This window comes from Pecten maximus, chromosome 19, assembly GCF_902652985.1.
Source record: "Pecten maximus chromosome 19, xPecMax1.1, whole genome shotgun sequence".
NCBI classification, from domain to species: domain Eukaryota; kingdom Metazoa; phylum Mollusca; class Bivalvia; order Pectinida; family Pectinidae; genus Pecten; species Pecten maximus.
Genome location: NC_047033.1, coordinates 31,069,784 through 31,197,224, shown reverse-complemented (window position 1 = coordinate 31,197,224; position 127,441 = coordinate 31,069,784). Strand labels below are relative to the sequence as shown.

At 36.5% G+C, this 127,441-nt stretch overlaps 2 protein-coding genes and 2 long non-coding RNA genes across 4 annotated transcripts; all 4 read right to left on the bottom strand.

The window, feature by feature from the left end:
• Positions 1 to 1,387: 1,387 nt before the first annotated feature.
• Positions 1,388 to 1,966, bottom strand: LOC117317357. The gene is made up of 2 exons (XR_004530183.1): positions 1,639 to 1,966; positions 1,388 to 1,420 (listed from the first exon to the last, which is right to left on the bottom strand). It is a non-coding gene; the product is annotated as an uncharacterized LOC117317357 (long non-coding RNA).
• A 4,348-nt stretch (positions 1,967 to 6,314) lies between these two features.
• On the bottom strand, positions 6,315 to 10,312 carry LOC117317349. Its single transcript, XM_033872150.1, has 3 exons — positions 10,249 to 10,312; positions 7,875 to 9,176; positions 6,315 to 6,907 (listed from the first exon to the last, which is right to left on the bottom strand). The coding sequence occupies exons 1-3, from the start codon at positions 10,304 to 10,306 to the stop codon at positions 6,483 to 6,485; spliced, it is 1,785 nt and encodes a 594-aa protein (XP_033728041.1). The 5' UTR covers positions 10,307 to 10,312; the 3' UTR covers positions 6,315 to 6,482.
• A 48,449-nt stretch (positions 10,313 to 58,761) lies between these two features.
• Positions 58,762 to 59,867, bottom strand: LOC117317355. Its single transcript, XR_004530181.1, has 2 exons — positions 59,755 to 59,867; positions 58,762 to 59,131 (listed from the first exon to the last, which is right to left on the bottom strand). It is a non-coding gene; the product is annotated as an uncharacterized LOC117317355 (long non-coding RNA).
• An 867-nt stretch (positions 59,868 to 60,734) lies between these two features.
• On the bottom strand, positions 60,735 to 100,244 carry LOC117317531. Its single transcript, XM_033872346.1, has 4 exons — positions 99,952 to 100,244; positions 91,463 to 91,621; positions 65,543 to 65,701; positions 60,735 to 60,742 (listed from the first exon to the last, which is right to left on the bottom strand). The coding sequence occupies exons 1-4, from the start codon at positions 100,238 to 100,240 to the stop codon at positions 60,735 to 60,737; spliced, it is 615 nt and encodes a 204-aa protein (XP_033728237.1). The 5' UTR covers positions 100,241 to 100,244.
• Positions 100,245 to 127,441: the final 27,197 nt, after the last annotated feature.

Sequence of the window (127,441 nt, the reverse complement as noted above, 5' to 3'; positions counted from 1 at the left end):
AATAGTCAAAATGTGATTTCCCTATATAAACTTTAGTAAAGTTTAGGTTTATGAAATTCACAATTTTGATAAAGCACTATAAGACCTTTCCAGCCATGAACAGTATTTGAAGGTCTTTGGAAGATTTTTGAAATTTCAGTCAATTTGACCTTTTTCGGACGCGCCCCACAGCCACTGGGGGTCAGACAGGGCCAATATGTACATGCCATCAAACTGTTATCCCATGTTGATAATGTTAACTAGGTTAGAATGAATTCCATTAGAAATAATAGTCATAAATGTGATTTCCCTATATAAACCATAGGAAAGTTTACCCCTCCCTATGGGCAAAAGTCAGGGTCATGAAATTCACAATTTTGGTAAAAGACCCTTCCATAGATCTATGAAAAATATTTGATTTCACCATATCTCAGTGTAGAGAAGAAGATTTTTTGAAATTTTAGACAATTTTACCCCTTTTTGCCCCATTCCTCAGGCCCCTGGGCGGTGGGGATTATATAATTGGGTTGGCCTTCAGCCATATAAGCTTTCTGTCAAATTTCATTTAATTTTAGTCAGCAGTTTTGGAGAAGTTGAAAATGTAATTTTTTACGGACGACGACGGAAAAAAGGCGATTAGAAATGGTCAATTAAGACTTTGACACCCAGGGGTTAAGCTAACATACAAATGAAGCTTTTATGTCAGAAAGTACAACTAATCTATGAAGTGACTTTGAATCCCTACCCCAAAAGGTTGCTACCAGTCAAATTTGAGCTATTTCCATTGCTTAGTTTCAGAGAAGTTGTTTAAACAAATTGACCTCTTTTGGCCCTGCCCCTCAGGACCACGGGGGTCAACCCAAATTTGGTCAAATTCCGATCAGTGGTTATGAAGGAAAAATCAATTGTTGACGAACTGACGGACGACAAACGGATGGACGACGGATGCAACGGTATGGCATAAGCTCACTTGAGCTCAAACTTATCAAATCAATCAGAAAATATTAAATGTGCTTTTGAAATCCCAAATGCTGTATAAGCATAAATGTTCCCATCGAGACATGTTGATGCACATTTAATAAACTTCCTTAATATCTTAATGTCTAAAAGTAAAGCTTCCACTTGAACTTAAATCAAAGATCACTGATCCTCTCGTATTTCTCAAAATAAGTATCTAGCTGATATATATTACATATTTAATGGATTATCAAATATAAATTCTTAATACATTGTATGTAAAATAGGATAAATACAGAGTATTCAAATATGAATTTACACTAATTATCTCCCCTGATAGACAGAAGCATCAACCTTATAAATACAGTGTACACATATTCAAACTAATCATCTAATTGTAACAGGGTGCTCATGCCTGCCACGGGTTATAGAGAATCCAAAAAAGCCATAGTTTGGTTTACACTTTATTCTCCAGGTAAAAACCCTGTAAAAACATACAAATACACAATTTTAAAACTACAATACACAATACCTAATGCGCTTTACATTACGATATATTTACAACCTCTTTTTACAATTTATACATATCTTCAGAGGATATACAATTCTAGACAATTAAACTACATAAAAGTCCATAACGGCTATATTATACATGTTACACATTACATTACAATTACCCTACACTAGAAATAACATACATACCCTATCCCTTGGACAGGGGTTCCTCTCCCGATAATATTACGGGACTCGTAGACAAAGTATAAATTACGAGCACACAAGCGTTCTGTTAAGGAAAAGAAAGCCAAAAATAAATAACCCGCTTCAAGTTAACGTTATCCATTTTACTAAATATAATAAATAAAACCATTTAAAATTACCAGAACTTACTTTATTTTAAAGATAGAATACGGCCTCTCGTTGTAAAAAGCACAACGGAGGACCCCACTAGATATATATTTATATTCAACAATAATAGAAAATAGAAATACAGTTATACACCTTCTCTATTATAATTAGAAATTCATACTTTAAACTTACTTTATCCTTTAACAATAATCTGGCAGATAGTCAACAGTCAAGCCGTGCATGTATATACATCCTCACCCGTGTGTCGCTGATGTGATAGTCCACGGGTGGCGCGGTCCTACAGGTCGGGTACACTCAGTCACGTGACAACATATACATGACATACACGGACAACACAAGGTACATGTACAAGACGCGGGAAACTGAACATTACGTAAATGTAAGCACAAGACGCGGGAATACAAAACTTTTACAAACCAGACCTGATGCACATTAAGTATACCTAATATCTAAAATGACAATTAAAATTCACACATACAATACTCACACCATCTTTTAATATATATTTGCCACTTTGGCAATTAATATATATATATATATACAATAATACATTTATTACAGTAAAACAAAATAACCAACTGCTACATCATTACAAAAAAAGACATGTTTTAAAGACTCACAAGAAAAATAATTTTGTGACAAATTCATTCTTGGAACATAAACATTCATCATGATTCACAAGCAATGAATGTATTCTGACAAATATTTACATTACAGTAAGTATTACAACATAAATGAGTGTATGTGTATTCAGGTAAATATCTATATGCAAAATGTCTGCATTCTCTAGTTGAGAATAATGGTAATCACAAAATGTTCATCCATAAAAAGTACAAAATGTGACCTTTGCCTCTTACCCAGTGTCACCTTGACCTATTTCAAAGATTCCCAAGAAAAATGAATTTTGAGACGAATTCATTCTTGGAACATGAACATTCATCATGATTCATAAGCAATGAATGTATTCTCACAAATATTTACAATACAGTAATTATTACAACATAAATGAGTGTATGTGTTAAGGTAAACTCTAGTTGAGAATTATGGTTATCACAAACAAAAGTTTCATGAGGGATCTTGGCGCCCACTATTGAATAATCTGTTATTGTTCTGAGGATGATTTTTTCTCAAGATAATGATCTGATAACAAGGAAATCGTACATATAAAACGTTAGAGAGATATTACAGAAATGTCAGCCATTCATGAATTTTGTATCAGATTCAATTACAAAAAGATATCGAAGTAAAATTTGATGCCATGACCTTGAACTTTGGCCAGATGACTCCTTTGATTCATAATATTATAACAAAATGTTAATCAGTGATAATATACAAAATGTTACGTTGATTTTAGAACCAGTGACCTTGACATTTAGTCAGCTTAATAGTATCATAACAAAAGGTTCATCATTAAAACAAATTACCTTGACTTGATCCAGTGACCTTGAATTTGATCTAGTTACATTGATCTATTGTCGGTAACTTCTTTAATTCTAATCAATTTTTCTTCATCAAGGGATAACAAATCATTCATCAGGAACCTTAACCTCTGATACAGCGACCTTTTTAATTGACCCCTTGTTTGATATTGACCAATTTTACTTCATCAGGTCATCAGTGGAAGGATGCAAACTTTAATATTGACTTTGACCTTAAACCTAGTAACCTTGACCTCTGGTGTGTTGACTCTTCCCTTAAATCTGACCATTTTTCTTCATCTTGGCATAACAATATGTTCATAGGTAAAGGATCTTCAATTCTAAAAATCAAAGATAGCCACTAAATGGTCATGTTGTTTTCCCGACCAGATTGCAAATTATATGGACATAAGTAAAACCTACATAGCAAATTTGAGAAATATGCGTCGTGTACTTACAATATGACGACAAACAATTGTCAAAATCAACATGGCCACATGGTGGCCATTTTGGTATTGGATCTGAATCAAAATCAAATGGGCACAACTATGGACCACGATGTACACATGAAGTTTGAAAAATATCCTTCGTGTAGCTTTCAAGAAATAGCGATAACCAGCACTTGTTTTAACAAAATCGAATCAGAAACAAGAGATCCCAGAGGGATCTTGGCGCCCACCATTGACTGATCTTTATAGATCAGATTGATCTTTTCTCTACTTTTCCGTTCCTCTAAGTCTTATTACTAATCTGTGTAAATTCCGAAACAGTCCTCTAGTACTTTTCAAACAAGGGGAACCTATATATAAAATTTCAGATTTAGCGATAATGGCTGTCTGTCGGCCATGTTGTTTTTGGATTGGTCCCAAAATGCAACACCAGGGACCAAGGGGAACCTATTTATGAAATTTGAGAAAGATCCCTGCAGTACCTTCTGTAAAATAGCGATAACAAACTTCAATTGTCAAAATCCAAGATGGCTGCGTGTCAGCCCGGTTGTTTTTCTGACTGGTCTCAAAATCCGATATGTATAACTAGGCACAGAGGACAACCTACAAATGAAATTTCAGAAAGATCCCTTCACCAATTTCTAACAAGAGGCCCAATGGGCCTGTATCGCTCACCTGGCTCTGCAGCAACTTTGAAGTTGATTGAGGTCATTTCTACAGATACTATGCTGATTACCTCTTTATTCAAATATCATAGTAAGCTAGGTTTATTCATATTAATAAATTTTCCCAGTCCTTCATTCCAGCATTCTATTGGCCTAATATCAGGTCTCTGAGGCTCTTGGCTATCGCAAAATTATTGTTTACAGATTTAAGCCGATTTCACACCTGTGACCTTGAATGTAGGTCAAGGTCATTTATTTGAACAAACTTTGTAGCCCTTCACCCCAGCATGCTACAGGCCCAATATCAAGTCCCTGGACTTCTTGGTTATTCAGAAGAAGTCGTTTGAAGATTATAGCCTAATTAACCATGTGACCTTGAATGAAGGTCAAGGTCATGTATCTGAACAAACTTTGTAACCATTTAACCCAGCATGCTACAGACCCAATATCAAGTCCCTGGGCATTTTGGTTATTGAGAAGAAGTCGTTTGAAGATTATAGCTTATTTGACCCATGTGACCTCAAATGAAGGTCAAGGTCATTTATTTGAACAAACTTTGTAGCCCTTTAACCCAGCATGCTACAGGCCTAAAAGCAAGTCCCTGGGCCTTTTGGTTATTGAATAGAAGTCGTTTGAAGATTATAGCCTATTTGACCAATGTGACCTTGAATGAAGGTCAAAGTCATTTATTTGAACAAACTTTGTAGCGCTTCAACCCAGCATTCTACAGGCCCAATATCAAGTCCCTGGGCCTCTTGGTTATTGAGAAGAAGTCGTTTGAAGATTATAGCCTATTTGACCCATGTGACCTTGAATGAAGGCCAAAGTCATTTATTTGAAAAACTTTGTAGCCCATTATCTCAGCATGCTACAGGCCCAACATCAAATCCCTGGGCTTCTTTGTTATTCAGAAGAAGTCGTTTGAAGATTATAGCCTAATTGACCAATTTGTCCTTGAATAAAGGTCAAGGTCATTTATTTGAACAAACTTTGTAGCCCTTCACCCCTGCATGCTACAGGCCCAACATCAAATCCCTGTGCTTCTTGGTTATTGAGAAGAAGTCGTTTGAACATTATAGCCTAATTGACCCATGTGACCTTGAATGAAGATCAATGTCATTTATTTGAACAAACTTTGTAGCCCTTCACCCCAACATGCTACAGGCCAAATATCAAATCCCTGGGCCTCTCGGTTATTGAGAAAAAGTCGTTTGAAGATTATAGCCTAATTGACCCATGTGACCTTGAATGAAGGTCAAAGTCATTTATTTGAACAAACTTGATAGCCCTTCACCCTAGCATGCTACAGGCCCAATATATAGTCCCTGGACTTCTTGGTTATTGAGAAGAAGTCGTTTAAATATTATAGATTATTTGACCACTGTGACCTTGAATGAAGGTCAAGGTCATTTATTTGAACAAACTTTGTAGCCCTTCACCCCAGCATGCTACAGGCCCAACATCAAATGCCTGAGCCTCTTGTTTATTGAGAAGAAGTCGTTTGAAGATTATAGCCTAATTGACCAATGTGACCTTGAATGAAGGTCAATGTCATTTATTTGAACAAACTTTGTAGCCCTTCACCCCAGCATGCTACAGGCCCAACATCAAATGCCTGAGCCTCTTGGTTATTGAGAAGAAGTCGTTTGAAGATTATAGCCTAATTGACCCATGTGACTTTGGATGAAGGTCAAGGTCATTTATTTGAACAAACTTTATAGCCCTTCAACCCAGCATTCTACAGGCCCAATATCAAGTCCCTGGGCCTCTTGGTTATTGAGAGGTTTTTTGAAGATTATAGGCCTAATTGACCCATGTGACCTTGAATGAAGGTCAAAGTCATTTACTTGAACAAACTTTGTAGCCCTTCATGCAAGCACGCTACAGGCCCAATATCAAGTCCCTGGGCCTCTTGGTTATTGAGAAGAAGTTGTTTGAATGAACAAGTTGACGCCGGACGGCCGGACGGCCGGACGGACGGACGCCACACCACGGCATAAGCTCACTTGCCGTTCGGGCAGGTGAGCTAAAAATGGCATTGAATATTACATTGTCTATCTACAGAAGTTATGGTTTATGAAGTCAAACTAGTTGTTATAACAACAAACAACAGTATGATTGATTATATGATCAATGCAGGTTTTTCATCATGGAAATGATGCTATGGAATATTCTGGTCCCAGTGCGTTTAATATTGCACCGATAGGTGTAACAACTGCGCAGGGATGTGGGTTTGTATTCACATTCATGTATCCGATAACCATTCCGATACAGACCAAATCACCGCAAGGCCTTTTCATGAAAACCGCTGAGCCAGAGTCCCCTGCTGTGCAAAATGTCAAGGTGGGATGGCAACCAAACACTTGATACTGGTTGGTCATTAGGAAACTCCGAGAATGACTAGGTAAGTCCAAAACTGTTGACAGTGGTCTTGCGTTGACTTTATTAACTTCTAATAACCCCCTTGTGACGTCAGTGGAGCTCCCAAATTTGAACACTGTGTGCGTGGTGCTGAAATGTTTTACATCTATTTGAATTAACCCACTGTTGTATTCCGGAAGTTCCTCAAACCCTGAAACAAGAGAGATTGCCAATCAACAATAGGATTAAATTGAACAACTGATATAATGAATAAGTGATACACTATTGACTAATACATATATACACTGCATGTATACGTAAGGAAAATAACTATTCAACGTAGATATTTCCTTTATATATCATTTTTTTTTTTTGCGTATAACTCACAGGCTATACATGTTTTAACATCTTGAGATACACTTTTGTGGGCTATTTGTAGGACTGTTTAACTCTAGACAAGAGGCCAATGTGCCTAAACGGTCACCTGAGTTTTGCATTATTTTTGTGAATTTTACCCTTTCGGGCCCCGCCATTCAGCCCTTGGTAGTCAGCAAGGTTCAACAATGTTAGAATGAATTCCAATAGAAATTTAAAAAAAGTCAAAAAGGTGATTTCCCTCTATAAACTATAGTAAAGTTTATCCTCTCCCCAGGGGCAAACACGAGACCCCAGGGTCATGAAATTCACAATTTTGGTAAAGCGCATTAAGACCCTTCCAACTATGAAAAGTATTTGATTCTATCTTATTGAGGGGTATTTCAGTCAATTTTACCCCTTTTAGCCCTGCCCCTCAGGCCCCTGGGGGTGGGGGTGTTGGGTGGGGTTGGTGGGGGTGACCATATAATTTACAATTTTATTTGACCCCTAGCCATATCAGCTCCCATGTCATCGAATTCCATTGAGTGGTTTTGGAGAATAAAGTAAGAAGAGAACAAAAATACAGTTTAGCGTTCATCATTAAAATCCGATTCAAATTACAGCATGTGTATATTTTTAACCATCATATACTGCAGGTCTTGTGTAATTAAATACACTGCACCTGTCTTGTTTTAACGGCTGATCATACCTCTACATACTTCTACTTTATGATGCATTTTGCGGGGCAATCGCTTAGGCAACACAATACATATCAAATCAACAAAATACCTGTATATTTTGAAGATTTCTTTCGAACATACCTGTTCTTTCATAACTACTTTGTCTAGTGTTTGAAAATTGGCCAGTAGTTGGGATCCTTGTTTGGTCAGTTATTTCAATGACGGCGACATCAACGCTTGGATCCAGCTGTGGATTAAAAATTGCTCTGTGGACATGCCCGCATGCTGGATCTTTGAACATTTTTACATCGACGCTGGGTTGTGTCACTTCAATTTTATCATTTCCATCGTATTGGTAATCATTATATGGCGATGTGCTTGGATCATTAAACACTACGTGTGCGCAAGTGAGGAAGCCAATCTTGTTGTTGAACTTCACGAAGGGACCATGTGTGCCACTGGTAAAGGAAGGTGGTTGTCCTGATGCATCGACTGTTGATCTTCCGATATCGCAACCCATCTTGAGGGTAGGGTGACGGACAATACTAGGTATTGAATCATATCCACCAAGCATGAAGTAACCTTCATGTACATCCACATCTATATAGTCTCCTTCATCTACGTATAACTGCTTTGGAAACTCTAGTTCCCCTAGTGGCACTACACCTTTTGTACTACAATACAGTTCGATGCAAGGTTTGTCGATGATTTTGGCTCCGTTTTCCCTGTATATCAAAGGGCTGACACTGATTATGTTTAAGTTACTATGATTTTTCCAAAGCATATCCTGGTGCTTTGATGTAGCTTTTTTAGCTCGTTTTGCATCTTCAGGTGAAATCAATTTCTTTGTGTTGCGTTCCCCTTCTAAAGTATATATGTATGGATTTCTAAACATTACCAAACCAATGTCATCAAGTTCATCAATGTAATCAGGAGTTATATGTACTGAATATACAATGTAAACTCGAGTGCGCTTGCCATCCTTCTCGCGATGCCCTGGAATGACAGCAGGTTTGAGAGCAGAATGTTTCATCTTCAATTGTTTGGCTAGCACTATCATAAACACCTCTTCCATGGGGTTACTTAATTGCAAGGTTCTAAAACAGAATCTAATGTTATTTTCACCCGAGCATTTGATCAGTGTGCATGCTATATCTGTTCTATCCATGAATGTTGCCAAGTATAATGCTGAGACTTTTCTTTCTGCTAATCCCTTCAGTGCATCCTCTGATATGTATTCCATGATATCATATTCTTCATCCCATTCGATTCCAGTATAATACTGCATGCATTCGATCATTTTTGTTGAACCATACACCGACACGATATGAGGTAAGATTTGCGAAGCAATATTCTTTGTTTTTGATAAAAATAATTTTTTCTCCAATGTTCTGAACTCGTCAATGTTTTGCTTCTTGACAATTCCTATGACCCATCTGACATCTGAAATATCATTCAACGTGTAAGACATATTAATGATTTATAGTTGAATAAGTAATACCTCTAGATTTAAAATATTGCAGTAATATAGACACGAATATTTCCGCAATAAAATGTATGTGTCAACCATAACACACTTGATACAAAAATAATGATACTAGAAAATATAACATATTCCAAGATTACTGTATAGCACTAGTGTACTATAAAATGTGGTTGTTAATAAAAAAAATTAATAAAAGATCATTTCACAAACAAGAGGCCCAATGGGCCTGTATCGCTCACCTGGTTCTACAACAACTTTGAAGTTGATTGAGGTCATTTCTAAAGATACTATGTTGATTACCTCTTTATTCAAATACCATTATAAACTAGTTTTATTCATATCACAAATTTTTAGTCCTTCATTCCAGCATTCTATTGGCCTTATATCAGGTCTTGGAGGTTCTTGGCTATCGCAAAATTATTGTTTACAATTTTAAGCCAATTTCACCCCTGTGACCTTGAATGTAGGTCAAGGTCATTTATTTGAACAAAATTGGTAGCCCTTCACCCCAGCATGCTACAGGCCCAATATCAATTCCCTGGGTATCTTGGTTATTGAGAAGAAGTCGCTTGAAGATTATAGCCTATTTGACCCATGTGACATTGAATGAAGGTCAAAGTCATTTACTTGAACAAATTTTGTAGCCTTTCACCCCAGCATGCTACAGGCCCAATATCAAGTCCCTGGGCCTCTTGGTTATTGAGAAGAAGTCGTTTGAAGATTATAGCCTATTTGACCAATGTGACCTTGAATGAAGGTCAATGTCATTTATTTGAACAAACTTTGTAGCCCTGCACCCCAGCATTCTACAGGCCCAATATCAAGTTCCTGTGCCTCTTGGTTATTGAAAAGAAGTTGTTTAAATGAAAAAGTTGACGCCAGATGGCCGGACGGACGGACGGACGACGGACGCCGCACCACGGCATGAGTTCACTTGCCCTTCGGGCAGGTGAGTTAAAAAACATACAGAAATTTTAAACATAAAAAGTCCCCGACTATAAGTGTAATGGATCTCTCTTTATTTCTTACCATTTGCACTCTCCACATCTGTCTTCATCAATTCCGGTCGGAATTTGATGTCACTCATTTCTCCTAAAAAGGCAAATATTGCACAGACTGAGTATCATATTTCATGTACTGTACCAGGTAAAACACCATGGGTGTTATCCAGTATTAAACGTTTAATAAAGACATGTCTAAACAACGGTATAACTCTTCACCATCTTTATTTATTTTAATTTAACAAATTTTATTGACATGATGTTTATATCAATTGGATCGAATAACAAGCAAGCCTATATAAATTCTTTATTTATTCCATAGAAGACCTCTGGATATTTCGACCTTAATAACTTCCTCCTTGGATCACCTATATTGGTCAAATATCATGACTTTTCATTTCAAGACTTTCAACACTGAGTTAGCATATCTTGTTCTTCTGTCAATGGTTTTATTATGCAAACCCTTCATTCGTGTAATGTACACAACACTTATTAAATACAAGTGGCCCAATGGGCTTGTATCGCTCGCTTGCTTCTAATGAGTTGATCAAAGTGATTGATGCAGATAATAAGTTGATAGACATTTCATTCAAATATCAAAGACCTTGTTTATGATACAACATTTACCCTAGGTCATTGATCCCTAGTGGTGTCAGGGTGTATAGTTTGTGTATCCAGTAGGATACAACATTTAACCACGGTCACTGATCCCTAGTGGTGGCAGGGTGTATAGTTGGTGTATCCAGTAGGATAGAACATTTACCCTAGGTCATTGTTCCCTAGAGGTGTCAAATAATTGAGTAGAAACACATAGTGACAGGTGAGTAAAAAAACCTTATGGTAACACATTGGGACAGGTGAGTCAAAGAACCGTACGGTAAAACATTGGGACAGGTGAGTCAAAGAATTAAACGGTAGCACATTGGGACAGGTGAGTCAAAAAACTGTATGGTATCACATTCGGACAGGTGAGTCAAATAACTGAGTGGTAATACATTGAGACAGTTGAGTCAAAGAAATGTATGGTAATACATTGGGACAGGTGAGTCAAAGAACTGAACGGTAACACATTAGGACAAGTGAGTCAAAGAACTGCATGGTAATACATTAGGACAGGTGAGTCAAAGAACTGTATGGTAACACATTGGGACAGGTGAGTCAAAGAACTGGCCAATTTTTCGGATCAGAAATCTAAATTCAAATGGCACAAAAAGGGACCAAGGGAAACCTACACATGAAGCTTGAGGAATATCCCTTCAGTACGTTTCGATAAATAGTTACAACAATCTTCAATTCTCAAAATCCAAGATGGCCGTCTGTCAGCCATTTTCTTTTCCTGATCAAAAGTCTCAACACCCATTAAATGAAATGTTGACACTGAATAATAAGATGGATAGATGCAGCACAACAATATAAACTTACCTTTCCTAAGGGGAGTAAGCTAAGGACCTTCTCAGGTAAAAACTTGGAAATTATTGATTCCACTGAAAACATCAAAAATGTCCGAATGTGTAATGAATCTCCTTTTATTTCTTACCCTTTACATCCTCCACATCTGTCTCCATCGTGTCCTGTTGGACTTTGATGTCACCGATTTCCCCTGGAAAGACAATGATTGCACAGACTGAGTAATAAAGTACATGTACTGTACCAGGTAAAACACCATGGGTGTCATCCAGTATTAAACGTTTAACAAGGGCCCAATGGGCCCAAATCGCTCACCTGCAATGCAGTGATCTTTTCATATATGGATCCTGCAGTTATTTGAAAGCATGCTACAGGAACAATATAATGTCTCTCTGCACTTTGGCTTTTCACTAAAAGTCATTTAAAGATTTAAGCATACTTGATCGACGTGACCTTGAATGTGAGTCAGGGTCATTCATTTGAAAAAACTTGGTAGCCCTTCACCCCAGCATGCTACAGACCCAATATTAACTCCATGGGACTCTTGGTTATTGAGAAGAAGTCGTTTAAAGATTTTAGCCTTTTTGACTCCTGTGACCTTGAATGAAGGTCAAGGTCATTCATTTGAACAAACTTGGTAGCCCTTTACCCCAGCATTTTACAGACCCTATATCAACTCCCTGGGACTCTTGGTTATTGAGAGGAAGTCATTTAAAAAATCTTAGCCTTTTTGACTCCTGTGACCTTGAATGAAGGTCAAGGTCATTCATTTGAACAAACTTAAGAGTCCTTCACCCCAGCATGCTACAGGCCAAATATTAGGTCTCTGGGACTGTTGGTTATTGAGAAGAAGTCATTTAAAAATGTTAGCCTTTTTGACTCCAGTGACCTTGAATGAAGGTCAAGGTCATTCATTTGAATAAACTTGGTAGCCCTTTACCCCAGCATGCTACAGACCCAATATCAACTCCCTGGGACTGGTGGTTATTGAGAAGTAGTTGTTAAAAGATTTTAGCCTTTTTGACTCCTGTGACCTTGAATGAAGGTCAAGGTCATTCATTTGAACAAACTTAGAAGTCCTTTATCCCAGCATGCTACAGACCCCGTATCAACTCCCTGGGACTCTTGGTTATTAAGAAGAAATCATTTACAGATTTTAGCCTTTTTGACCCCTGTGACCTTGAATGAACGTCAAGGTCATTCATTTGAACAAACTTGGTAGCCCTTTAACCCAGCATGCTACAGACCCAATATCATCTCCCTGGAACCCTTGGTTAGTGAGAAGAAGTTGTTTAAAGATTTTAGCCCTTTTGACTCCAGTGACCATAAATGAAGGTCAAGGTCATTAATTTGAACAAACTTGGGAGCCCTTCACCCTAGCATGCTACAGGCCAAATATTAGATCTAGTGGACTCTTGGTTATTGAGAAGAAGTCGTTTAAAGATTTTAGCCTTTTTGATTCCTGTAACCTTGAATGAAGGTCAAGGTCATTCATTTGAACAAACTTGGTAGCCCTTCACCTCAGCATGCTACAGACCCAATATCAACTCCCTGGGTCTTTTGGCTATTTAGAAGAAGTCTTTAATTTTTTTTAGCATATTTGACCCCTGTGACCTTGAATGAAAGTCAAGGTCATTCATTTGAACAAACTTGGTAGCCCTTTACCCCAGCATGCTACAGACCCAATATCAACTCCCTGGGACTCTTGGTTATTGAGAAGAAGTCGTTTAAAGATTTTAGCCTTTTTGACCACTGTGACCTTGAATGAAGGTCAACATTATTCATTTGAACAAACTTGGTAGCCCTTCACCCCAGCATGCTACAGGCCCAATATTAGGTCTCTGGGCCTTTTGGTTATTGAGAAGAAGTTGTTTGAATGGAAAAGTTGACGCCGGACGGACGGCCGGACGGCCGGACGGACGGACGGACGACGGACGCCGCGCCACGGCATCAGCTCATTTGCCCTTCGGGCAGGTGAGCTAATAAACACATGACTAATCAATGGTATAACTCCGCACCATCTTTACTTATTCCATAGAAGACCTCTGGATATTTTGACCTTAATAACTTTAGTATTCCTCCTTGGATCACCTATATTGGTCAAATATCATGAATCTTCATTTCAGGACTTTCAACACTGAGTTTACATATCTTGTTCTTCTGTCAATGGTTTTATTATGCAAACCCTTTATTCATGTAATGTACACAACACTTATTAAATACAAGTGGCCCAATGGGCTTGTATCGCTCGCTTGCTTCTAATGAGTTGATCAAAGTGATTGATGCAGATAATAAGTTGATAGACATTTTATTCAAATATCAAAGACCTTGTTTATGATACAACATTTACCCTAGGTCATTGATCCCCAGTGGTGTCAGGGTGTATAGTTTGTGTATCCAGTAGGATACAACATTGACCCTCGGTCATTGTTCCCTAGAGGTGTCAAATAATTGAGTAGAAACACATAGTGACAGGTAAGTAAAAGAACCGTATGGTAACACATTGGAACAGGTGAGTCAAAGAACCGTACGGTAAAACATTGGGACAGGTGAGTCAAAGAATTAAACGGTAGCACATCGGGACAAGTGAGTCAAAGAATTGAGTGGAAACACAGTGATAGGTGAGTCAATGAACTGTATGGTAACACATTGGGACAGGTGAGTCAAAGAACTGATTAGTAACACATTGGGACAGGTGAGTCAAAGAATTAAACGGTAGCACATTGGGACAGGTGAGTCAAAGAACTGTATGGTATCACATTCGGACAGGTGAGTCTAATAACTGAGTGGTAATACATTGAGACAGTTGAGTCAAAGAAATGTATGGTAATACATTGGGACAGGTGAGTCAAAGAACTGAACGGTAACACATTAGGACAGGTGAGTAAAAGAACTGTATGGTAATACATTGGGACAGGTGAGTCAAAGAACTGTATGGTAATACATTGGGACAGGTGAGTCAAAGAACTGAACGGTAACACATTAGGACAGGTGAGCCAAATAAGGTTGCTGTTTCACAGCACCTAAAAACTGAACGGTAACACATTGGGACAGGTGAGTCAAAGAACTGGCCAATTTTTCGGATCAGAAATCTAAATTCAAATGGCACAAAAAGGGACCAAGGGGAACCTACACATGAAGCTTGAGGAATGTCCCTTCAGTACGTTTCGATAAATAGCTACAACAATCTTCAATTCTCAAAATCCAAGATGGCCGTCTGTCAGCCATTTTCTTTTCCTGATCAAAAGTCTCAACACCCTATAAATGAAATGTTGACACTGAATAATAAGATGGATAGATGCAGCACAACAATATAAACTTACCTTTCCTAAGGGGAGTAAGCTAAGGACCTTCTCAGGTAAAAACTTGGAAATTATTGATTCCACTGAAAACATCAAAAATGTCCGAATGTGTAATGAATCTCCTTTTATTTCTTACCCTTTACATCCTCCACATCTGTCTCCATCGTGTCCTGTTGGACTATGATGTCACCGATTTCCCCTGGAAAGACAATGATTGCACAGACTGAGTAATAAAGTACATGTACTGTACCAGGTAAAACACCATGAGTGTCATCCAGTATTAAACGTTTAATAAACACATGTTTAATCAATGGTATAACTCCGCACCATCTTTACTTATTCCATAGAAGACCTCTGGATATATTGACCTTAATCACTTTAGTATTCCTCCTTGGATCACCTGTATTGGTCAAATATCATGAATCTTCATATCAGGACTTTCAACACTGAGTTTACATATCTTGCTCTTCTGTCAATGGTTTTATTATGCAAACCCTTCATTCATGTAATGTACACAACACTTATTAAATACAAGTGGCCCAATGGGCTTGTATCGCTCGCTTGCTTCTAATGAGTTGATCAAAGTCATTGATGCTGATAATAAGTTGATAGACATTTTATTCAAATATCAAAGACCTTGTTTATGATACAACATTTACCCTAGGTCATTGTTCCCTAGTGGTGTCAGGGTGTATAGTTGGTGTATCCAGTAGGATACAACATTTACCCTCGGTCATTGTTCCCTAGAGGTGTCATGGTAAAGAGTTGGTGTATCTAGTAGGATACAACAATTACCCTTGGACATTGCTCCCTAGTGGTGTCATGGTAAAGAGTTGGTGTATCTAGTAGGATACAACAATTACCCTTGGACATTGCTCCCTAGTGGTGTCAGGGTGTATAGTTGGTGTATCCAGTAGGATACAACATTTAACCTCGGTCATTGTTCCCTAGTGGTGTCAGGGTTGATAGTTGGTGTATCCAGTAGGATACAACATTGACCCTTGTTCATTTATCTGTCATGGTGTCAGGGTATAGTTACTGTTTCATGTGATATTCCAATCTTATCTTGTGGGGGAAGATTCAGAGGGGCCATATGGAGATGACAATAATTTGGTATTTTACATATCTGTAGTTACTTTGATTGGAGGTTGAAATGGAACACTACTGGGTGCCAGGATGTCTTCTGATGTTTCACAGGTGTGATGTGTAAACACAAATTTGCATTTGATTGAGAGCATCTAATAAAGAAGATGAGTATGTTTGTGGTGCAACTACCTTGCAGTCTGATGTTCATCAATCGTCAAACTTTGCAGTTGGGCTTTTAGCTTTTAATAACTGGATTGTTGTAGGTATTTGTGAGGCTTTGTTCATGCGGAAATTGTGCTCTGACCAGGCTGTTGGGAAGGATGGTAGCAATATTTGCCACAAAGTTTTGCAAATAATTAAGGACAAATCTCAACTAATGAGAAGTCGGCGGCCATTTTGAAAATGGAACTTTTGAAAAAAAAAAAGTGGAATGCGCAACTACATGTTATACTGATCATGTATACCAAGTTTATTAAAATCGGAGTAGTACTTAAAAGGAGTTGTCCGGACAACTATTGCGTCACAGACAAACGGACGGACGGAGGGTAAACCTATAGTCCCCCCGTTTTTCAAACGGCAGGGGACTAATAAACTTAAATGACATAAAGTAGGGGGGATACAATTCCTACGGCTATATAAATCAACAAATATGACATAAAGTAGGGGGATACAATTCCTACGGCTATATAAATCAACTTAAATGACATAAAGCAGGGTGGATACAAATCCTACGGCTATAGAAATCAGCTTAAATGACATAAAGTAGGGGGGATACAATTCCTATGGCTATATAAATCAACTTAAATGACAAAGTAACGGGGATACAATCCTACAGCTATAGAAATCAACTTATATGACATAAAGTAGGGGGGATACAAATCCTATGGCTATAGAAATCAACTTATATGACATACAGTAGGGGGGAAACAAACTCTATAGCTATAGAAATAAACTTATATGACATAAAGTAGGGGGGATACAAATCCTACAGCTATAGAAATCAACTTATATGACATAAAGTAGGGGGGATACAAATCCTATGGCTATAGAAATAAACTTATATGACATAAAGTAGGGGGGACACAAATCCTAAAGCTATTGAAATAAACTGAAATGACATAAAGTCGGGGGGGGGGGGGGGGGGGTACAAAAATACTACGGCTATAGAAATCAACTTAAATGACATAAAGTAAGGGGGATACAAATCCTACGGCTATAGAAATAAACTGAAATGACAAAGTAGGGGGGATACAAATGCTATGGCTATAGAAATCCGCCTTAATGACATAAAGTAGGTGTGTGTGTGTGGGGGGGGGGGGGGGGGGGGGGGGGGGGGGGTGGGGGGGGGGGGGGGGGGGGTGTACAATTCCTATGGCTATAGAAATCAACTTCAATGACATAAAGTAGGGGGATACAAATCATACGGCTATCGAAATCAGATTAAATGGCATAAAGTAGGGGGGGATACAAATCCTACGGCTATCGAAATAAGATTAAATGACATAAAGTAGGGGGGATACAATTCCTAAGGCTATAGAAATAAGCTTAAATGACATAAAGTAGGGGGATACAAATCCTACAGCTATAGAAATCAGATTAACTGACATAATCAAAGTACTGGAAGTTAGTCAGATGAAAGGGTGATATTTGAAATAAAGCAAGAAGAGAAATTAAAGTGATATCAACATGATTGTTGATAGATACATTCAAGAGTGAGGTTTTGAGTATTTAAACGTTTCTTCTCAAGAGTTAAAGCCAATTAGATGAAATGGTTTTCAATCCTGATATGATGGACACACAGGGTAATGGTTTAACTGTCTTGATGTACACAATGGTTTTAACCATATTGAAGTTTCAAACCAAAAAGTATTTTTTTTAATATTCTTTAATACTAAAGTATTTAAACATATCCACTTAAGTGTTTAAAATCAACACTTTTAGTTAGGGTTGTTTAACATTTCTACTTATTGTTTAAAACAAGCTTCCACTAAAATAGTTAAATAGTTAAACATTCCTACTTTCAAAAAAAGTTTTAAAAAAAGTGTTTCAAACAAATTTCTGCTTTGGTAGCTAACATCCATACTTAAGTGTTTAAACCGTCCTGATGAACATAATGCTTTTAAACATCCTGATGACGGTCTTAACTGTCTAATTAAGTTTCAAACTTCCACTAGTCCAGTTCACAGAGACTAGTACTATTTTAATTGTATTATCAAAGACTAATTATTATACTGATCTACAAACAACTGTCAATTATACTGTTATGTAATAGAATAGTATTGTTATTCACATGGTTCTATTAATATTGTTTAACACGACAGGTTAAATTTTTATTAAACATTTACAATGTATTTTTACATCTAAGACGTTATCCGTGCACTTAAGTATACATGTAATTCAATTTAAAAAAGAAATAACAAGAACACATATAAGTGTTGATATGTTGAATACATGACAGCACCTAGTCATTATTAAAAGTTACAACTTTTGAGTATGAATTAAATGAACAATGGAAATACCAAACACAAACAATGTTCTTTCAACGAAAAAATAGAACTATACAATTATAATTATGATGATTTATATTGTGTTTCGCCTGTCAAAGGATCATATTTTGTTAATCCTGCACATACTGTATTATGATAACATTGTCAGCATAAATGTGTGTGTATATATATATTTTTATATGTATAGGGTCTAGTAAGTAATAACGACGGTATAAACCAATATAGGTACTGGATCCTAACAAACAAATGTTGGATGCGTATTACTAGAAATAGATATATGTCAAGTAGTATTCATAAATTCGACAATTTACTTGTCTGTACTGTCGTTATTACTACTTGATATATATTTATATATATATATATATGTTTCATCTCTACAATGTAAGAAGTTTTACAGTTTTGAACAATACATTTGACAGACACATTGTACGCTGTATCTCTGCATACGTTACAGGAGTTAGCTACCGACATAAATTTAAATGTTCTAAAACTTTTTCGAGAGTTGGCTAAAATATTTTTGTCCATTTATTAACCCACCATCATCAGATGGTGGGCTATTCAAATCGCCCTGCGTCCGTGGTCCGTCTGTCGGGAACAATTCTTGTTATCGCTATTTTTTCAGAAAGTACGGATGTGATCTTTCTCAAAGTATACTTCCCTTGGTGTCTTGTTATGCATATTATATTTTGAGACCAATAAAAAAAACATGGCCGACAGGCAGCCATCTTGGATTTTGACAATTGAAGTTTGTTATTGCTATTTCTCGGAAAGTACTGAATGGATCTTTCTCAAATTTCATATATAGGTTTCCCTTGCTCCGTTGTTATGCATATTGCATTTTTGTATCAGTCGGAAAACAACATGGCCGACAGTCATTATCGCTAAATCTCCAATTTCATACATGTATATAGGTTCCCCTTGTTTGAAAAGCACTGGAGGGATGTTTCTCAATTTACACAGATTAGTAAGAGGAAGGGAAAATAAAGAGAAGATTAATCTGACATGGAACATATAAAGATCATTCAATGGTGGGCGCCAATATTCCTCTGGGATCTCGTGTCTTTTCAGCCTTAAAAGTGCCGATGACTTTGTTAATAGCAGTATATATCGCCATTATAATATTTACATCACTAGGTCAAAACACTCAAATACGAGTAAATGTAACTCCCGCAATGTCTTTTGCACTTGATTAAGAGCCAAGAAATACTCTGTCACCTACAGTAAAAAACACACTTGAGTAACAAGTACTTAAGTGATAAGAAACAGTGTGTTGTGATATCGAGTGGTGTAACATGGCAGGATTGAGTTATCGTATCTGTATGACGATATTGTCAGACAGAACAGCAACGACAGGAATAAACGTCTGTATTGGTCTGAGGTCTAACCGATAATTGAAGGCTAAAACATAGGTAATATAAAGGCACGAGGCCTTCCGAAGGATAACCACCTGGAATCCTCGGAACCGTACGTAAAATACAATGCTGTTTCACAACAAGTGCTTAGTATTTTTGGTATTTCATCCTAAAATGGATGTCCATATATATGCGATAGCCCGCAGATTGTTATGCGTATTTTCAACAGAAGATTTAAAGGCCAATATTCAAAGATACTCAAATGATTCAATTACTGTAGTTTTACTGAAAAACCTATGCTTTTGTTTTTGAGCATTACCATAATCTGGTAAAGCACCCATAGCTTACAAATAAAGATAACACTGTAGAACCATTCAAGATTTTTACGTGTGATGACTACTTTGTTTTCAAACAATAACATGAATGCAATGTCTCACTTACATATATCAGAAAATCAAGTGCAAACACAAAATGAAATAAAAATAATAAATCTTATCAGTTTCAAAATTATCCTTTATGTACATGTCATACTTTTTACATGACCAATAAGAGAGTTTGATGATTATATCAAGGGGGTTTTGCCTAAAATAAGGGGCTTGTTGGGCGACATAAATATCACAGGGGGTAGGGGCGAACCTACGTCACAAAAAATGATTGTCAGATTATTTATCTAAAAATTATTTTTTGTGACTTAGTCCTCCCCTACCCCATGTGATAAATATTGTAACAGAGTGCATGCTTAATTAAATTTAAGTCAATGCCTCCGCTAGGGATCGATGTCGGGGCCTCTAGCTTACTAGTCTTACACTCAACCTATTTTGCTAAAGAGAAGATCTCTCTAGCTGAGCGGTATTAATACCAGGGTTACAATATAAACAATTTCACAGCAATAAATTAATTTTGAAAGTTTTTGAATATTAATATTTTTTATTAAAGATATTAATAATATATATACATGTATATACTTCAAAAAGTAGTATATGGTATGCAATTGGTAAACATTTTGATGATCGAAAATTATTTTTCATTTTATTAATTAGCCCAATTTTACTCTGGCCCTGTCACCACCGGAATCGGAACGCAATGGACCGAAAACACCACATATATATGCTTTATTGTGTTTTTCTTCTTGCATAGTTTGAATTAAGAAAACTAAGGTTATTATTTCCCAAAACCTATGTAAATTATATTAAATTCAAAAATTCATGATTTATAAAATATAAGGGGTAAAATATATAAAAAAATAAATGTTGTATTTTTTTTCCTTTTCACTCCGTCGCACACTGATATATCTTGTTAGCAATATCAGAGACCTATAGGTCTCTGGCAATATGGCGCCGACTCACGTATGAAATTTTGACTAGCGTAAAGCGAAGGTCTATACGGATGGAATAAAACACCTAGATGGGACTAAATGGGTGTTCTTGGATAAATAAATATCTCATTTGTCCATAAATGTAATGTAGGTGTTATGACACACCTGATTTTATTGTATTTGCACCAAATTCTTAGCGACACCAAACGGTGTCGGTTATAATTCCACGTTTTACTGTAAACTTTATTTATTTTTACAACAATTGAGAAACAAGTTATATGAACTTATATTAATCCCGCTTGTTGGCCCGGATGGAAGCGCGCGAGGGGTCTTACTGTGGGAGGAAACCGGAGTGCCCGGGGAAAACCCACGTGGTCGGGCAGGTGACCCCATACCTTTTCACGTCCAATCTGGGAATCGAACCCCGTCCGCCTTCCACGTTTTCATATAGTAGCACGCTCCGGCCCTACACCAGACATGCAGTCAACATCACGAATGTAGGAATGACCACTACGACTACCTAACAGATGCGATAGTTTTGTTAGCTTTATAAGATAAACGATCGGATTTCAGCATACTATCACTGACCCATGATATATGTTTTTTTTATGAAATACTAGCTGCGATAACGTAGATCTGGACGACAATATGTCTGCCTCAGAGCAGTAGTGTAGGAAAGGTATGACTTCGTTCTAATGATGCAGTCTGATCAGGCTCTGAATCACTAACGTAAATCGTAAACATAGTTTAGTCCTAATTAATTAAAGAAAAAATAAGGTAGACATGTGAACAAACAGATTAACAACGTGTAAGCAACTTGCCTTTAATTCGTGTTGATAAATACTCTAGTGACAAACATCACACTAGAGTTTCGGATGAAGCCCGTATCCAAAGGGCCCTCCCATTTTGACCGATTGACGGATCACGTGATCGTTGATTTAATTACATATTTTGATACAAACATATGAAATATGACATCTAAAGAGACAATTACATTTTTTGTAAGTTATTGATTTCTGATTTCAACTTTTCAAAACACACAACAAAAATGAGACATATGGATACGAAACTACAAATAAAGCTAGGATAGATGTTTACATAGAAAATAGCGGTAAAGTTGCGACATCATTTTAGGAAGTGATTGAAACAACTGATCAAAATAACTGTTTCGTCAAGTTTTTTACGTTAGATTTTAATGTTTTTATTCTTGCAAATACCGATATTTTGTGAAACTAATGCCGGTACGGTTCTTGTACCGAGTATACCGGTTGCCAACCCTTCTCGCACTTGGAACTTTGTGATGAATTTTTGATAACAGGCTACCACCAGACGTCTCAAATATATTCATTTTTCGTGTACATTGTAATAACACTTTATTTGAAGTCTTGATATTTTTCATAAATGCATATATAGTTTACCTACATCATATATGAACCAAAAGAAACCGCAAAAAAAAAAAAAAAAAAATGTGAATGGAAATATAATGAAAGCGACAGGTTTTGACGTCAAATCTCGTAGGTGATTGTAACATGGCAGGCGTAAAACGTCCCTATAGAAATATAAAAACATTATGTGGCGGTTGAAATAATATATCTTCAATAAAAAATCCATCTGTATCTATTTGATTTCTCATTCATGCAGGTCGTTGGTTTTTACTTACAATCAGATACGTGTAAAATATTCGACTGTCTGTCACCTGGGTACTAGCTGGCCTACTAACTGACCGAGTACTTGAGTGTCTACCATGTGTAGATATAATGTTTTGTTATAATTAATAGGCTCTAGCTCTGGTGGCATTGAAAGTTGATGTTAAATAAGATATATTTCTTTGGGGGGATTTTATGAGAATTATAATAAACAATTACAACATTCAAAATAAAGATCTACTATGCCTATCGAGATAATGGGTTGTGTATTGTGTCGGTATGTACGAGTGGTCTCCCGTGATTACGGAGATAGCCGCTTGAGATACCAAACTATTGGTTCTGCAAAGAAATCCTATAGCTGATGCTATAATGTGAGGACCGCCTCCCATAATAAACTTAAATGACATAAAGTAGGGGGGATACAATTGCTACGGCTATATAAATCAACAAATATGACATAAAGTAGGGTGGATACAAATCCTATGGCTATAGAAATCAACTTATGACATAAAGTAGGGGGGATACAATTCCTTTGGCTACATAAATCAGCTTAACTGACATAAAGTAGGGGGGATACAAATCCTACAGCTATAGAAATCAACTAATATGACATAAAGTAGGGGGGATACAAATCCTACGGCTGTAGAAATCAACTTAAATGACATAAAGTAGGGGATACAAATCTTATGGCTATAGAAATCAGCCTTAATGACATGAAGTAGGGGGGATACAAATCCTATGGCTAAAGAAACAAGGCATCGCAAAGGATACAAATCCCCTCGCGTGCTAGCACATGAACTCTGACGCAATATGGGGGGGGGGGGGGGTTGGGGGGGTTATTGCAGGGCATTGAAATAACATCGGTTGTCATTTGCACTGAACTGCAATAGACATGGATGGGCTTATTATCAGGCGTGGGCTATGGAGGTATTGCCATGCAGGACCAATATATGAAGTTTGGTCAGGATCCATTTAAAAATGAAGTCGCAACAACGCTGACAAAGATTTTCTATAAATAGTAACGGTGACCTTGACCTTGACCTTGGCACCCTGAAACACGAACTTGTTCGAGGTATTCCCATGCTGCACCCATATATGAAGTTTGGTCAGGATCCGTTCAGAAAACAAGTTGCAAGAGTGCTGACAAAGATTTTCTTTAAATATTAACTGTGACCTTGACCTTGACCTTGGCACCCTGAAACACGAACTCGTTTGAGGTATTCCCATGCTGGACCCATATATGAAGTTTGGTCAGAATCCGTTCAAAAATGAAGTCGCAAGAGCGCTGACAAAAAGTGAACATACGTACGTACGTACTTACATACGAACGGAACTCTATATTCCCTCTCCGACATTCGTCGCGAGGGGATAATAAACTTAAATGACAAAGTACGGGGGGATACAAATCCTACGGCTATAGAAAAAAGTTAAAGGACATAAAGTAGGGGAGATACAAATCTTACGGCTATATAAATCAGCCTTAATGACATAAAGTAGGGGGGATACAAATCCTATGGCTATATAAATCAGCCTTAATGACATAAAGTAGGGGGGATACAAATCCTACGGCTATAGAAATCAACTTAAATGACACAAAGTAGGGGGGATACAAAAATACTACGGCTATAGAAATAAACTCAAATGACATAAATTAGGGGGGATACAAATCCTACGGCTAAAGAAATCAACTTAAATGACACAAAGTAGGGGGGATACAAAAATACTACGGCTAAAGAAATCAACTTAAATGACATAAAGTAGGGGGGATACAAATCCTATGGCTATAGAAATCAACTTAAATGACATAAAGTAGGGGGATACAAATCCTACGGCTGTAGAAATCAACTTAAATGACATAAAGTAGGGGGATACAAATCCTATGGCTATAGAAATCAACTTAAATGACATAAAGTAGGGGGATACAAATCCCATGCTTAAATGACATAAAGTAGGGGATACAATTCCTATGGCTATAGAAATCAACTTAACTGACTTAAAGTTTGGGGGGGATACAATTCCTTTGGCTATAGAAATAAACTTAAATGACATTAAGTAGGGGGGATACAAATCCTACAGCTATAGAAATCAACTGATATGACATAAAGTAGGGGGATATAAATCCTATGGCTATAGAAATCAGCTTAAATGACATAAAGTTGGGGGATACAAATCGTCTGGCTATAGAAATGATTTAAAATGGCATAAAGTAGGGGGGGGGGGGGATACAAATCCTCTGGTATAAAATTACCTTAACTAATTAACAAATGAGGGGGGATACAAATCCTATGGCTATAGAAATCAGCATATTTATGTTAAAGGAAGTTATGTTAAAAGATAGATTATTTTTGTTTTGTTAATATTGTATGTATCCAATTTCTCTTGTCAAGTTGTGAATGGAAAAAAACATATTTGAACGAACCAGCAAAAACTTAGTTTTTGTTTTGATTATTGATGTAAAAATCCATGCCTTTCTGGAAATCGGAAAAAAATGGTATGTATATATATATATACCTTTAATGAATCAAAGCCATTATTAAATATTCATTTATATCACACAATACTAGGTAATAACTTATATTCATAGATTAAATATAATACTAATTAATACTAAAGAAATATGGACAATATAATTATAGTAATAAAAGTTTAAATAAAAAAATAAGCCTAAATCTTTATGAGCTATTTTCTTTAAACCAAACCAATTCCTAATATTTATAAGTTTAAGACTTTTTTAATTAATGCTTGTCGCAATTAACCCACATCATCCACATTAAATTCACACCTGTCAAGTCCATGGCCATCCTGCTGATTGTGTGTACATCACACCCTGACCCCGTGCATGACTGCTCACCACCCCCTCCCTAATTGTCTTTGATGACAATCATTATATACACCTAGGTGTAAGAGTCACCAGGTATGCAGAGAGGAACACATATATAAAAGTGAACAAGGAACCACTGCAAACTGTATATATCATATTTGCTGTCACTTAAATTGACATGTCATGATTAAATAGATAAGTCTGTATATAAATCATACACCCCTGCAGTCCATTCTCCCAATATCTTAAAAACTCCTTTAATCCTCCAATTATCAAACAAGAGGCCCATGGGCCTTAACGGTCACCTGATTTTTGAAATATGTCAGTAAATTTGAATGAAAGAATGAATTTCAAAACAAATAAAACAAATAATAGTCAAAAATGTGATTTCCCTATATAAACTATAGTAAAGTTTACCCCCTCCCCAGGGGCAAACATGAGACCCCAAGGTCATGAAATTCACAATTTTGGTAAAGCACCTCAAGACCCTTCCATCTATGAAGAGTATTTGATTCTAACATATCTGAGAGTAGAGAAGATGATGTTTGAAATTTCAGTCAGTTTGATCCTTTTTGGCCCCGCCCACCAGCCCCTGGGGGTCAACCAGGGCCAACATGTACATACCATCAAACTGTCATCCCATGCTGATAATTTGATACAAGTTAGAATGAATTCCAATACAAATCCAACAAATAATAGTCAAAAATGTGATTTCCCTATATAAATTATAGTAAAGTTTACCCCCTCCCCAGGGGCAAACATGAGACCCCAGGGTCATGAAATTCACAATTTTGGTAAAGCACCTTAAGACCCTTCCATCTATGAAGAGTAGTTTATTCTACCATATCTGAGAGTAGAGAAGAAGATGTTTGAAATGTCAGTCAATTTGATCCTTTTTGGCCCCGCCCACCAGCCCCTGGGGGTCAACCAGGGCCAACATGTACATACCATCAAACTGTCATCCCATGCTGATAATTTGATACAAGTTAGAATGAATTCCAATACAAATCCAACAAATAATAGTCAAAAATGTGATTTCCCTATATAAATTATAGTAAAGTTTACCCCCTCCCCAGGGGCAAACATGAGACCTCAGGGTCATGAAATTCAGAATTTTGGTAAACCACATTAAGACCCTTTCATCTATGAAGAGTGTTTGATTCTACCTTATCTGAGAGTAGAGAAGAAGATTTTTTGAAGTTTTAGTCAATTTGACCCTTTTCAGCCCCGCCCCTCAGGCCCCTTGAGGGTGGGGACCATATAATTCACAATTTTTGTTGACCTTTAGCCATAGAAGCTTCCTGCGAAATTTAATTGAATTTGGTTTAGGGGTTTTGGAGAAGAAGTTGAAAATGTAAATTGTTTACAGACGCACGACGGACGACGGACGACAACGGACAAAAGGGGATTAGAATAGGTCACTTGAGACTTTGTCTCAGGTGACCTAAAAAAGAGTTCATTAATACTTTCTAGCATATAAATTCATTGTATTGAACACCCATATACAGATAAGGTTTCATATGATGAGGGGGGAAAATTTTTCCTTGGGGGGGGGGGGGGGGGGGGGGGGGGGGGGGGGGAGAGACAAATCCTATGGCCAGTTTTAGTATCCGGATACAAATTCTATGGGGATACCTATCTTATAGGACACCGGGATACAAAATGAAGAATATTTTATTCATGTTTCCACAACATCCGGAGCATCACATCAACACATCACAAGGAACTATTCTGAGATAATTCATTATTTTCATTTTATTATTAGTCTCCGCCTTACAGTGTGAGAGCCATCATGGCTTGTGTTATAGAGGCTATTACCTCGACCAAGCAATTTTCCATTACTTTTCATTTTTGAACAACCAGAGCACAATTATGAACATTTCAATAATACCAAAATTTTACCGATACCAGTGACATGTTTCATCGTAAATTGAACTTTTCCGTGTTTAATTAACTTTCGTAATCTTTTCTTTTACTTTTCCATAAATCTTTATATTTTCATCTTCTTATAAACAAGTTGTATCTTAACTTGTACTGCAATATGATTGTTTTTTTTACACACCTTTACAATGATATATACATAAATATTCGGTTCATTCCATTTTTAGCTCACCTGGTCCGAAGGACCAAGGTGAGCTTATGCCATACCGTGGCGTCCGTCGTCTGTCCTTCCTTCTGTCGTCCGTCCGTCCGTCAACAATTGACTTATTTGACTTCTTCTTCATAACCAATGATCAGAATTTGCACAAATTTGGTAAGAAGCATCCCTATGGGCAGGGGACTCCAAATTGTACAAATGATGGAGCTGACCCCCTGGGAGCCTCTGGGGTGGGGCCAAAAGGGGTCAATTTGGAGCTATTGATATAAACGACTTCTTCTCTGAAACCGAGCAATGGCTATCGCTCATATTTGCCTGGTATCATCATTATCGGGTGGGGATTCAAAATTGTACAAATGATGGGGCTGACCCCCCATGGGTCTGAGGGGCGGGGCCGAATGTGGTCAATTTGGCTATACTGATATAAACGACTTCTTCTCTGAAACCAAGCAATGGCTATCGCTCATATTTGCCTGGTAGCATCACTTTGGGGTGGGGATTCAAAATTGTAAAAATGATGGGGCTGACCCCCCTGATAAGGGGCCTGAGGGGTGGGGCCAAATGTGGTCAATCGGGCTATATTCATATAATTGACTTCTTCTCTGTAACCAAGTAATGGATATCTCATTTTTACTGGTAGCATCACCTTGGGGTAGGAATTTGAAATTGTACAAATTACGGGGCCGACCCCTCTCGGGGCTGAGGGGCGGAGCCAAAAGGGGTCAGTTTTACAAAATTGAAAAAACGACTTCTGCTCTGCAACTAAGCAATGGATATCGCTCATTTTCCCCGGGTAGCATGATTATGGGGTGGGGATTCAAAATTGTAAAAAAGTTGGGGTTGAGGTCAGGGTCAAAAGGGGTCAATTAGTCTAAACAAGTTCTTCTCTGAAACTAAGCAATGGATATCACTCACATTTGTGTGGTAGCATCCCTAAGAGGTTGCGCCAAAAGGCAATATCATTTCATGGATTAATGCACTTTTTGGAATTTTCAGTATCAAAATAAAAGCAATGTACATGTACCCATATAAAATGCTTATGATATATATTGACATAGCAATACCAGCGACAAATATACCTCAGCATCATTCTTGTTTCATATCTCATGAAACCAGGTGAGCGATACAGGCCCTCTTGTTTAATAATATGCAATGTCCTACAACTTCATGTAATACAATGTACAAATATCTTTAAAGAGATGTTCATATATAAACATATTCGCACACAAGGCAAACAATTTTTATTTTGTTATGCATTTTAACATTAGTTATATACCATTCATACATACTTGTACGCACTATTTCACAATGAACAATCCTTTTAATTTTAATTCAATTATAATTATCTTTTCAATTGGTGGTACAATAATGATACTTATCCTAGGGTGTATTTGGTACAAATGTATTTGGCAAAAGAAAAAAATTAACAAATTTGCAAACTCTTCAAATCAAAGTCCCTTTAAAACCTCTACAAGTGACCCAGGCCAAGAAAGGATTACGTTTCATCCAACGCCAGTAAACAACCGACCAACTTCCGAAATCGCCAAATCAACGACATCAACGCCCTACAGACCAGCAAGTGTGTATCCCCGCCTCGCCTCCATCATGCCATCGCCAGACATTGACGAAGATTATTAATACTGGATTGTTTTAATTAAAATCAGTGTTCCTACCATTCGTAAAGTTCAATAACATTTACAACTTCATCGCGTAATTTTATCTGTGTATTTCAGTGACATTTCATCATCGTGTGAAAGTGATTTTCGTTCACTTCCTATGTGACTCTTTAAAATATGTATAAGTATATTCAATTATCGGTGGATTATCAATTCAACATGTGAAGAGGAACTTTTTTCGACTTTATGCTTAAACCAATATATACGAACTGTGCTGTTTTAATATATCATCATATCACATATAGTTCCAGATCATTATACTTACGTCATCTCTTGGAGAGACTTTTTTTTTAATTTTTTTCAACATATTATCTATTACAATCTAAAATGGAGAGTTTGCTCACGTGATTATACACGGAGTTTTCATTGTTATATAAACTCTTCCATTATAGTATATGTCAAGAGTCGGAATTGAGTGAGATGATTACACATCCACATACTATTTGTTTTTCCGCACTCGTATGACATGTTACCTTCAACTACACTGTACTATGGATTCGACGGATTTGGAACACCCGATGCAGTTTTATGCCGGGATGAAGATGTTAATTACATTCACCATATTCGGACATTCCACTATTTGCCTTAACATTACTTTATTTTATTTTATATATCTGGAACTTTTGTGATAATATTCATCATTTTCGTCCAATATTCACAGCCTAATTGATGTGCGTGGAATCATTCTTCGGAGAAAAGTTGGTTGTACAACAGAACCAAGAACTCATTAACTTTTCATTTGTGTTATTACTACAAGGTGGATTGTCTTCATTGTGACTCCTGTAATGATAAACAAGTCAAACACATTAACAAGCGGCCCAGAGGGGGTGCCCCTTTGGCCCTTTTCGGGTCAGAGTCACCATTTATGCAAAATCTGTTCCCCCTTCCCCCAAGGATGTTTCTGACCAAATTGGGTTCAAATCCATTCAAATCTGTATGACTAGTAGTGATTTAAAGGAATTACCTCTATTTCCCCTATTGGGCCCCGCCCCTTTAGCCCCTTTGGGATCAAGGTCACCATTTATGCAAAATCTGTTCTTCTTCCCCCAAGAATGTTTCTGACCAAATTGGGTTCAAATCCATTCATAACTTTATGACTAGTAGCGATTCAAAGGAATTACCTCTATTTCCCGTATTGGGCGCCGCCCTTTTGGCCCCTCGGGGGTCAGAGTCACCATTTATTCAAAATCTGTTCCCCTTCCCCCAAGGATGTTTCTGACCAAATTGGGTTCAAATCCCTTGATATCTTAATAACTAGTAGCGATTTAAAGGAATTACCTCTATTTCCCCTATTGGGCCCCGCCCTTTTGGCCCCTCGGGGGTCAGAGTCACCATTTATGCAAAATCTGTTCCCCTTCCCCCAAGAATGTTTCCGACCCAATTGGGTTCAAATCCATTCATAACTTTATGCCCAGTTGCGATTTAAAGGAATTACCTCTATTTCCCATATTGGGCCCCGCCCCTTTGGCCCCTCGGGGGTCAGAGTCACCATTTATGCACAATCTGTTCCCCTTCTGCCAAGGATGCTTCTGGCCAAATTTAGTCAAAATCCAATAAGAACTTTATGACTAGTAGCTATTTGAAGCAAATGTTGACGGACGACGGACGTTGCGCAGTGACAAAAGCTCACCGGACCTTCGGTCCAGGTGAGCTAACAAAATGGCCTAAGTGGCTGCCATGACAAAAGTCTTTTGTGGCTCCCCTTCCTTAACATCCCCACCAATTTCCAGCTTGATGGCTCCAGTGGAACAGGAGAAGAAATTTAAAATGTGTTTTTCAAGATGTGGCCAAGGTGGCCATCTTAGATTTAAGACTTACCTGAGAAATAACAACATATAGTCAGGACAATCTAAGAATCATTTCAGATAACTCAGTCCTACAGGTAGAACTTGAGAAGTTTAAAACGTTAAAAGTGTACACATGGCACATGACTATAGGTCATCCACACCCTTCAGGTCAGATGACTTAATAAACTAACCTTTTTGAAATTCTCCTGTCTTTGCTCGGTTTTCAGTACAAGTAACTCTTGCAAATTCAACATCAACATCTTCTTTTGACTTTGGTCTCTTTAAATCAATGTCTTCTTGTATTTTAAACAACATCTGGCTACCTAGGTCGGCAGAAGCATGCCTGGCTGTAAACAAACGATATAGTATCTTTGTATCCAATATTAAGCATATTAACTCTAGAAATGAATGTGAAAGTGACCTAATTATCTCACGACGGACGACAACGGACAAAAGGGGATTAGAATAGGTCACTTGAGACTTTGTCTCAGGTGACCTAAAAAAGAGTTCATTAATACTTTCTAGCATATAAATTCATTGTATTGAACACCCATATACATATAAGGTTTCATATGATGAGGGGTGAGGGGGGATACTTTTCCTTGGGGGGGGGGGGGGGGGGGGGGGGTGGGGGAGAGACAAATCCTATGGCCAGTTTTAGTATCCGGATACAAATTCTATGGGGGATACCTATCTTATAGGACACCGGGATACAAAATGAAGAATATTTTATTCATGTTTCCACAACATCCGGAGCATCACATCAACACATCACAAGGAACTTTTCTGAGATAATTCATTATTTTCATTTTATTATTAGTCTCCGCCTTACAGTGTGAGAGCCATCATGGCTTGTGTTATAGAGGCTATTACCTCGACCAAGCAATTTTCCATTACTTTTCATTTTTGAACAACCAGAGCACAATTATGAACATTTCAATAATACCAAAATTTTACCGATACCAGTGACATGTTTCATCGTAAATTGAACTTTTCCGTGTTTAATTAACTTTCGTAAACTTTTCTATTACTTTTCCATAAATCTTTATATTTTCATCTTCTTATAAACAAGTTGTATCTTAACTTGTACTGCAATATGATTGTTTTTTTACACACCTTTACAATGATATATACATCAATATTCGGTTCATTCCATTTTTAGCTCACCTGGTCCGAAGGACCAAGGTGAGCTTATGCCATACCGTGGCGTCCGTTGTCTGTCCTTCCTTCTGTCGTCCGTCCGTCCGTCCGTCAACAATTGACTTATTTGACTTCTTCATAACCACTGATCAGAATTTGAACAAATTTTGTAAGAAGCATCCCTATGGGCAGGGGACTCCAAATTGTACAAATGATGGAGCTGACCCCCTGGGAGCCTCTGGGGTGGGGCCAAAAGGGGTCAATTTGGAGCTATTGATATAAACGACTTCTTCTCTGAAACCGAGCAATGGCTATCGCTCATATTTGCCTGGTATCATCATTATCGGGTGGGGATTCAAAATTGTACAAATGATGGGGCTGACCCCCCATGGGTCTGAGGGGCGGGGCCGAATGTGGTCAATTTGGCTATACTGATATAAACGACTTCTTCTCTGAAACCAAGCAATGGCTATCGCTCATATTTGCCTGGTAGCATCACTTTGGGGTGGGGATTCAAAATTGTACAAATGATGGGGCTGACCCCCCTGATAAGGGGCCTGAGGGGTGGGGCCAAATGTGGTCAATCGGGCTATATTCATATAATTGACTTCTTCTCTGTAACCAAGTAATGGATATCTCATTTTTACTGGTAGCATCACCTTGGGGTAGGAATTTGAAATTGTACAAATTACGGGGCCGACCCCTCTCTGGGCTGAGGGGCGGAGCCAAAAGGGGTCAGTTTTACAAAATTGAAAAAACGACTTCTGCTCTGAAACTAAGCAATGGATATCGCTCATTTTCCCCGGGTAGCATGATTATGGGGTGGGGATTCAAAATTGTAAAAATGTTGGGGTTGAGGTCAGGGTCAAAAGGGGTCAATTAGTCTAAACAAGTTCTTCTCTGAAACTAAGCAATGGATATCACTCACATTTGTGTGGTAGCATCCCTAAGAGGTTGCGCCAAAAGGCAATATCATTTCATGGATTAATGCACTTTTTGGAATTTTCAGTATCAAAATAAAAGCAATGTACATGTACCCATATAAAATGCTTATGATATATATTGACATAGCAATACCAGTGACAAATATACCTCAGCATCATTCTTGTTTCATATCTCATGAAACCAGGTGAGCGATACAGGCCCTCTTGTTTAATAATATGCAATGTCCTACAACTTCATGTAATACAATGTACAAATATCTTTAAAGAGATGTTCATATATAAACATATTCGCACACAAGGCAAACAATTTTTATTTTGTTATGCATTTTAACATTAGTTATATACCATTCATACATACTTCTACGCACTATTTCACAATGAACAATCCTTTTAATTTTAATTCAATTATAATTATCTTTTCAATTGGTGGTACAATAATGATACTTACCCTAGGGTGTATTTGGTACAAATGTATTTGGCAAAAGAAAAAAATTAACAAATTTGCAAACTCTTCAAATCAAAGTCCCTTTAAAACCTCTACAAGTGACCCAGGCCAAGAAAGGATTACGTTTCATCCAACGCCAGTAAACAACCGACCAACTTCCGAAATCGCCAAATCAACGACATCAACGCCCTACAGACCAGCAAGTGTGTATCCCCGCCTCGCCTCCATCATGCCATCGCCAGACATTGACGAAGATTATTAATACTGGATTGTTTTAATTAAAATCAGTCTTCCTACCATTCGTAAAGTTCAATAACATTTACAACTTCATCGCGTAATTTTATCTGTGTATTTCAGTGACATTTCATCATCGTGTGAAAGTGATTTTCGTTCACTTCCTATGTGACTCTTTAAAATATGTATAAGTATATTCAATTATCGATGGATTATCAATTCAACATGTGAAGAGGAACTTTTTTCGACTTTATGCTTAAACCAATATATACGAACTGTGCTGTTTTAATATATCATCATATCACATATAGTTCCAGATCATTATACTTACGTCATCTCTTGGAGAGACTTTTTTTTATTTTTTTCAACATATTATCTATTGCAATCTAAAATGGAGAGTTTGCTCACGTGATTATACACGGAGTTTTCATTGTTATATAAACTCTTCCATTATAGTATATGTCAAGAGTCGGAATTGAGTGAGATGATTACACATCCACATACTATTTGTTTTTCCGTACTCGTATGACATGTTACCTTCAACTACACTGTACTATGGATTCGACGGATTTGGAACACCCGATGCAGTTTTATGCCGGGATGAAGATGTTAATTACATTCACCATATTCGGACATTCCACTATTTGCCTTAACATTACTTTATTTTATTTCATATATCTGGAACTTTTGTGATAATATTCATCATTTTCGTCCAATATTCACAGCCTAATTGATGTGCGTGGAATCATTCTTCGGAGAAAAGTTGGTTGTACAACAGAACCAAGAACTCATTAACTTTTCATTTGTGTTATTACTACAAGGTGGATTGTCTTCATTGTGACTCCTGTAATGATAAACAAGTCAAACACATTAACAAGCGGCCCAGAGGGGGTGCTTCACTCACCTTGAAATTTCAGTAATTATGGTAAAATACTCTTAATTTTAGTTATATTTCAAATTTCCCCCTACTTTTAAACTGCCTCTCCCAACAATGGTTCAAACTACAGGTGGATCAAACTCTGTCATTCTTGATTTTTAAGGTTTATATATATATATATTTCATCTATTTGTCCCCGACACACCATCCCCAGGAGAGCCGCATCCTCCGTTTATTCAATGTTATATCTCCCTTCCCCAATAATGCTCCATGCTTCATCAAAATCCATTCAGGCGTTCCGCATTAGAAGGGATTTAAAGGAAACGTTGACGGACGGCCAGACGTTGCGACATGGCATGAGCTCCATGGCCCTTAGGGCAAGGTGTTCTAATAACATTTGATCCCTTTTAACAAATTCTGTTTCAGACCAAATTTCATCAAAACCCATTCAATCATTCAGGATTAGTAAGGATTTAAAGGATTTACCTCAATTTCTCCTATTGAGCGCCAGCCCTCTGGCCCCAGGGGAGACAGAGTCACCATTAATGCAAAACCTGTTCCCCTTTGCAACAGTACAACATTTTGAACAAGGATGGATAGTATTGCAACAGCAATACAAAGTCCCCTGCCTGAACCAGCAGTGCAACTATTTATTTTCCATTTTTTAAGTTATACGTGTTATACTGATCACGTATACCAAGTTTCGTTAAAATCGGAGTAGTACTTTAGGATTTTCCGGACAAGCCTCAACCAATGAGAAGTCGGCGGCCATTTTTGAAAATTGTTTTTTTCGGGAAAAAAATGTAGGATGCACAACTACATGTTATACTGATCATGAATACCAAGTTTCGTTAAAATCGGAGTAGTACTTTAGGAGGAGTTGTCCGGACAAGCCTCAACCAATGAGAAGCCAGCATCCATTTTGAAAAATGAATTTTTGAAAAAAAAAAATGTGGGATGCACAACTACATGTTATACTGACCATGTATACCAAGTTTCGTTAAAATCGGAGTAGTACTTTAGGAGGAGTTGTCCGGACAAGCCTCAACCAATGAGAAGTCGGCGGCCATTTTGAAAAAAATAATTTTTGAAAAAAAAAAAATGTAGGATGCACAACTACATGTTGTACTGATCATGTATACCAAGTTTCGTTGAAATCGAATTAGTACTTTAGAAGGAGTTGTCCGGACAAGTCTCAACCAATGAGAAGTCGGCAGCCATTTTGTAAATTGGTTTTTCGAAAAAAAAAAGTGGGATGCACAACTACATGTTGTATTGATCATGTATACCACGTTTCGTTAAAATCGGAGTAGTACTTTAGGAGGAGTTGTCCGGACAAGCCTCAACCAATGAGAAGCCGGCAGCCATTTTGAAAAATGACTTTTTGAAAAAAAAAAAAAAAATGTGGGATGCACAATTACATGTTATACTGATCATTTATATCAAGTTTCGTTTTAAAATCGGAGTAGTACTTTAGGAGGAGTTGTCCGGACAAGCCTCAACCAATGAGAAATCGGCGGCCATTTTGAAAAAAATAATTTTTGAAAAAAACAAATGTGGGATGTACAACTACATGTTGTACTGATCATGTATACCAAGTTTCGTTGAAATCGGAGTAGTACTTTAGAAGGAGTTGTCCGGACAAGTCTCAACCAATGAGAAGTCGGCAGCCATTTTGAAAATTGGTTTTTCGAAAAAAAAAAGTGGGATGCACAACTACATGTTATACTGATCATGTATACCAAGTTTCATTAAAATCTGAGCAGTACTTTAGAAGGAGTTGTCCGGACAACTATTGCGTGACAGACAGACGGACGGACGGACGGACGGACGGAGGTAAACCTATAGTCCCCCCGTTTTTCAAACGGCAGGGGACTAAAGAAAATCCTTAGATCTTTTAGAAATGCCGATAAAATTTCAAAACTGATTTTTTGTCTATATATATATATATCTAAGGTATTTTTACATTTAAATCTTCTGCATGATTTTGCCATAACATTACTTCTAGACCTCCAATGAATGTATGAACCATATTAGAAGGGTGTGAGGTGTATACATTTGGACTAAGAAGCTTTCCAAAAACTGATCCCAAAAACTTCAAAGTTTTGGGGTGGGACACCGAGGCGGACAGCATTAGCTCACGGTTATTCGTAACCAGTGAGCTAAAAATCAATCTACTAGAGCACTGATTTTCTAAGATAGTAATGGTGACCATTTAATATGTTCAAACACAGACAACTGAAAAGGAAAACTATAGTCGTCTCTCCGATCTCTGCTTTGGAAAATGAAAAGTATACTATTAGCTTGAAACTGATTTAATGTAGTCATACAAGACATTGCAGTTCTTGTATTTTGACTTCACTGAAATACATATCAAATAAAACTTGGATTTTCTGAAAATACTAGCAGTGATCTTGACCTTACGTACAACACTATAACTATAGCTCGTTTAAGATAGTATGGTCCTTCGTGAGTGTCTTAAAAGTTTAGTAAAAATCCCCTTGTTCAAGAATAAAGGTGTTAGAACCCTGACAATGATTTTCTAAAAAAAGTAAACTTGATCTTGACCTTTAACCCTAAATATAATTGTCCGAGATATTATGTTCCTTAATTAGTGTGTTAAGTTTGATGAAAATCCTTCAAGGAATGTATCCACTAGCTCACTAATATTTGTCCGATATTTCATTACATGGGCATGCACACTGACTACTTTTAAACAATTACAGCTACTATTCGTGTACATATCAAGCTTATTCAAAACACATTGATTACAGATCTAAGACTATTGTGTAACTTTGCGACTTTACTTTAAATGAATAGATAAAAACTAGAACTGTCACCAGAATGGCCGACTTATACCCCCTCAATCTGCACGAGTCAATGGTGAATTGGACCTCTTAATTAGAGGCTAACTAAGATAATCCAGAAATATAGTGACCAGTTACCATAGCAACAAACTGCTTATAGTGACCAGTTACCATAGCATATTTTGAGAAAAAGAAAGTGGCATGCACATCTACACATGGTTCTCTATATTTGTGTGAAGTTAAATGAAATCGGCTCTTCGGTTTAGGAGGAGTTGTCCGGACAAACTTAAAGTTATGGTTCTTATCGGAAAACCTGTTTATAGTGACCAGTTGCCATAGCAACTATAATTTGGAGAAAAAGAAAGTGGCATGCACATCTCCACTTGATCATTAATATGTGTGTGACGTAGCATTGGAACTTCGTTGCGGGGGTATACTGATACTGTTTTACACACAACAACGTTATCGGCATATAATTGTTTTTGTGTCCCATTAAAACAACCCGGGATAAACCAGCAAATTTATTATTTGTTAAATACAGTCTACCCTGGTTATATTGCCACATTTCGTCCACGGCATTTATGGAAGTATAATGAGGGTGGCAATAGTATCGAATTATAAAAAAATTACAACCATGAGATGGTATAAGAGATTGCATTACCAAACTTTCATTAAATACAACGTGAATATTGTATTTACAATGTGTAATGCATTGATTATAATACGTATATGATTTCCTTAATTTTTGTTTCAGGTTTATCTACACAGATATCTCGCTGTAATAACACACACGTTTTACAATATACATAAACATATAGAGGATATCTAACGGTATCTTCAGTAATACCAAATATATTTCACGAGTGGGGCTAATATTTGATATTTTTCACGTTTTACAATATACATACTGTAGATTCGTTAGTCAATATTTCTACAGGCTATACATTTTTGTATAAATCCCAAAGGGCCTGTTTCCAAAATGGCCCCTTCTCTGATTCAAATTTCCTGTTGGTGGTGCATTGCCCATGCCGTTGTGGTCACAAATCTATAAAGTATAAAGATTTAGGTCACTTGGTTTGTTTTTTTATGGCTCCTCAAAGTTGTACCTTTCAGAAGCTGTCTGAGTGTTGATAAAATGTGCATGTTACGTAAAATATTAATGCAAATCTAATCAAATGATGGTCACCGTAAAGAATACATTGATGGCATGATTGTGACAAGAAATCATGTTTCCATCGCGCCATTTGGCTGTTTTATGGAAGAAACAATCTCAAAAATGCCATTTTCGATGATAACATTTTAGACACAAAAACTGTGTTTTTTAGAGAATACACCCCTTTATGGGCGTTGGATGCAAACCAATTTTTATCCTATTAAACAGTACGTAATATGCTATTGATGAGAGGAAAAATCATCAACATGTAAGTGTTGGAACATTTTCAAATGTTGGGTTGAATTAGCCTATGGTTGAATTGCCGATTTTCCACTTTCTTTAGATAATTAACAAAAACATGAGAGTATTTGCTCATTATGTCGAGAATATGTACACAGATATGAAAAAAAGTGAGAGAAACACTTTTTCATAAAAAAATCCAAGATGGCTACTTCACAAGTCCCCGTGGTTGAAGACATTGGCTGACAAATAGACAGAACAACAAACAAAACTAGATCAAGATCAAAACATGGGATTTCCAACTAGAAAATGATTGCAGACATGTTCTCGTTCTGACGAACGCTTTTGTACGTTTTACCTACGATTTCTCTTCGTTTTCTCTTCGCTTCCCTTCTTTAACCGATCAGTTGACTTTCAACCCTCTCTGTGACCTTGAACTTTGAAGGTCAAGGTCAAATATGTGCATACCTTTTGTAGCCAGTCATTAATGTTTTATATTTGCCAATTATCAAGTCTGTTGGTGTCAGAGTATTGGAGGAAAAACATTTCAAGTGTAATTGTAGGATAATGTTTAATTTTGGCAGTTAAATGTTTTCCTATGTATTTTTTCTGAGATAAAGCTGACGTTTTGACCTGGAAACGTTGCAAACATCTTCAAACAAACGTTTTCTTAAATATACAATAAAAATTAACCGTTTGAAAGAGAATTTGAAATTTTCGATTTTTGATCATTTGACCTCTGTGACCTTGAACGAAGGTCAAGGTTATTGAAAAGCAATCAAGTTTGTAGGCATCCGTACATGCTATCACTGTGCCAAATAAAATATCTTTGTATGTAAAGATTTTGGAGCAGAGGGTAATTAAGTGCATTTTGGGGAAAATTTGAATTTTGGGGGGAAAACAAACATTTTTCAAAGTGCCATTTCTACGTCATTTTTTATCGCAAGACCATAAAACTTGCACCGTTCGTCTTCATTGTTCATGCACTTTGCAATGCAGTCAAAAAATTAACTCATTTTGAATTTTGAATTTTTAACCTTGATTTGACCTTGCGCTTAGACCTTGACCTTGACATATTTTCTGATAGCATAACGCAGAGAAAAGTGAGCCCCACCATTATTTGACCTTGAATGAAGTTCAAGGTCAGTGAAAAACAACTTCTTTTGTAGCCACTCCTACGTTCTATGGTTGTGATAAATATCAAGTCTGTATGTGTTTAAATGAAGGAGCTGAAACACATTAAGGCATTTTTGCTCGATTTTTTAATTTTGGCGGGGAAAAATTTGAAATTTTATATATCGATACTGTTTATTTAGTCGTTAGATATCATAAAACTGTCATGAAAATACCCGCTCTGATATTCAATATAAAATTTTGTATATAATAAGCTATATAATAGTGTTTAAGACAAGGTTGTTACTCATTTCCCCTTTTCTTTCAATTTACAACCACATTCAGGCGGCGATATGAGAACGTTCCACCACATGGAATTAGCTGATTTTTGGTACACATATGAAACAAGTAAAGCTCTATCCGATTTTGTGATGGAAATTTGCATCCAAAACTATATAACGGGAATAAATTGCAATTTTATGGCATTTTTCTTCATAATTGTGTCTCAGCAAGTGCATTTTCATCCGAGAAAATTTTTGTTTTATGTTTTATGAATAAACACGGTGTTTTGGAAATATTTATCAAAAGAAATTTATACTATGTTGCAAGTTAGAATTTCGAGATAACCTTCTTTTATTTACGACCTTATGTCTTTGATGCTCAAAATGACAACTTTATAAAAATACATTTCCACTGGCATTATGAAATCTGGGTGTCGGAAAGGTGTAAAATTATTCTTCGGAAAAGAACAAAACTGTAGTTGAGCTAGATAAGAAATTATACGGGGACAGGCTACTATGGAGAATTAACATTACTGGAAACAGGCCCTTTCTGGAAAGATATTGATCTGCCTTTACTGTATATCATCCGTTATCATCTGTCGAACTTTATGCCCAAGTATTCGGCAGTGTATTTTCCACTTAGACTGGCGAAGCCAAACGTTCATACCTTACAAATTAGGAGCACAAAGTAAGTAGAAGTCAGTCCTGCTTTTTTTCCAAACCAAACCATAAGTGTCGGTGGATGTGACATAATAAAAACATCTGAATATCAATCTACCAGAGAGATAGAAAATCACCAAATCGTAAATTCATGTCACAAGTACAATAGAACACTAAAGAGTTCCTCAATCACCAAAAACAGAACAAAATGGTGATATAGTTGAGGGAAATATATAGCGATTCAGGAGTTTGTATTGTTACAAACGTGGTGGTTGGCGGTATGTGAGGTTGGCTAACTTAACGAGGGATTTGTATAGGAGGGATATCATGAAGGATACACTTTCTGTACCTGTAATTAGTACATATTGTTCTTCCCCTGTAACAACACTACCTGTGCCTTATGTTAAAGTAGAATATTTTGGGAAGACACCATGGCACCACTGGAATTGGCAGCCATTGTGGCCATCTTGGATTTTGGACCAACCCAAAACAAGAGGCCTATGGGACCTGTATCGTTCACCTGGTTGGATAAGACCAAATGTCGAAAAAAAAATTCAAATTCAATTTCTTTTATTTGAAAAACTCTAACAATGCTATACATGTATATAGTTATAGTATGGGAATCTGAACTGCTTTAAAGATTAATGAAGTCAAAGACTCTCTAAGGTCTGAAAGACCTCAAGAATTGTTTATAGAACATGCATTCATCACTTTATGACTAGTAGCGATTTAAAGGAATTACCTCTATTTCACCTATTGGGCCCCGCCCCTTAGGCCATTCGGGGGTCAGTGTCACCATTTATGCAAAATCTGTTCCCCTGTTTCGGACCAAATTGGGTTCAAAAACATTCATAACTTGATGACTAGTAGCGATTTAAAGGAATTACCTCTATTTCATCTATAAGCCCCGCCCCTTAGGCCATTCGGGGGTCAGTGTCACCATTTATGCAAAATTTCCCTGTTTCTGACCAAATTGGGTTCAAAAACCTTTTTATAACTTGATGACAAGTAGCGATTTAAAGGAATTACCTCAATTTCCCCTATTGGGCCCCGACCCTTTTCCCCCCTTCGTGGTCAGAGCCACCATTGATACAAAATTTGTTCCCCTTGGGTTCAAATCCATTCATAACTTTATGACAAGTAGCAATTCAAAGGATTTACCCCTATTTCCCCTATTGGGCCCCGCCCCTTTGGCCCCCTTTGGGTCAGAGTCACCATTTATGCAAAATCTGTTCCCCTTTCCCCAAGGATGTGTCTGACCAAATTGGGTTAAAATCCATTCATAACTTTATGACGAGTAGCGATTCAAAGGAATAACCTCTATTTCCCATATTGGGCCCCGCCCTTTTGGCCCCTTTAGGGTCAGAGTCACCATTTACACAAAATCTGTTCCCCTTCCACCAAGGATGTTTCTGACCAAATTAGGTTAAAATCAATTCATAACGTTTGGACTAGTAGTGATTCAAAGGAATTACGTCTATTTCACCTATTGGGCCCCGCCCCTTTGGGATCAGAGTCACCATTTATGCAAAATCTGTTCTTCTTCCCCCAAGGATGTTTCTGACCGAATTGGGTTCAAATCCATTCATAACTTTATGCCTAGTAGCGATTTAAAGGAATTACCTCTATTTCCCCTATTGGGCCCCGCCCTTTTGGCCCCTCGGGGGTCAGAGTCACCATTTATGCAAAATCTGTTCCCCTTCCCCCAAGGATGTTTCCGACAAAAATTGGTTCAAATCCATTCCTAACTTTATGCCTAGTAGCGATTTAAAGGAATTACCTCTATTTCCCATATTGGGCCCTGCCCCTTTGGCCCCTCGGGGGTCAGAGTCACCATTTATGCACAATCTGCCAAGGATGTTTCTGGCCAAATTTAGTCAAAATCCAATAAGAACTTTATGACTAGTAGCTATTTGAAGCAAATGTTGACGGACGACGGACGGACGACGGACGTTGCGCCTTGACAAAAGCTCACCGGACCTTCGGTCCAGGTGAGCTAACAAAATGGCCTAAGTGGCTGCCATGACAAAAGTTTTTACGAGGGCAAAAAAATAACAACTCTTTTGTGGCTCCCCTTCCTTAATATCCCCACCAATTTCCAGCTTGATGGCTCCAGTGGAACAGGTGAAGAAATTTAAAATGTGTTTTTCAAGATGTGGCCAAGGTGGACATCTTAGATTTAAGACTTACCTGAGAAATAACAACACATAGTCAGGACAATCTAAGAATCATTTCAGATAACTCAGTCCTACAGGTAGAACTTGAGAAGAAGTTTAAAACGTTAAAAGTGTACACATGGCACATGACTATAGGTCATCCAGACCCTTCAGGTCAGATGACTTATTAAACTAACCTTTTTGAAATTCTCCTGTAATTCTTGCAAATTCAACATCAACATCTTCTTTTGACATTCGTCTCTTTAAATCAATGTCTTCTGGTATTTTAAACACCATCTGGCCACCTAGGTCGACAGAAGCATGCCTGGCTGTAAACAAACGATATAGTATCTTTGTATCCAATATTCAGCATATTAACTCTAGAAATGAATGTGAAAGTGACCTAATTATCTCTTTATTTCCAGCAATGCGGTGTATGATTATGGGGTAAGGATCTCAACTTTTTCAAAGATACCACAAAGAGACTAATTATCAATCTTTAGGGGTGGGGAAAACTATTTTATCATCATGATTTTGTTCATTCCTTGATGACCAACAATGCTATTATATGGTTATGGGATGGGAATCTCATTTAGGCCAAGGTCATTCATTTGAACAGTCTTTATAACCCTTTACCGAAGAATGCTACAAACTCAATATCAGGTCTCTGTGCCCTCTGGGTTATCAAGAACTTGTGTGAAAGATTTCAGCAAATTTGTCCCCTATGAGCTTGAATGAAGGTCAAGGTCATCCATTTGAACACTTTTGGTAGTCCTTTATCCAAGCATGCTATAGACCCAATATCAAGTCCTAGGGCCTCTTGGTTATTAAGGAAGAAGTCCTGTATATAATTCAGCGTATTCGACCCCTGTGACCTTAAAGGAAGGTCAAGACTAGAACTGTCGCCAGGATGGCTGATTAATATCCCCGCAATCTACAAGAGTCAGTGGTGAATTGGAACTGTTAATTAGAGGCCAACAAAGATAACCCAGTAATAAAGTGACCAGTTGCCATAGCAACCATAATTTTTAGAAAAAGAAAGTGGCATGCACATCTAAGCAGGGTCCGCTATATTTGTGTAAAGTTTCATTGAAATCGGCCCTTCGGTTTAGGAGGAGTTGTCCGGACAAACTTAAAGTTGTGGTTCTTATCAGAAAACCTTTTTATAGTGACCAGTTACCATGGCAACCATAATTTTGAGAAAAGGAAAGTGGCATGCACATCTACACATGCTCATTAATATGTTTGTGAACGGACGGACGGACAGACAACTTGATTCCAGTATACCCCTAACTTCGTTGCGGGGGTATAATCATTCATTTGAACTAACTTGATATCCCTTCTCCCAAGCATACTACAAACCCAACATCAAGTCGGTGGGCATTTTAGTGATTGAGAAGAAGTCATTTAAAGATTTTAGCCTATTTGACCTGTGACCTTGAATGTAGGTAAATGTCATTAATTTGAACAAACTCTGTTTATGAAGGCTTAACATTGAGATATCAGTGTGAATTCAATATTGCTTTTTAGTGTTTGGTTATATGTCATGGTATTGAACAAAGGCTATCACAATACGGAACCATGCTGCCATCAAGTGATCATGAAATACCGGCAGATACCTGCTAAACTACTCCAGAGCCATCCAAATATTATAACTGCCACTGTACAAACAACGAAATCCAATCCATAGCTTGTAAGATCTGGTAACGAAGATCCATTCTCAAAGACAGACAGCACCGTTTGAACGCGATATATGACAAACATATACGCGAGGAAAAATGCCAAGGACACAAGGTAGATCCTCTTCATTGTGACTCCTGTAATGATAAACAAGTCATACACATTAACAAGCAGCCCAGAGGAGGTGCATCACTCACATGGAAATGTCAGTAATTATGGTAAAATACTCTTAATTTTAGTTATATTTCAAATTTTCCCCTACTTTTAAACTGCCTCTCCCAACAATGGTTCAAACTACAGGTGGACCAAACTCTGTCATTCTTGATTTTTAAGGTTTATATATATATATATTTCATCTATTTGTCCCCGACACACCAGCCCCAGGAGAGCCGCATCCTCCGTTTATTCAATGTTATATCTCCCTTCCCGAATAATGATCCATGCTTCATCAAAATCCATTCAGGCGTCCCGCACTAGAAAGGATTTAAAGGAAACGTTGACGGACGCCGGACGTTGCGCCATGGCATGAGCTCCCTGGCCATTAGGGCAAGGTGTTCTATTAACATTTGATCCCTTTTAACAAATACTGCTTCAGACCAAATTTCATCAAAACCCATTCAATCATTCAGGATTAGTAAGGATTTAAAGGATTGACCTCAATTCCCCCTATTGAGTGCCAGCCCTCTGGCCCCAGGGGAGTCAACATTAATGCAAAACCTGTTCCCCTTTGCAACAGTACAACATTTTGAAAAAAAAATCCTTTGATCTTTTAGAAATGCCGAGAAAATGTCAAAACTGATTTCTTGTCTATATATATATATATATCTAAGGTATTTTTTTTTACATTTTACATCTTTTGATATGTTGAATAGATCTAAACAAGAGATCCCAGAGGAATCTTGCCTCTCGCCACTAAATGATCGCTATTGATTTTATGTCAGACGTATATTCTCTCTACTTTTCCATTCTTGTTTTTCCTATTAATAATCTGATAACAAGAACAAGTGGAACCTAAATGTGAAATTTGAGAAAAATCACTTCAATTCTCAAAATCAAAGTTGGCCGCTTGACTAATATTTTGTTTTCCTGATCGGAAACTTAAATTGAAATGGGAACAAGGGGAACCTTACTCATCATAGTTTTTCAAAAAATAGCGATAACAGACTTCAATTTTCAAATACCAAGATGGCCGCCTGTCAACCATTTCAATTTTTCTGACCAAATATCAAAACTTAATTGGCACAATTAGGGACCAACGAAACCTACACATTAAGTTTGAGGAAAATCACTCAAGTACTTATCAGGAAATAGCGATAACAAATTTCAATTCTCGACATTCAAGATGGCCATCTGTCAGCCATGTTGTCTTTTTGACCAAAAATCTAAATTGAATTGGTAAAACTAAGTACTAAGAGAAACCTACAAATGAAGTTTTAGAAATATTCCTCAAGTACTTTTCAAATAATAGCGATAGCAAGAATTGTTTACGGACGGACGGATGACAGACGGACGACTGACTGACGACAGACAGACAACAGCATACCTGTCAACCCTACCGTATTTTGCAGGATTTTCCAGGAATTTCATAACGAATGAATTATAAAAACGACATAATATGAAAACGATCAAAATATGTTCTGTATCTGTAGGAATGAATAGTCGTAGTTTTCCGGGTTTTTTTTAACTTCACAATATTTTTGGTTAACAAAATGAAAGTAATGGAATGTGTGTATTTACACTGTTATTCCATATGCGTAATATATATATATAAATATAATTATATGCATTTGAAATGTTACATGTTTAGTACGGATTCGAATGAATAACAAGAATTAAAGATATAATGGATCATATTATCAAAAAGATGTTTTTAGAAACACAAGATTAACTTTATTTATTTAAAGTTTTATTAGTATGAATCTCATTATCTATTGAGTTACATTCATCTAGAATTGGTATGATACGTTCATAAGCTAAAGTATTTTTGAATGTGTTGTCTTGATATCATTTACCTTTTAATAAAATATATAATTATTAATTGACTGTTGTGTCCTTGATTTATCTTAAAATAGTATCCAATATAATTAAATAATAAGTATGCAACAGAAGGACGATGTACCACGAACTACATACCACAGATGCGGAGCTATTTGAATAGCAAATACTCAACTTTTGGTTTACAGTAGAGGACAACGTTCAAATGTCTAATTTTGTGGGGAAAAAAAATTCAAAAAAACTTTTCAACAACCAAGTGACCCAAAGTTTTGATATTTGGTGAATAATGTGCTCTAGCAATGAGTAATCAGTTTTGTTTACATGTGTGGATGAATAGTTGGTGTCTCAAAGCTAATGAGGTGACACACGTATAGTTGATCTTGTGAATTTTTATCTAGCCACAGAAGTCGACTCTTTTCCAGCTACGAATACAGGATTTAAATACCCACCGATGGACAATTTAATGCATGTGACGTTACCATTACATCATATAGTTACAGGTAGCTAACACATGCCATACTCTGTTTATATAAGTTCAGTTCACATGCCATTGCTTAACTAAAGCCGTAGTTTTCTTTTAAATGAAATTGCATGTGCTACTCAAACATATCCACAATGTGTGAAGTAGTTTTAAAAAAAAGTGATTTGGAAGGTCCGTCAATGCATTCAAAATAGCTAATTCGGTGAATTAAGTTGCAAGTCCAGAGTCGGATATTAGACGATGTTTCATGAATGCAACTGACTGACAATCCTTGCGAATGAAGACCAATTATTATTTTGCGTAATCCTTCCTCTAAAGGCCTACCCTTAGTGTTCTTACTTTCCTCAGCATTTACAATTTTCATTCTGTTTTGTAGCGGGAACATTCGTACCTCAAAGTCAAGGTTGATGTATGTGTGCGAGTTGTTACACATGTGTTTTATAAACGGACAGAGCAGTGAAATAGACCGGCTAAAATTCAATGTTGCTTTTTAGTGTTTGGTTATATGTCATGGTATTGAACAAAGGCTATCACAATACGGAACCATGCTGCCATCAAGTGATCATGAAATACCGGCAGATACCTGCGAAACTACTGCAGAGCCATCCAAATATTATAACTGCCACTGTACAAACTAAAGCCAATCCATTGCTTGGAAGATCTGGTAACGAAGATCCATTCTCAAAGACAGACAGCACCGTATGTACGCCATATGTGACAAACACACACAAGGCTGCGAGGAAAATCGTCTTCATTGTGACTCCTGTAATGATAAACAAGTCATACACATTAACAAGCAGCCCAGAGGAGGTGCATCACTCACATGGAAATTTCAGTAATTATGGTAAAATACTCTTAATTTTAGTTATATTTCAAATTTTCCCCTACTTTTAAACTGCCTCTCCCAACAATGGTTCAAACTACAGGTGGATCAAACTCTGTCATTCTTGATTTTTAAGGTTTATATATATATATATTTCATCTATTTGTCCCCGACACACCAGCCCCAGGAGAGCCGCATCCTCCGTTTATTCAATGTTATATCTCCCTTCCCCAATAATGCTCCATGCTTCATCAAAATCCATTCAGGCGTCCCGCACTAGAAAGGATTTAAAGGAAACGTTGACGGACGCCGGACGTTGCGCCATGGCATGAGCTCCCTGGTCATTAGGGCAAGGTGTTCTAATAACATTTGATCCCTTTTAACAAATACTGCTTCAGACCAAATTTCATCAAAACCCATTCAATAATTCAGGATTAGTAAGGATTTAAAGGATTGACCTCAATTCCCCCTATTGAGTGCCAGCCCTCTGGCCCCAGGGGAGACAGAGTCAACATTAATGCAAAACCTGTTCCCCTTTGCAACAGTACAACATTTTGAAACAAGAGATCCCAGAGGGATCTTGGCGCCCACCATTGAATGATCTTCATAGGTTCCATGTCAGATTGATCTTTTCTCTACTTTTCCCTTCATTTTACTAATCTGTGCAAATTGAGACATCCCTCCAGTACTTTTCAAACAAGGGAATCCTAGCTATATAAGAAATTTGAGATTTAACGATAATGGTTGTAGATTTAACGATAATGGCTGTTTGTTTGCCAGGTTGTTTTCAGGAAAGACTGGTCCAAAAATGCAATGCAATGGACCAAGGGGAACCTACTTATGAAATTTGAGAAAGATCCATTTAGTATTTTGAGAAATAGAGATAACAAACTTCAATTGTCAAAATCCAAGATGGCGGTCTGTCGGCCATATTGTTTTCCAATTGATCTCAAAATGCAATAAGCATAACGAGGCACCAAGGGGAACCACCATATGAAATTTGAGAAAGATCCCTTCAGTACTTTCTCAGAAATAGCGATAACAAACTTCAATTGTCAAAATCCAAGATGGCTGCCTGTCGGCCATGTTGTTCTCAGATTGGTCTCAAAACGCAATATGCATAACTAGGCACCAAGGGAAACTTACATATGAAATTTCAGAAAGATCCATTCAGTACTTTCTCAGAAATAATGATAACAAACTTCAATTGTCAAAATCCAAGATGGCTGCCTGTCGGCCATGTTGTTTTCTGATTGGTCTCAAAACACAATATGCATAACTAGGTACCAAGGGAAACCTACATATGAAATTTCAGAAAGATCCATTCAGTACATTCTCAGAAATAGCGATAACAAACTTCAATTGTCAAAATCCAAGATGGCTGCCTGTCAGCCATGTTGTTTTCCGATTGGTCTCAAAACGCAATATGCATAACTAGGCACCAAGAGAAACCTACATATGAAATTTGAGAAAGATCCCTTCAGTACTTTCTTAGAAATAGTGATAACAAACTTCAATTGTCAAAATCCAAGATGGCTGCCTGTCGGCCATGTTGTATTCCGATTGGTCTCAAATCGCAATATGCATAACTAGGCACCAAGGGGAACCGACATATGAAATGTCAGAAAGATCCATTAGGTACTTTCTCAGAAATAGAGATAACAAACTTCAATTGTCAAAATCCAAGATGGCGGTCTGTCGGCCATATTGTTTTCCAATTGATCTCAAAATGCAATAAGCATAACAAGGCACCAAGGGGAACCGCCATATGAAATTTGAGAAAGATCCCTTCAGTACTTTCTCAGAAATAGCGATAACAAACTTCAATTGTCAAAATCCAAGATGGCTGCCTGTCGGCCATGTTGTTTTCAGATTGGTCTCAAAACGCAATATGCATAACTAGGCACCAAGGGAAACTTACATATGAAATATGAGAAAGATCCATTCAGTGCTTTCTCAGAAATAGTGATAACAAACTTCAATTGTCAAAATCCAAGATGCCTGCCTGTCGGCCATGTTGTTTTCTGATTGGTCTCAAAACGCAGTATGCATAACTAGGCACCAAGGGAAACCTACATATGAAATTTCAGAAAGATCCATTCAGTACTTTCTCAGAAATAGTGATAACAAACTTAAATTGTCAAAATCCAAGATGGCTGCCTGTCGGCCATGTTGTTTTCCGATTGGTCTCAAAACACAATATGCATAACTTCGCACCAAGGGAAACCTACATATGAAATTTCAGAAAGATCCATTCAGTACAATCTCAGAAATAGCGATAACAAACTTCAATTGTCAAAATCCAAGATGGCTGCCTGTCGGCCATGTTGTTTTCGAATTGGTCTCAAAACGCAATATGCATAACTAGGCACCAAAGGGAACCTATATATGAAATTTCAGAAAGATCCCTTCAGTACTTTCTCAGAAATAGCGATAACAAACTTCAATTGTCAAAATCCAAGATGGCTGCCTGTCGGCCATGTTGTTATCCGATTGGTCTCAAAACGCAATATGCATAACTAGGCACCAAGGGAAACCTTCATATGAAATTTGAGAAAGATCCCTTCAGTACTTTCTCAGAAATAGCGATAACAAACTTCAATTGTCAAAATCCAAGATGGCTGCCTGTCGGCCATATTGTTTTCCAATTGATCTCAAAATGCAATAAGCATAACAAGGCACCAAGGGGAACCGCCATATGAAATTTGAGAAAGATCCCTTCAGTACTTTCTCAGAAATAGCGATAACAAACTTCAATTGTCAAAATCCAAGATGGCTGCCTGTCGGCCATGTTGTTTTCAGATTGGTCTCAAAACGCAATATGCATAACTAGGCACCAAGGGAAACTTACATATGAAATATGAGAAAGATCCATTCAGTGCTTTCTCAGAAATAGTGATAACAAACTTCAATTGTCAAAATCCAAGATGCCTGCCTGTCGGCCATGTTGTTATCTGATTGGTCTCAAAACGCAATATGCATAACTAGGCACCAAGGGAAACCTACATATGAAATTTCAGAAAGATCCATTCAGTACTTTCTCAGAAATAGTGATAACAAACTTAAATTGTCAAAATCCAAGATGGCTGCCTGTCGGCCATGTTGTTTTCCGATTGGTCTCAAAACACAATATGCATAACTTCGCACCAAGGGAAACCTACATATGAAATTTCAGAAAGATCCATTCAGTACAGTCTCAGAAATAGCGATAACAAACTTCAATTGTCAAAATCCAAGATGGCTGCCTGTCGGCCATGTTGTTTTCGAATTGGTCGCAAAACGCAATATGCATAACTAGGCACCAAGGGGAACCTATATATGAAATTTCAGAAAGATCCCTTCAGTACTTTCTCAGAAATAGCGATAACAAACTTCAATTGTCAAAATCCAAGATGACTGCCTGTCGGCCATGTTGTTATCCGATTGGTCTCAAAACGCAATATGCATAACTAGGCACCAAGGGAAACCTACATATGAAATTTCAGAAAGATCCATTCAGTACTTTCTCAGAAATAGTGATAACAAACTTAAATTGTCAAAATCCAAGATGGCTGCCTGTCGGCCATGTTGTTTTCCGATTGGTCTCAAAACACAATATGCATAACTTCGCACCAAGGGAAACCTACATATGAAATTTCAGAAAGATCCATTCAGTACAATCTCAGAAATAGCGATAACAAACTTCAATTGTCAAAATCCAAGATGGCTGCCTGTCGGCCATGTTGTTTTCGAATTGGTCTCAAAACGCAATATGCATAACTAGGCACCAAAGGGAACCTATATATGAAATTTCAGAAAGATCCCTTCAGTACTTTCTCAGAAATAGCGATAACAAACTTCAATTGTCAAAATCCAAGATGGCTGCCTGTCGGCCATGTTGTTATCCGATTGGTCTCAAAACGCAATATGCATAACTAGGCACCAAGGGAAACCTTCATATGAAATTTGAGAAAGATCCCTTCAGTACTTTCTCAGAAATAGCGATAACAAACTTCAATTGTCAAAATCCAAGATGGCTGCCTGTCGGCCATCTTGTTTTCCAATTGATCTCAAAATGCAATAAGCATAACAAGGCACCAAGGGGAACCGCCATATGAAATTTGAGAAAGATCCCTTCAGTACTTTCTCAGAAATAGCGATAACAAACTTCAATTGTCAAAATCCAAGATGGCTGCCTGTCGGCCATGTTGTTTTCAGATTGGTCTCAAAACGCAATATGCATAACTAGGCACCAAGGGAAACTTACATATGAAATATGAGAAAGATCCATTCAGTGCTTTCTCAGAAATAGTGATAACAAACTTCAATTGTCAAAATCCAAGATGCCTGCCTGTCGGCCATGTTGTTATCTGATTGGTCTCAAAACGCAATATGCATAACTAGGCACCAAGGGAAACCTACATATGAAATTTCAGAAAGATCCATTCAGTACTTTCTCAGAAATAGTGATAACAAACTTAAATTGTCAAAATCCAAGATGGCTGCCTGTCGGCCATGTTGTTTTCCGATTGGTCTCAAAACACAATATGCATAACTTCGCACCAAGGGAAACCTACATATGAAATTTCAGAAAGATCCATTCAGTACAATCTCAGAAATAGCGATAACAAACTTCAATTGTCAAAATCCAAGATGGCTGCCTGTCGGCCATGTTGTTTTCGAATTGGTCGCAAAACGCAATATGCATAACTAGGCACCAAGGGGAACCTATATATGAAATTTCAGAAAGATCCCTTCAGTACTTTCTCAGAAATAGCGATAACAAACTTCAATTGTCAAAATCCAAGATGACTGCCTGTCGGCCATGTTGTTATCCGATTGGTCTCAAAACGCAATATGCATAACTAGGCACCAAGGGAAACCTTCATATGAAATTTGAGAAAGATCCCTTCAGTACTTTCTCAGAAATAGCGATAACAAACTTCAATTGTCAAAATCCAAGATGGCTGCCTGTCGGCCATGTTGTTTTCCGATTGGTCTCAAAACGCAATATGCATAACTAGGCACCAAGGGGAACCTACATATGAAATATGAGAAAGATCCCTTCAGTACTTTCTGAGAAATAGCGATAACAAGAATTGTTTACGGACGGAGGGACGGACGGACGGACGGAGGGAGGGAGGGAGGGACGGACGGACGGACGGACGGACGGACGGACGGACGGACGGACGGAGGGACGGACGGACGACGGACCACGGACGCAGGGCGATTTGAATAGCCCACCATCTGATGATGGTGGGCTAAAAAAAATCCTTTGATCTTTTAGAAATGCCGAGAAAATGTCAAAACTGATTTCTTGTCTATATATATATATATATCTAAGGTATTTTTTTTTACATTTTACATCTTTTGATATGTTGAATAGATCTAAACAAGAGATCCCAGAGGAATCTTGCCTCTCGCCACTAAATGATCGCTATTGATTTTATGTCAGACGTATATTCTCTCTACTTTTCCATTCTTGTTTTTCCTATTAATAATCTGATAACAAGAACAAGTGGAACCTAAATGTGAAATTTGAGAAAAATCACTTCAATTCTCAAAATCAAAGTTGGCCGCTTGACTAATATTTTGTTTTCCTGATCGGAAACTTAAATTGAAATGGGAACAAGGGGAACCTTACTCATCATAGTTTTTCAAAAAATAGCGATAACAGACTTCAATTTTCAAATACCAAGATGGCCGCCTGTCAACCATTTCAATTTTTCTGACCAAATATCAAAACTTAATTGGCACAATTAGGGACCAACGAAACCTACACATTAAGTTTGAGGAAAATCACTCAAGTACTTATCAGGAAATAGCGATAACAAATTTCAATTCTCGACATTCAAGATGGCCATCTGTCAGCCATGTTGTCTTTTGACCAAAAATCTAAATTGAATTGGTAAAACTAAGTACTAAGAGAAACCTACAAATGAAGTTTTAGAAATATTCCTCAAGTACTTTTCAAATAATAGCGATAGCAAGAATTGTTTACGGACGGACGGATGACAGACGGACGACTGACTGACGACAGACAGACAACAGCATACCTGTCAACCCTACCGTATTTTGCCGGATTTTCCAGGAATTTCATAACGAATGAATTATAAAAACGACATAATATGAAAACGATCAAAATATGTTCTGTATCTGTAGGAATGAATAGTCGTAGTTTTCCGGGTTTTTTTTAACTTCACAATATTTTTGGTTAACAAAATGAAAGTAATGGAATGTGTGTATTTACACTGTTATTCCATATGCGTAATATATATATATAAATATAATTATATGCATTTGAAATGTTACATGTTTAGTACGGATTCGAATGAATAACAAGAATTAAAGATATAATGGATCATATTATCAAAAAGATGTTTTTAGAAACACAAGATTAACTTTATTTATTTAAAGTTTTATTAGTATGAATCTCATTATCTATTGAGTTACATTCATCTAGAATTGGTATGATACGTTCATAAGCTAAAGTATTTCTGAATGTGTTGTCTTGATATCATTTACCTTTTAATAAAATATATAATTATTAATTGACTGTTGTGTCCTTGATTTATCTTAAAATAGTATCCAATATAATTAAATAATAAGTATGCAACAGAAGGACGATGTACCACGAACTACATACCACAGATGCGGAGCTATTTGAATAGCAAATACTCAACTTTTGGTTTACAGTAGAGGACAACGTTCAAATGTCTAATTTTGTGGGGAAAAAAAATTCAAAAAAACTTTTCAACAACCAAGTGACCCAAAGTTTTGATATTTGGTGAATAATGTGCTCTAGCAATGAGTAATCAGTTTTGTTTACATGTGTGGATGAATAGTTGGTGTCTCAAAGCTAATGAGGTGACACACGTATAGTTGATCTTGTGAATTTTTATCTAGCCACAGAAGTCGACTCTTTTTCAGCTACGAATACAGGATTTAAATACCCACCGATGGACAATTTAATGCATGTGACGTTACCATTACATCATATAGTTACAGGTAGCTAACACATGCCATACTCTGTTTATATAAGTTCAGTTCACATGCTATTGCTTAACTAAAGCCGTAGTTTTCTTTTAAATGAAATTGCATGTGCTACTCAAACATATCCACAATGTGTGAAGTAGTTTTAAAAAAAAGTGATTTGGAAGGTCCGTCAATGCATTCAAAATAGCTAATTCGGTGAATTAAGTTGCAAGTCCAGAGTCGGATATTAGACGATGTTTCATGAATGCAACTGACTGACAATCCTTGCGAATGAAGACCAATTATTATTTTGCGTAATCCTTCCTCTAAAGGCCTACCCTTAGTGTTCTTACTTTCCTCAGCATTTACAATTTTCATTCTGTTTTGTAGCGGGAACATTCGTACCTCAAAGTCAAGGTTGATGTATGTGTGCGAGTTGTTACACATGTGTTTTATAAACGGACAGAGCAGTGAAATAGACCGGCTAAAATTCAATGTTGCTTTTTAGTGTTTGGTTATATGTCATGGTATTGAACAAAGGCTATCACAATACGGAAACATGAAATACCGGCAGATACCTGCGAAACTACTCCAGAGCCATCCAAATATTATAACTTCCACTGTACAAACAACTAAAGCCAATGCATTGCTTGGAAGATCTGGTAACGAAGATCCATTCTCAAAGACAGACAGCACCGTTTGTACGCCATATGTGACAAGCAAGGCTGCGAGGAAAATAATGTTCATTGTGAGGGAAATCCTCTTCATTGTGAGGAAAATCCTCTTCATTGTGACTCCTGTAATGATAAACAAGTCATACACATTAACATCACCAAAGTTACAAGGTAAATTGTCTTCATTGTGACTCCTGTAATGATAAACAAGTCATACACATTAACAAGCAGCCCAGAGGAGGTGCATCACTCACATGGAAATTTCAGTAATTATGGTAAAATACTCTTAATTTTAGTTATATTTCAAATTTCCCCCTACTTTTAAACTGCCTCTCCCAACAATGGTTCAAACTACAGGTGGACCAAACTCTGTCATTCTTGATTTTTAAGGTTTATATATATATATACTTCATCTATTTGTCCCCGACACACCAGCCCCAGGAGAGCCGCATCCTCCGTTTATTCAATGTTATATCTCCCTTCCCTAATAATGCTCCATGCTTCATCAAAATACATTCAGGCGTCCCGCACTAGAAAGGATTTATAGGAAACGTTGACGGACGCCGGACGTTGCGCCATGGCATGAGCTCCCTGGTCATTAGGGCAAGGTGTTCTATTAACATTTGATCCCTTTTAACAAATACTGCTTCAGACCAAATTTCATCAAAACCCATTCAATCATTCAGGATTAGTAAGGATTTAAAGGATTGACCTCAATTCCCCCTATTGAGTGCCAGCCCTCTGGCCCCCAGGGGAGACAGAGTCAACATTAATGCAAAACCTGTTCCCCTTTGCAACAGTACAACATTTTGAAAAAAAATCCTTTGATCTTTTAGAAATGCCGATAAAATGTCAAAACTGATTTTTCGTCTATATATATATATCTAAGGTATTTTTACATTTCACATCTTTTGATATGTTGAATAGACAAGAGATCCCAGAGGAATCTTGCCTCTTGCCACTAAATGATCGCTATTGATTTTATGTCAGACGTATATTCTCTCTACTTTTCCATTCTTTTTTTTCCTATTAATAATCTGATAACAAGAACAAGTGGAACCTAAATGTGAAATTTGAGAAAAATCACTTCAATTCTCAAAATCAAAGTTGGCCGCTTGACAAATATTTTGTTTTCCTGATCGAAAACCTAAATTGAAATGGGAACAAAAGAAACCTTCCAACTATGGTTTCAATGGTTTTTTTTTTATTTATTTTGCATCATTTCCCCTATTGACCCTCTCTCCAGTCCCAAGGGACCCATAGACTCCATTTATACAACATTACATTTCATTTGCCCAATAATGCTTTAGACTGAATTTCATCAAAATCCATCTTGTCATTTAGGACAAGTAGGGATTTAAATGATTTACCTCAATTTCCCCTATTGGGCCTGCCCCTCTGACCCCATACTAGAATCACCATTTACGCAAAATATGTCCCCTTTCATCAAGGATGTATCTGATCATATTTGGTTGAAATCATTTCAGTATTTTATGACTAGTAGCGATTTAAACGACTAACATCTATTATCCCCTTTTGGGCCCCGCCCCTCCGGCTCCAGTGTTACTATTTAGGCAAAATCTGTTTCCCATTTCCCTAAGAATATTTCTGACCTAATTTGGTTAAAATCCATTCATAACGTTATGACTAGTAGCGATTTAAAGGAATTTCTCTCTATTTCTCCTATTGGACCCCGCCCCTCTGGCCGCATGGGTGTCAGTGTCACCGTTTATACAAAATCTGTTCCCAGTCCCCTAAGAATATTTCCGGAAAATTTGATTCAAATCCATTCAGTAATTTCTGACGAGAAGCAATTTGAAGGAATTACCTCTACTTCCCCTATATGACCCCGCCCCTCTGGCCCCTTGGGGGTCAAAGTCACCGTTTATGCAAAATCTATTTCACTTACCCCAAGGATGTTTTTGATAAAATTTGGTTTTATGACAAGTAGCGATTTAAAGGAATTACCTCCATCTTCCTATTGGGCCCCGCCCCTTTGGCCCCTTGGGGGTCAGTCACCATTTATGCAAATCTGTTCCCAGCTACATAAAGGAGATCTTATACGTTCTTTATTTGACAGATAAGCTGTTTTTGCAGCCAGAAGAAAAATTGTCAAAAATTTAAAGATATTAAGAACTAAAAAAAACCCAGTTTTTAGCGCTCTGAAGGGCAAATATGAACGATATCTATTGCTTAGTTTCAGAAAAGGTCGCTTATATCATTTAGCCAAATTGACCCCTTTTTGCCCCGCCCCATAGGCCCCCAAGGGATCAGGCCCACTATTTGTATAAAGTTTAATCCCTACCCCAAAATGATGCTACCAATCAAATATAAGCATGAACATTGCTTAGTTTCCGAGAAGTCGTTTATATCAACTTAGCCAAACTGACTCCTTTTATCCCCATCCCTTAGCTGAACCATTATAGTTTTTGAATCCCGACCACTTAGGGATGCTTCCAGTCAAATATGATTGATATTCATTGCTTACTTCCAGAGAATTAGTTGTTTATAGCAATTTAGCCAAATTGACCCCTTTTGGCCCTTCCCCCTTAGGTGTCCGGGGTGCCAGCCCAAACATAAATGGCAAGCTTGCGATTCACTATTACTGCAAGCTTGCCGCAAGCTTAATCTGCAAGCTAGGAATTGGAACCTCGCAGCAAGCTGGTATTTGAAACCTCGCGGCAAGCTTGCGGCGAGCTAGTTTCTGCAAGCTTGCGGCGAGCTTGTTTCTGCAAGCTTGTGTCGAGCTAGTTTCTTCAAGCTTGCGGCGAGCTTGTTTCTGCAAGCTTGTCGCAAGCTAGTTTCTGCAAGCTTGCCGCAAGCTAAATAGTCTAGCTCTGAGGTAAAAATGAATTTAATGCAGCAAAAATAAAGCAAACACATCAAATTAATGTAAAAGTCTGTATTTCTATCATTCAGAGCAGTATTGCATGCTGTTACAATAAAACACCTTATAGATACAAACTTTATATACAAACATCTATATTTTATTCCATATTCTTTTAAACTAAATCAATGCACACTTATATAACAATACATCAAAGGTTATTTAATTTCTAGTTCATGAATGTCTTTCTTGTCATTGCTAATCTCTGTTGTCCCTGCAATAATGGCTTATAGTTTTTGTTGACATTCGGTAGAATATTCATCATATGTTGATAATACCAGTTCTTTTTTTCAGTACAGTTACAATATCTTTTAACTCTTCCTGTCAATTCCGTCCACTTCAGAGCTCACTGTATCTTTTTGCATTTGTGCTGCAAAAAAAAAATAAAACAAAGCAATATTACATAGAATATTGATCAATTGATGTTATTCTTTGTAAGCCAAGACAACTATATTAGATATTTGAAGACATCTTTAAATGTCATCAACTAAATCTGGCTTAATTATAATTTTTTTAATGTGACCACTCTAGATATTTCATGATGGAGAATCAAATGTGCGACCTTCCAAGTTTAGGCATATATATCACAAGTTGACTATCCATAGAGTAAAATTTTGTATGATGCCTAGATCTAGAAGTGCTGTCTTATAAACAGAAGCATGGTTAGTTTTATATACAGGTTTTATTGTCAGTTTGTCTTAAAACTATTTTTGTGCAATAATTGCAACATAAAAGTGTATCTAAAACACAAGAAATTAATGTAAAAATACACATTTCTCATATATAATGTTCAACTTTTCTAGGCTTTTCTGTTGTAAAAGATAAAATATACAAGATTTTTTTCTTTTTGTTAAATGTTCTAGTGTTATAGCTCTGTATTTTTTTCACCCAAAATTTCCAAAGATTATAGAATAATGTTTATTTTAGATCAGTAAATTATTCTTATATCAATTGAAACATTATTCGTTTGTTATTATAAATCTCACCACTCACCATTTATTGTTGACCCTTGGAAATCTTCATCTGGATCACTTCACTGAGTCCATCTTCTGTTTGTATAAGTCACTTATTTACAGAACTTTCAACATGCAGATGTAGATAGGTTGCATATATCCTTACCATGTTCAGAGTGACAGAAGTTGATTCTATTTCCAGAAGTGTTTGATAGGACAATTTATACTAATTTGCAGAGATGCAAAATGTCCACATGCAGCCACAGGAAACTCAATTCAAAGTGGGGATCTTGTTTTGCATTGGTCAATCTTAAGTTGGGGCACAGGAAAGGTTTTTCATTCATACAAACTTATCAAAAATGAAGATTTATGGGTTTAACAGATGCTTTTTAAAATACTATAAAATTGCACTGAAATTAATTTGTTAATGATCCCTTAAATGACCTTTCTAACAACACATGTTTTAATGATTCATTAACTAATCTATCATTAGAGCTTTAATGAATCATTTTAAGGCTGAATGATACTTTAATGATGGTTTAATTTAATGAACGTTCGAACAACCGGCCCCAGGTCTCTTGGCCTTTTGGTTATTGAGAAGAAGTCATGGAAATATTTTAGTCTGTTGGACCCCTGTGACCTTGAATGAAGGTCAAGATCATCCATTTGAACATACTTGGTAGCCCTTGTAACGTTGAAAACGGACCCCCCTTGAAAATGGAACCGGGTTCCATTTTCCACGGGGGTCCATTTTCAACGTTACATCCTTCACCCCAGCATGCTACCGATCTATAATCCGGTCTCAGGGCCACTTTGTTATCTAGAAGAGGTCGGTTAAAGATTTTAGCCTTTTTGACTTCTGTGATCGTGAATGAAGGTTAAGGTCATTCATTTGAACAATCTTGTTAACCTATCAACCCGGCATGCTTCAGGCCCAATATCATGTCTCTGGGCCTCTTGGTTATTGAAAAGAAGTTACTGTACTTGGGGATATTTTGGAGGTGGTTATATTTTGGTTTATTAGGAGCCTGGGGTGAATGAACCAACATTAAACACATCAAAATTTCAGGGAAAAAAATTGTCGGAACAAAAGCCGGATTATAGCAACCGTCTTTCCGTTTATTTACTACATACCCATTACTAGCTTGCACGGTCCGTGTTGATGTGTGTTGGAATATTGTTTTTTGATAAAAACACGTCAATAAAGGTATGTTTTCATCTAAATGTGTCATACATTTCATTCAGGTTGCTTTCATATTGATTGTTGTATTAGCTGTGTTCAAGGATAAGTCGCGTCTCAATCAATCGATTAACTTGTGGAAAGTTTACAAAGCGATGACTGCATGTTTTCCTGTGCAAATAGGTAAGAGCGTTCTTAGAAAATACCTTTTCAAACAAAGGGTATATCTCAGGTAGGTGATCAAATCTTAGCCACAGAGCTTTTAATCACCGTCCACGTGTCCATGTGACATGGCTTCTACTAAATATGTAGACTTTCTTAGCGTAATGAACAACATATCAATTACATAACTACAGGAAAGTGCCAAAATGTATAAGACATGATGGTAAACGCCATAATTTGATGCACCAATATTTAACCACCCATTTTAAGCAAAAACCGTCTTGGCGACGCTGAAATATCCCAAAGTACGGTATTTGAAAATTTTAGCATATTTGATCCCTCTGGCCTTGAACGTCTGTCAATGTCATTCTTTTGACAAACTTTGTAGCCATTCAACCCAGCATGCTACAGACCCAATATCAATTCCAAGTGCCTCTTGGTTATTGAGACGTTGGTTAAAGATTTTAGTCTTTTTGACTCTTGTGACATTGTATGGAGGTCAAGGTCATTCATTTGAACATCATCCCAGCATACTACAGACCTAATAACAGGTATCTGGGTCTCTTCGTTATTGAAAAGAAGTTATTTAAACATTTTAGACTATTTGACCCCTGTGAGCTTGAATGTCGGTCAAGGTCATTCATTGGAACAAAAATGGTGGCCCTTCACACCAGAATGCTACAGACCCAATATCAACTCCATGGGCCTCTTGGTTATTGAGAAGTCCTTTGAAGATTTGTTTGCCTATATGACCTTTGTGATCTGGAATGCAGGTCAAGGTCATTCATTTCATAAAAACCTGCCCTTGAAAAAAGCCTTTTATCCCAGGATACCACAGACCCAATATCAAGTTTCTGGACCCCTTGGTTATTAAGAAGAAGTTGTTTAAATATTTTTGCCTATTTGACCCCTGTGACCTTGAATGTTGGTCAAGGTCATTCAATTGAACAAACTAGGTAGCCCTTTATCAAAGCATGCTATATGTCGAATATAAGTCCCAGGGTCTCTTGGTTATTGAGACATTTGATAATTTTTAGCCTATTTGATCCCACTGACCTTGAATACAGGTCAAGGTCATTCATTTGAACCAACTTCTTAGCCGTTTACCCCAGCATCCGACATGAGAAATATCAGGTCTCTGTGCGTTATGATTATTGACGACGAACGGTCAGACGACAGACTATTCTAATTTCCGTTAAACCAGATTAAATTCTTCAAGTATGGTGTGTCAGTTAGATAGGATATGTAACAGATGTCCGGTCTAGATATCTGATGTAAAATCTGACACAGGTCTCACTGTCTTGTGTATATCTATATAGATGTCTTATACGCAACCTGACAAAGGTTTCACTGTCCTGTGTATATCTATATAGATGGCTTATACACAATCTGACACAGGTCTCACTGTCTTGTTTATATCTATATAGATGTCTTATACACAATCTGACAAAGGTCTCACTGTCTTGTGTATATCTATATAGATGTCTTATACACAATCCGACACAGGTCTCACTGTTTTGTGTATATCTATATAGATGTCTTATACACAATCCAACATAGGTCTCACTGTCTTGTGTATATCTATATAGATGTCTTATACACAATCTGGAACATGTCTCACTGTCTTGTTTAAATCTATATAAATGTCTTATACACAATCCGACAAAGGTCTCACTGTCTTGTGTATATCTATATAGATGTCTTATACACAATCTGACACATGTCTCACTGTCTTGTGTATATCTATATAGATGTCTTATACACAATCTGGCACATGTCTCACTGTCTTGTGTATATCTATATAGATGTCTTATACACAATCTGACAAAGGTCTCACTGTCTTGTGTATATCTATATAGATGTCTTATACACAATCTGACACAGGTCTCACTGTCTTGTGTATATCTATATAGATGTCTTATACACAATCCGACACAGGTCTCACTGTCTTGTGTATATCTATATAGATGTCTTATACACAATCTGGAACATGTCTCACTGTCTTGTGTATATCTATATAGATGTCTTATACACAATCTGAAAGATGTCTCACTGTCTTGGGTATATCTATATCAATGTCTTATACATAATCTGAAACATGTCTCACTGTCTTGTTTATATCTATATAGTGTCTTATACACAATCTGACACAGGGCTCACTCTATCTTATGTATATGTATATAGATGTTTTATACACAATTCGAAAGAGGTCTCACTGTCTTGTGTATATCTATATAGATGTCTTATACACAATCCAACACAGGTCTCACTGTCTTGTGTATATCTATATAGATGTCTTATACACAATCCAACACAGGTCTCACTGTCCTGTGTATATCTATATAGATGTCTTATACACAATCCGACACAGGTCTCACTGTCTTGTGTATATCCATAAATATGTCTTATACACAATCAGACACAGGTCTCACTGTCTTGTGTATATATATCTATATAGATGTCTTATACACAATCTGACACAGGGCTCACTATATCTTATGTATATGTATATAGATGTCTTATACACAATCCGACACAGGTCTCACTGTCTTGTGTATATCTATATAGATGTCTTATACACAATCAGACACAGGTCTCACTGTCTTGTGTATATATATCTATATAGATGTCTTATACACAATCTGACACAGGTCTCACTGTCTTGTGTATATATATCTATATAGATGTCTGATACACAATCTGACACAGGGCTCACTATATCTTATGTATATGTATATAGATGTCTTATACACAATCCGACACAGGTCTCACTGTCTTGTGTATATCTATATAGATGTCTTATACACAATCAGACACAGGTCTCACTGTCTTATGTATATATATCTATATAGATGTCTTATACACAATCTGACACATGTCTCACTGTCTTGTGTATATCTATATAGATGTCTTATACACAATCCGACACAGGTCTCACTGTTTTGTGTATATTTATATAGATGTCTTATACACAATCCAACACAGGTCTCACTCTCTTATGTATATCTATATACACAATGTAGATGTCTTATACACAATCTGATAAAGGTCTCACTGTTTTGTGTATATCTATATAGATGTCTTATACACAATCTGATAAAGGTCTCACTGTTTTGTGTATATCTATATAGATGTCTTATACACAATCTGACACAGGCCTCGCTGTCTTGTGTATATCTATATACACAATGTAGATGTCTTATACACAATCTGATAAAGGTCTCACTGTTTTGTGTATATCTATATAGATGTCTTATACACAATCTGATAAAGGTCTCACTGTTTTGTGTATATCTATATAGATGTCTTATACACAATCTGACACAGGCCTCGCTGTCTTGTGTATATCTATATACACAATGTATATGTCTTATACACAATCCGACACAGGTCTCATTGTCTTGCTTATATCTCTATAAATGTCTTACACACAATCTGACACAGGTCTCACTGCCTTGTGTATATCTAGTATATAGATGTCTTATACACAATCTGACACAGGTCTCAGTGTCTTGTGTATATCTATATAGATGTATTATACACAATCCGACTCAGGTCTCACTGTCTTGTGTATATTTATATATTTACATTCTGTGTTGCATTTGTCTATATGTCGTTAGTAAACCAAATGGTATTCATGAGACTGTATACTACAATTTACAGTGATTCGGTCAGTGTAGGGTATACAGCTCCAAGTGTTGTAGGTTAAACAATGGCCGCCAGTTACTTTCGGCCTAGAGAGCTTTGGAATGCTAGCATTTATTTATAGAAGCCACAACGAAAAATAAAGCAACATCACAAGTTATGAGAGTATCATTTGATAATTAGAAAAATGTAGTCAACACGAAATTACTATAAGGGCCGCTCTTGATCTATACGAAATATGATCAAATTGTGAATGTCGTCACTCTCACTGTCTTGTGTATATATAGATGTCTTATACACAACCTGACACAGGTCTCAGTGTCTTGTGTATATCTATATAGATGTCATATACACAATCTGACATAGGTCTCACTCTCTTGTGTATATCTATATAGATGTCTTATACACAATCTGACACAGTTTTCACTGTCTATATACACAAGTCGGGGAGATATTTGTCAGAATGTGTAAAATACATTGATATAGATATACACACCTATACAGTTATCTAAAACTTATCTTATACACAATCTGACACATGTCATACTGTCACCTGTATGGTAAAATCATGTTGATAGCGTTATAACAGTAATGAGTTTATACTGCCTTCCTTTTAATGGTCATCTGACTTTTAATACTGATATTACTTTTGACAAGAAAACTACATTGTAAGTGTGACTATAGTAATATATGTATCAGCTCTTACATAACATTAACACAACATAAGCAGATGATTTGATCCCATATTCAATGAGTTTTATATTTAATGTATGTTGTCATAATTTTAGGTAAGTTAGAGCTCATGCATGCACAGTTCTACAGGTAGGATGTTTGAACTTACCTTTTCCAAATTCTCCTGTCTTCGCTCGTTTTTTGGCCCGAGTAACTCTTTCAAATTCATCAGAAACATCTTCTTTTGACTTTCGTCTCTTTAAATCAATGTCTTGTGGTATTTGAAATGACATCTGCTGGCTACCTTGGTCGACAGAAGCATGCATGGCTGTAAACAAACCATATAGTATCTTTGTATCCAATATTCAGCATTCTAACTCTAGAAATGACAGTTAAACTGACATAATTAAAGTACAATGCACAATGCCTGTAGATCCTGCATATATACTTCATCAAGTTATCTAATAGTGTTCAAAATATATGTTCTGGACAAGATGGTGTTGGAAATTTTGTACACAGTTGACCTTTGACCATGAAATCTCAGTGACCTCATTAAAGTACAATAAACAATGCCTATGGATATATGCTTCAAGTTCATACTTAAACTTTTTAATTTACAAAGATTTGTATTGAAATGATTGAGTCAGAATAACGACAACAGCAATGAAGAAGAAAACCAGACATAAAAGAAGGGGTTGGACCTCACTGTAGCATTTGGTATAAAATCACGAGTGTGTTACATAGATTTGTAATCTTGTCTTATTTTACTTCATGGTTTCATTTCAAATTTATGATGTACTAGACTGGCAAACAACCCTTTGTTTCAAACCCCATCTACAACAGCTAGACTGGCCTGTTGGCCTTAATGACCATCTGACTCTAAATACCCTTGTACTATTGTAGCATGCATACTCAGTAGCAAGTAGTGTGGTACTGTTGGCCACGGCAGCCATCTGGGATTTCTAACCAACTAACAAAATAACAACACTTAGTCAGGACCATCTCAGGATCATTTCAGGCAAGCAAGATTGAGCTCATTCCTACCAATTTCCAACTCAATGACATCGGTGAAACAAGAAAAGAAGTTTAAGTGGTGTTTTCTAAGATAACGGCCATCTTTGATTTTGACCCACTCCGAAAATAACAACCTTTGAAACCATCTCAGGATTATTTCAGGCAAATTTGAGCTGTATCCCAACGGTATAGGTGGAGGCTGAGGTGAAGTTTAAAATGAGTATTTCAAGATGGCTGCCATGATGGATTTGGACTAACCCGACAAATAAAAGTACTTGATCAGGGCCATCTCAATTATTTCAGATAAAATAGAGCTGGATCACACTTGTGGAACTTGAGAAAAAGTTTTAAAATATGAAAACCATGATTGTGCAATATCATGTTACAAAATGGCTACCATGGCTACCATGCAAAAGTTGTTACCAGGTTTGAAATGTAACAAAATTTTGTTGACTCCCCTTCCTTAACATTCAAACCAGTTTTAAACTCAATGGTAACAGCGGAACTGGAGAAGACGTTTAAAATGAGGTTTTTTTTCAAGATTGTTGCCATAAGCCATCTTGGATTTCGTACTGACCGAAAATGTTTAAATCCCATTTGGATCCCATCTATAATACCATCAGAAGTATTTTCTCTTGGAGAGTTTTGACTAATAGCACAAAAAGCCCCAAAATAGTTTGATAATCATTAATGCTGCTTATACTATCCATCCTCAAAACTACCTATGATATAATTTTAGGGCATGCACCTTCACATTTCACCTGTCTTAAGTTATATATTAGAGGTCTACAGGAAAATAGCAAATACAAACTAGAACTGTAAGTCAACTAATACCCCACTACCTCTCATTTGCCACCATGGCATAGCACTGTTGTATTTGCTACCCTCCAAAAAACGTGTACATGTACATGTAATATTCAGCCTAATGAGAAAATATCTCAATATTTCCATGGCAACGGTTCTGGAAATACCGGATGTCTTAGAAAGTAGACAATAATAAGTTCCAAAACTTAAGCAAGTTTGAACATACTTTATCTAAGGACTGATGAGACGTTAGCCAGAACACAAAATCTGTGTATACTGGCTAGGTTACCATGGCAACCAAAATTATATATATATATATATTTAAACAAGAGGTCAGAGGGCCTGTATCTCGATGGTTCCAAAAATATAACGAAAGAGGCCACTGGGCCTTAACGGTCACCTGCGAGTTTTGATATATTTTAGCATATTTGACCCCTGTAACCTTGGATTAAGGTCAAGGTCAATCATTTGAACAGTCTTTATAACCCTTTACCAAACAATGCTTAAAACTCCATATCAGGTCTGTTGGCCTTTTGGTTATCAAAATGGTTTGGTTTGTTTGGTTTGTTTTGTTTAACGTCCTATTAACAGCCAGGGTCATTTAAGGACGTGCCAGGTTTTGGGGTTGGAGGAAAGCCGGAGTACCCGGAGAAAAACCATCGGCCTACGGTCAGTACCTGGCAACTGCCCCACGTAGGTTTCGAACTCGCAACCCAGAGGTGGAGGGCTAGTGATAAAGTGTCGGTTATCAAGAACTTGTGTAAAAGATTTTTTGCATATTTAACCCTGTGACCTTGAATGACGGTTAAGGTCATTCATATGAACAAACTTGGTAGCCCTTTACCACAACATACTATGGACCTAATATCAAATCTCTTGGCCTCTTCGTTATTGAGAAGTCATTTAAAGATTTTAACCTTTTTGACCCCTGTAACATTTGAATTTTGAATCCCAACCCCCTAGGGATGCTACCAGTGAAATATTGGTGATATCTATTGATTACTGTTCTTCCTGAAATTTGTTTATAGCAATATTAAAGGCAAATTGATCCTATTTTACCTGTCCCTAAGGCCCCTGGGGTTATCCTCATCATTTGTATGAATTAAAATCCCAGCTACCTAGGGATTTTACCACTGAAATATAAATGTCAAACATTGCTCAGTCCAATAGAAGTTGTTAATATCAATATTGCCAAATGGACCTCTTTTGACCCTGCCCCTAAGCCCTCCCTAACCTCACGGAGCAGCACCCTATTTGTACAGTTATGAATCCCTACCTCATGGGGGTGTAACCAGTCAAATATGAGTGATATCCATTCTTCATTCATTTCAGAGAAGTCGTTTAAACAAATTACCCCTTTGGCCCGCCCTCAGGCCCCCGTGGGGTCAGCCCCACTATTTGTACAAATAAGAATTCCAAATCTATAACAATGCTACCAGACATCTATGAACGATATCCATTGCTTAGTTTCAGAGAAGAAGTCGTTTATATCAATTCAGCCAAATCGACCCCCTTTGGCCCCTGATTTCAGGCCCCCGCAGTGTAAGCCCCACCATTTGAACAATTTTAAATCCCCAAACCTTAACGATGCTACCAGTCAAGTTTTGTTTAATTCCAATTAGGGTTATGAAGTAGAAGTCAATTGTTGACGGATGGACAGCAGACGCTGGACGCCACGGTGAGCTAATAAATAAAACGAGGCCCATAGGCCTTAACAGTCACCTGAGATTTGAAATATATTTCAGTTAATTTAATTGACCCTTTTTGGCACAACCCATTAATTTAAAGGGTCAGTCGGGGCCAACATGTGGAAACCATTAAGCTTTCCTCCCATACTAATAATGTTAACCAAGCTAGAATGAATCCCAATAGAAATCCAAGAAATAATTTTCAAAAATGTGATTTCCCTACATAAACTATATTAAAATTTACTCCCTCCCCAGGGGCAAACATGAGACCCCAGGGTCATAAAATTCACAATTTTGCTAAAGCACCTTAAGACCCTTTCATCTATGAAGAGTGTTTGATTATAATATCTGATAGTAGAGAAAAAGAGTTTTGAAATTTCAGTCAATTTGACCCATTTTAGCCCCGCCATTACCATAGCGGCTCATTAAAGCTTAATTAAATCACCGATATTTAAAGATGGTTGGGGGCTTCATTAAACCATCATTACTGGAAATGGCGATGAATATATGTTTTATGTACTTAGAAGACGGCACAGTCAGCTATCCCATCGAGATTTTTGTCTGATGATTATACCGAAAACGAAGTCTGAGCGAGATACCGGTTTTGTCCAGAAGAGATCGTTTTTAACCGTAGATTTAGTAAGAGATTAAATGGAGAGACTTATGAATAGGAGTAAAATATAGGTAACACCCCTTAAGTGGTAACTCTGTTTTACTATAGTCAGTACGGGAATATATATGTGTTTCCATTCAATACTTCTATGTAATGAAAAATAGTTATAATGTGACATTGGTGCATATCGATGAAGGAAATATGAATATGAATTAGTATCGGTACTTCAGTATGGTAAATAGGTATAACGGAATGCTGTTTCCAGTGTTATTCGGTTTGAGTCATGATAGGACAGGGATGGTCATCAAAACATCATGGGTATGGTTTCAACAGTTATGTCCCGCATATTTCAAAGTGTAAAACTGCCTCTCTTCCTATGTCACAATTCACATACATTTCTAAAAATCAGAATAATTATGTGAATTTATATCTTTTGAATCTTCGGAGACCAATGTTTCAAAAAACATTCAATTGATGACTTTCACACTCTCTTTTTGCCAAATATTGAACCTTTGTAATTCTTATGGACAGGGCTTTAATAATGTTGTTATGACTTGTGCCAAGTCCTTTTTGCTTTGACTTACGGCCATAAGAATATGTTTAAATCAATACAAAACAGAAAGGTACATTACAAAGTGTAGCAACATTGAATAGCGAATGCATCACGTTAGGACCTGAGCTCTTTCGAATATCTTCCCATGCAGTTTTCACATTTAGCAGGATAATCAAGATTATAGCATTTGGAAACTACAACCACTAGCTAGCATCCGTGTTTTTTTGTTTTTTTTCTGGAACACGGATTTGTATTCAGGCTCCGACTCAGAACGAGCCGACTTTTGTCAATCGGAAGGGATACCATTCCATCAGTTACGTTCAGGCAATATGTGACAATGAATGTATACAGACCAAATATAACCTCTCGTAACATAGAACGAAATCATGTTTTTAAAATATTTTCTCGTCAATGAGGCAAGCTTACAATATTATTTTGTAAAAATGGAAATCATTAAGATATTAAATTATGTCTTAACAGAATAATCGTATTCTAGGGTGTTGGTGGCAAAGTGGATATCGCACTCTTTCGATTCCCCGATCGGACGTGAAAAGGGTAAATAAGGCTACCTGCCCGTCCTGACTATGTACTTTCCTACGTATACTCCCGTCTCCTCCCACATAAGACACCTCCGTGATTCCATCCGGGCCAACAAGAGCGCTTCATGTACATGTTATATAACCTGTTTCGTTATGTTTCTAAAACAACTAAAGCTTAAATAACCTAATTTCCTATGTCCATTAAAGGTTGTATCATTAAAACATTACACGAACATAACTTATTTATTATTGTCATTGGTTTACAGGAAAATTCACAAACATATGGTCGTTAAATAACTCAGTATTTTTTTTCCTCTTGCCATCTTTGTAGCTTACATGTTTCCAGGATGCGTTCGAACAACCGGCCCCAGGTCTCTTGGCCTTTTGGTTATTGAGAAGAAGTCATGGAAATATTTTAGTCTGTTGGACCCCTGTGACCTTGAATGAAGGTCAAGATCATCCATTTGAACATACTTGGTAGCCCTTGTAACGTTGAAAATGGACCCCCCTTGAAAATGGAACCGGGTTCCATTTTCCACGGGGGTCCATTTTCAACGTTACATCCTTCACCCTAGCATGCTACCGATCTAAAATCCGGTCTCAGGGCCACTTTGTTATCTAGAAGAGGTCGGTTAAAGATTTTAGCCTTTTTGACTTCTGTGATCGTGAATGAAGGTTAAGGTCATTCATTTGAACAATCTTGGTAACCTATCAACCCGGCATGCTTCAGGCCCAATATCATGTCTCTGGGCCTCTTGGTTATTGAAAAGAAGTTACTGTACTTGGGGATATTTTGGAGGTGGTTATATTTTGGTTTATTAAGGGCCTGGGGTGAATGAACCAACATTAAACAAATCAAAATTTCAGGAAAAAAAATTGTCGGAACAAAAGCCGGATTATAGCAACCGTCTTTCCGTTTATTTACTACATACCCATTACTAGCTTGCACGGTCCGTGTTGATGTGTGTTGGAATATTGTTTTTTGATAAAAACACGTCAATAAAGGTATGTTTTCATCTAAATGTGTCATACATTTCATTCAGGTTGCTTTCATATTGATTGTTGTATTAGCTGTGTTCAAGGATAAGTCGCGTCTCAATCAATCGATTAACTTGTGGAAAGTTTACAAAGCGATGACTGCATGTTTTCCTGTGCAAATAGGTGAGAGCGTTCTTAGAAAATACCTTTTCAAACAAAGGCTATATCTCAGGTAGGTGATCAAATCTTAGCCACAGAGCTTTTAATCACCGTGTACACGTGTCCATGCGACATGGCTTCTACTAAATATGTAGACTTTCGTAGCGTAATGAACAACATATCAATTACATAACTACAGGAAAGTGCCAAAATTTATAAGACATGATGGTAAACGCCATAATTTGATGCACCAATATTTAACCACCCATTTTAAGCAAAAACCGTCTTGGCGACGCTAAAACATCCCAAAGTACGGTATTTGAAAATTTTAGCATATTTGATCCCTCTGGCCTTGAACGTCTGTCAATGTCATTCTTCTGACAAACTTTGTAGCCATTCAACACAGCATGCTACAGACCCAATATCAATTCCAAGTGCCTCTTGGTTATTGAGACGTTGGTTAAAGATTTTAGTCTTTTTGACTCTTGTGACATTGTATGAAGGTCAAGGTCATTCATTTGAACAAACTTGGTAGTCCATCATTCCAGCATGCTACAGACCTAATAACAGGTATCTGGGTCTCTTGGTTATTTAGAAGAAGTTATTTAAACATTTTAGACTATTTGACCCCTGTGAGCTTGAATGTCGGTCAAGGTCATTCACTGGAACAAAAATGGTGGCCCTTCAAACCAGAATGCTACAGACCCAATATCAACTTCCTGGGCCTCTTGGTTATTGAAAAGTCCTTTGAAGATTTGTTTGCCTATATGACCTTTGTGATCTGAAATGCGATCATGGTCATTCATTCATGAAAACCTTCCCATGAAAAAAGCCCTTTATCCCAGGATACCACAGACCCAATATCAAGTTTCTGGACCCCTTGGTTATTGATAAGAAGTTGTTTAAATATTTTAGCCTAATTGGCCCCTGTGACCTTGAATGTTGGTCAAGGTCATTCAATTGAACAAACTTTGTTGTCCTTTATCCAAGCATGTTACATGTTACTCCTATACGTATATGAGGTCTTATTGCGACCTCATATCCCCTCAACGTGTTTTTCTTGTAGCTGCCAGCGCCCTGATTCTCGGGCGCGACAAAAAAGTGTCATAAACCATCTAAAACGATAATTCATGTGATGTGTGAACGCTTAATTGTTGATGAAGTATCAATCCATTTAAGCACAAACTGTTGATGGACACCTCTTAAATATAATTATATCCACAATAATTCACTTGCAACCTGCTGTGTTCAAATATTGGGTCACTAAAACAATTTTGCTGTTCCGGTTATCATAAAATACGGATTACAAATAAACCGGTTATTATAAAATACGGATTACAAATAAAACGGATAGCGTAACGTTATATTTTCACAGCGTTTCGTTTGTTTTGTCTATATCAACTCCAAATTTGGATAAACCGGAAATAACCTCGAGAGGTCACAATCAAAACAAGTATGGCGGTATATACAAATGGGACATACGCTTAAACGACAAAAGAGGCTAATAATCACTGATCTTGGATATAGATATGGACACACGTTTCCATTTCTTTCAGTTCTAGGTTTCCTTGCTGCCGGTGGCCCTGTTAGTAAATGAATGGTATCATATACAAGAAAAACATTCATAGACAAACAAAGTGTTATCAGTCAGCTTGTGACACCATCACCCAAACTGTTTGAACCAGACATTCATCAAATGATAAACATTTTTGGTATCTGTCTATATCAGGTAGTATAACACTGACTATATCAGGTAGCATTACACTGTCTATATCAGGTATAATAACACTGTCTATATCATTTAGTATATCATAATCTCCGGTCGTACAATAGAACAGTTTCTTCTTCACAAAAGAAAGCATCAATTGGTGCATTATCGTGTCTAACGCATCCTAAACTTGAAACAGCCATGGTACCCGTCACAAGCAACGTTGTCGCTGAAGCTCGTCCAACTCCCTCGGCCACTGTCACTTCTCTCATTGGTCGTATCCCTGACACCGGTGCTGTTGTAGCTACTATAAACTGTAATCAAGTTTCCATGCAATCAAAGAACATGTTTACATCTGGTTTTTTGGCGAATTCCACTTCCTCCCACTGCACATTCAACTTTCATAGCTAAACTCTGTCAATGCTGTCAGCCGTTGCGTGCGCGTGGTGACGGGTGAAATTTCCATCCGCATAATTGTTCCGGATGGTAAATTAAAAAAAAAATCCGAAATCGTTAACAAACTGAAAAATTCATCCGTATATTCTGAAATACTGACTACCTATATTATTGATATTGTTATTAAAATATTTGATGATGTTTTCAGTATTTTTTTAAATGATTTCCACGCACAATTTTTTTTTTTTTTTTGCCAATCAGCACGTGAATCACAATAGGCTGTTCAATTTGTTGACCTCTGACAGTGGAAACGTCGGTAAAAGTCAGATTTCAAATCATAATGAAAATCAAAGTTGAAATCGAAAAGAAACTAATATAGAAAACGTAAATATAAGCATTAAACTGTCTTTTTATGCGCGCATTATGAAGATTGTCTGCAAAGCTCTGGCATCTATATAGACCATATAATCCATAAAAAGACAGTTTAATGCTTAAGTATAACACTGTCTATATCAGGAAGTATAACACTGTCTGTATCAGGTGGTATAACACTGTCTATATCAGGTAGTATAACACTGTCTATATCAGGTAGTATAACACTGTCTGTATCAGGTAGTATAACACTGTCTGTATCAGGTAGTATAACACTGTCTATATCAAGTAGTATAACACTGTCTGTATCAGGTGGTATAACACTGTCTATATCAGGTAGTATAACACTGTCTGTATCAGGTAGTATAACACTGTCTGTATCAGGTAGTATAGCACTGTCTATATCAGGTAGTATAACACTGTCTATAAAAGGTAGTATAACACTGTCTATATCAGGTAGTATAACACTGTCTATATCAGGTAGTATAACACTGTCTATATCAGGTGGTATAACACTGTCAATATCAGGTGGTATAACACTGTCTATATCAGGTAGTATAACACTGTCTATATCAGGTAATATAGCACTGTCTATATCAGGTAGTATAACACTGTCTGTATCAGGTAGTATAACACTGTCTATATCAGGTGGTTTTATAACATTGTCTATATTATGATATTTTGTTTACTAAATAGTTGTTTGTACACAACATTTAAAAACCCCGTCACAGTCTTCATGTTAGTAAATATCTATTTCTAACCTCGCGCCTTTGATCACGTGATGTTCTTGACCAATGGAAATACGTCAGGGGATAGCGCCACCTGCATTCATTTTCAAGCAGCGTGATTATTTGTAGCAGCAGTGTTTTATTCATCATCCACCATCCGCCCCACCTCCACCTTTGATAATTTGCAGTTTTCTTTACTGTGGTTTGTGTATAATTGTTTATATTATATTATAATTACCTTTTAATATTTATATACTGTTGTTTTGTTTTGATTGCCTGTACTTTTCATGTGTATATGTTGTTTTTATTATATGTGTTTACTTATAATATTTATATTTATTACATGTCTTTTTTACTTGTTTCGGGCTCATTTGTTTAGGGGTAAGTAAGGCCTCATGGTGAGACAACACCTGGCAAGCTGGTCTGAGCATTGGATAAACCTACCTCCCTGATTCAGGTTGGGGCAGCCGGCTCGCAGCACCTTTTTGTACATCTGTGTTGGTTAATTATAAGCTTTATTTTGTTACAATGCAAGCTGTCACATTTTTATTTTTATTTTGGGCTGCTCTTCTTAGTAAGGAATAGTTAGAGGATATCACTCACAGTAATGAATTTATCACGCCGTGATATTAGCACTTTTAAATTCGGGGAATTTCTTGCCCCCAATTCATTATATCATATTTTGTGTATTTATTTCTTATGTAGATGATATGCTTGGGATCGCCCAAGCTCGGGGGTCGCCCCATCTGAAACAGTCTTAGCAGAACTGCCTGCTTTTTAGCTACCAACTGCTTACTCTGTGGCTTGAGGTCGCTCAAGCTAGGTTTATCTCCTCTCTATTAGTCATAGCTAGCTAAGCTATGATCGCTCTAGCTTGGGGGTTGCATGCCCCTATAGTATAATTAGTATCTTAATTGTTTAGGTGTATCTTTTTAGTAGCGAGTAAAAATTTATTATGTAATATTGTTAGTTGATGTTATTTAGTTGTAAGAATGAGCAGCCCCTAAGAATGCCAAAACCTTTAGGTAATATTTAATATGAGCCTGAACAAGTTATTGGTTCCATTCAATACATTTTTGACTTTCATACTGTTTTGGTGTGTTGTGTATAAAAGGTAGTATAACACTGTCTATATCAGGTAGTATAACACTGTCTATATCAGGTAGTATAACACTGTCTATATCAGGTAGTATAACACTGTCAATATCAGGTAGTATAACACTGTCTATATCAAGTAGTATAACACTGTCAATATCAGGTAGTATAACACTGTCTATATCAGGTAGTATAACACTGTCAATATCAGGTGGTATAACACTGTCTATATCAGGTAGTATAACACTGTCTATATCAGGTAGTATAACACTGTCTATATCAGGTGGTATAACACTGTCAATATCAAGTGGTATAACACTGTCTATATCAGGTAGTATAACACTGTCTATATCAGGTAATATATCACTGAATATATCAGGTAGTATAACACTGTCTGTATCAGGTAGTATAACACTGTCTATATCAGGTAGTATAACACTGTCTATATCAGGTGGTTTTATAACATTGTCTATATCAGGTAGTATAACACTGTCTTGATCAGGTAGTATAGTATTGTCTATATCAGGTAGTATAACACTGTCTATATCAGGTAGTATAACACTGTCTATATCAGGTAGTATAACACTGTCTGTATCAGGTAGTATAACACTGTCTATATTAGGTATCACTGTCTATATTAGGTATCACTGTCTATATCAGGTAGTATAACACTGTCCATACCGGGTAGTATAACACTGTCTATATCAGGTAGTATAACACTGTCTATATCAGGTAGTATAACACTGTCTATATCAGGTAGTATAACACTGTCTATATCAGGTAGTATAACACTGTTTGTATCAGGTAGTATAACACTGTCTATATCAGGTAGTATAACACTGTCTATATCAGGTAGTATAACACTGTCTGTACCAGGTAGTATAACACTGTCTATATCAGGTAGTATAACACTGTCTATATCAGGTAGTATAACACTGTCTATATCAGGTAGTATAACACTGTCTGTATCAGGTAGTATAACACTGTCTATATCAGGTAGTATAACACTGTCAATATCAGGTAGTATAACACTGTCTATATAAGGTAGTATAACACTGTCTATATCAGGTAGTATAACACTGTCTATATCAGGTAGTATAACACTGTCTATATCAGGTACTTTAACACTGTCTATATCAGGTAGTATAACGCTGTCTATATCAGGTAATATAACGCTGTCTATATCAGGTAGTATAACACTGTCTATATCAGGTAGTATAACACAGTGTCTATATCAGGTAGTATAACACTGTCTATATCAGGTAGTATAACACTGTCTATATCAGGTAGTATAACACTGTCTATATCAGGTAGTATAACACTGTCTAGATCAGGTAGTTTAACACTGTCTATATCAGGTAGTATAACACTGTCTATATCAGGTAGTATAACACTGTCTATATCAGGTAGTATAACACTGCCTATATCGGGTAGTATAACACTGTCAGTATCAGGTAGTATAACACCGTCTATATCAGGTAGTATAACACTGTCTATATCAGGTAGTATAACACTGTCTATATCAGGTATTATAATACTGTCTATATCAGGTAGTATAACACTGTCTGTATCAGGTAGTATAACAATGTCTGTATCAGGTAGTATAACACTGTCTGTATCAGGTAGTATAACACTGTCTGTATAAGGTAGTATAACACTGTCAATATCAGGTAGTATAACACTGTCTGTATCAGGTAGTATAACACTGTCAATATCAGGTAGTATAGCACTGTCTGTATCAGGTAGTATAACACTGTCTATATCAGGTAGTATAACACTGTCTATATCAGGTAGTATAACACCGTCTATATCAGGTAGTTTAACACTGTCTATATCAGGTAGTTTAACACTGTCTATATCAGGTAGTATAACACTGTCTATATCAGGTAGTATAACATGTACTGTCTATATCAGGTGGCATAACACTGTCTATATCAGGTAGTATAACGCTGTCTTTATCAGGTAGTATAACACTGTCTGTATCAGGTAGTATAACACTGTCTATATCAGGTAGTATAACACTGTCTATATCAGGTAGTATAACACTGTCTATATCAGGTAGTATAACACCGTCTATATCGGGTAGTATAACACCGTCTATATCGGGAAGTATAACACTGTCTGTATCAGGTAGTATAACACTGTCTATATCGGGTAGTATAACACTGTCTGTATAAGGTAGTATAACACTGTCTATATCAGGTAATATAACACTGTCTGTATCAGGTAGTATAACACTGTCTGTATAAGGTAGTATAACACTGTCTGTATAAGGTAGTATAACACTGTCAATATCAGGTAGTATAACACTGTCTGTATCAGGTAGTATAACACTGTCTATATCAGGTAGTATAGCACTGTCTGTATCAGGTAGTATAACACTGTCTATATCCGGTAGTATAACACTGTCTATATCAAGTAGTATAACACTGTCTGTATCAGGTAGTATAACACTGTCTATATCAGGTATTATTATTTTAGTTAGTTTTTGCGCCAATATCATTGGACGTTGAGACCCCACGTGACCATCCTTAAAACAGTGATCGACCGATAAAAGTTGATTGAAAAAGTTGATTGACCGATCCATCTATAAATAGATCGGGAAAAAACCGCGGCAGAGCATCAGAGCATGTTAGTCATTTGAGCGTTTGATTCAGAAGGGCACTGAAATAAACAGTCAAGCGTCTAGCGTGATCTTGATTGTAAACAATCGCAGACGAGACGAGTCGAAATGGCTGACAGGTTTGCTTCTCTGTCAGTGGATGAAAAAGACAGAATCTTTAACAATGCAGATGCGGCAAACACGAAAAGAGTTACCACGACGGCAGTGCGAGTATTTAGAGAATACCTTACAAGTAAAAGTCTTTCTGCGGAGTTTGAAACGTATGAAATCTCCGAGCTAGATGAGGCCCTGGCTAACTTTTATCTTGAAATGAGGAACAAAAACGGAGAACTGTACAAAAAATCTACTCTCTTATCATACAGACACGGAATACAAAGACACTTGGAATTGACACGTGAGGTGACTTATTTGATGAACACAAAACCAAGAAAAATAATAAAACAGTTATAGCCTTTAGATTTCGGTCGATGCATGGTTTTATTGACCGAAGAAAAATTATCAACCTCGGACTTCGTCCTCGGTCGATAATTTTTCTTCGGTCAATAAAACCATGCATCGACCTCATCAAAAGGCTATAATTGTATAGCATAACACTGTCTATATCAGATAGTATTACACTGTCTATATCAGGTGGCATAACACTGTCTATATCAGGTAGTATAACAGTGTCTATATCAGGTAGTATAACACTGTCTATATAAGGTAGTATAACACTGTCTATATCAGGTAGTATAACACTGTCTGTATCAGGTAGTATAACAATGTCTGTATCAGGTAGTATAACACTGTCTATATCAGGTAGTATAACACTTAATATCAGGTAGTATAACACTGTTAATATCAGGTAGTATATCACTGTCTATATCAGGTAATATAACACTGTCTATATCAGGAAGTATAACACTGTCTATATCAGGTTAGTATTTATAACACTGTCTATATCAGGTAGTATAACAATGTCTATATCAGGTAGTATAGCACTGTCTATATCAGGTAGTATAACACTGTCTGTATCAGGTAGTATAACACTGTCTATATCAGGTAGTATAACACTGTCTATATCATGTAGTATAACACTTAATATCAGGTAGTATAACACTGTCAATATCAGGTAGTATATCACTGTCTATATCAGGTAGTATAACACTGTCTATATCAGGTAGTATAACACTGTCTATATCAGGTAGTATAACACTGTCTGTATCAGGTAGTATGACACTGTCTATATCAGGTAGTATAACACCATCTGTATCAGGTAGTATAACACGGTCTATATCAAGTAGTATAACACTGTCTATATCAGGTAGTATAACACTGTCTGTATCAGGTTGTATAACACTGTCTATATCGGGTAGTTTAACACTGTCTATATCGGGTAGTAAAACACGGTCTATATCAGGTATTATAACACTGTCTATATCAGGTAGTATAACACTGTCTGTATCAGGTAGTATAGCACTGTGTATATCAGGTAGTATAACACTGTCTGTATCAGGTAGTATAACAATTTCTGTATCAGGTAGTATAACACTGTCTATATCAGGTAGTATAACACTTAATATCAGGTAGTATAACACTGTCTATATCAGGTAGTATATCACTGTCTATATCAGGTAGTATAACACTGTCTATATCAGGTAGTATAACACTGTCTATATCAGGGTAGTATAACACTGTCTATATCAGGTAGTATAACACTGTCTATATCAGGTAGTTTAACACTGTCTATATCAGGTAGTATAACACTGTCTGTATCAGGTTGTATAACACTGTCTATATCAGGTAGTACAACACTGTCTATTAAGGTAGTATAACACTGTCTATATCAGGTAGTATAACACTGTCTATATCAGGTAGTATAACACTGTCTATATCAGGTAGTATAACACTGTCTATATCAGGTAGTATAACACTGTCTATATCAGGTAGTATAACACTGTCTATATCAGGTAGTATAACACTGTCTATATCAGGGTAGTATAACACTGTCTATATCAGGTAGTATAACACTGTCTATATCAGGTAGTATAACACTGTCTATATCAGGTAGTATAACACTGTCTATATCAGGTAGTATAACACTGTCTATATCAGGTAGTATAACACTGTCTATATCAGGTAGGCATAACACTGTCTATATCATGTAGTATAACACTGTCTATATCAGGTAGTATAACACAGTGTCTATATCAGGTAGTATAACACTGTCTATATCAGGTAGTATAACACTGTCTATATCAGGTAGTATAACACTGTCTATATCAGGTAGTATAACACTGTCTATATCAGGTAGTATAACACTGTCTATATCAGGTAGTATAACACTGTCTATATCAGGTAGTATAACACTGTCTATATCAGGTAGTATAACACTGTCTATATCAGGTAGTTATAACACTGTCTATATCAGGTAGTATAACACTGTCTATATCAGGTAGTATAACACCGTCTATATTGGGTAGTATAACACTGTCAGTATCAGGTAGTATAACACTGTCTATATCAGGTAGTATAACACTGTCTATATCAGGTAGTATAACACCGTCTATATCAGGTAGTTTAACACTGTCTATATCAGGTAGTTTAACACTGTCTATATCAGGTAGTATAACACTGTCTATATCAGGTAGTATAACATGTACTGTCTATATCAGGTGGCATAACACTGTCTATATCAGGTAGTATAACGCTGTCTTTATCAGGTAGTATAACACCGTCTGTATCAGGTAGTATAACACTGTCTATATCAGGTAGTATAACACTGTCTATATCAGGTAGTATAACACTGTCTATATCAGGTAGTATAACACTGTCTATATCAGGTAGTATAACACCGTCTATATCGGGTAGTATAACACTGTCTATATCGGGAAGAATAACACTGTCTGTATCAGGTAGTATAACACTGTCTATATCAGGTAGTATAACACTGTCTGTATCAGGTAGTATAACACTGTCTATATCAGGTAGTATAACACTGTCTGTATCAGGTAGTATAACACTGTCTGTATAAGGTAGTATAACACTGTCTGTATCAGGTAGTATAACACTGTCTATATCAGGTAGTATAACACTGTCTGTATCAGGTAGTATAACACTGTCTATATCAGGTAGTATAGCACTGTCTGTATCAGGTAGTATAACACTGTCTATATCAGGTAGTTTAACACTGTCTATATCAGGTAGTATAACACTGTCTATATCAGGTAGTATAACACTGTCTATATCAGGTAGTATAACACTGTCGATATCATGTAGTATAACACTGTCTATATCAGGTAGTATAACACTGTCTATATCAGGTAGTATAACACTGTCTATATCAGGTAGTATAACACTGTCTGTATCAGGTAGTATAACACTGTCTATATCAGGTAGTATTATTTTATTATTTTGCGCATATCATTGCGTGAGACCCACGTGCCATCCTTAAACGTTGACGACCGATAAAAGTTGATTAAAAAGTGATGATTGACCGATCCATCTATAAATAGATCGGGAAAAAAAAACCGCGGCAAGAGCATCAGACATGTTAGCTCATTTGAGCGTTTGATTCAGAAGGCATGAAATAAACAGTCAAGCGTCTAGCGCTTGATCTGATTGTAAAACAATCGCCAGACGAGACGAGTAGTCGGAAATGGCTGACAGGTTTGCTTCTCGTCAGTGGATGAAAAGACAGAATCTTTAACAATGCAGATGCTGGCAAACACGAAAAGAGTTACCACGACGGCAGTGCGAGTATTTGAGATACCTTCAGTAAAGTCTTCTGCGGAGTTTGAAATAAGGAATCCCGAGCTTGATGGGCGCCTGGCTAATTTTTCTTGAAATGAGGAACAAAAGGAAGAACTGTACAAAAAATCTACTCTCTTATCATACAGACACGGAATACAAAGACACTTGGAATTGACACGTGAGGTGACTTATTTGATGAACACAAAACCAAGAAAAATAATAAAACAGTTATAGCCTTTAGATTTCGGTCGATGCATGGTTTTATTGACCGAAGAAAAATTATCAACCTCGGACTTCGTCCTCGGTCGATAATTTTTCTTCGGTCAATAAAACCATGCATCGACCTCATCAAAAGGCTATAATTGTATAGTATAACACTGTCTATATCAGGTAGTATAACACTGTCTATATCAGGTGGCATAACACTGTCTATATCAGGTAGTATAACACAGTGTCTATATCAGGTAGTATAACACTGTCTATATAAGGTAGTATAACACTGTCTATATCAGGTAGTATAACACTGTCTATATCAGGTAGTATAACACTGTCTATATCAGGTAGTTTAACACTGTCTATATCAGGTAGTATAACACTGTCTATATCAGGTAGTATAACACTGTCTATATCAGGTAGTATAACACTGTCTATATCAGGTAGTATAACACTGTCTATATCAGGTAGTATAACACTGTCTATATCAGGTAGTATAACACTGTCTATATCAGGTAGTATAACACTGTCTATATCAGGTAGTATAACACTGTCTATATCAGGTAGTATAACACTGTCTATATCAGGTAGTATAACACTGTCTATATCAGGTAGTATAACACTGTCTATATCAGGTAGTATAACACTGTCTATATCAGGTAGTATAACACTGTCTATATCAGGTAGTATAACACTGTCTATATCAGGTAGTATAACACTGTCTATATCAGGTAGTATAACACTGTCTGTATCAGGTAGTATAACACTGTCTATATCAGGTAGTATAACACTGTCTATATCAGGTAGTATAACACTGTCTATATCAGGTAGTATAACACTGTCTATATCAGGTAGTATAACACTGTCTATATCAGGTAGTATAACACTGTCTATATCAGGTAGTATAACACTGTCTATATCAGGTAGTATAACACTGTCTATATCAGGTAGTATAACACTGTCTATATCAGGTAGTATAACACTGTCTATATCAGGTAGTATAACACTGTCTATATCAGGTAGTATAACACTGTCTATATCAGGTAGTATAACACTGTCTATATCATGTAGTATAACACTGTCTATATCAGGTAGTATAACACTGTCTATATCAGGTAGTATAACACTGTCTATATCAGGTAGTATAACACTGTCTATATCAGGTAGTATAACACTGTCTATATCAGGTAGTATAACACTGTCTGTATCAGGTAGTATAACACTGTCTATATCATGTAGTATAACACTGTCTATATCAGGTAGTATAACACTGTCTATATCAGGTAGTATAACACTGTCTATATCAGGTAGTATAACACTGTCTATATCAGGTAGTATAACACTGTCTATATCAGGTAGTATAACACTGTCTATATCAGGTAGTATAACACTGTCTATATCAGGTAGTATAACACTGTCTATATCAGGTAGTATAACACTGTCTATATCAGGTAGTATAACACTGTCTATATCAGGTAGTATAACACTGTCTATATCAGGTAGTATAACACTGTCTATATCAGGTAGTATAACACTGTCTATATCAGGTAGTATAACACTGTCTATATCAGGTAGTATAACACTGTCTGTATCAGGTAGTATAACACTGTCTATATCAGGTAGTATAACACTGTCTATATCAGGTAGTATAACACTGTCTATATCAGGTAGTATAACACTGTCTATATCAGGTAGTATAACACTGTCTATATCAGGTAGTATAACACTGTCTATATCAGGTAGTATAACACTGTCTATATCAGGTAGTATAACACTGTCTATATCAGGTAGTATAACACTGTCTATATCAGGTAGTATAACACTGTCTATATCAGGTAGTATAACACTGTCTATATCAGGTAGTATAACACTGTCTATATCAGGTAGTATAACACTGTCTATATCAGGTAGTATAACACTGTCTATATCAGGTAGTATAACACTGTCTATATCAGGTAGTTTAACACTGTCTATATCAGGTAGTATAACACTGTCTATATCAGGTAGTATAACACTGTCTATATCAGGTAGTATAACACTGTCTATATCAGGTAGTATAACACTGTCTATATCAGGTAGTATAACACTGTCTATATCAGGTAGTATAACACTGTCTGTATCAGGTAGTATAACACTGTCTATATCAGGTAGTATAACACTGTCTATATCAGGTAGTATAACACTGTCTATATCAGGTAGTATAACACTGTCTATATCAGGTAGTATAACACTGTCTATATCAGGTAGTATAACACTGTCTATATCAGGTAGTATAACACTGTCTATATCAGGTAGTATAACACTGTCTATATCAGGTAGTATAACACTGTCTATATCAGGTAGTATAACACTGTCTATATCAGGTAGTATAACACTGTCTGTATCAGGTAGTATAACACTGTCTATATCAGGTAGTATAACACTGTCTATATCAGGTAGTATAACACTGTCTATATCAGGTAGTATAACACCGTCTATATCAGGTAGTATAACACTGTCTATATCAGGTAGTATAACACTGTCTATATCAGGTAGTATAACACTGTCTATATCAGGTAGTATAACACTGTCTATATCAGGTAGTATAGCACTGTCTATATCAGGTAGTATAACACTGTCTATATCAGGTAGTATAACACTGTCTATATCATGTAGTATAACACTGTCTATATCAGGTAGTATAACACTGTCTATATCAGGTAGTATAACACTGTCTATATCAGGTAGTATAACACTGTCTATATCAGGTAGTATAACACTGTCTATATCAGGTAGTATAACACTGTCTATATCATGTAGTATAACACTGTCTATATCAGGTAGTATAACACTGTCTGTATCAGGTAGTATAACACTGTCTATATCAGGTAGTATAACACTGTCTATATCAGGTAGTATAACACTGTCTATATCAGGTAGTATAACACTGTCTATATCAGGTAGTATAACACTGTCTATATCAGGTAGTATAACACTGTCTAGTATCAGGTAGTATAACACTGTCTATATCAGGTAGTATAACACTGTCTATATCAGGTAGTATAACACTGTCTATATCAGGTAGTATAACACTGTCTATATCAGGTAGTATAACACTGTCTATATCAGGTAGTATAACACTGTCTATATCAGGTAGTATAACATACTGTCTATATCAGGTAGTATAACACTGTCTATATCAGGTAGTATAACACTGTCTTATCAGGTAGTATAACACTGTCTGTATCAGGTAGTATAACACTGTCTATATCAGGTAGTATAACACTGTCTATATCAGGTAGTATAACACTGTCTATATCAGGTAGTATAACACTGTCTATATCAGGTAGTATAACACTGTCTATATCAGGTAGTATAACACTGTCTGTATCAGGTAGTATAACACTGTCTATATCAGGTAGTATAACACTGTCTGTATAAGGTAGTATAACACTGTCTATATCAGGGTAGTATAACACTGTCTATATCAGGTAGTATAACACTGTCTATATCAGGTAGTATAACACTGTCTATATCAGGTAGTATAACACTGTCTATATCAGGTAGTATAACACCGTCTATATCAGGTAGTATAACACTGTCTATATCAGGTAGTTTAACACTGTCTATATCAGGTAGTTTAACACTGTCTATATCAGGTAGTATAACACTGTCTATATCAGGTAGTATAACACTGTCTATATCAGGTGGCATAACACTGTCTATATCAGGTAGTATAACACTGTCTTTATCAGGTAGTATAACACTGTCTGTATCAGGTAGTATAACACTGTCTATATCAGGTAGTATAACACTGTCTATATCAGGTAGTATAACACTGTCTATATCAGGTAGTATAACACCGTCTATATCAGGTAGTATAACACTGTCTATATCAGGTAAGTATAACACTGTCTGTATCAGGTAGTATAACACTGTCTATATCAGGTAGTATAACACTGTCTATATCAGGTAGTATAACACTGTCTATATCAGGTAGTATAACACTGTCTATATCAGGTAGTATAACACTGTCTATATCAGGTAGTATAACACTGTCTATATCAGGTAGTATAACACTGTCTATATCAGGTAGTATAACACTGTCTGTATCAGGTAGTATAACACTGTCTATATCAGGTAGTATAACACTGTCTATATCAGGTAGTATAACACTGTCTATATCATGTAGTATAACACTGTCTATATCAGGTAGTATAACACTGTCTGTATCAGGTAGTATAACACTGTCTATATCAGGTAGTATAACACTGTCTATATCAGGTAGTATAACACTGTCTATATCAGGTAGTATAACACTGTCTATATCAGGTAGTATAACACCTGTCTATATCAGGTAGTATAACACTGTCTAGTATCAGGTAGTATAACACTGTCTATATCAGGTAGTATAACACTGTCTATATCAGGTAGTATAACACTGTCTATATCAGGTAGTTAACACTGTCTATATCAGGTAGTTTAACACTGTCTATATCAGGTAGTATAACACTGTCTATATCAGGTAGTATAACATGTACTGTCTATATCAGGTAGTCATAACACTGTCTATATCAGGTAGTATAACAGCTGTCTATATCAGGTAGTATAACACTGTCTGTATCAGGTAGTATAACACTGTCTATATCAGGTAGTATAACACTGTCTATATCAGGTAGTATAACACTGTCTATATCAGGTAGTATAACACCTGTCTATATCAGGTAGTATAACACTGTCTATATCAGGTAAGTATAACACTGTCTGTATCAGGTAGTATAACACTGTCTATATCAGGTAGTATAACACTGTCTGTATCAGGTAGTATAACACTGTCTATATCAGGTAGTATAACACTGTCTGTATCAGGTAGTATAACACTGTCTATATCAGGTAGTATAACACTGTCTGTATCAGGTAGTATAACACTGTCTATATCATGTAGTATAACACTGTCTGTATCAGGTAGTATAACACTGTCTATATCAGGTAGTATAACACTGTCTATATCAGGTAGTATAACACTGTCTATATCAGGTAGTATAACACTGTCTATATCAGGTAGTATAACACTGTCTATATCAGGTAGTATAACACTGTCTATATCAGGTAGTATAACACTGTCTATATCAGGTAGTATAAACACTGTCTATATCAGGTAGTATAACACTGTCTATATCAGGTAGTATAACACTGTCTATATCAGGTAGTATAACACTGTCTATATCAGGTATTATTATTTTAGTTAGTTTTTGCGCCAATATCATTGGACGTTGAGACCCCACGTGACCATCCTTAAAACAGTGATCGACCGATAAAAGTTGATTGAAAAAGTTGATTGACCGATCCATCTATAAATAGATCGGGAAAAAACCGCGGCAGAGCATCAGAGCATGTTAGTCATTTGAGCGTTTGATTCAGAAGGGCACTGAAATAAACAGTCAAGCGTCTAGCGTGATCTTGATTGTAAACAATCGCAGACGAGACGAGTCGAAATGGCTGACAGGTTTGCTTCTCTGTCAGTGGATGAAAAAGACAGAATCTTTAACAATGCAGATGCGGCAAACACGAAAAGAGTTACCACGACGGCAGTGCGAGTATTTAGAGAATACCTTACAAGTAAAAGTCTTTCTGCGGAGTTTGAAACGTATGAAATCTCCGAGCTAGATGAGGCCCTGGCTAACTTTTATCTTGAAATGAGGAACAAAAACGGAGAACTGTACAAAAAATCTACTCTCTTATCATACAGACACGGAATACAAAGACACTTGGAATTGACACGTGAGGTGACTTATTTGATGAACACAAAACCAAGAAAAATAATAAAACAGTTATAGCCTTTAGATTTCGGTCGATGCATGGTTTTATTGACCGAAGAAAAATTATCAACCTCGGACTTCGTCCTCGGTCGATAATTTTTCTTCGGTTAATAAAACCATGCATCGACCTCATCAAAAGGCTATAATTGTATAGCATAACACTGTCTATATCAGGTAGTATAACACTGTCTATATCAGGTGGCATAACACTGTCTATATCAGGTAGTATAACAGTGTCTATATCAGGTAGTATAACACTGTCTATATAAGGTAGTATAACACTGTCTATATCAGGTAGTATAACACTGTCTATATCAGGTAGTATAACACTGTCTATATCAGGTAGTATAACACTGTCTATATCAGGTAGTATAACACTGTCTATATCAGGTAGTATAACACTGCCTATATCGGGTAGTATAACACTGTCAGTATCCGGTAGTATAACACCGTCTATATCAGGTAGTATAACACTGTCTATATCAGGTAGTATAACACCGTCTATATCAGGTAGTTTAACACTGTCTATATCAGGTAGTTTAACACTGTCTATATCAGGTAGTTTAACACTGTCTATATCAGGTAGTATAACACTGTCTATATCATGTAGTATAACACTGTCTATATCAGGTAGTATAACACTGTCTATATCAAGTAGTATAACACTGTCTGTATCAGGTAGTATAACACTGTCTATATCAGGTATTATTATTTTAGTTAGTTTTTGCGCCAATATCATTGGACGTTGAGACCCCACGTGACCATCCTTAAAACAGTGATCGACCGATAAAAGTTGATTGAAAAAGTTGATTGACCTATCCATCTATAAATAGATCGGGAAAAAACCGCGGCAGAGCATCAGAGCATGTTAGTCATTTGAGCGTTTGATTCAGAAGGGCACTGAAATAAACAGTCAAGCGTCTAGCGTGATCTTGATTGTAAACAATCGCAGACGAGACGAGTCGAAATGGCTGACAGGTTTGCTTCTCTGTCAGTGGATGAAAAAGACAGAATCTTTAACAATGCAGATGCGGCAAACACGAAAAGAGTTACCACGACGGCAGTGCGAGTATTTAGAGAATACCTTACAAGTAAAAGTCTTTCTGCGGAGTTTGAAACGTATGAAATCTCCGAGCTAGATGAGGCCCTGGCTAACTTTTATCTTGAAATGAGGAACAAAAACGGAGAACTGTACAAAAAATCTACTCTCTTATCATACAGACACGGAATACAAAGACACTTGGAATTGACACGTGAGGTGACTTATTTGATGAACACAAAACCAAGAAAAATAATAAAACAGTTATAGCCTTTAGATTTCGGTCGATGCATGGTTTTATTGACCGAAGAAAAATTATCAACCTCGGACTTCGTCCTCGGTCGATAATTTTTCTTCGGTCAATAAAACCATGCATCGACCTCATCAAAAGGCTATAATTGTATAGCATAACACTGTCTATATCAGGTAGTATAACACTGTCTATATCAGGTAGGCATAACACTGTCTATATCAGGTAGTATAACACAGTGTCTATATCAGGTAGTATAACACTGTCTATATCAGGTAGTATAACACTGTCTATATCAGGTAGTATAACACTGTCTATATCAGGTAGTATAACACTGTCTATATCAGGTAGTTTAACACTGTCTATATCAGGTAGTATAACACTGTCTATATCAGGTAGTATAACACTGTCTATATCAGGTAGTATAACACTGTCTATATCAGGTAGTATAACACTGTCTATATCAGGTAGTATAACACTGTCTATATCAGGTAGTATAACACTGTCTATATCAGGTAGTATAACACTGTCTATATCAGGTAGTATAACACTGTCTATATCAGGTAGTATAACACTGTCTATATCAGGTAGTATAACACTGTCTATATCAGGTAGTATAACACTGTCTATATCAGGTAGTATAACACTGTCTATATCAGGTAGTATAACACTGTCTATATCAGGTAGTATAACACTGTCTATATCAGGTAGTATAACACTGTCTGTATCAGGTAGTATAACACTGTCTATATCAGGTAGTATAACACTGTCTGTATCAGGTAGTATAACACTGTCTTTATCTGGTAGTATAACACTGTCTATATCAGGTAGTATAACACTGTCTATGTCAGGTAGTATAACACTGTCTATATCAGGTAGTATAACGCAGTCTATATCAGGTAGTATAACAATGTCTATATCAGGTAGTATAACCCTGTCTATATCAGGTAGTATAACACTGTCTGTATCTGATAGTATAACACAGACACACAATCTGACACAGGTCTCACTGTCTTCTGTATATCTATACAGATGTCTTATACACAATCCAATACAGGTCTCACTCTCTTGTGTACATATATATAGATGTCTTATACACAAACCAACACGGGTCTCACTGTCTTGTGTATATCTATATAGATGTCTTATACACAAACCAACACGGGTCTCACTGTCTTGTGTATATCTATATAGATGTCTTATACACAATTTGAAACATGTCTCACTGTCCTGTTTATATATATGTATATAGATGTCTTATACACAATCTGACATAGGTCTTACTATACCTTATGTATACCTATATAGATGTCTTATACACAAACCAACACAGGTCTCACTGTCTTGTGTATATCTATATAGATGTCTTATATACAATCTGACACAGTTTTCACTGTCTATATAAACAAGTCAGGGAGATATTTGTCAGAATGTGTAAAATACATTGATATAGATATACACACCTTTATAGTTATCTTATACACAATCTGACACATGTCTCACTGTCACCTGTATGGTAAAATCATGCTGATAGCGTTATAACAGTAATGAGTTGATACTGCCTTCCTTTTAATGGTCATCTGACTTTTAATACTGATATTATTTTTGACAAGAAAACTACATTGTAAGTGTGACTATAGTAATATATGTATCAGCTCTTACATAACATCAACACAACATAAGCAGATGATTTGATCCCATATTCAATGAGTTTTATATTTAATGTATGCTGTCATAATTTTAGGTAAGTTAGAGCTCAGTCCTACAGGTAGGATGTTTGAACTTACCTTTTCCAAATTCTCCTGTCTTCGCTCGTTTTTTGGCCCGAGTAACTCTTTCAAATGTATCAGAAACATCTTTTTTTGACTTTCGTCTCTTTAAATCAATGTCTTGTGGTATTTGAAATGACATCTGCTGGCTACCTTGGTCGACAGAAGCATGCATGGCTGTAAACAAACCATATAGTATCTTTGTATCCAATATTCAGCATTCTAACTCTAGAAATGACAGTTAAACTGACATAATTAAAGTACAATGCACAATGCCTGTAGATCCTGCATATATACTTCATCAAGTTATCTGATAGTGTTCAAAATATATGTTCTGGACAAGATGGTGTTGGAAATTTTGTACACAGTTGACCTTTGACCCTGAAATCTCAGTGACCTCATTAAAGTAGAATAAACAATGCCGATGGATATATGCTTCAAGTTCATACTTAAACTGTTTAATTTACAAAGATTTGTATTGAAAAGATTGAGTGAGAATAACGATAACAGCAATGAAGAAGGAAGCCAGCATAAAAGAAGGGGTTTGACCTCACTGTAGCATTTGGTATAAAATCACGAGTGAGTTACATAGATTTGTAATGTTGTCTTATATTACTTCATGGTGTCATTTCAAATGTATGATGTAGACTGGCAAAAAACCCTTTGTTTCAAACCCCATCTACAACAGCTAGACTGGCCTGTTGGCCTTAATGACCATCGGACTCTAAATACCCTTGTACTATTGTAGCATGCATACTCAGTAGCAAGTAGTGTGGTACTGTTGGCCACGGCAGCCATCTGGGATTTCTAACCAACCCACAAAATAACAACACTTAGTCAGGACCATCTCAGGATCATTTCAGGCAAGCAAGATTGAGCTCATTCCTACCAATTTCCAACTCAATGACATCGGTGAAACAAGAAAAGAAGTTTAAATGGTGTTTTCTAAGATAACGGCCATCTTTGATTTTGACCCACTCCGAAAATAACAACCTTTGAAACCATCTCAGGATTATTTCAGGCAAATTTGAGCTGTATCCCAACGGTATAGGTGGAGGCTGAGGTGAAGTTTAAAATGAGTTTTTCAAGATGGCTGCCATGATGGATTTGGACTAACCCGACAAATAAAAGTACTTGGTCTTGGCCATCTCAATTATTTCAGATAAAATAGAGCTGGATCACACTTGTGGAACTTGAGAAGAAGTTTTAAAATATGTACAAAATGGCTACCATGGCTACCATGCAAAAGTTGTTACCAGGTTTGAAATGTAACAAAATTTTGTTGACTCCCCTTCCTTAACATTCAAACCAGTTTTAAACTCAATGGTAACAGCGGAACTGGAGAAGACGTTTAAAATGAGTTTTTTTCAAGATGGTTGCCATAAGCCATCTTGGATTTCGTACTGACCGAAAATGTTTAAATCCCATTTGGATCCCATCTATAATACCATCAGAAGTATTTTCTCTTGGAGAGTTTTGACTAATAGCACAAAAAGCCCCAAAATAGTTTGATAATCATTAATGCTGCTTATAATATCCATCCTCAAAACTACCTATGATATAATTTTAGGGCATGAACCTTCACATTTCACCTGTCTTAAGTTATATATTAGAGGTCTACAGGAAAATAGCAAATACAAACTAGAACTGTAAGTCAACTAATACCCCACTACCTCTCATTTGCCACCATGGCATAGCACTGTTGTATTTGCTACCCTCCAAAAAACGTGTACATGTACATGTAATATTCAGCCTAATGAGAAAATATCTCAATATTTCCATGGCAACGGTTCTGGAAATACCGGATGTCTTAGAAAGTAGACAATAATAAGTTCCAAAACTTAAGCAAGTTTGAACATACTTTATCTAAGGACTGATGAGACGTTAGCCAGAACACAAAATCTGTGTATACTGGCTAGGTTACCATGGCAACCAAAATTATATATATATATATATTTAAACAAGAGGTCAGAGGGCCTGTATCTCGATGGTTCCAAAAATATAACGAAAGAGGCCACTGGGCCTTAACGGTCACCTGCGAGTTTTGATATATTTTAGCATATTTGACCCCTGTAACCTTGGATTAAGGTCAAGGTCAATCATTTGAACAGTCTTTATAACCCTTTACCAAACAATGCTTAAAACTCCATATCAGGTCTGTTGGCCTTTTGGTTATCAAGATGGTTTGGTTTGTTTGGTTTGTTTTGTTTAACGTCCTATTAACAGCCAGGGTCATTTAAGGACGTGCCAGGTTTTGGGGGTGGAGGAAAGCCGGAGTACCCGGAGAAAAACCATCGGCCTACGGTCAGTACCTGGCAACTGCCCCACGTAGGTTTCGAACTCGCAACCCAGAGGTGGAGGGCTAGTGATAAAGTGTCGGTTATCAAGAACTTGTGTAAAAGATTTTTTGCATATTTAACCCTGTGACCTTGAATGACGGTTAAGGTCATTCATATGAACAAACTTGGTAGCCCTTTACCACAGCATACTATGGACCTAATATCAAATATCTTGGCCTCTTCTTTATTGAGAAGTCATTTAAAGATTTTAACCTTTTTGACCCCTGTAACATTTGAATTTTGAATCCCAACCCCCTAGGGATGCTACCAGTGAAATATTGGTGATATCTATTGATTACTGTACTTCCTGAAATTTGTTTATAGCAATATTAAAGGCAAATTGATCCTATTTTACCTGTCCCTAAGGCCCCTGGGGTTATCCTCATCATTTGTATGAATTAAAATCCCAGCTACCTAGGGATTTTACCACTGAAATATAAATGTCAAACATTGCTCAGTCCAATAGAAGTTGTTAATATCAATATTGCCAAATGGACCTCTTTTGACCCTGCCCCTAAGCCCCCCTCCCCTCACGGGGGCAGCACCCTATTTGTACAGTTTTGAATCCCTACCTCATAGGGGTGTAACCAGTCAAATATGAGTGATATCCATTCTTCATTCATTTCAGAGAAGTCGTTTAAACAAATTACCCCTTTGGCCCGCCCTCGGGCCCCCGTGGGGTCAGCCCCACTATTTGTACAAATAAGAATTCAAAATCTATAACAATGCTACCAGACATCTATGAACGATATCCATTGCTTAGTTTCAGAGAAGAAGTCGTTTATATCAATTCAGCCAAATCGACCTCCTTTGGCCCCTGATTTCAGGCCCCCGCAGGGTAAGCCCCACCATTTGAACAATTTTAAATCCCCAAACCTTAACGATGCTACCAGTCAAGTTTTGTTTAATTCCAATAAGGGTTATGAAGTAGAAGTCAATTGTTGACGGATGGACAGCAGACGCTGGGCGCCACGGTGAGCTAATAAATAAAACGAGGCCCATAGGCCTTAACAGTCACCTGAGATTTGAAATATATTTCAGTTAATTTAATTGACCCATTTTGGCCCAACCCATCAATTTAAAGGGTCAGTCGGGGCCAACATGTGGAAACCATTAAGCTTTCCTCCAATACTAATAATGTTAACCAAGCTAGAATGAATCCCAATAGAAATCCAAGAAATAATTTTCAAAAATGTGATTTCCCTACATAAACTATATTAAAATTTACTCCCTCCCCAGGGGCAAACATGAGACCCCAGGGTCATAAAATTCACAATTTTGCTAAAGCACCTTAAGACCCTTTCATCTATGAAGAGTGTTTGATTATAATATCCGATAGTAGAGAAAAAGATTTTTGAAATTTCAGTCAATTTGACCCATTTTAGCCCCACCAATCAGCATATGCAAGTCCTAAAACATGGAGATCTCCAGTTTGTCAACATTTGACCTTGAGAGGTATGCAGTCCTTTTCAGAAAATAGCAACACTAATTTTTTTATTGATGTGCATCTGCAGACAAAGAACCATTGACAACGAAGAAGTACGATCTGAACAGCCGACTATCTAATGATGATGACCTTATCTTTTTATATTCATCGTCCAATTTTATATCACCTAAGCGTCGGGTGTGTATGGTTGACCGAGCAAATTACGAATGTGTATGTCCAATTTCATATCACCTCAGTGAATGTGTATGGAAGAAAACAATAACAAGAGGCCCAGGGGCCTTAACGGTCATCTGACTCTAAATTAAAACCCTTATATTATTGTAGTATGCATTCTCTGTAGCAAGTATATAGTGGCACTGTTGGCCATGGTGGCCATCTTGGATTTCTGACCGACCCAATAAATAATAACACTTGGTCTGGACCATCTAAGGATAATTTCTGGTAAGTTAGAGCTGAATCCCACGGTGTGGAATTTGAGAAGAAGTTTGAAATAGGTGTTGTTCAGGAAAACCATGATTGCGCAATCATGTTACAAAATGGCCGCCATTGCTGCCATGCCAAAGTTTTTACGAGGCCAAAAAAATAACAACACTTTGACAAAGTGTTGTTATTTTTTTGGCCTCGTAAAAACTTTGAATTGTTTGCCCTCCTTCCTTAACATCCTCAACAATTTCGAGCTCAATGGCACCAGTGGAACTGAAGAAGTTTAAAATGTGTTTTTCAAGATGGCGGATATGGCGGCCATCTTGGATTTCGGACCAACCCGAAAAATAACAACACTTGGTCGGGATCATATCAGGATCATTTCAGGCAAGTTTCAGCTCAATGGCACCAGTGGAACTTGTGAAGAAGTTTAAAATGTGTTTTTCAAGATGGCGGCTATGGCAGCCATCATTGATTTCGGACCGACCCGAAAAATAACAACACTTGGTCGGGATCATGTCAGGATCATTTCAGGCAAGTTTCAGCTCAATAGCACTGGTGGAACTTGAGAAGAAGTTTAAAATGTGTTTTTCAAGATGGCGGCTATGGCGGCCATCTTGGATTTCGGACTGACCTAAAAAATAACAACACTTGGTCGGGATCATCTCAGGATTATTTCTGGCAAGTATCAGCCCAACAGCACTGGTGGAACTTGAGAAGAAGTTTAAAGTGTGTTTCCAAAATGGCGGCTTTGGCGGCCATCTTGGATTTCGGACAGACCCGAAAAATAAAAACACTTGGTCATGATCATATCAGGATCATTTCAGGCAAGTTTCAGCTCAATGGCACCAGCGGAACTTGTGAAGAAGTTTAAAATGTGTTTTTCAAGATGGCGGCTATGGCAGCCATCATTGATTTCGGACCGACCCGAAAAATAACAACATTTGGTCCGGATCATGTCAGGATTATTTCAGGCAAGTTTCAGCTCAATAGCACTAGTGGAACTTGAGAAGAAGTTTAAAATGTGTTTTTCAAGATGGCGGCTATGGCGGCCATCTTGGATTTCGGACTGACCTAAAAAATAACAACACTTGGTCGGGATCATCTCAGGATTATTTCTGGCAAGTATCAGCCCAACAGCACTGGTGGAACTTGAGAAGAAGTTTAAAATGTGTTTCCAAAATGGCGGCTTTGGCGGCCATCGTGGATTTCGGACAGACCCGAAAAATAAAAACACTTGGTCATGATCATATCAGGATAATTTCAGGCAAGTTTCAGCTCAATGGCATCAGTGGAACTTGAGAATAAGTTTAAAATGTGTTTTTTTAAGATGGCGGATATGGCGGCCATCTTGGATTTCGGACCAACCCGAAAAATAACAACACTTGGTCGGGATCATATCAGGATCATTTCAGGCAAGTTTCAGCTCAATGGCACCAGTGGAACTTGTGAAGAAGTTTAAAATGTGTTTTTCAAGATGGCGGCTATGGCGGCCATCTTTGATTTCGGACCGACCCGAAAAATAACAGCACTTGGTCGGGATCATATCAGGATCATTTCAGGCAAGTTTCAGCTCAATGGCACTGGTGGAACTTGTGAAGAAGTTTAAAATGTGTTTTTCAAGATGGCGGCTATGGCGGCCATCTTGGATTTCGGACCGACCCCAAAAATAACAACACTTGGTCGGGATCATATCAGGATCATTTCAGGCAAGTTTCAGCTCAATGGCACCAGTGGAACTTGTGAAGAAGTTTAAAATGTGTTTTTCAAGATGGCGGCTATGGCGGCCATCTTTGATTTCAGACCGACCCGAAAAATAACAGCACTTGGTCAGGATCATATCAGGATCATTTCAGGCAAGTTTCAGCTCAATGGCACTGGTGGAACTTGGGAAGAAGTTTAAAATGTGTTTTTCAAGATGGCGGCTATGGCGGCCATCTTGGATTTCGGACCGACCTGAAAAATAACAACATTTGGTTGGGATCATCTCAGGATTATTTCTGGCAAGTTTCAGCCCAACAGCACTGGTGGAACTTGAGAAGAAGTTTAAAATGTGTTTTCAAAATGGCGGGTATGGCGGCCATCTTGGATTTCGGACCGACCCAAAAAATAACAACACTTGGTCGGGATCATATCAGGATCATTTCAGGCAAGTTTCAGCTCAATGGCACCAGTGGAACTTGAGAAGAAGTTTAAAATTTGTTTTTCAAGATGGCGGCTATGTCGGCCATCTTGGATTTCGGACCGACCCGAAAAATAACAACACTTGGTCGGAAACATATCAGGATCATTTCAGGCAAGTTTCAGCTCAATGGCACTGGTGGAACTTGGGAAGAAGTTTAAAAATGTGTTTTTCAAGATGGCGGCTATGGCGGCCATCTTGGATTTCGGACCGACCTGAAAAATAACAACATTTGGTTGGGATCATCTCAGGATTATTTCTGGCAAGTTTCAGCCCAACAGCACTGGTGGAACTTGAGAAGTTTAAAATGTGTTTTCAAAATGGCGGGTATGGCGGCCATCTTGGATTTCGGACCGACCCAAAAAATAACAACACTTGGTCGGGATCATATCAGGATCATTTCAGGCAAGTTTCAGCTCAATGGCACCAGTGGAACTGGAGAAGAAGTTTAAAATTTGTTTTTCAAGATGGCGGCTATGGCGGCCATCTTGGATTTCGGACTGACCCGAAAAGTAACAACACTTGGTCGTAAACATGTCAGGATCATTTCAGGCAAGTTTCAGCTAAATGGCACCAGTGGAACTTGAGAATAAGTTTAAAATGTGTTTTTCAAGATGGCGGCTATGGCGGCCATCTTGGATTTCGGACCGACCCGAAAAATAACAACACTTGGTAAGGATCATATCAGGATCATTTCAGGCAAGTTTCAACTCAATGGCACCAGTGGAACTTGAGAAGAAGTTTAAAATGTGTTTTTCAAGATGGCGGCTATGGCGGCCATCTTGGATTTCGGACCGACCCGAAAAATAACAACACTTGGTCGGGATCATCTCAGGATCATTTCTGGCAAGTATCAGCCCAACAGCACTGGTGGAACTTGAGAAGAAGTTTAAAATGTGTTTTCAAAATGGCGGCTATGGTGGCCATCTTGGATTTCGGACTGACCCGAAAAATAACAACACTTGGTCAGGACCATCACAGGATCATTTCAGGCAAGTTTCAGCTCAATCCCACTGGTGGAACTTGAGAAGAAGATTGAAATGTGAAAAGTTTACGCACGGCGGACGGCGCACGGCGCACGGCGCACGGCGCACGGCGCACGACGACGGACGAAGCATGATGACTATAGGTCATCCTGACCCTTTGGGTCAGATGACCTAAAAATTAATACCTTGTGTTGGCTGGTTCAGTTCATGCTCTGTCAAGGACGAATGTCTGTAATAGAAAAATAAGAAACACAATATCAAATACTGTAAATAAAACCATTGATAATGGAACGAAACATATGCTGTTTTTGAGTGATTATGAAAATACTGTGTTGTTATTAAAAACCTTAACAAAAATTCTGTTTGTTTTCAGGATATGTCGTGTTTTATGATTTTATCATTTGAGATATAACCACCATTGAAAACTCCCACAATAAATACACACCTTGATAGATTTTAATCACTATCCTTGATATTTCAGTTTGTAACCTTATCAACTGACCTTGTTATGTTGGTGTTTGCTCTGCTCACTCCTGGTTCGACAGCAACTGTTGGGAAAATAATTTATAAACAGCCAGTTAACAGGTAGGTCAGTTCTACATGTATTACCAGAATTCCTAATAAGAGGCCCATGGGCCTTAATAGTCACATAAGTTTTGAAATATTTCTGTCAATTTGATCCTGTTTGCCCAGCTATTATAAATCTATAAGCTAGAATTGCCAGCATTATTTAAACAAGAAATCCAACAAATGATAGTCAAAAATATAATTTTCCTATATGAACTATAGTAAAGCTTACCCCCTCTCAAGGGGCAAACGTGCGATTCCAGGGTAATGAAAAACACAATTTTGGTAAAACACCTTAAGACCCTTCTATATTAGAGAATACATGTATCTGATTCTACCTTATGAGGGTCTTGAGAAGATGTTTGAAATTTCAGTTAATTTGACCCTTTTTGGCCCCGCCCATCCCCCAAGGGTTTCAGTCAGGGCCAACATGTGTATACCATCAAAATTGTGGTAAAGTACCTTAAGACCCTTCCATCTATGACTTGATTCTACCTTATTTGGGTCTTGGGAAGAAGATTTTTTAAATTTCACTCAGATGTAATATACAAATGTATACTTACACACTTTAAGTTGTACAACATCTCCATCCACTGATTTTCCATTGGCTTCTGCCGTGCATTGGTAGTAACCTTCATCCACTGGTTTGTTTGGGTTTCTTATCACAAGTGTAGGCGCTTCTACACTATAAAAGTATTTATGATTGTCCATAACAACTCTTGTCTTTGGTGGTGTTATTTTGTCTCTTTTCCATTCAATACTGGTTGGTACAGGATGCACGTTACAGTCTATGAGTGCTGCTACAGATCCTTCATGTGCCTCATATATTAGCTGATGCGTCGAAATAACCATTTCGTTTGCTAAAAATAAAATCAAACATTTGTAAAATACCAATATAACTGCTGCAATTTTGACTAGAAACTATACATGCTTGAGTATAAACTTAACAACTAAATGCAGAACCAAAACAGGTTATGAACAAAACAAAGACCCAATGGGCCTGAATCGCTCACCTGCTATCAAGTGATCCTTTTTATACATTAACGTTATTAAGAAAAAGTGTATCACACACCAGATATAAGATATCAGGGCCACGCTGTTATTTGTAAAGGTGTCTTTTTTAAATATTCTGACCAGTTCAAGTCTTCCAAACTTAAATCATGGACAAAGTCATTCATTTGAACAAACTTCCTAGTCCTTCATCAGTGAGAGCATGCTACATGCCAAATATCAGGGGCCGGTTGTTCGAATGTTCATTAAAAGATAATGATGAATTTAACCTTCATTTAACCTTTATTAAATGTCATGACGTCATTTGCAATGTTATGACGTTGCACAAACGTTCATTAATGCTAATCAATGATTAGTGGCTCATTAAAGTTTAATTAAATCACCGATATTTAAAGATGGTTGGGGGCTTCATTAAACCATCATTACTGGAAATGGCGATGAATATTATGTTTTATGTACTTAGAAGACGGCACAGTCAGCTATCCCATCGAGATTTTTGTCTGATGATTATACCGAAAACGAAGTCTGAGCGAGATACCGGTTTTGTCCAGAAGACATCGTTTTTAACCGTAGATTTAGTAAGAGAATAAATGGAGAGACTTATGAATAGGAGTAAAATATAGGTAACACCCCTTAAGTGGTAACTCTGTTTTACTATAGTCAGTACGGGAATAAACATGTGTTTCCTTTCATTACTTCTATGTAATGAAAAATAGATATAATGTGACATTGGTGCATATCGATGAAGGAAATACGAAAATGAATTAGTATCGGTACTTCAGTATGGTAAATAGGTATAACGGAATGCTGTTTCCAGTGTTATTCGGTTTGAGTCATGATAGGACAGGGATGGTCATCAAAACATCATGGGTATGGTTTCAACAGTTATGTCCCGCATATTTCAAAGTGTAAAACTGCCTCTCTTCATATGTCACAATTCACATACATTTCTAAAAATCATAATAATTATGTGAATTTATATCTTTTGAATCTTCGGAGACCAATGTTTCAAAAAACATTCAATTGATGACTTTCACACTCTCTGTTTGTTCTTAAACCTTTGTAATTCTTATGGACAGGGCTTTAATAATGTTGTTATGACTTGTGCCAAGTCCTTTTTGCTTTGACTTACGGCCATAAGAATATGTTTAAATCAATACAAAACAGAAAGGTACATTACAAAGTGTAGCAACATAATAGCGAATGCATCACGTTAGAACCTGAGCTCTTTCGAATATCTTCCCATGCAGTGTTCACATTTAGCAGGATAATTAAGATTATACCATTTGGAAACTACAACCACTAGCTAGCATCCGTGTATTTTTTTTTTCTGGAACACGGATTTGTATTCAGTCTCCGACTCAGAACGAGCCAACTTTTGTCAATCGGAAGGGAATATGTGACAATGAATGTATAAAGACCAAATATAACCTCTCGTAACATTGAACGAAATCATGTTTTTAAAATTTTCTCGTCAATGAGGCAAGCTTAAAATATTATTTTGTAAAAATGGAAATCATTAAGATATTAAATTATATCTGAACAGAATAATCATATTCTAGGGTGGTCGGGTGGCAAAGTGGATATCGCACTCTTTTGATTCCCCGATCGGACGTGAAAAGGGTAAATAAGGCTACCTGCCCTTCCTGACTATGTACTTTCCTACGTATACTCCCGTCTCCTCCCACATAAGACACCTCCGTGATTCCATCCGGGCCAACAAGAGCGCTTAATGTATATGTTATATAACCTGTTTCATTATGTTTCTAAAACAACTAAAGCTTAAATAACCTAATTTCCTATGTCCATTAAAGGTTGTATCATTAAAACATTACACGAACATAACTTATTTATTATTGTCATTGGTTTACAGGAAAATTCACAAACATACGGTCGTTAAATAACTGAGTATTTTTTTTCCTCTTGCCATCTTTGTAGCTTACAAGTTTCCAGGATGCTTACGCATATTGTATTGTGGGAAGAGGGAATTCCCACAGTTAATGATGGTTTAATTGTGGATCCGTCATTTAGTCTTCATTAAACCTTAATTTGTTAATGATCCCTTAAATGACCTTTCCAACAACATATTTTTTTAATGATTCATTAACTAATCTATCATTAGAAATTTAATGAATCATTTTAAGGCTGAATGATACTTTAATGATGGTTTAATTTAATGAACGTTCGAACAACCGGCCCCAGGTCTCTTGGCCTTTTGGTTATTGAGAAGAAGTCATGGAAATATTTTAGTCTGTTGGACCCCTGTGACCTTGAATGAAGGTCAAGATCATCCATTTGAACATACTTGGTAGCCCTTGTAACGTTGAAAATGGACCCCCCTTGAAAATTGAACCGGGTTCCATTTTCCACGGGGGTCCATTTTCAACGTTACATCCTTCACCCCAGCATGCTACCGATCTAAAATCCGGTCTCAGGGCCACTTTGTTATCTAGAAGAAGTCGGTTAAAGATTTTAGCCTTTTTGACTTCTGTGATCGTGAATGAAGGTTAAGGTCATTCATTTGAACAATCTTGGTAACCTATCAACCCGGCATGCTTCAGGCCCAATATCATGTCTCTGGGCCTCTTGGTTATTGAAAAGAAGTTACTGTACTTGGGGATGTTTTGGAGGTGGTTATATTTTGGTTTATTAGGGGCCTGGGGTGAGTGAACCAAAATTAAACACATCAAAATTTCAGGAAAAATTGTCGGAACAAAAGCCGGATTATAGCAACCGTCTTTCCGTTTATTTACTACATACCCATCACTAGCTTGCACGGTCCGTGTTGATGTGTGTTGGAATATTGTTTTTTTATGAAAACGCGTCAATAAAGGTATGTTTTCATCTAAATGTGTCATACATTTCATTCAGGTTGCTTTCATATTGATTGTTGTATTAGCTGTGTTCAAGGATAAGTCGCATCTCAATCAATCGATTAACTTGTGGAACTTACAAAGCGACGACTGCATGTTTTCCTGTGCAACTAGGTGAGAGTGTTCTCAAATACCTTTTCAAACAAAGGCTATATCTCAGATAGGTGATCAAATCTTAGCCACAGAGCTTTTAATCACTGTGTACACGTGTCCATGCGACATGGCTTCTACTAAATATGTAGACTTTCGTAGCGTAATGAACAACATATCAATTACATAACTACAGGAAAGTGCCAAAATTTAACACACATGATGGTAAACGCCATAATTTGATGCACCAATATTTAACCACCCATTTTAAGCAAAAACCGTCTTGGCAACGCTGAAATATCCCAAAGTATGGTATTTGAACATTTTGGCATATTTGATCCCTCTGGCCTTGAACGTCTGTCAATGTCATTCTTTTGACAAACTTTGTAGCCATTCAACCCAGCATGCTACAGACCCAATATCAATTCCAAGTGCCTCTTGGTTATTGAGACGTTGGTTAAAGATTTTAGTCTTTTTGACTCTTGTGACATTGTATGGAGGTCAAGGTCATTCATTTGAACAGACTTGGTGGTCCATCATCCCAGCATACTACAGACCTAATAACAGGTATCTGGGTCTCTTCGTTATTGAAAAGAAGTTATTTAAACAGTTTAGACTATTTGACCCCTGTGAGCTTGAATGTCGGTCAAGGTCATTCATTGGAACAAAAATGGTGGCCCTTCAAACCAGAATGCTACAGATCCAATATCAACTCCCTGGGCCTCTTGGTTATTGAGAAGTCCTTTGAAGATTTGTTTGCCTATATGACCTTTGTGATCTGGAATGCAGGTCAAGGTCATTCATTTCATAAAAACCTGCCCTTGAAAAAAGTCCTTTATCCCAGGATACCACAGACCCAATATCAAATCTCTGGGCCCCTTGGTTATTGTTGTTAAAATATTTTAGCCTAATTGGTCCCTGTGACCTTGAATGTTGGTCAAGGTCATTCAATTGAAAAAAACTTGGTAGCCCTTTATCCAAGCATGTTACATGTCTGATATAAGTCCCAGGGCCTCTTAGTCATTGAGAAGTCGTTTGATAATTTTAGCCTATTTGATCCCACTGACCTTGAATACAGGTCAATGTCATTCATTTGAAGTGTGTTATGATTATTGACGACAGATGGTCAGACGACGGACGCCACACATTCAGGTAGGTGAGCCAAAAAATAAAACATTTCAGAAATGTATTCTAACAAATTTCCATTAAACCAGATTAAACTCTTCAAGCATGGTTTGTCAGTTAGTTAGGATATGTAACAGATTCCCAATGTCCGGTCTAGATATCTGATGTAAAATATATAGATGTCTTATATATAATATACACAATCTTATATCAATTCATAATGTTTATACTTCATATACTGCTTTGTTGACATCATATCGAGCAAGAGGTCCAGAGGGCCTGTATCGCTCACCTCGATTTCATGAGATATGAAACAAGAATGATGATTAAGTATATTTGTCACTGGTATTGCTATGTCAATATATCATAGTCATTTTATATGGGTACATGAGGTTTTTATGCCAAAAAATGCAATAATCCATGAAATGAAATTGACTTTGTACAATTTTGAATCCCCACCCCATGACCATGCTACCATACATGAGTGATATTCATTGCTTAGTTTCAGAGAAGAAGTTGTTTATATCAATTCTGCCAAAATTACCCCTTTGGGTCCCGCCTCTTAGCTCCCCAGGGGTCAGCTCTGTCATAAACCCCCAGTATACAGTTTTGATTCCCTACCCAGGGGGTTGTACCAGGCAAATATGAGCGATATTCATAGCTTAGTTTCAAAGAAGAAGTTGTTTATATCAATTTAGCCAAATTGACCCCTTTTGTTGCCCCCCCCCCCCCCCCCCCCCCCCCCCCCCCCCCCCCCCCACCCCAGGCCCCAGGTAGGTCGGCCCCACCATTTGTACAATTTTGAATCCTGGCCCCAAAGGGATGCTCAGTCAAATATGAGCAATACCTATTGCTTGGTTTCAGAGGAGAAGATGTTCATATCAATTTAGCCAAATTGATCCCTCTTGGTGGAAGGTCAAGGTCACGCCGACCAGGGAAGTCGCCTATTTTTCGGCTCCGGTAATTTGATATATTTCTTGGATTTTACGAACCTACAAAACTAGAATTTTTGGACAGTATTCGGTTTATGTGCTTTGGATTCACAATAGTCAAGAAACTGTGTTCGTATATGTGCAGAAAATGACTTTTGAAGCTTTCAAAAACGTAACAATGGATTAGACCCAACGGTGTGACAACTGTTAACGACGCGCGATAGTATACACGTACGTACCTGTGCATGTGTGATATACAGAGCTAGTTTGACTTTGGATTATATTGAACCATGGGTAGAACTAAGACTTCTAGTTCTACCGTCCCTAAGACAACGGAAGAGAAATTAGATGATATATCTGAAATGTTAGCCAATCTAGTGACCAAAACGGAAATGGACAAAAAAATTGAACGCATTACAGACAAAATGGAGGAGAAATTTTCTAGGTTGAAAGAAGACATCAGAAGAGAGAACCGTGAGCTCATAGACACTTATGAAAGCAGAATTTTCGATTTGGAAAAGGAGAACGACGAACTTAAAGAATCAGTTGGTAATCTTAGAAACAATTGTTTGGAATTACAGGACACAGTAAAAGAGATGTACTTTAAGTTCAATGACCTAGAACAGCACGGTCGAAAAAATTCCATACAGATATTTGGTCTGGAGGATCCATCACAGAAAGAGACAGTAGCGGAGTGTAAAGAAAGAGTTACCAGTTTTGTCAATTCCAAGTTAAAAGTGAAACTCCGTAGTGAAGACATCGACATCACCCACAGACTTGGAAAATATGTTCCGGGGAAAAAGAGAAATATTATCGCAAAGTTCACACATAGAACAAAGAAACACGAAATTATCAAAGAGAGAAGAGTGCTCAAAAACACAGGAATCACGATCTTCGAAGATCTCACCAAACACAACCAAGATCGCCTCAGGGAAGCTTACAGTTTGGAATGTGTAAAGAACTCGTATAGCACTGACGGGAAATTATTCGTTATTCTGAAGGATGGCAGAAAACGAAGACTGTTTAATGACACTCCTTTAGATGCAGAATATCTGTTGAAGGATGGTAATTTCCGCTGACTAGATAATGGATTTTTGACTAAAAATCGGTAGTGGACATTTCCGGGAAATCGACCCGGTTACCGATTTGTGATGTACATGTGTTGTGGTAGCTGTCTAGTTGTGTACGGTTTTTCTCAGATTGTGTATTTGTTTTCATTCTTAATAATGGATGTAACACTTGTGAGGATAACTCTCTCTTTCTACAAGGTAAGCTCTTGTGCTTCAATATTTTTTCTTTCGATTTCCCATTTTTTTTTTCTTATGTATATTCATGCTATATATAACATAAATTTGGCGAGTGTGGTCATTTCACATACGCTTGCACTTGTGCATTAAACACAAAAGAAATCCTTAGTGATTTCATTTCTAACAATATCGTTTCAAATATGTGATTATTATCTCTTAATTGTTTATCATCATTTTGTCGCGATTGCTTTTTATTTCTTTAATGAAAAAGAAAGAGTTACCTTGTATGTATAATTATCAGAGTTTGCCCTGTTTGCGCAATTTTCGGGTATCCGTTTATGACGGTGCACTATTTATTTATTGCTTAACCCCCCCCCCCCATGTGTGGTTATTATCTCTTTTTAAATTATCATTTTGTCGTGATTACTTTTATTTTAATGAAAACGAAAGAGTTGTCTTGTAATCTTGTATGTATAATTATCAGAGTTTGCCCTGTTTGCGAAATTTCCGGGTATCCGTTTATGACGGGGCACTATTTATTTATTGCCTACATACCCATATCCCCCCCCCCCCCCCCCCCCCCCCCCCCCCCCCGCCCAATTTTATTTTTCCGGAACCTTAATACCGCATCTAGTTTTTTGAGTATTTTTTACATATCACATATCATCTCTAGCAGCGATATTGTTATAATTTGTCATGTGTTGTAGCAGTAATTTGTAAATAATGGTTATTCCCGATTTGACTTGAGTATCAAATATTCTGCATGTTAAATAAATATACATTTCCGGAATTTTAGCCCGGTGTCCTATAAAATTCTGATCCCCATGAAATACCGACCCGGGTCAGTATTTTATGCATGAAAAACTGACCCGGGTCATTATTTTATGCATAAAATATTGACCCCCCCCCCCCCCCCCCCCCCCCCCCCCCCCCCCCCCCTTACTGTTGTTAAACAGTTTACATAAATACAATATTTATATTCAAAACCTTATTAATCCTTCTTATCTGTAACTCATTGTTTCCACATGTTAGCCCAGGTAATACACAGGGTGTCATATATGTGTACCTGTGTTGTGGGACCCCAGGGGCTAATTATAACTATGGCAGTACAGGTGTGATCAGGTGACTCAGACAGGTGACCAGCACAAATGCATGTATACGTGTGATATTTTATTGAAGACAAAAATTAAAGCCTTAGGTTATAATTATGAAATACTGTAGAAGTGATATGAATTAAGGTTATACACTAAAAGTTTACTTTTATAAACATATCATTGCTTTGAATCTGCATTCACACAATTTTATGATTAATAAATCATAGATTCTATGAGGGTAGATGAGTGCTTTCTGGAGGTTTTACTTACAATTAAAACTTTATTCATAGGCGTGTAGTTTTGATATACAAAAGCCCTCCATAGTTCTAATGGCAACCTAAAGGATAAAGCCCCTTCATATATTGAGATATTGTTTCTAGAAATTTTCTAATAAAAGAATGTTAAAAGTTAATTAAAGTAAAAAATGAGTTTTTTTTCTAAAAATTGAAAGTTTTTTGTAATGCTGTAGATTCAATTCAAAACTTAAATTATGCAATGCAAACTCTCCCTTCATATTTTCATATTTTTGAACAATTTTGGAAGTGAAATACTTTTTTACCCATGGTAAAATTTTAGAATTCCATCAATCATTGATTATTTCATTGAAACAGCTTTTATAACAATGTAAAAATTTAATTGAATCAATGTTTTTTAATATATATTATTACCAATGATATTTATATTGTGAAATACATCAAAGAAACTTAAAAAACATGATTATGCAATTGTCATTTATGCAGGCAAATTTACCAGGAATGTGTTAAAACTTGTATCAATCATGATCACATTAGTAATTCCTGTTTGGAAATCAATGACTATGTATTTATAATAACTATGATGATCATGTTTCCCAGTAAATGAATGCACAATTAAATAACATCCCCTACTTTAATGAGGTAATTAAAAAATAACAAAAAGCTGTGTACTAGATTTTGGAAACCCTACCACTGCCATGCCAGAATGGTTGACAATTATTGATACATAATATTGGGTAACACCTTGTGAATAAGAAGACTGTCACTTAATGGTCAGTGATGGAGACAGCGGAACTACGTGTTGTTTTTGCAATAAGAAGTCAGGAAACTGCTTGGTCAAGTATGAATGTTTTCATCATATCCACTTTATCGAGCAATGCTGCAACATGGACGTTGATCTTTATGAAGAAGTTGTAACCTTCTTACAGAGTGACCCAAAAAAGAGGCAATGGCCAAAAAGAGTACTGGTGAGTACCTTTTATTTTAATCAGTACAATTAATTTGATGATTGTGTGATTTACATTTCATGCATTATGACCAATTCAACGGATACAAAGAAACATATTAATGTACTTTGGTGGTAATAACATATATGTATGCACGGTTATATAATGTTACTCTCACTGTTCATTGTATTTAATTGCGATTCTCAAGAAATTAATACTATCACATCATTAAATTGATTTATCTGCTGAGTTTGAATTAAGCAACATTGGTGTACAGTACAATGTACATATATATGTGTGTGTGTGTGGATATGATTAAAAAGTTAATATAGTATTATAATGTCATTGTGATGAACACATAAATGCTAATGAAAAAACTCAAAAACTATTTTCATCTGCTTTCGATATCAGACCATGCAATTTAAAGTTCTTAGTGCAAAATGAAAGGTTTTATTTGTGACATCACTGTGTGATATGGTTACAATGATAATGTAAATCACAGAATCATCATGCATTTATGGACGATACAAATATATCAATAAAGAATATATGAGTATTTTACCAAAAAAAGCAATCATGGATATATATTCTTGGTATGCCAAATATAGGGTGGATGTATATATATCTACTTTGTGGGAATTGATTGGTGTGTAAATATAAAGGGTATCAATCATGGGTATTATACTCATGTAAATATGTATTTTTTTTGGGGGGGGGGGGGGGGGGGGGGGGGGTAGATCAGCATTTTATGGGGATTATAGAACAGTATTTTTTAGGGGAAGATCAGTATTTTTCATGGGGGTAGGTGAGTATTTTATGACCTGTAAATATTACTTAATTGGTAGTGCTATGTATTTTATAGAGGGTAGGTCAGAATTTTATGGGGGTAGGTCAGAATTTTATGACATGTAGATATCACTTAATTGTTATTGAAATTTATATTATAGGGGGTAGGTCAGAATTTGATGGGGGTAGGTCAGAATTTTATGGAATGACATATTACTTAATTGTTATTGAAATGTATATTATAGGGGGTAGGTCAGAATTTTATGGGGGTAGGTCAGAATTTTATGGAATGACATATTACTTAATTGTTATTGAAATGTATATCACAGAGGGTAGGTCAGAATTTTATGGGGGTAGGTCAGAATTTTATGACCTGTAAATATTACTTAATTGGTAGTGATATATATATAATAGAGGGTAGGTCAGAATTTTATGGGGGTAGGTCAGAATTTTATGACATGTAGATATTACTTAATTGTTATTGAAATGTATATTATAGGGGGTAGGTCAGAATTTTATGGGGGTAGGTCAGTATTTTATGGCATGAGATATTACTTAATTGTTATTGAAATGTATATTATAGGGGGTAGGTCAGAATTTTATGGGGGTAGGTCAGTATTTTATGGCAGGAGATATTACTTAATTGTTATTGAAATGTATATTAAAGGGGGTAGGTCAGAATTTTATGGGGGTAGGTCAGAATTTTATGACATGTAGATATTACTTAATTGTTATTGAAATGTATATTATAGGGGGTAGGTAAGAATTTTATGGGGGTAGGTCAGTATTTTATGGCAGGAGATATTACTTAATTGTTATTGAAATGTATATTATAGAGGGTAGGTCAGAATTTAATGGGGGTAGGTCAGTATTTGATGAGGCTAGGTCAGTATTTTATGGCAGGAGATATTACTTAATTGTTATTGAAATGTATATTAAAGGGGGTAGGTCAGAATTTTATGGGGGTAGGTCAGAATTTTATGACATGTAGATATTACTTAATTGTTATTGAAATGTATATAATAGGGGTAGGTCACAATTTTATCGGGGTAGGTCAGTATTTTATGACATGAAGATATTACTTAATTGTTATTGAAATGTATATTATAGGGTGTAGGTCAGAATTTTATGGGGGTAGGTCAGTATTTTATGGCAGGAGATATTACTTAATTGTTATTGAAATGTATATTAAAGGGGGTAGGTCAGAATTTTATGACATGTAGATATTACTTAATTGTTATTGAAATGTATATTATAGAGGGTAGGTCAGAATTTTATGGGGGTAGGTCAGAATTTTATGACCTGTAAATATTACTTAATTGGTAGTGATATATATATAATAGAGGGTAGGTCAGAATTTTATGGGGGTAGGTCAGAATTTTATGACATGTAGATATTACTTAATTGTTATTGAAATGTATATTATAGAGGGTAGGTCAGAATTTTATGGGGGTAGGTCAGAATTTTATGACATGTAGATATTATTTAATTGTTATTGAAATGTATATCACAGAGGGTAGGTCAGAATTTTATGGGGGTAGGTCAGAATTTTATGACATGTAGATATTACTTAATTGTTATTGAAATGTATATTATAGAGGGTAGGTCAGAATTTTATGGGGGTAGGTCAGAATTTTATGACATGTAGATATTATTTAATTGTTATTGAAATGTATATCACAGAGGGTAGGTCAGAATTTTATGGGGGTAGGTCTGTATTTTATGGAATGACATATTACTTATTTGTTATTGAAATGTATATAATAGAGGGTAGGTCAGAATTTTATGGGGGTAGGTCAGTATTTTATGGCAGGAGATATTACTTAATTGTTATTGAAATGTATATTATAGAGGGTAGGTCAGAATTTTATGGGGGTAGGTCAGTATTTGATGGGGCTAGGTCAGTATTTTATGGCAGGAGATATTACTTAATTGTTATTGAAATGTATATTATAGAGGGTAGGTCAGAATTTTATGGGGGTAGGTCAGTATTTTATGACATGTAGATATTACTTAATTGTTATTGAAATGTATATTATCGGGGATAGGTAAGAATTTTATGGGGGTAGGTCAGTATTTTATGGCAGGAGATATTACTTAATTGTTATTGAAATGTATATTAAAGGGGGTAGGTCAGAATTTTATGGGGGTAGGTCAGTATTTGATGGGGCTAGGTCAGTATTTTATGGCAGGAGATATTACTGATAGAGGTTGTTACTGGAAGAGGATGTATGATAGAGGTTGTTACTGTAGGAGGATGTGTGCTAGAGGTTGTTACTGTAAGAGGATGTATGATAGAGGTTGCTACTGTAAGAGGCTGTATGATATAGGTTGTAACTGTACGAGGATGTATGCTAGAGGTTGTTATTGTAAGAGGATGTATGATATAGGTTGTTACTGGAAGAGGATGTATGATAGAGGTTGTATGATAGAGGTTGTAACTGTACGAGGATGTATGCTAGAGGTTGTTACTGTAAGAGGATGTATGATATAGGTTGTTACTAGGAGGATGTATGATAGAGGTTGTAACTGTACGAGGATGTATGATAGAGGTTGTTACTGTAAGAGGATGTATGATAGAGGTTGTTACTGTAAGAGGATGTATGATATAGGTTGTTACTGTAAGAGGCTGTTTGATAGTTGTTGTTACTGAAAGAGTATGATAGAGGTTGTAACTAGGAGGATGTATGATAGAGGTTGTTACTTTAAGAGGATCTATGATAGAGGTTGTTACTTTAAGAGGCTGTATGATAGAGGTTGTTACTGTGAGAGGATGTATGATAGAGGTTGTTACTGTGAGAGGATGTATGATAGAGGTTGTTACTGTAGGAGGATGTATGATAGAGGTTGTTACTGTAAGAGGCTGTATGATAGAGGTTGTTACTGTAAGAGGATGTATGATATAGGTTGTTACTGGAAGAGGATGTATGATAGAGGTTGTTACTGGAAGAGGATGTATGATAGAGGTTGTTACTGTGAGAGGATGTATGATAGAGGTTGTTACTGTAAGAGAATGTATGATAGAGGTTGTTACTGTAAGAGGCTGTATGATAGAGGTAGTTACTGTAAGAGGCTGTTTGATAGAGGCTGTTACTGTAAGAGGTTGTATGATAGAGGCTGTTACTCTAAGAGGATGTATGATATAGGTTGTTACTGGAAGAGGTTGTATGATAGAGGTTGTTACTGTACGAGGATGTATGCTAGAGGTTGTTACTGTAAGAGGATGTATGATATAGGTTGTTACTGTAAGAGGCTGTATGATAGAGGTTGTAACTAGGAGGATGTATGATAGAGGTTGTAACTGTACGAGGATGTATGATAGAGGTTGTTACTGTAAGAGGATGTATGATAGAGGTTGTTACTGTAAGAGGATGTATGATATAGGTTGTTACTATAAGAGGATGTATGATAGAGGTTGTTACTGTAAGAGGATGTATGATATAGGTGTTACTGTAAGAGGCTGTTTGATAGTTGTTGTTACTGAAAGAGTATGATAGAGGTTGTAACTAGTAGGATGTATGATAGAGGTTGTTACTTTAAGAGGATCTATGATAGAGGTTGTTACTTTAAGAGGCTGTATGATATAGGTTGTTACTGTAAGAGGATGTATGATAGAGGTTGTTACTGTAAGAGGATGTATGATAGAGGTTGTTACTGTAAGAGAATGTATGATAGAGGTAGTTACTGTAAGAGGCTGTATGATAGAGGTTGTTACTGTAAGAGGCTGTATGATAGAGGTAGTTACTGTAAGAGGCTGTTTGATAGAGGCTGTTACTGTAAGAGGTTGTATGATAGAGGCTGTTACTGTAAGAGGATGTATGATATAGGTTGTTACTGGAAGAGGATGTATGATAGAGGTTGTTACTGTGAGAGGATGTATGATAGAGGTTGTTACTGTAAGAGGCTGTATAATAGAGGTAGTTACTGTAAGAGGCTGTTTGATAGAGGCTGTTACTGTAAGAGGTTGTATGATAGAGGCTGTTACTGTAAGAGGATGTATGATATAGGTTGTTACTGGAAGAGGATGTATGATAGAGGTTGTTACTGTGAGAGGATGTATGATAGAGGTTGTTACTGTAAGAGGATGTATGATAGAGGTTGTTACTGTGAGAGGATGTATGATAGAGGTTGTTACTGTGAGAGGATGTATGATAGAGGTTGTTACTGTGGGAGGCTGTATGATAGAGGTTGTTACTATAAGAGGATCTATGATAGAGGTTGTTACTATAAGAGGATCTATGATAGAGGTTGTTACTGTAAGAGGCTGTATGATAGAGGTTGTTACTGTAAGAGGCTGTATGATAGAGGCTGTTACTGTAAGAGGCTGTATGATAGAGGCTGTTACTGTAAGAGGTTGTATGATAGAGGTTGCTACTTTAAGAGTCTGTCAGGTAAATTCTTAGGTTGTTACTGTAAATGTAGGTGGAATCGCATCATAGAGGTTGGTGTTCTTCATTGGGGACTGTTTCTAGCATATAATAAGATGGTGATGGTATGAATTTATTCACATTACAGCTATAATATAATATATCACTTAGAAAAAAGGTAAATTATATAAATTGATATGTCTAAAGTATTTGCCAACACTGTTTATTTAGAAAGTCTGAATTGCAACAGTTGGTCTCCCTATATTATTCATCCTACTTATCAAACCTGATGATGCAATGTGAGGATTCAGGATTTCAGTTTTTGGGAAAACAGGATGACACCTTTATGATAATTGAATTTTATTTGAGGCATTATTTTTTTTATTTAAATTATAGTTTGAAAGTAATATTATCTATATATATTATATATACATGTTTATCCTCATATAAGCAATGAAAATATACTATATATATATATATATATATATATGGGACAAAGAAGTAATTCAAACAGTGTGGACATGTGCAATGAGGCTTAAATTGTTAAATTTTCGAGGCAATATTAATGCCACCCCTTTATCAAAACACAAAACTCCATACATTTATGTTAGGATCAAGTGTTATCTGGATTATATAGAGGATATCTAACAGTGTCTTCAGTAATATCAAATATATTTCTCGAGTGGGGCTAATATTTTGATATTTTTCACGAGTGCGCAGCACGAGTGAAAAATATCAAAATATTAGCCTCACGAGTGAAATATATTTGGTTTTACTTAAGACACTGTTAGATATTCTGTTTATTACATTTTTGATCAACGAAAACCCTACCTTGTATGCTAACTAGGACTTCAGCGATAATTTGTAAACAAAAAAAGTAGTTTCCACTGTCCAGGCGCTGACATATATGTCAGGCTTTCTGATTGGTCAATTATTTTGGTATTTTCTAATCATAAATTTGATTGGTCAAATCAGCAAAAGTAATATTTTTCACTAGTGAAAAATATGATATTCTTCACTAGTGAAAAATATCACTTTTATAGAATGAATAATTTTTGATATTTCACTGGTAAAAATGTAATAAACTGTTTATATTACTTCTTTGACCCATATATATAATTAAAAAACATTGTTTTAAAGTAGACTTTAAAAACGTCTTCACTTTATGCATCATAATTTAACTTATATATTTCAAGTTATTATGTATGATTTACCCCAAAACTTACATAAAATCTTCTGCCATATTGATTTAAAATACATAATTGTGCACATCATTTGTTTCTTTTAAAGTACAGAAAATGCAGATGTTAGACATTTAGATAGCATTGAACTTTCTTTTGTAAAAGTTTAAGAATCAATTAATATATATAATCAGAGATGTATACATAACTTAATTTTCATTTGTATATACACTGTATATATAGTTATACAGATTTCTGATATCATATATCCTTGTTTATTTAAATCAGAAAAATATATAGTATATCATGTTAAAATGTACAAATATAGATAGATTAATTGATACTAAATCATTAACACTATAAACTTTCTTTAGCCATATACATGCATGTATATACCTGGTAATATTGTATAGGCCTGAAGGCCACACCTGAGTGCTGGTCACCTATAGCAACTGGTCATGTTCTCACCTTTGCAGCTGATTATAATTAGCCCCCTGGCCCTATCCTCAGGTGTGACTGACAACCTGTTTATTTCTTGCAGGACTGACATGCAAGAATTATGTATAAAAGCTTAGATGATTTAATAATGCTGTCAAGTTTGCTTTTATGTAAATTGTTTCATCACAATGTAGGGGGGATCAATATTTTATGGGGTAGGTCATTATTTTATGCATAAAATACTGACCCGGGTCGGTATTTTATGGGTGGTCAATATTTTATATGACACCGGCATTTCTGTGTAATAAAATTTCTATTGTTTAACTTCAAACTTCTAGGTGACTGAGACTACTTGTAATCACTTCCGGTTAATCGAACCAATCTTCAAAATACGATGTAGAAGATGCAGTTGTGTTTTTCTAAGTGTTTTTAGTGCGTAAGTTAACAGTTGTCTATGTCTGAGATCTCATAGGCTATCTTTTTATGTTTTCTCTTATGTTTGTGTGTTTGATGTACCCTTTTCCCTTACAGGCCTCGGAAACTCGACTATTACTCAGTGGCTCGTTGCTGGTGATAACTGTTTTGACTGTAATTTAGTAATTGATTACTGATAATGTAACGATTCTTAGTGCAAACTGTCAGGGTTTGGGGGATAGGATTAAAAGAAAAGACATATTCTCTTATTTGAAGAATCAGTCTTATAATATTTTCTGTCTTCAGGACACACATTTTACGCAAGATAAGGAGAACGTAATTAGAAGTGAATGGGGATACGAATGCTTCTTTAGCTCCTATAAATCAAATTCAAGAGGTGTTGCAATATGTTTTAATAATAATTTTGAATTTAAAGTGTACAAGGAAAAGAAAGATAATACTGGTAACTTTTTGGCGCTAGATATAGTAATTGAAGGATCCCAAATGACTCTTATAACTGTATATGGCCCGAATCAGGATAGTCCTGATTTTTATGATATTATTACTCAGACTATTGACGATTTTGAAAATAATTATGTTGTGATATGTGGAGACTTTAATTTAGTATTGAATCCAGAGGTTGATTATGACAGTAATTATAAAAATGTAAATAACCCTAAAGCAAGAGACAAAGTATGCGAACTTATTGAAAGTTATAGTCTTATTGATATACGTATACAGAGAACAGCATGAAGAGAGTAGAAGATATACATGGAGAAAAAGCAACCCTATTAAACAAGCCAGACTAGATTTTTTCTTGATTTCAGAAAATATGCTGTCTAATATTGAAAATTCTTCGATAGATCCTGGGTATAGGTCTGATCATTCCTTTCCTAAAATTCTGTTAAAGTTCAATATTTTTAAAAGAGGGAAGGGATTATGGAAACTAAACAATTCTCTGTTACATGATTTGGAATATCTCAATATTATAAAAGATCTTATTAATGAAGTAAAACTTCAATATTGTTTGCCAGTTTATAATTTAAACTCTATCTCTACAATCACAGATACTGATTTAGAATTCACCATTACAGACCAGTTATTTTTAGAAGTTATGTTGATGGAAATAAGAGGAAAAACAATCTCGTACTCGAGTTACATGAAAAAACAACAAAATCTCAGAGAGGATAGTTTGAAAAAAAACATACAGGAATTAGAAGATAGGGATAATATTGATTTAACTGTCCTTGAAGATAAGAAAAAAGAACTTGAATCAATTAGATTGCATAAAACAAAGGGAAATATTGTTAGATCGCGAGCCAAATGGATAGAAGAAGGAGAGAAACCTACAAAATATTTTTTTGGTTTAGAAAACAGAAACTATACTTCCAAAATCATTCCTAAGTTGCAGAAAGAAAACAATGAAGTTATATCAGACCAGGGGGACATTTTGAATGAAGTCAAAGATTTTTATGAAAAGTTATATGATGATTCAGATGACATAGTAGATATTGATTTAACAAATTTTTTGTCTCACTGTAATGTCCCAAAATTAAATGTTACTGAGTCAGAGAATTTAGAAGGTATTATTACTCTTGAAGAAGCAGAGAAAACTCTTAGTAAAATGAAAAGTAATAAAAGTCCTGGTTCAGATGGATTTAGTGCAGAATTTTTTAAATGTTTTTGGAAACAATTAGGCACATTTGTTGTAAGATCTTTAAATTATGGATATTTTAATAATGAACTCTCTGTTACACAAAAGCAAGGCATTATTACTTGTATTCCAAAAGGGGACAAACCAAGACATTACATTAAAAATTGGCGACCAATATCACTTTTAAATATTGTCTATAAAATAGCATCTGGAGTTACAGCGAGTAGGTTAAAAACAATTTTAGGAAAGCTTATTCATAATGATCAGACAGGGTTTTTGGAAGGGCGTTACATAGGCGAAAATACTAGGCTTATCTATGATATTATGAGTTACACTGAAGATCATTATATACCTGGAATGCTTCTCATGATTGACTTTGAAAAGGCCTTTGATTCAGTGTCGTGGAACTTTATAGACAAAACTCTTCTATACTTCGGTTTTGGGGATAGTATCAGAAAATGGATAAAAACACTTCATAATAATGTTAATTCGGCCATAAATCAGGGTGGGAATATTTCTATTTTTTTTAAGGTAAAGCGTGGTTGCCGTCAAGGGGACCCTGTCGCACCTTATATTTTTATATTGTGCACTGAAATCTTAGCAACCAGGATAAGAAATAATAGCAATATAATGGGTATAAACATTGATGACTTTCCTATTCTTCTTTCACAGTATGCAGATGACACTGCATTAATACTTGACGGATCAGAAAAATCTTTACAAGAGTCCATTCTGGAATTGAAACTATTTGCTGAAATTTCCGGTCTTAAAATCAATATAAATAAAACCCATGTAATATGGATTGGGAGTAAAAAGTACAGTAGTGACACCTTTTTACCAGATTTAGGCTTAAAATGGGGTAGGGACAAATTCACACTGCTGGGGATAGATTTTAGTGTTAATTTACATGAAATACCTAAATTGAACTTTGACAAAAACTTATTAAACTCAAGTCTTTAATTAAGTCATGGAACAGAAGAGAGTTAACTCCTATTGGTAAAATACACGTAATTAAATCTCTATTAATATCTCAATTTAATCACTTGTTTATTTTACTTCCTAATCCAAGCAGTAACTTTATCAATAAGCTGAATAGTATTTTAGACAATTTTCTATGGAATGGTAAAATAGACAAGGTGAAAAGAAAGGTAATAATCAAAGAATATTTTGAAGGGGGACTAAAAATGGTTGATATAAAAGCCTTTATTGATGCACTTAAGCTCAGCTGGTTAAAAAGATTTTTTCAAAGTACTTCTACTAAAAATTGGCAAGTGATCTTCATGAATATTACTAACATTGATTATATTGCTAACTGTGGAAAAGACTTCTTACATAAATGTGAAAGAAGATGTAAAAATTTATTTTGGTGTGATGTTCTTAGGGCATGGGGAAAACTTCTTGACTTAGATATACTCAAGGGCAGACAACTCTCTATTTTAAAAGCACCTCTGTGGTATAATCCACTTTTGAATATTGGGGGACATTCTGTTTTTTATAATAATTGGTATAGAAAGGGTGTTAAATAATAAATGATATGTTGAAACACACTTCCCCAGTTACTTTCTACTCCTATTATGAATTTATTCATAAATATGGTGTAGTTACCAACTTTCTTCAGTTTCAAGGTATTGTCAATGCAGTTAAACTAAATATTCATATACAAAGTATCCAAGATACAAAACTTATACTCCCCTTTATTCCTTTTAACATAGAACCATTCATTAACAGGACAAAGGGAACCAGACATTTATATAAAATCTTGTCTAAGAATGATGAAATTCCTACTGGTAGAAAAAAATGGGCTGATAATTATGACTTTGATGATTCTGTCTGGGGAAATATATTCTATCTTCCTTTTAACCAATGATTCAAAACTTCAGTGGTTCCAATACAGAATTTTACATAAGATTTTGACAACAAATTCTTTGCTTTTCAAGGCAAATATTGTTATAAACCCTCTTTGCACATTTTGTAATTCAGAGTCCGAAACCATAACACATATTTTTTGGGATTGTCAAAAAGTACAGGATTTATTGCAGAGTCTAGAAATACTTCTGGATGCACTTTTAATTCCTTTTACTATGAATAAACAGTCTTTTATATTTGGACTCCCATCAGTTAGAAATGTGTATAATAAAGTTGATAATGAGATTAACATCATCATTAAACAATACATCTATAAACCAGATGTCTGAACACTACCCTAAATTTAAATGCTCTTATCAATTCAATAAGAGAAAACCACAATGTCAAAAAGTATGCAGCAATTGGGAAGGGTGAAGCTTCTCTTGAATGTTTTAACAAAGGTTGGGAAAAATGGAAAAAGGTTCTCCTTTTGTAAGTATTTATTATATTGAATACATTTTTCTTCTCAAACTCTGACTGTTTGCAAAAAGCCAATGACATTTATAAAATTCTATCATATATTTTCAGCAAGTATTTCTTAAAAGTGTTTTCAATTCACTTATCAATTTTTTTCTTTCTTCCGAAGGCCTTTTTGTATGTCTGAAGTGTCTGTCTTGTGTTTGTCTGTTTGTCAATCTGTCTGTATGTCTTTCCAATTATCTGTTCGTGTTTGGATGTCTTTATAGTTGTCCGTCGGGTGTCTGTCTGTCTAGCTGTTTGTCCTAATAGATGTCTTATATGTGTTTATATATATATATGTATTTTTTTTCTTTTTTTCTTCAATCTGTCTGTCCTTGTAGTTGTCTGTCTGTGGTATCTGTCTGTCTTGTGTTTGTCTGTATCATGCATCTCCCTCCTTTAATAAAAAAAAATACACATTTCTATCTTTTGTTTAGATTGTAAAGAAACATATAAAATATATTTCTTTCTCTAAGAAAATAAATAAATACAAACAGTGATATGTCAGTCATAATGATGTGTGTATATATATACTTCCATACTATACAAATATTCAGATATGATTACTTGAATAAGTATGAAAGGAAATAGTATGAAAAGAAATAGTATGCAATGGATGCTTATATGTATCAAGAGTGTTTGAATTTGTGATATGAAAAAATGGATGAAGGTAAAAGGAACGAATGTATTGTCAAATTGTGTCATGTGTATGTATTTTTTGTTTTGAAAACTGAATAAAAATATAAGTTATAAAAAAAAAAATTGATCCCTCTTGGTCCCGCCCCTCAGACCCCCGTGGGGTCAGCCTCATCATTTGTACAATTTTGAATCCCCATCCTACAGTGATGTTACCAGGCAAATATGAGCAATATCCATTGCTCAGTTTCGTAGAAGAAGTCGTTTATATCAATATAGCCCAATTGATCACATTTGGCCACGCCCCTCAGGCCCCCTGGGGTCAGCCCCACCATTTGTACAATTTTCAATTCCCACCCCATAGTGATGCTACCAGGCAAATATTAGTGATATCCATTGCTTGGTTTCAGAGCAGAAGTCGTTTATATAAATATAGGTATATTGATCCATTTTGGCCCCGCCCTCAGGCCCCCAGGCTGTCAGCCCCGCCATTTGTACAATCTTGAATCCTCACCCCATAGTGATGCTACCAGGCAAATAGGAGCGATATCCTTTGCTTAGTTTCAGAGAAGAAGTCGTTTATATTGATATAGCCAAATTGACCCCTTTTGGCCTCGCCCCTCAGACCCCTGAGGGGTCAGCCCCACCATTTGTACAATATTGAGTCCACACCCTATAGGGATGCTTCTGACAAAATTTCATCAAATTCTGATCAGTGGTTACGAAGAAGAAGTAAATTGTTGACGGACGGGCGACGGACGCAACGGTATGGCATAAGCTCACCTGGTCCGAAGGACCAAGGTGACAATCACAAAGATAAACATAAGGCTTTATCCTTCTCACTACCAACCTCTTATCTGGTTTCCATCTCTTTCGGTTCTAGGTTTATTTGCTGCCGGTGGTCCTGTAAGTAAATGAATGGTTACATACCAGAAAAAAACACTAATAGACAACGAACTAGAGTAAATACATAGAAAGTATTTGATATACAATGCATAATCTCTTGAACATATAAAGGTTTCATTAAAACAAAATATCAAAAATATATATACTGGTGTCATATAAGATAAGTATCCCCCATAGGATTTGTATCCGGATACTAAAACTGGCCATAGGATTTGTATCCCCCCCATAGGAAAAGTATCCCCCCTATTCATATGAAACCTTATCTGTATATGGGTGTTCAATACAATGAATTTATATACTAGAAAGTATCAATGAACTCTTTTTTAGATAATTGGTGGATTAAAGGAGTTTTTAAGATATTGGGAGAATGGACTGCAGGGGTGTATGTTTTATATACGGACTTATCTATTTAATCATGACATGTCAATTTAAGTGCCAGCAAATATGATATATACAATTTGCAGTGGTTCCCTGTTCACTTTTATATATGTGTTCCTCTCTGCATACCTGGTGACTCTTAACCTAGGTGGATATAATGATTGTCATCAAAGACAATTAGGGAGGGGGTGGTGAGCAGTCATGCATGGGGTCAGGGTGTGATGTACACACAATCAGCAGGATGGCCATGGACTTGACAGGTGTGAATTTAATGTGGATGATGTGTGTTGTGAAAAGCATTAATTAAAAAAGTCTTAAACTTATACATATTAGGATTTGGTTTGGCTTAAAGAAAATAGCTCATAAAGATTTAGGCTTAATTTTTTATTTAAACATTTATTACTATTATTATATTGTCCATATTTCTTTAGTATTAATTATTATTATATATAATCTATAACTATAAGTTATTACCTAGTATTGTGTGATATAAATGAATATTTAATAATGGCTTTGATTTATTAAAGGTATATATATAAACATACCATTTTTTCCAATTTCCAGAAAGACATGGATTTTTACATCAATAATTAAAAAAAAATTAAGTTTTTGCTGGTTCGTTTAAATATGGTTTTCTCCATTCACAACTTGACAAGATAAATTGGATACATACAATATTAACAAAACAAAAATAATCTATCTTTTAACATAACTTCGAATACCTTTAACATAAATATGCTGATTTCTATAGCCATAGGATTTGTATCCCCACTATTTTAAGTCATTTAAGCTGATTTCTATAGCCATAGGAATTGTATCCCCCCTACTTTATGTCATTTAAGCTGATTTCTATAGCCATAGGATTTGTATCCCCCCTACTTTATGTCATTTAAGCTGATTTCTTTAGCCATAGGAATTGTATCCCCCAAACTTTATGTCATTTAATCTGATTTCTATAGCCGTAGGATTTGTATCCCCCTACTTTATGTCATTTAGTCTGATTTCTATAGCCGTAGGATTTGTATCCCCCCTACTTTATGTCATTAAAGCTAATTTCTATAGCCATAGGAATTGTATCCCCCCAACTTTATGTCATTTAATCTGATTTCTATAGCCGTAGGATTTGTATCGATCCCCCTACATTATGTCATTTAGTCTGATTTCTATAGCCGTAGGATTTGTATCCCCCCTACTTTTTGTCATTAAAGCTGATTTCTATAGCCGTAGGATTTGTATCCCCCCTACTTTATGTCATTGAATCTGATTTCTATAGCCATAGGATTTGTATCCCCCTACTTTATGTCATTTAATCTGATTTCTATAGCCGTAGGATTTGTATCCCCCCTACTTTATGTCATTTAATCTGATTTCTATAGCCATAGGAATTGTATCCCCACTATTTTAAGTCATTTAATCTGATTTCTATAGCCGTAGGATTTGTATCCCCCCAACTTTATGTCATTTAGTCTGATTTCTATAGCCATAGGATTTGTATCCCCACTATTTTAAGTCATTTAATCTGATTTCTATAGCCGTAGGATTTGTATCCCCCCAACTTTATGTCATTTAGTCTGATTTCTATAGCCGTAGGATTTGTATCCCCCCTACTTTATGTAAGTAACAAGATAGGCATGAGCATGGTCTAACAGTTTTGTGGCAGTATACTGTAAATCACTTATATTTCGCGAGTACTTAGTTTTTGTGAACTCACATCATCCGACTCATTCGCGGATATATAATTTCAAGGATTCTGACCTCAAAATTACTTTAAATTCACAAATGACGTTAACAGGTTGGCGATATTTCGATGTTGGTAGCCATGTTGTTTATGAGAGTCATGTGATATCGATGACTGACTATACTGAATTGTATGTACCATACCAGTATATGCCTCTAGGCTATATACAAGTGTCACGCCCGTTCATAATTAGTTTTTCTGCATTATTTAACCGACATAACCACGCCACAGATCTCCAATTTAAACAAGAGGCCCATGGGGCCTGTATCGCTCACCTGGTTGGATTTGACCAAACGTCAAAATAATGTTCATGTTCAATTTGTTAATACACATACTCTCTAAAGGACTGAAAGACCCTACAGATTATTTTTACAACATAATTGTGTTTAAAGAAACTAAGTCCCTTAGGGTGGGGAAAGACCCTTCGGCCTATTTTTACATAAGAATTGTGTTTATCCCTTAATGTCCAGCGATGCTATACATAGTTATGGGATGGAGGGTTACAGTAACCATTTATACAAACTCTGTTCCCCTTCCCCCAAGGATGTTCCTGACAGAATCTGGTTAAAATCCACTAAAAACTTTATGACAACTAGCAATTTAAAGACTAATCTCTATTTCCCCTATTGGGCCCCGCACCTCAGGCCAGACCCACCGTTTATACAAAATTGGTTTCCCTTCACCCAAGGATGCTTCAGACCAAACATGGATCAAAATCCACTAAGTAGTTTAGGACTAGTAGCGATTTAAAGGAAAAGTTGATGGATGGACGACGATGCCGCACCATGCCATAAGCTAAAAACAGTAACCAAAGATAATTTGCCAGTCCCAATTACAGAAACAGTGAACAAACATGTAGAATCAAGTGATGTGAAGTACGACATATATGTATGTAAGCTTACATAAACAACAGCGCGGGTAATAAAGTACGAGTGACCATCGGGGATCTTCGGGACCAGACCTTCTGCGCTTAAATTAACTAAATCATCATCTAGAAGGTATTGTAGTCCGAGTTCAACTACAAAATTAGGTTTCAGCGGGTTTTTTGATTACGATAGATTCAAAATGGACGCCACTTATTCTTGTCATTCTTATATAAATATTCGCAAGGGATTTGAATTCGCGTTTTACTCTCCTCGCTAATTAACGGGAAAATAAATCCCACGCAAAATGTAAGTGATTAACAGTACTCATATTGCCAATATTCTATGTATAATTCTATACTGAAACCACCTAAGGGTCACATCTTTTGTTGTGCAAAAAATAACATTTTGTTATCTTTATCTATAATATTATCTATATTGCCTTTTGTTATACTAATACTATCAAAACATGTAAACTAGCTATCTTGTTACTTTGATAGAACATGAGTTAATGCCCACCCGTTACTGTTAGACCATGTTTGTACCTATCTTGTTACTTTGATAGAACATGAGTATGCCCACCCGTTACTGTTAGACCATGTTTGTACCTATCTTGTTACTTTGATAGAAAATGAGTATGCCCACCCGTTACTGTTAGACCATGTTTGTACCTATCTTGTTACTTTGATAGAAAATGAGTTTACCCACCCGTTAGTGTTACACCTTGTTTGTACCTATCTTGTTACTTTGATAGAACATCAGTATGCCCACCTGTTACTGTTAGACCATGTTTGTACCTATCTTGTTACTTTGATAGAAAATGAGTATGCCCACCCGTTACTGTTAGACCATGTTTGTACCTATCTTGTTACTTTGATAGAACATGAGTTTACCCACCCGTTACTATTAGACCATGTTTGTACCTATCTTGTTACTTTGATAGAACATGAGTTTACCCACCCGTTACTGTTAGACCATGTTTGTACCTATCTTGTTACTTTGATAGAATATGAGTTTACCCACCCGTTACTGTTAGACCATGTTTGTACCTATCTTGTAACTTTGATAGAAAATGAGTTTACCCACCCGTTAGTGTTACACCTTGTTTGTACCTATCTTGTTACTTTGATAGAACATGAGTATGCCCACCTGTTACTGTTAGACCATGTTTGTACCTATCTTGTTACTTTGATAGAAAATGAGTATGCCCACCCGTTACTGTTAGACCATGTTTGTACCTATCTTGTTACTTTGATAGAACATGAGTTTACCCACCCGTTACTATTAGACCATGTTTGTACCTATCTTGTTACTTTGATAGAACATGAGTTTACCCACCCGTTACTGTTAGACCATGTTTGTACCTATCTTGTTACTTTGATAGAATATGAGTTTACCCACCCGTTACTGTTAGACCATGTTTGTACCTATCTTGTTACTTTGATAGAACATGAGATCAACAATTAAAATGATTTTTAACAGTTTTAAAATAATTCATCAATTTTATTGAATAGTTAAAGAGAAAAAAAAATGAAATTATATGATAATACTTTATTTTCCAACCTTTTAAAGCAGTTAAACGGTATAAAAAACCTTTTCAAAATTCTTACATTGTTACCTTATGATAAATTTTAGGGGGGGATACAATTCCTATGGGGGGGATACTTATCCTATGGCCATTTATTGTATCCGGATACTTATCCTATGGCCATATATTGTACCCGGATACTAATCCTATGGCCTGTTTTAGTATCCGGGTACTTATCCTATGGGGGATACAAATCCCACATGACACCGGGACTAGTCCATGTATATTGTGTGTGTTCATGATGGTGTGTACATTTTACTTTTATTTCAGATATGTTTATTACATTATATAAGTATAATACATGTCAAGTATTGGTAAATAGAATATACACAAAAACTGACAAAATACAGGTATCATATTACATTAATTCCACCCATGACATCCACCCATTACATCCATGCATTTACATGTCCACTAAATTAAGATTAATTATGATTGAGGAAGCATGGAAAATACCAGTTTTGAAATTAAAATTAAATCGATCAACATCAAGCAATATTAATTCTGCCCTCATTGAATCATATATTGTACATGAAACATCAACTCAAGATGCAATATGCATAACTAAACACCAAGGGGAACCTACATATGAAATTTGAGAAAGATCCCTTCAGTACTTTCTGAGAAATAGCGATAAAAAACTACAACTGTCAAAATACAAGATGGCTGCCTGTCGGCCATGTTGTTTTCTGATTAGTCTCAAAATGCAATATGCATAACTAGGCTCGGAGGGGAACCGACAAATGAAATTTGAGAAAGATCCCTTCATTGGTTTCTGAGAAATAGCGATAACAAACTTCAATTGTCAAAATCCACGATGGCTGCCAGTCGGCCATGTTGTTTTCTGATTAGTCTCAAAACACAATGAGCATAACTAGGCTACGAGGGAAACATACATATGAAATTTGAGAAAGATCCCTTAAGTACTTTCTGAGGATTAGCGATAACAAGAATTGTTTACGGACGGACGGACGGACGAAGGGTCAATGTCAGGTAGTATAACACTGTCTATATCAGGTAGTATAACACTGTCAAAATCAGGTAGTGTATAACACTGTCTATATCAGGTAGTATAACACTGTCTATATCAGGTAGTATAACACTGTCTATATCAGGTGGTATAACACTGTCTATATCAGGTAGTATAACACTGTCAATTAAGGTAGT

Excerpts from the sequence above, each read along its gene's own strand:
- LOC117317349 (XM_033872150.1), bottom strand. The coding sequence starts at position 10,306 with ATGAGTGACATCAAATTCCGACCGGAATTGATGAAGACAGATGTGGAG. Across the intron at positions 9,177-10,248 it reads AGATGTGGAGAGTGCAAATG|ATGTCAGATGGGTCATAGGA; the intron begins GTAAGAAATAAA and ends ATGATATTTCAG. Across the intron at positions 6,908-7,874 it reads AAGTAGTTATGAAAGAACAG|GGTTTGAGGAACTTCCGGAA; the intron begins GTATGTTCGAAA and ends CTCTTGTTTCAG.
- LOC117317531 (XM_033872346.1), bottom strand. The coding sequence starts at position 100,240 with ATGGTTATTTCGACGCATCAGCTAATATATGAGGCACATGAAGGATCT. Across the intron at positions 91,622-99,951 it reads TGTTGTACAACTTAAAGTGT|CCATGCATGCTTCTGTCGAC; the intron begins GTAAGTATACAT and ends GTTTGTTTACAG. Across the intron at positions 65,702-91,462 it reads GACAGGAGAATTTGGAAAAG|CCATGCATGCTTCTGTCGAC; the intron begins GTAAGTTCAAAC and ends GTTTGTTTACAG.